General features: G+C 43.3%; 3 protein-coding genes across 3 annotated transcripts; 1 reads left to right on the forward strand and 2 right to left on the reverse strand.

Annotated features, from left to right (window-relative positions):
* Positions 1–3,680: 3,680 nt before the first annotated feature.
* Positions 3,681–39,919, reverse strand: SELENOT (selenoprotein T). Its single transcript, XM_062213106.1, has 6 exons — positions 39,709–39,919; positions 16,334–16,444; positions 15,620–15,746; positions 12,803–12,890; positions 7,421–7,574; positions 3,681–6,896 (listed from the first exon to the last, which is right to left on the reverse strand). The coding sequence occupies exons 1-5, from the start codon at positions 39,843–39,845 to the stop codon at positions 7,450–7,452; spliced, it is 588 nt and encodes a 195-aa protein (XP_062069090.1). The 5' UTR covers positions 39,846–39,919; the 3' UTR covers positions 3,681–6,896; positions 7,421–7,449.
* Positions 39,920–61,585: 21,666 nt separating this feature from the next.
* On the reverse strand, positions 61,586–113,899 carry EIF2A (eukaryotic translation initiation factor 2A). The gene is made up of 14 exons (XM_062213119.1): positions 113,784–113,899; positions 101,908–101,977; positions 95,589–95,663; positions 90,642–90,760; positions 87,885–87,984; positions 87,110–87,192; positions 82,339–82,412; positions 82,057–82,201; positions 81,806–81,922; positions 75,316–75,887; positions 71,471–71,584; positions 64,359–64,487; positions 62,507–62,572; positions 61,586–61,975 (listed from the first exon to the last, which is right to left on the reverse strand). The coding sequence occupies exons 1-14, from the start codon at positions 113,809–113,811 to the stop codon at positions 61,910–61,912; spliced, it is 1,758 nt and encodes a 585-aa protein (XP_062069103.1). The 5' UTR covers positions 113,812–113,899; the 3' UTR covers positions 61,586–61,909.
* Positions 113,900–114,125: 226 nt separating this feature from the next.
* SERP1 (stress associated endoplasmic reticulum protein 1) lies at positions 114,126–118,055 on the forward strand. The gene is made up of 3 exons (XM_062213131.1): positions 114,126–114,579; positions 114,802–114,877; positions 116,084–118,055. The coding sequence occupies exons 1-3, from the start codon at positions 114,496–114,498 to the stop codon at positions 116,122–116,124; spliced, it is 201 nt and encodes a 66-aa protein (XP_062069115.1). The 5' UTR covers positions 114,126–114,495; the 3' UTR covers positions 116,125–118,055.
* Positions 118,056–144,179: the final 26,124 nt, after the last annotated feature.

Here is a 144,179-nt window from a genome sequence, read left to right on the forward strand (position 1 = left end):
ACTCATGCTTGTACTGAATGAGGACATGGAGTTTCTGATTCAGTTCAAGGGGACAATCAGTATAATTTCCATCATACAATTTTCCTTGGAATTACCAAGGAATATCCCCTACTGAGGATCTAGGGTCAGTGTCCTCTCCGAAATTAATACCCACAAGACATAAAGTGTATTGTCACTAGTCAGGATTGACCGGGCCACAAAGGGCAAGGATGACTTCTCAGAAAAACAAGGACGAACAATCACACTACACCTCAAAGCACTTTCACTGCAGTGTTTCATGTTCTCAGGGCAAGAAGGGAGGCTCCCTCGCCAACCATCCAAAAATAGACACCAAGAGGAATTTAAATAATACCCAGAGGTTAAAAACTAAATTGTAAACTTGATACTTTAGATTTAAGGAGGATGGTTTTAAGGCAGCACAAGTTTCAGCACGGCACTGAATTCAAAAGTGAAAGGAAAGTCAAGAATACAAAAGGAACATGCATGAACACAAAAGTTAGCAATGGGGGGGGGGGGGTTAATTGAATACATTACTAAGTTACAATCCAAAGTCAGAAGACTGGAGGTATGATGCTGTAAGAATGCTGGAATGTTTCTGCTAGAACTCTAGCTGCCCCTCTTCCCTGCTCTGCCCTCTAGATGCTCACTTCAGCCAGAATCACCTTTTAAAAGCCCGGTCTGAATTTACAGGCCATGTGCTCAGAAACCTTCTTTGGCTAGCACCTGTAGGAGGCAGCCAGCTCCTCACCTCAGCTCTCACTGCCCTCAAACATCTTGTCTTAACCTACCTTTCTACTCTGTTCCCCAGATTTTTAAAAAGATTTTATTTTATTTGAGAGGTAGAGCTACAGAAGACAGAGAAAGGTCATCCATCTGCTGGTTCACTCCTCAAATGGCCCCAACGGCCAGAGTTGAGTTGATCCAAAGCCAGGAGCTTCTTCCGGGTCTCCCAAATAGGATGGCCCAAGCACTTGGGCCATCTCCCACTGCCTTCCCAGGCCATAACAAAGGAATTGGATTGGAACAGGAGCAGCCAGGACATGAACCAGCACCCATATGGGATGCAGGCACCGCAGGCAGAGGCTTAGCCCATTTCGCTAAGTGCTGGCCCCTCCCCAGCAGATTACCCACACCTCCACCTCTCCTCCACATATGCTGTGAACCCAGCCCCTCCCTTTACAGGAATTATCACAAAAATCTTGTGCTTTTGTGCTGTCTCAACTCTAATGTGCTGATCCTCCTTGCACTCACCTCCATTTACCAGAAACCCTACCTTCAAGGACATAGAGCCAATGGCCCCTTGTGCTCGGCAGTAACACTGCTGCACGGCTGTCTCCTCTACTGTACGATAAGCTTTGTTACAAGTCTTCACTGCTATTACTGCCCACAGTCTGTAGCACATGGAAACCCCCGCCCCCCAGATGCTGTGAAGGTAGATGGAGAAGTGATTCTGGAGAAGACAGGGTGGACTTTCAAGTTGGACCTGCTTGGTCCTCAGCAGATCCCAAAGCTCCCTCAACACCACCACCCCTCCCCCGGCAGCCTAAGAACACACAGAGGCCCAGAGGATTAACACAGGTTGTTGTCCTTGTTGGAGGATGCTTCTCAAAGCTTCTGGCCTGGAATGTTAATCATCTCTTTTCGTGTAACTTATTCACACCATAGCTTTGGTAGGGGGAAAAAAAAAACACCAAAGCCAGTCTTTTTTTTTTTTGGACATCTTATTTCAAAGCTGTTTCTGTCTCTTTGCCTTTCAAATAAATGTAAATGAATTTTTTTGAAAAAAAATCTACCATGAAGTGGAATTTTTGAGACTGCTTTGTCTCCCCTTTCCACATGGAGAAATTTCTGACAGTCCTCTGAGCTTTCACTGTGCTTTCCCCAAACCTGCCTAAGGCTTCTTTTTGCCAGAAACTATATAGCCAGGGAAGATACTTAAACCACTCTCGGTTCTTTTCTTTATTTGATAATTGGAGTACTGAAGTAGATTTCAAAATCTTTCACAACAAATTTCTATATACCTGTATAATACAGAATTTTAGAATTATTAGAATCATACAAGTAAACCACTGCTTATGAGCACACATTATGTAGTTTAATCTTAAAGAGAGCCTCTTATCCCTAGTTTTTACAGGCTGTTATAAAAGAAAAACTTCAGCTGGATTATCTAAAATTTTTTAACATGTAGAGGAAAATGTCACTGGCACACTTTCCTGCAAACAGACTTGTTCTTAGCAACTCCAGGGTAATAAACAAAGGTGCTGTAGTTGCCAATACACAGAGCAGATGAGCCTATCCAGCAGCCCAGGGGAGGGCTGATGGCAACCTGCTCTCCAGGCTCTACCGAGACTTTCCTAACCAAGCAATCAGGAGTTGCTTCCTCCATCTGAGACAATTCTTAGGTTACACGGCTGAGTACTTGATCTGAGCAGATTGTAATGAGGAAGCCATAGGCTTGTTTTAAAACATTTTGATCACGAATGGGAAGAAGGCTGGGTTGGGGGAGAGTCAATGAGCAGGGGAAAAGCGGGGTCAGGGAGTGGACCTCCTGTGAGGCTGAGACAGAATCCAAGGCAGACGTGAGCAAGCTGCAGCAGAGCGCTCTCCTGGGCCTTCATCCACGCTCTCCTACTCTGCCCTTCTCACTCCACGCGCTCTTCCCTCCAGTTACCTCGGTGGGTCATGGAGAAAATGAGGCCACTTTAGAGCAGAGTTCTGATAATCCTATTTGAATCCCCAAGGCCAATTCTACATTGGATTGTTCAGTTCCATGAACCAATTAATCCCTTTCCTTTTGGGGGCATAAAATAGTTCAGAGTGGGTTTCCTTAGTAATTCAAAGAGTTGCTATCAATTACGCAAATAAAATGCAGACATGCACTTTTTCCTATTCAGAACTGTAAGAATTATAAAATAACTGCTTAATGTGAAAATCAAGTTCAACTGTCACTGTGAAATGAATAAAATGAAGGCATGCTTGAGAAAAATCTGGCAATTATTTTAAATTACACTGAAAAGATTTAGCATTTGCATTTAAAACATTCATCTGAAAAGTTTTAAAGTAACCCAAGAAGAAGATACATTGCACTGATAACATTAATTTGGCAATGAAGTCAATTTGTTAACAATGCCCTCTTACCTCACTGTTTATCTTCTGAGTTCCCATTTTTACTAAATTTGTGTTCCTATTAGGCCATTCTATAAAAGTCAACCAAGTATACAAAATTTTCTTTTAGGCTGAGTCATGAGTCTTTCACATCTTGCTTTGTGGGACAGGGCTGCTCAGTGTGGACCACAGACTGATAGAATCAGCATTACCTTGTAGCTTGTTTGAAATACAAATTATTAGGCCCCGTTTCAGACCAAGTGAGTCAGAATCTGTAGGGGTAGGGCCCAGGAATTTGTCCCAGTGATTCTTAGGCAGTCTGAAGTATAGAAACCTCTGTGAGAGTGTCTGCATGGTTACCATTTTGCTTTTTATTTGCTCACACTTAAGATGCAACAGAAGACCATCTCTCAGCCCTGATACTGAATGGACGACCCAACAGTCCTCCCAATGTGTCTAAAACCAGCTTATATTTTTCTTCAAGACACAGTTTGAAGCTGCATTTATTTAATTCCTGTTTACCTTTCTGAAGCCTAGGGAAAAAGAAGCCAGGGACTATGAAGGAAAAGCCCAGCTGAAGTTTGGCCAACAGAGGGAAAGGATTTATTTCGTTTCTCTCCAGAGCTGGGGATAGGGCGAGTTTCTCAGGCATTCTGGAGGGTGGGGTGGAACCTGCTCTACTCCAGCACACATCACAGAGCCGCTGCCAGGCCAGCAGCACAGAAGCACAAGTGGCCATAAGGCTTGAGAAGCAGTGTAAGTCCCAGAGTGGTAAGACTCAGAGTGCCAGGCTGAGGTGGGATGGTCAACACTGGTTGGGTTAAGAAGCCATTAGGAAATAAACATATTAATTAGTGACATCAACTTTTACAATGCAAAATTTCCTACATAACATTACCATGTAACATGCTCTAGCATCGATTTAATTCCACAAAGTAGGGATTACTTTCACATCAGCATTATAAAAGTTTATTTTCACAATTCTAAAGAGGTAAATCCCCAAACTTTACATTTCCTCACTTATTTCTCCCAAAACAGATTAAAAAGATAAATAAATAAAAAGCGTCAGAATATCAAACCATGTTTAAAAATCCTGTGAGCTAACTTTAAAATCCGAATTATTTTAAATTATGACAGTGATGGAATGTTTGCCAGTTAATCAAGGTTCCAAACTAACATTCAAAATAAGAAAGAACTATCACTGGGATCCTGTTACATTTTAAATCACTATAAAGGCTGATCAATTTTTATCATTAATAATGCTATTGCCATAAGCAAATAATGCCATTTATATTCCAAAAGTATATTTGTCTTGCACACCTTACACATTGAGGTATAAAGCCATGCTTTACTTGCATTTTTTATTAACATAACGAATAATTTCTTCCATAATGGCAATTATAGTAAAAAGTCAAATAACATCAGCCAACTTGCTGGCATTTTCTATGGTCTTCTAATTAATAATACTAGTGCATAGACATGTATAAACCATATAGCCATACCAATTTATAAGCAACAAATTCAAATTATTAGGAATATAAATTCAAATATTATATCAATTTATAAGCAATAAATTTAAAATGTTAGGAATATAATAAAACTACATTATAAATAGTTTACTTTCCATATTTCCTTAACATTATTTTTTATTCATGTCTCCCACTAAATTTTCTTCACTAAACTCTGTTAAACTCTAGATTTAAATATGGCTAAACATAAAAGAGATGGGTGTCAACAAAACAGCTGAGTTTTGTCAGTGTCTAAGTCACTTAAAGCTATTCTTCAAAAGACACATTACTCAACCGAAGGCAAACGTGGAAAAAGTTGTATTTGAATCTTAGGTTCTTCACAGTTTGACCTGTCAGGGCCACAGGACATCAAAAGCCCAAGTTGTGAACGTTTACATACCATAAAGTTAACTGTGTCACTAGTGGAATGTCTGTTAGCTGAAGAAAGACCTCTGGAAACATTCAACAAGACATTTCAGCTTGCAGAAGATGAGCAGTTTGGAGTGGTACACAATCAAATTAACAAAGTTTCAAACCTCCTCAAATTTAAAGTGGTATTATACCCAAATAACAACCTCTAATGAAATTTCAGTTTAAATTGTAACACTTCTTATCATTATATGAAGAAGTCAACATTGTTAATAAATGGTCTTTGTGGTTAATAAAAAGCATAATCCTTAATCAATTTTGTGGAGTCAGTAATTAGACTAACGTCCTATCATCTGGAGGTTCTAGTATGTTCCAACTTCAGCCTGTCACAATCAGGAACACTAAGTGATATGCCCTCAACAAATATTCAGTGACAAAGTGTAACATTAGGTGTTACAACATGTAAGTAAGTACAAGAATATTTCAAAAGTTCATGGAAAATGAATTAAAGATGTTTACTCTGATACAAAAAAATTCATAATCTCTACATATGTTTTTCATAATACGCATTTTCATGAATTTTTGGAGATCATTCATGGATAAGTATTTCAATTTTTGCATCAAAATAAACAGCTTTTTAATTCCACTTCCCATGAACCTTTATAAAGTATCCTCACATAAGGTCTTAAAAACACCTAAGTGTTAGGTGAAACCAATGCCAAAATTCCCTCATAACTTTTCCTTAAATCCATTTATTTCCACTAACAAATCTAGGCCTGCCACTGGCTCTACCACTTTATTCCTATTTAGAAGCTGAAGTATGTTATCATTGATGCAATATGACTATTTTTCCAAACTATGGTCTTATTTCTGCTAAGTCATTCTTACAGTCTTTATTAGTTTAAGTTGTTTTAACTGTCTTTTTAGAACTCTAAAATGATATTAAATTTAAAATTTTTCCAATTCTGTTCCTCAAATATAATTCTGATATATTAGACAAACTATTAGACAACTAATATCAACATTGTAAAGAGATTCAATTGAATGAGTTTCAATTATCCTAAAAATGTAAGTGAATCTAAAGTGTGTGCCTTATGAAGTTATCTGAGAGTGAAAAACAAAAATTTGGAGAGACGATTGTTAAATACAATGTTAACAGGTATACTGAACAATAAATTGAAACTTTTTTATTTAACTGACATCTGCTTAGTTTTTTATTTAGTTAAGTATAAAGGCCCAGTTAAATCAACTCATTAGACTGATCAAGGCAAGACACTTGAACTACATAATAGGACTTAAAAAGCAGTTGGTGTTATAGTAGTTCTCTGATAACCACACACACATACACACACACACATACACACAAATTGGTAGAGTACTCTGGATATTAGATTTCCCCCTATAATTTTGTATAATGCACTGTTCACAATTTGCAGTGTTTTGAAAACTACACAAATTGGACATGGCCAAATTAGAGATGTCTGATTGAACTCTTATAAGGTATTTGGGAACTTTGGCTATATTCCCAAAAAGACTGATTTTAAACCATAAAAAATGAAAATTCATATAAAAGCACAACAGATTTAACAGACATCTTTAAAATAAATCAAATTGTAACTCAATTTTCTACTTTTTCAAATATGTCTAAGAAAGTTGAAAGTAATGTCTACATTTAAAAAAAATATTAACTGGGTGAATTTGGGAGGGGGAGGAAAACTATACAGTATTATTGCACTCCACGAAATGTGCAGAATTCCAAAATGTGCTAGCACTGAAAAACTGTCTTGCATTGAGGTTTTCCAAGAGGTACAACGAGCCTGCCAAAAAAGCATCTGGTCTGTACTAACAGCTTGCTGTCTTCAGTACAGGCCTTCATAATGTCAGTCACGCTGCTCTTGCAAAATCCCTTAATGTCTGAAAAACACATAGAAAAAAAAACATTTTATTTTAAAATCCACTCTTGCAAAAAGAAAATCAACTCACTGATCAGAAAAGATCTGATAACAATTCTGCTAAGCAAAAGTTAACTAACACTCTCCATAGTCAAAGATTAGCTTATAAATTTTCTATCTTGAGCATATTAAAAGAATTTACATACTTTTAGGAATTATTTGAAGGTAAGGAAAGAATACACATATATACACTCCAGCACAATATATCAACTCTGGTCATTAGTTGTTCAGAATAAAAGGGGAAAAAAAAATGTTAAGTTGTAGCCCAAGTTATTAAAACTTGAAGATAAAATTATTGACATAAGTTTCTTTTGGCAGGTCTAAACTCTCTTGAAACACATGAATTATTAATGAAGAAAACATCATTTATTTAAATTTAAGTTGAAAACTCAAGTGACAATAGATGCATTAACTACTAGCTTACTGATTCATGACAAGAAATAAAAGAAACCTATACATAGTCATGTGTATTTTTAAAGTACTTACAAAAGAGTTTTCAGTGCTGATAGGTGGGGCTATGACCGATGGTGTGGGATTGAATCCATATGCACATTGAGTTTCATTTCATTGTCAAGAATTTGAACAAGTTGTTGCATGGATGGAAGGTGACCAGATTCCAGTTTAGACCACACAGGTACATCTATAAAAAGAAGTGACAACCACCCCCCAAATTTAAATAGGAATCCCTAGCAAGACATTCATTCCACAAGTATTACTGCATTTGTATGTACATAACTGGGGATACAGGAGTGAACAAAAAGCCACTTGCTCTTAGTTTATGTTCTTGTAGGAGAAAACACAAAAGAACTGCCCAAAATTACAACTGTGTCCAAAGAACTAAAACTAAAGAGTGCTTCAAATGAAATCAGGGGCACACAGAAGGGGTCTTCAAAAGATAATGAAAAATGGGTTATGAGCAAACAATGTCTAGATTTCAAAATTTTTATGCACCAAAATAAATCCTTTTTGTTTGCTTTTTTAATTTAAGAGGCATAGAGACAGAGAGCTCTCACCTACTGGTCCACTCTCCAAATGCCTACAACAGCCCCAGACTAGAACCCTATCACTTGGGCCATCACCTCTCTCTTCCAGGATCTGCATTAACAAGAATCTGGATTCAGGAGCTGGAGCCAGGAATTGAACCTTGGAATTGTCTTTAAATATGGTATGCAAGTGTCATAAGTAACAGGCTAAAATACCTGCCTCTACATCTAACTGAAATCGTACTTTCCATGAACTTTTGAAATATCCTTGTACAGGCCGGCACCGTGGCTTAACAGGCTAATCCTCCACCTTGCGGCGCCAGCACACCAGGTTCTAGTCCCGCTTGGGGTGCCGGATTCTATCCCGGTTGCCCCCTTCCAGGCCAGCTCTCTGTTCTGGCCCAGGAAGGCAGTGGAAGATGGCCCAAGTCCTTGGGCCCTGCACCCGCATGGGAGACCAGGAGAAGCACCTGGCTCCTGGCTTCGGATCAGTGTGATGTGCTGGCCGCGGCGGCCATTGGAGGGTGAGCCAACGGCAAAAAGGAAGACCTTTCTCTCTGTCTCTCTCACTATCCACTCTGCCTGTAAAAAATAAAAAAATAAAAAGAAAAAAAAAAAAAAAAGAAAAAGAAAAAAAAAATCCTTGTACATAAGCCTCCATCACTGATTACGCAGAGAAGTAGTATCATTTAAATTGAGATCTACAATTTCAGTGCACAATTGATCACACTGATAGGTCTAAGAGTCAAAGGGATCACATAAGCAAGACTAGTGCCTGCTAATACGAACTGACAGAATCGGCCGGCACCGTGGCTTAACAGGCTAATCCTCTGCCTTGTGGCGCCGGCACACCGGGTTCTAATCCCGGTTGGGGTGCCAGATTCTATCCCGGTTGCCCCTCTTCCAGGCCAGCTCTCTGCTATGGCCCGGGAAGGCAGTGGAGGATGGCCCAAGTCCTTGGGCCCTGCACCCGCATGGGAGACCAGGAGAAGCACCTGGCTCCTGGCTTCGGATCAGCGAGATGCACCGGCCGCAGCGGCCACTGGAGGGTGAACCAACGGCAAAAAGGAAGACCTTTCTCTCTGTCTCTCTCTCTATATCCACTCTGTCAAAAAAAAAAAAAAAAAGAATAAAAAAGGGAGAGAATGATCCAACATGGGAAGCGGGAGGGATACACAGCAGACTCATAGAATGGCAGATGTCCTAAACAGCACTCTGGCCTCACAATCAGCCCTTAAGGCATTCGGATCTGGCTGAAGAGCCCATGAGAGTATTTTAGGCATGGAAAGCCAAGACACTCTGGCAAAAAAAAAAAAAAAAAAAAAAAAAAAACCTAAATGAAATATCTCTGTGAGTGAGATCCCAGTAGAAAGAACAGGCCTTCTAAGAAGGAGGTACCTTTCTCTGAAGGGAGGAGTGAACTTCCACTTTGACTATGACCTTGTCTAAATAAGATGGAAGTCGGTGAACTCAAAAGGCTTCCATAGCCTTGGCAACTCATGACAAGAGCCTAGGGAGATTACTGACACCATAAACAAGGGTGTCAATTTGTTAAGTCAACAACAGGAGTCACTGTGCACTTACTCCTCATGTAGGATCTCTGTCCTTAATGTGTTGCAATGTGAATTAATGCTCTGACTAGTACTCAAACAGTATTTTACACTTTATGTTCTGTGTGGGTGCAAACTGTTGAAATCTTTACTTAATATATACTAAATTGATCTTCTGTTTATAAAGATAATTGAAAATGAATCTTGATGTGAATGGAAAGGGAGAGGGAGCGGGAGTTGGGAGGGGTGCGGGCGGGAGGGAAGTTATGGGGGGGGAAAGCCATTGTAATCCATAAGCTGTACTTTGGAAACTTATATTTGCTAAATAAAAGTTAAAAAAAAAAAAGAATGTCATTGATATTTTGATTGGGATGACATTGAATCTGTAAATTGCTTTTGGTAGTATGGACATTTTCATGATATTAATTCTTCCAAACCATGAACATGGAAGATTTTTCCTTTTTTGTTTTTTTGGTCTTTTCTTATATTTCTTTAATGTTTTATAATTTTCATTGTAGAAGTCTTTCACATCATTGGCTACAGTTGTTTCAAGGTATTTAAATTTTTTGTAGCTATTGCGTATGGACTGATCTTAGAAGATCTTTCTCAGTTACGACACTGTCTGTGTATATAAATGCTGTTGACTTTTGTGTGTTGATTTCATATCCTGCAACTTTACCTAACTCTCTTATGAGTTCCAATAATTTCTTAGTGGAGTCTCTTGGTTCCCCTATACATAGAATCATGTCTTTTGCAAACAAGGATAATTTGACTTCCTCCTTTCCGATTTGTATCTCTCACACAAAGATGGAAATGGTTAGTATGTAAAACACCTTCAGTTAATCTCAAATTATGAAATTATAAAAAAAACTTATGAATTTCAAAAATGTTTGCACCACAATAAACGTAATATTTTAATTTCAAAAAAAAATTGAGATCTAAAAGATAAATTATCAAGACACAATGAGGATTCATGGGGACAGAAAACCTTTCAGGCACAGACAATAGAAGAATAAAAGGTGGAAAAGAGGGTGGCATATGAATAGTGAGAGAAAGTCAGTGAAACTGAAATAAAGGAGAGCAGTGGTACCATGGAGACTGGAGAAGTGGGAAGACTAGACTGAGGTCAACAAACTGTAAAGGGTCAAAGACTAAACACTTGTTTGGCCAGGGAAGATAAACAGTTTCAGTCAGGGCTCTTCAACTCTCACTGTAACCTGAAAGCAGCTACAGGCCATATATAAACAAATAGGCCTGGTTGTTTTCAAATAAAACCTTATTTAAAAAAACAGACAGGGGCTGGTGCTGTGGTGCAGTAGATTAAGACGCAATCTGCCAGTATCCCATATAGGTACCAGTTAAGTCCTGGCTGCTCCTCTTCCAATCCAGCTCCCTGCTAATGTTCCTGGGAAAGCAGCAGAGGATGGCCCAAGTACTTGGGCCTCTGCACCCATGTGGGAGACCAGGAAAAAGCTCCTGGATCCTGGCTTCGGCCTGGTCAGCCCTGGCCACTGTAGCCATTTAGGCAGTGAACCAGTAGAAGGAAGATCTCTCTCCTCTGCCTCACCCTCTTTCTCTCTAACTGCCTTTCAAAATAAGCAAATCTTAAAAGAAACAAACAAACAAAAACAGACACCATAGGACCAGTTTGCAGACCTCTAGCTCTGGCAAGTCTTTTGGTCAAGTTAAAAAGTCAAGTCATGGCCGGCGCCGTGGCTTAACAGGCTAATCCTCTGCCTTACGGCGCCGGCACACCAGGTTCTAGTCCCGGTTGGGGCGCCGGATTCTATCCCGGTTGCCCCTCTTCCAGGCCAGCTCTCTGCTATGGCCCGGGAAGGCAGTGGAGGATGGCCCAAGTGCTTGGGCCCTGCACCCGCATGGGAGACCAGGAGAAGCACCTGGCTCCTGGCTTCGGATCAGCGTGATGCGCTGGCCGCAGCGGCCATTGGAAGGTGAACCAACGGCAAAAAGGAAGACCTTTCTCTCTGTCTCTCTCTCTCACTATCCACTCTGCCTGTCAAAATAAATAAATAAATAAAATAAAATAAATAAAAAGTCATTTAATGAACCTGAGACATTTAGGTGACAAGATGAAGCCTACATTTTAAAACAATAACTACTGTTTAGAGCAGATATTGGATAATTTTTCTGTAAGACGTCAGAGAGTAAATATTTTAGGCTTTACAAATCAACAGACAAAGCCAAGTATATTATATAAGTATTTAAATAGTGAGAAAGATAAATCTCCATGAATTTTTCATTGATGAAATGCAAAACGTTAGTTATATATACAGAAACTTAAATTTCCTATGTGTCATACTGTATTTATATACTACATTATTTTAGCCATTTAAAAATACATAAACCGGGGCTAGCGCTTTGGCGTAGTGAGTAAAGCCGCTGCCTGCAGTGCCAGCATCCCATATGGACACCAGTTCAAGTCCCAGCTGCTCCACTTCCGATCCAGCTCTCTGCTATGGCCTGGGAAAGCAGTAGAACATGGCTCAAGTCCTTAGGCCCCTGCACCCATATGGGAGACCCAGAAGAAGCTTCTGGCTCCTGGCTTCTGATCAGCACAGCTCCAGCCATTGTGGCCAATTAGGGAGTGAAGCAGCAGATGGAAGACCTCTCTCTGTAACTGACTTTCAAATAAATAAATAAATCTTTAAAAAAAAAAAAAATATATATATATATATATATAAACCATTGTTAGCTTAAGGGTCATTTTTGCCAACCACTGATTTAGAGAATGGATAACACAGTAAACAAAGCACTAGTGGCATGGACTAGCATGGGGCAGTGAAACCAAACAGAAGCAGAGTTTTGAGAAACTGAGGAGGTAGTCTTGAGAAGATCTGATAATCCATTAAATAAGGAGAATAAGAGAATATGATGTTATAACAAATAATGATGCCTTTAAATAAATCAGAACTGTCAGAGAAGAAGCAAATTAGAGTATTCAGAAATTGTAGGAAGCCTAAGTAATCAAGAGTTTATTTGGAGCACAATACATTTAAGATTCCACAGCAATTAGAAGAAAGGCCAGGGATCATCATACAGATTTTATTTTATGTCATGAAAATGAATAAGGACCACGGAAACAACATAACAGGAGGGCCAACTCTTCAAGGAATTTCAAAATGTGAAGGTCAAGACAGAGAGTAGTTGAAATTTTCTAAATTCTTCTATATCCTGAATTTTCACAATTTCTTTCAAATAAATTTTCCTTTTACATGAACATTAAAGAAGTTTCTCTTATTATTAAAAAAATAAGCTGGATGCCCATTATAAATCATTTAAAATTTATCACAAAATGCCAACTATTCAGAACTTACCATTTAAAGTTATCTCAAATGCACCTGTTGACATACACTGGTTCTCAATCATGTTGCTCAAGAAGAAAACCATCATACATGCATAGACCTAAAAGAAAATACAATGAAGCACAATAGGCAAAGTCAAAACACCATCACAGATTAAGACATAGTAATCTTTTTAATGTATAATCTCATTCTTCACTTGGTAATTCTATTTTTTAATTCATCTTAAAGCTTCATACCAACTATCACTGCTATTCCATATGTTCAGATAATACATTCACAGCAAGAAAAACACAGTAATAATTCATAGCTATAAATATGCTGAAGAACTTACATTACAGTACTTCCACAAATCTGTGGAAAATACAATTAAAAACTAAGTTTAATTTGGTACAAAAAAATTATTTTCTAGTTTATTTGAAAGAGAGATGGAGACAAAGACAGACACACGGACAGATTGAGAAAGATCTCCTATCTACTGGTTTCTTCCCTAAATCTCTACAACTGCCAAGGCTGGGCCAGGAGAAAGCCAAGAGCCTGGAAGTCAATCTGGGTCTCCTTTTTGGGTGACATGGACTCAACCACCTGGGCCATCACCTATTCCCTTCCTGGGTATGCATCAGTAGGAAGCTGAAAACGGGAGCAGAAGCAAGGATTTGAACCCAGGAATTCCAATATGAGATGCAGGCATCTAAGCATCATCTTAACTAACACATCAAATGTTCACTCCTGGGGCAAAAAATCTTGAAATCCATGCATATCAGGGGTCCTCAAAATGAACATGGAAAACGAGAAATATGAAGAAACTATAAACGGATTTCAAATGTTTTTGCACCAAACTAAACATCTTTTAATTCCATTTTTCCACAAGCTTTTTGAAGTTCCCTCATATAGGATATTCATATTTTATTCATTTATTTATTTATTTATTTTAAATTTTTGACAGGCAGAGTGGATAGTGAGAGAGAGACAGAGAGAAAGGTCTTCCTTTTGCCGTTGGTTCACCCTCCAATGGCCGCTGCGGTATGCGCGCTGCGGCCGGCGCACCACACTGATCCGATGGCAGGAGCCAGGTGCTTCTCCTGGTCTCCCACGGGGTGCAGGGCCCAAGCACTTGGGCCATCCTCCACTGCACTCCCGGACCACAGCAGAGAGCTGGCCTGGAAGAGGGGCAACCGGGACAGGATCGGTGCCCCGACCGGGACTAGAACCCGGTGTGCCGGCGCCGCAAGGCGGAGGATTAGCCTAGTGAGCCGCGGCGCCGGCCGGATATTCATATTTTATATAATTTATACATATTACTTCCCAGAGATCTCATAATATCATAACAGCTTTAATAAGTTAAACAAGAATATCAGTATAAGAAGAGTTGCTGTTACCACTTTTGTAATTTAATATATGAATTCACAAGAGACTAGTGATGCAATAAGCAGCAACTCTATGTATTCAATACAACCTGTTTATGTTTCAAACAAATCACTTTAAATCAAACAAAGAAGCAGTAAGAGAGCACTGACATATTAAAATTCACTCATTCACCTTTTAAAGGCAAATCTTTACTCTCCCTAAAGGGACTAGAAGCCCCTTGCTGGACAAAAGTTTTAACTTAACAAAACCACTGGACTAAAAATAGGATACAGTGAGAATGTCAATTCACAACAAACTGTTTCAGAAAAATAACTCATGTCTCTAGAGCAGATGAGAAACAGTATTTCCTCCTGCCCCATTTGAACTGGACAGAGTTGTTTCATAAGGGTTTCTAGTTCTTGGAAACCCAAGTCTACTTTCATGGGAACAATACACAGCAACTGTCTTGAAAACTGCAGCTTTAAAATACATTCTTATACATTAGATCAGCAGCACCTACGTCTACACATAGTAGTAAAATGCACAAAAGATAATTTGGAATCAATAAATACAGCATAAAACATTATCCATGAGTACTCAACTTCCAACTCTTAATCCTCTGCAAATCAACATTTTGTTAATAACAGTAGAGACACACTTCAACTAGAGATAGTACCTCAGCACTTCTTCATGTTAAGTCTTGTCTGTTATTGGAAACAGGTGGTTCCATAAGAAAAAAAAATACAACTATGTAAGAGTCTGCTAAAGGCATTCAATCTAAAACTAAGACAAGACCAGACAACTCTAAAAGAGAATACTTCATAGAGGGAGGCCAAAGCGATCCCACCCAAGACATAAATAAAAATAATTGCTATTTCAGACAGAATGGTACACTCTCCAGAAAAAAAAAAAAAATTTTAAGCAAAATGGATGAAAATACAGGTGATCTAGAAAGAATGTATGTTGCAGCAAGATCCTGGAAAGGAAATAAAAGCACAAGATTCTTCAGCATATTCATTGCTGTTCTTTCAGGCAGTATGCCCAACAGAGTGCCAAGAACAGAAAAATTAAGACAAATATTTAAGAGAATGAGAGAGAGGAATTTTGAAAGAACAAGTTAATGTAAAATCCCTTTTTAGTTGTGAACTAACCTATTAATGCCCCCAATACTTGGTATAAAAGGCCCACATTATATCCATACTGTGTTTTGCAGAATATGATCTGAGTGGTTCTATAATCAAAATCAAATAATTACTTTGTACCCAGGTTCTGCTAAAGTAATACCTCTTATGCCACCAAAATAATCATTCTTAATATATAAATATGAAAACTGAGGTCAGGGGAGATTAAGTGACCTCCCCAAAGATAACATGCATTTAACAAGTCAATCAGTAACAAATACTCAATTAAAAGAAAAAAAATCAATAAAATATTTTCACTGACAACCTAAAAACCTACAGTTACCAAAGTTATTAAGTTACATACCTTATTTTCCTGGCCCCACTGCCAGATGCTAGGAGCTTGCATGCCAAAGAAAGCAAAAGGATCTTTGCCAACAATTATTAAGCCTATTAATACTAGCTTGAAGACTGACAGGAAAGATGCTATGTGTCTGTCAAAACAAAGAAATAAATTCAGCAGAAGCCATAATTTCTCATCTACTTTAAAATTTAATAATTCAAGTACATATGTATAGACAATTTCTAGACACTAACCTAGGTTACTAATTACAGAAAAGATAACTAAGGCTTACTACAGTTTTTAAAAAAAAGTATTTAATACTCTGGTTCTCTTCAGGTTGTATAAATCTTTCCCATCTTAAAAAAGCTTAATCTTTTAAATCAATCAAAAAATGAACTTATAAAATTCCTCAGAATTGGTCTTTTAAAACACTAACTTAAGACAACACAGAATTTAATATCATGGCTTTTCCAGAAAACTTTAGAGGAGTTATTGAGCTATTTCCATAAAAACTAATTAAGAAGATACATCCTTAGAATGGCTGCCATCTCTGAAATGACCCTATTGCTTCTTAAAGAAAAAGCTATGTATATTTGGATCAAATAAACTTGCTATTTATAAATCTGCATTCTCTGTATATTATCATAACCAAGTAAGAAATTAAAATAACTAATGAAAACTAAAAGTTTATAAAATCAAAAAAACTGTTTTCTTTTTAAGTTACTTAAATTTACTTACCTATATATTGGTTGAGGGAGGTAATTCTCTCCTTCAATTCGGATGTCTGGGTACCGCTGGCTAATAACCCGCATGTACTCCTCAAACACCCGCCTATACCCTCAGGAAACACTGCAAAAAAATACAAGTATTTGCATTAAGTGGTTTAGAATATATAGTTTTACTTTATAGTTAGATAAAAATTATTACCAAGATTAATTTTTTCTTAAGATCCATTACAAATTATTAATAAGGGAAGTTGGATGATGGATACATGGAGGTTTTGTGGGTTTTTTTATTTTTGTTTTTATAAATTTTATAGATTTAAGTTACTTCCTACTCAAATAAATCCTGCTATTAAAACATTAAACTTTATGTATTTGGACTATTTTGGCAACAGCAATTACCTACCACCTATCTTGAGTTCTCACACTGATTTAACTTTTTTTTTTCCAAGCAATGGGTTGTACCAACAATGAAATGAAAACAATTCTTATTTGTTTAAAATTGAGACTTTTAAATTTGGAACACAAAAGCATGAGATATGAATTTTTTTTTTTTTTATTCCCACTCTGCCCCTAACTGGGCTAATTTATTTGCTCAATCACAAAAGGAAAAGCAACTTAGACTAAACTCTTAGATTGCTTCTACCTCTAAAATCTGTGCCAAAAAACAGACTGGCAAGATAATTTTTAGCAATATAACAGAAAATCCTTTTAATTATTCTGGAAATTAAGTCTACAGCATCTAATCTTCTCCATTAAAGTCTCTTAACAACCCACCTTCAGAGGCACGAGGGAGTATACGTACAGAAAATATGCAGCGGCACTACAGTACCAACAGAATAGCTTACAAACTCAAATATGACTGTTATGCACTGATTTAAGGAACACATTTCATGAGTTGGTGATGGTATCACCTGGTATAGAAGAAGCCAGGACAGTTATTATATTCTACTAGAGTAAAACTTGAAGTGCCAGCATTGTTAATCAAAGAAAAAACTAATCACTAGCAACCCAAGGGAATAGCATGGAGTTTATGGGGTAAAATAGTTCAAATACTAGATTTCAATTTACAAAAACACACATTTTGGAGGATAAATTCACCAGTTTTTTCTTGTATTATTTAACTTTATAAATTTAAAACTTTTTATTTATTTATTTGAAAGTCAGAGTTATAGGGGGAGAGAGAGACAGAGATCTTCCATCTGCTGGCTCACTCCCCAGATGGCTGCAATGGCTAGGGCAGGGTCAGGCCAAAGCCAGGAGCCTGAAACTCCATCCAGGTCTCCCATGTGGGTAGCCAGGGCCTGAGCACTTAGGCCATTTTCTGCTAGTTTCCCAGGCAAGGAACTGGACTGCAAGCACAGATTGGAACCAGCATTTACATACGATGCGGCCTTGCAGGTGGTGGCTTAACTCGCTGAGCCAGGACATCAGCCCTCATTCACCTCTCTTGACAATTGTGCCTTGATGTTTAAATCTATGTGGTTCTTCTGATCCCAAAAAGTCTTTACTTAAGTCTCACACCTTTGTGTGAAACTCCAAATAGAAAAGGATATACTGTTCGACTCCAAAAGAATTTTAAACTGTACTTACTTTTTAAAAAGTCAATCAGTTTACAAAACTACACAACATATTAGACATGCAAATTTATTGTGCTCCTCCTTTCATATGCTTCAGACTTGTGAAGAAAAACCAAGGAACTGGGGCCAGCACCGTAGTGCAGTAGGTTGATCCTCCACCTGTGGCGCCGGCATCCCATATGGGCGCAGGTTCTAGTCCCAGCTGCTCCTCTTCCAATCCAGCTCTCTGCTGTGGCCTGGGAAGGCAGTGGAAGATGGCCTGGGTACTTGGGCTCCAGCACCCGTATGGGAGACCAGGAGGAAGCGCTTGGCTCTTGGCTTCGACGGCGCAGCTCCGGCCGTTGCGGCCATTTGGGGAATGAGCCAACGGAGGGAAGATCTTTCTTTCTGTCTCTCCCTTTCACTGTAACTCTCTCTCTCAAATAAATAAATAAAATCTTTATAAAAAAAAAAAAAGAAAATTAAGGAACTTTTTCCCTATGCGATTATTGCCCCCAAAACAAAATATCTGTTTTAAGAGCAGCAATCACTACTGCAGATGGATGTCTTCCAAAATAAAACATGGGGCGAGTGTTTACTACAGCAGTTAAAACACCACTTCAGATACCACATTAGAGGGCTACTCTGCTTCTGATCCAGCTGCCCACTAACAAACACCTTGAGAGGCAACAAATGCTGGCTCAAGTATTTGGGTCCCTCCACCCATGTGGAAAATCTGGGCTAAGTTCCAATGTCCTAGCTTTAGCCTGGCCCAGCCCTGACTGCTGTAAGCATTTGGGGGAATGAACCAGGGGATAGAAGATTTCTCTTGGTCTGTCTTGCAAATAAAATGAAAATAAATAATTTTTTAAAAAAATTTTTAAATGAAACATATCTACTGTTTATCTAGAAAGGAAAATGTTAAAAGCACATGTAAAGAATTCGTAATCATTCCACATCTACCACATTACCCTAGTTCTTTCAAATTATTCTGTCTTACCAGGTCAACAAGTCAAAGTACCTATCTGAGTCCACCTCCAACAACAAATATGTGAACATGCTGAAAACATTGCAGCAGTTACCTATTCCTTCTGCCGACCAAAGGTTCTTAAAAAGTAAACCTAAACCTAACTCCTGTCCCCTCCCCTTCCTATTTATTTTTTACTTGAAAGGCCATGACAAAGATCTACATCTACAGGGCTGAGCAAGGTTGAAGCCAGGAGCCCAAAACTAAATCTAGTTCACTCATGTGAATGGCAGGTACTTAAGCCATCACCTGCTGCCTCTCTGGGTGCACAATATCAAGAAGCTGGAAATAAGAGCAGAGTCATGACTTAAACCTGGGTACTCTGATATGGGATGTGGGCATCCCAAGGGGCATCTTAACTGCTACACTAAAGATTTGTCCTGTAAGTATACCTAATCTTGAAAAACAATCAGGGACTGGTGGTGAGGCTGCCACCTGCGGTGCAGGCATCCCATATGGGCGCAGGTTCGAGTCCCAGCTGCTCCACTTTCCGATCCAGTTCTCTTCTATGGCCTGGGAGAGCAGTAGAAGATGGCCCAAGTCCTCAGGCCCCTGAACCCATGTGGGAAGCCTGGAGGAGGCTCCTGGCTCCTGGCTTTGGATCGGCACAGCTCCAGCCGTTACTGTCATGTGGGGAGTGAATCAGCAGGTGGAAGACCTCTCTCCCCCTGCCTCTCTTTCTCTCTGGTGTTAACTCTGACTTTCAAATAAATAAATAAATCTTTATTTAAATGTATCTTCTCTTTTTTTTTTTTGACAGGCAGAGTGGACAGTGAGACAGAGAAAGGTCTTCCTTTACCGTTGTTCACCTTCCAATAGCCGCTGCGGCCGGCGCACTGCGCTGATCCGAAGCCAGGAGCCAGGTGCTTCTCCTGATCTCCCATGCGGGTGCAGGGCCCAAGGACTTGGGCCATCCTCCACTGCACTCCCTGGCCACAGCAGAGAGCTGGCCTGGAAGAGGGGCAACAGGGACAGAATCCGGTGCCCCGACTGGGACTAGAACCCGGTGTGCTGGCGCCACAGGCAGAGGATTAGCCTATTGAGCCACCGCGCCAGCCTAAATATATCTTTTCTATATGGAGTCAACCACTACAACTGCTTGGCTTAATGTATTTTTCACACAGTACTCTTCCAAAGGGAGAGCTTGTTTCCATATTAAAAGATCTAGATATAATAACTAGAAAGGAAATTTTAAAAATACAGAAAAACCTCATCTATGCTATTTCTAACAGATCCTATGCTTTTAGAGTTCATCACATGTCCAGTTTCCTAATTCAACAGTGCCAACCATCCCACTGTTCCCTCCTCACCACATCTAATTGTAGTCAAATGCCTGCTTGTGTATCAAACCTGAGCCTACCAAATTCTCACATCATGAACAAATATCTTGCGTTTACTGCAAGGAAATAAAAAAATAAAACAAACTCACTCTCCCTTTTTATTCACAATGACCCACTCACACATAGGAGACCCAACTTCTTCCTATAGCTAATGTTCCAGAAAGGCGAATCTGTCACAGGAAGGCCCCAAGTGCCTTCTCTAGAATGAAGAATTGGGATTTTAAAAACTGTTAAATGACAGTTAACACCAGAGCTGACAGGAGAGGAGAGTCATACTTTTTCAAGAGGACTAAGTGGAGATAAATCAAACTTCAGAGAAAGAGAAAAATGAAGTACACTTGACTGAGAAAAGTACAGATGTGAATCGGAGAAGAATGAATGAATTCTTGGGAGTGGTGTTTGGTGCAGTGGTTGGGATACAACTTGAGACCCCCACATCCCATATCAGAGTGCCTGGGTTCAAGTCCTGGCTGTTTCTGATTCCAGATTCCTGCTAACATGCACCCCATAGAAGTAATAGTGATGGTCAAAGAACTCGATCCCCTGCCACCCACATAGGGCACTCAGATTGAGTTCTGGGCTCCCAGTTTCAGCGTGGCCCAGCCCTGGCTGTTATTGGCATTTGGCAGTGAACCAGTGGATGGAAAACTGCTCTCTGTCTCTCCGCTTTTCAAGTAAGTAAAAATAGATAAATAAAATTAAAAATAAAAATCAGGCTTTTCAGTTCCCTACTTCAGGCCATCTCTGCTTCTGGGTTTCAAAACCACCCTTTTAGAAATCTTTAAATGCATTTCTAAATGCTTTGTTTATACCAGTTCAAAAGAGTTTCTGCTACTTGCGTCCCATTAAAGTTTCCCCCACTTCCCACCAAGAAAATTAAGAAGATATTGTATGAACACTGGTTTCTAATTACACACAGCATTGATCAAGCTCCAGCAGAACACTGACCATTACATTTTTTTATATAATCTTCATTTCTCCTTGATCTGTTTAGTAGCTAAAGTACTAACAGACATTTGTCTGATTAATCACCTGCTCTAAGTATTTTTTATTTTTATTTTTTGACAGGCAGAGTGGACAGTGAGAGAGAGAGACAGAGAGAAAGGTCTTCCTTTGCTGTTGGTTCACCCTCCAATGGCCGCCGCGGCTGGTGCACTGCACTGATCCAATGGCAGGAGCCAGGTGCTTCTCCTGGTCTCCCATGGGGTGCAGGGCCCAAGCACTCGGGCCATCCTCCACTGCACTCCCTGGCCACAGCAGAGAGCTAGCCTGGAAGAGGAACAACCGGGACAGAATCCGGCGCCCCGACCAGGACTAGAACCCAGTGTGCCGGCGCCGCAAGACGGAGGATTAGCCTATTGAGCCGCGGTGCCAGCCCTGCTCTAAGTATTTTAAGCATGAAATCTGAACAAGATATTCTCTACATCATACCAGAAATAAGAATAAACTAACGGGATAAATGCTTCTTAGAAGTAAGTTTCAGGGAGTAGGCATTTGGCCTAAAGGTTAAGACGACCACAACCCACAGTTGAGTGCTTGAGTTCCATTTCCAATTCTGGCTGCAAATTCCAGCTCCCTGCTAATGCAGACCCTGAGAGGTAGAGACAATGGTTCAAGTAACTGAGTTCCTGAGACCCATGTGGGAGCCCTGGATGAGTTCCCTGCACCTGGCTTTGGCCCCAGGGCCTAGTCCCAGTCACTGTGTGGGCTTCTGAATGGGAGCTCTGTCTGTCTCTCTGCCTCAAAAGTAAATAATTAATTTTTTAAAGTTGTAAACAAGAGTGCTCAAACACTCTGGAAGAATTTTAAAGATGTAGACCTTAATTTGCTCAGTTTTTCAAAAAGCTGCAAAAGCAGGGGCTGGTGCTGTGGCACAGCAGAGAAAGCCACTACCTGCAGTGCCGATATTCCATATGGATGCCAGTTCAAGTCCCAGCTGCTATACTTCCGATCCAGCTCCATGCTAATGTACCTGGAAAAGTAGCAGAAAATTGTCCAGGTCCTTGGGCCTCTGCACCCATGTGGGAGACCTGGAAGAAGCTACTGGCTCCTAGCTTTGGTCTGGCCCACCTCCAGCCATGTTGGCCATCTGGGGAGCAAACCAGCAGATCGAAGACTCTGTCTCTCTGCCTCTGCCACTCTGTAACTCTACCTTTAAAAAAAAAAAAAAAAAAAAGTTGCAAAAACAACTAAATAGGTGGCATCTTATCAGATTAACACTGCAATGCCCTCCATCGTAAAAACACACAAAATGAGCCTATAGTGGCTCCTGAGAGGTTCAGAGTTCTGGTTTCTTTACTGACTTTATTCAAACATTCACCTAATATCAGTCTACAACCAGTGGATAAAAAGACAAAATTCACAAGGCCAGTGCTGTGGTGTAGAGGATTAAGCCTCCGATTGAGGTATTGGCTCAATGGGTGCTGGTTTGAGTCCCAGCTGCTCCACTTCTAATCCAGCTCCCTGCTGATGCATATGGAAAAGAATTGGGGGATGACCCACTTGGGCCCCTTCATTCACATGGGAGACCAGAAGAAGCTCCTGGTTCCTGGCTTTGGCTTGGCCCAGCCCCAGCTGTTGCAGTCATTTGGGGAGTGAACCAGCGGATGGAAGACCTCTCTCTCTCTCTGCATTTCCAATAAACACATGTATCCTACTTTTTTTTTTTTTTTTTTTTTGAAAGGCAGAGTTACAGAGAGGCAGAGGCAGAGGCAGAGAGGGAGAATTGTTGTACTGGCTCACTCTCTAAATGGCCACAATGGCCAAAGCTGAGCTGATCCAAAACCAGGAGCCAGGAGCTTCTTCTGGGCCTCCCACACAGAGATAAACATACAGGGAAAGATTTTCATCTGCTAGTTCACTCCCTAATGCCCACAAAAGCCAGGCCTGGACCAAGCCAAAGCCAGGAGCCAGGAACTAAATTCAGATCTCTCGTGTAGGCAGCAGGAACCCAACAACCTAAGTCATCACCTGGTGCTTCCCAAAGTGTGCATTAAGCAGGAAGCTGGATTGGAAGCAGAGCCTGGGCCCAAACCCAAGCACTACAGTATGCAATACAGTAGTCCCAAGTGGTGTCTTAACCACTACGCCAAGTTCTTGCCCCTAGAGTCACAAACATTCCTAATGAGAAACAAATAGTAAAGTTTCTTTAAAATGTTACCTCAGGGGAAAGTGTTGTAGCACAGCAGGTTAAGCTGCCACGTGGGACACCCTCCTCCCATACTGGATGCCTAGGACTGAGTCCAGCCTCCACTTCCGATCCAGCTTCCCTACTAATGCACCTGAGAGACAGATGCTGGGTGGACCAAGTACTTGGGTTTTTGAACCCACAGGGTAAAACTTGGATGGAGTTTCTGGTGTGTGGCTTCAGCCAAGTTCTGGCTATTGTGGGAATCTGAGGAGCAAACCATTGAATGAAGGCCTCTGTCACTCTGTCGGTCAAATAAATCTTTAAGAAAAAACTACTTCAGAAACAAATTTTTTGTGTGTTTAGAACATATTTCTAAAAGATAAGCATCAGAAAGGCACATAATCACAAAGTGAGTTGACTAAAAGAATAAAAGGGGCTGCATTTGTCACCGTGTGATTTGCTCAACCCCAAAGGACCCATGTGGCATTCGCTCACATCCCAGGTCAGAATGGCTGGACTCAAGTTCCAGCTCCACTCCCAATTCCAACCTCTTGCTAATGCTCACCCTAGAAGGCAGCAGGTGATGGCTCAAGTACTTAGGTCCCTGCCAAACATGGACTGAATTCCAAGTTCCCAGGCATTTGGGGAGTGAACCAGCAGATGAGAGATCTGTCTCTTTCTGCCTCTCAAATAAGTAAAATAAAATTTGAAAGTTAATGGAGAATGTAACAAAAAGTGGCTTTTTAAACTATTAGCATAAAAAAAGACAAACATGCTTACTATTTACAATCTTTGTCTTCTGACTTAGAGAAAAAAATCCATGGAAATGTACTGGCTACCTATGTCCTAGAATAAGCTACCCTGCTAGTTAGCTATACTCTTATTTAACCCTCAGGACAATCCTGTGAAGTCTTCTTATCCCCACTTTATAAATGACCAGACTCATAACAACAGTTAACTTCCTTGTGATTAACAGGTGAATTGGAACCCAAATTATGTGAAGCCACTCAAATTCTGAGACTCTAAACCCCAGTTCTAGGGCCAGCACTGTGGCACAGCAGGTAAAGCTACCACCTGCACGGAGAGCATCCTATATGGAAACTGGTTTAAGTCCAGGCTGCACTACTTCCGATCCAGCTCCCTGCCAATGTGTCTGGGAAGGCAACAGGAGATAGCCCAAGTACTTGGGCCCTTGCACCCACTTGGGAGACCCAGAAGAAATGGCTAGCTCCTCGCTTTGGATCGGCCCAAGTCCAGCCACTGCGGTCATTTAGAGATTGAACCAGCAGATGAAATATGTATCTCTCTTTCTCACTCTCCCTAACTGCACCTTTCAAGTAAATAAATAAATCTTAAAAAAAAAATTAAGCCCAATTCTCCTCAAGGGAAGGAAAATGTCTTAAGATCAGGACAAAAGTAAAAAAAAAAAAAAAAAAAAAGAAGAAAAGAAAAGAAAAAGAAAGAAAGAAATCTGCAGTGTGACTTGTGATGCAATAGGTATTGTGTAGCCACTATATGTGGAGTCAGGAAATCAGGTCTCTCACTGAGCAAGACAAAGGTCTAGTCTATTAAAGTCAACAATGTGGCAAAGGTTAACTTTGTCACAGCATGCATTCTTGAACAATCAGTACTGATACTTGAAATAATCAGCTCCCACTATACTCAAGAGATAAGGCATATAAGAATGATATATATATATATATACACACACACACACACACACATGAAGGTAGGTTATTATCACCATTATTAGAAAAAGGAATTCACAATCTAATTTCTGAAGCACAAATACATAGCAAACCCTGGGGAACAATCATAAGGTAACATGTAAACAAGCCCACAAAACATACAAATGACAAACATGAGGGTGAAAGTGAAAGGGCAAGTAGAGGGTAAACTGTCATTTCCCTGGTGTATCTTTCTGTCATTACAAATTCCCTATGTCATAAAATACCTATATTTTACCTTTTTAGAAAACAATCTATCCTTTCCTTCTCTCTACTAGTAGAATTGAAAATAATAAAACGATGGGGGCAGCACTGTGGTGTAGCGGGTAAAACCACTGCCTGCTATGCCAGCATCCCATATAGCCACCGGTTCAAGTCTCAATTGTTCCACTTCCGATCCAGCTCTCTGCTATGGCCTGGGAAAACAGTAGATGACCCAAGTCCTTGGGCCCCTGCACCCACGTGGGAGACCCGGAAGAAGCCCCTGGCTTCAAATCGGCACAGCTCCGGCCGTTGCGGCCATCTGGGGAGTGAACCAGAAGATGAAAGATTTCTCTCTCTTTCTCTGCCTCTCTTTAACTCTGACTTTCAAATAAATTAAAACAATAAAAATCAATAAATAAACCTTTAAAAAAAGAAAACCCAATAAGCAGAAACAGAAAATGTTATTTTCTGATTATAGTGGAACAAAATAGAAATTTTAAAACACCCAACCTACTCTATGATCTTCCAGAACATTAACCAACTCAACTGTCAAAATTTAGAATGTGGGGCCCACGCTGTGGCATAGAGGTAAAGCCGCCACCTGTAGTACCAGCATTCCATACGGACACTGGTTTGACTCTTGGCTGCTTCACTTCTACACCAGCTCCCTGCTAATGCATCTGGAAAAGCATCAGCACACTGCCCAAATACTTGGGCCCCTGCACCCTTTGACCTGGCCGTACTCTGGCTGTTGTGGCCATTTGCGGAGTAAACCAGCGAATAGATCGACTGATCGATTCATCTCTCTCTCTTTCTGCCTCTGCCTCTCCCTCTCTGTAACTCTGCCTTTCAAAGAAATAAACCCACCTTAAAAAAAAATTTAAAACATGATGCCCTTTGGTATGATCCTTTTTTTTTTTTTAGATTTACAATTTACTTATTTATTTGTGTGAAATTTAGGACATCAGAAGGAGAAATCTTTCACCTGCTGGTTCACTCCCCAGTTGGCTGCAACAGCCAGGGCTGGGTCAGACCAAAGCTAAGAGTCAGGAACTCCATCTGGGTCTACCAAATTGAGGGGCAGGGATCCAAGTACTTGGACCATCACCTGCTGTTTTCTCAGGCACACCAGCAGAAAGCTGAATCAGAAGCAGAGCAGCCAGGACTTGTACAGGTGTCCTGATATGGGATGCTGGAATCTCAAGTGGCAGTGTAACCTGCTGTGCCACAATGCCCGCCTCCGTAACATTCTACCTCTATGGATTTATTCACAGAAATAATTGAACAAGTATACAGAGATATTTAAGAATATTCATCTTATCAATGTAATTTGGTAAAAAATTCAGGCCAGCATACATGTTAACTAATAAAGCACTGGTTAAATTAAAGGCATATTGATTATTTTTAAAGATTTATTTATTTATTTATTTATTTATTTATTTATTTATTTCAAGGGCAGAGTTGCAGAGACAGATAGGTCTTCTATCCACTGGTTCACTCCCCAGATGGCCATAATGGCCAGAGCTGCACCGATTGGTAGCCAGGAGCTTCCTCCGGGTCTCCCATACAGGTGCAGGGGCTCGAAGACTTGGGCCATCTTGCATTACTTTCTCAGGCCATAGCATAGAGCTGGGACTCGAACCAGCGCCCATATGGAATGCTGGCACTGTAGGCGGCAGCTTTACCTGTTACACTGCAGCACCGGCCCTGCATACTGATCTTCCGGAATACTATTATTGTTGACACGGATCATCATATGGTGCCAGTGTTGCAGCGCAGCAAGTTGAGCTGCAGCCTGCATCCCATATGGGCACCATTTTGAGTCCCGGCTGCTCCACTTCCAACCTAGCTCCTTGCTGCTGCAACCTGGGAAAGCAGTGGAAGACTGCTCAAGGATTTGGGCCCCTGCACCCACATGGGAGACCTAGATGAAGGTCCTGGCTCCTGGCTTCAGCCTGGCTCAGCCCCAGGGCTGCAGTCATCATTAAGGAGTGAACCTTGGAATGGAAGATCTCTCTCTCCCTCTCTGCCTTTCAAATAAATCACTTTTTTTAAATTACATATTTCTCTGTATAAAGAGTCATGTTGAAAGAATCATCTTAAAGGATACTCTTTAAATGCACACATATCTATAAAACTATGCATACCAGAAATTTAATTTTATTTCTTTTTAAATTGAAAGTCAAAGAGGAAAGCTTTCAAAGGTTTATTAACTGAACTTACTTCTGTCACAGCCATATAGACATAATGAAAACAACAAGGAACGATAGTAAGCACTGGGTGCTTTAACTGATGTTCTTCCCTTGGCTTGTAAAGCATTTTCTCTGTAGCTCCTGCTAGAAATTCCCATCAAGATTTCATTTCCTTCTCTGCAAAGCTCTCCAACTTTAAATACTGCTGGGAAATACTGTTCCAACTGTAAATATTGTTTATCTCTGTCTCTTCTACCGCACAACTGTTTTTCAAATCTTATCACACACAAAAAATTTATCTTCTTAAAACTGAACAAAAAAAAAAAAAGAGGAGAAAGTGACATGGGGGAAAAAAGGGTAAAAACAAAAGTTAGACTGTGTTGCTGTCACTACAAACTTGATTACCAGTCTTTCATGCTAAAAAAACTACCCAATGAGATTTCTTCCTCAACAATAGTATACTACGCCAACCATGATTTAAAGCAAAACAAAACAAAAAAACCCTGAAAATAGGACTGCCCTTTCTGGAAAGCATCAGAGGAACCAGAAGGCTCCAACTATAGTCTCAGTGACAAAGACAGAAAACACAAACACAAATACATGCTTTCATTTTTTTTCTTTAAGCCTCCTAACAGTAAAAAAGAAATCAGAATATTAGAGGTACATGAAATGCAACCAACATCTTCATTGCACAGATGCACAAATTGAGACCTGAAGAGATGAAATAATTTACCAAGTATAATTCCAAGGGTAGGTAAGAAGCAGATCAGTTAAGAACCTAGGTCTCAGGGCCAGCGCTGTGGCATAGTAGGTAAAGCTGCTGCCTGCGGTACTGGCATCCCAGATAGGTGCCAGCTCAAGTCTCAGCTGCTCCTCTTCCGACCCAGCTCCCTGCTAATGGCCTGGGAAAGCAGTGAGGATGACCCAAGTGCTTGGGCCCCTGGAACCAAGTGGGATTCCCGTTAGAAGCTCCTGGCTCCTGGCTTCTGATCGAGCTCCGCCCCAAGACGTTACAGCCTTTTGGGGAGTGAACCAGTGAAAGGAAGATGTCTCTGCAACTCTGCCTTTCAAATAAATAAGAAAATCTTTAAGGTAAAAAAAAGAGCCTGGGTCTCCAAATCACTATTCCAGTAAATGAGTAGTTTCCATCAACTAGTCAAAATTTATTATTTTGGAATTTCTAAATGATATACTCAACTTTGTTTTCCACCAGCTACCTTATCAAGCAGTAAATTTTAAGAAAATAATGTTTCAACTTTTTTTGTTTTTGTTGTTAAAAGACTTATTTATTTGAAAGGCAGAGTTACAAAGAGAGGGAGAGACAGTAACAAAGATCTGCCATCCACTGGTTCACTCCCCAGGTGGCCACAATGGCCGAGGCTGGGCCAAGTCAGTAGCCTGGTACTCAATCTGGGTCTCCCACATGGGTGGCAGGTACCCTACTACGTGGGTCCATCTTATGCTGCTCTCCCAGACACATCAGCAGGGAGCTGGATCGTTGGCAAAGCAGCAGGGACTCAAACCTGCACTCATATGGGATTCCAGTATTGCAGGCAGCAGTTTAACCCACTGTACCAAAACACCAGCCCCAAGAAAATGTTTCAACTTTCTGTAAGATGATATCAAGCCTTTAAAATCACTGCCATATTTTACCTGCATCTAAAAGCTCTGAACTAAGTGCTTCATTCATTATTAAATAGAGAACTATTCTGTGCACAGTATTCAATTAGATGCTGCAGCTATTTGCTTTTGGAAAAAAATGGTAAAAATCAAAACAAAATGGTGACTAAACTCTACATAAGCATAAAGTTTTAAAAATCTAATTTATTGGTAGGTATAGTAGTCACCATTTTATTTGTTTTGTAGTCACACTTTAAGACTACTAAATGGCCATTTGGATCAACTTCTTAGTATACCTTTATTCATTAATCCCAAGAAGCCTAATTTTTCTATATTTAGCATCTCTTTAAAAAATCAGGATTTACCTCACAATCATCAATACGTCATAGTTACTCTTTTTAATAAAATGTATTTATTTGAAAGACAGAGTTAAGACAGGGAGAGATCTTCCAACCACTGGTTCATTCCTCAAATGCCCACAACAGCTGGGGCCTGGCCCGGCTGACGTCAGGAGCCTGGAATTCAATCTGGGTTTCCCTCATAAGTAGCAGGAACCCAAATACTATCACTCACTGCCTCCCAAGGTCTGCATTAGAGGAAGCTGATTGGAAGCACAGCCAAGACTCAAATTGAGGAACTGCAGATATGAGACACAGCTATCCCAGCAGCATCTTAACCACTGTGCCACACACACAGCCCACACATCAGTTTAAATGCATTGTTTTCCCTTATATGTGGTATATAAAACAAGGATATGTCTTAAATCCTTTCTTTCTTAGCTTTAGCTGAAATACAGAAAATGATAATTTAAGTTTTCTGGAGCCAGCACTGTGGTAAAGAGGGTTAAAATCACAGCCTGCAACACCAGCAACCCATGTGGGTACCAGTTCAAGTCCCAACTGATCCACTTCTGATCCAGCTCCCTTATGATCACCTGGGAAAAGCAATAGAGTATAGCCCAAGTGCTTGGGCCACCTACATGGAAGACCCAGATAAAGCTCCTAGCTTCAGCTTCATTCAGTCCTAGCCATTGTGGCCACTTGGGACATGAACCAGCAGGTTAAGACCAGTCTCTCTGTCATTCCTCTCCTTAACTCTTTCAAATAAAGAAATAAATCTTTTTTAAAAATGTAAGTTTTGGGGCCCAGTGCCGTGGTTCACTTGGTTAATCCTCCGCCTGTGGCGCCGGCATACCATATGGGAACCGGTTTCTAGTCCCGGTTGCTCCTCTTCCAGTCCAGTTCTCTGCTGTGGCCCAGGAAGGCAGTGGAGGATGGCCCAGGTCTTTGGGCCCTGTACCCGCATGGGAGACCAGGAGGAAGCACCTGGCTCCTGGCTTTGGATCGGAGCAGTGCCAGCCATGGCAGCCATTTGGGGGATGAACCAACAGGAGGAAGACCTTTCTCTCTGTCTCTGTCTGTAACTCTACCTGTCAAATAAATAAATAAATAAATAATCTTTAAAAATGTAAGTTTTCTACTTTTAGTTACTAAGGCTATTTTCGAGATGAAAATTTCTTTATGGGGCTTTTCCCCTAGCTACTAAGCCCTTGGTTTCATAATTCAGGATCCTTTCCCTCCCACAAAAAAATAAAAATAAAAAATAAATTGTAAAATCTCTCTGCTTTATAATTTCAGTGAATGGTGTACCATCACTCGAGAACTCAGAAGTCATCCTTGACATCTCTTACTTCCTATCAGTTCTCTTTTCTTGTGAAAATGAAGAAGCTTCAAAAAGCTTGTGGAAATTTTGCACTATCGTTTTTAAAAGAGTTTATTCAAAAGGCAGAGTGACAGAGAAAGAGACAGACACAGACACATATACACACACATATACACACACGTGCACGCGCACATACACACAAACACATCTTCTATTCAATGGTTCACTTCCCAGATGCCTGCAACAGCCAGGGCTGGGACAGGCTGAAGCCAGGAGCCAGGAACTTCATCTGGGTCTCCCACTTGGGTGGCAAACAATTAGGCCATCATCCCCTGCTTTCCCAGGTTCAGAAGCAGGAAGCTGGATCAGAAGCAGAGAGGCGGGGACATGAATTGGAGTTCCAATAATGTATGCCAGCTGTTCCTACATTATCCTTGAATTGAAATTTCCCATGAATGCTTTAAGCTCCCTCATATATTCGGTATTCCCTCAATACCCACAGGGTATTTGTTCCAGGATGCTCCCATTGATACCCAAATCTGCAAATGCTCAAGAACCTTACACAAAATGGCATAATGTTTATATATAAACTTCCTCTTTGAATCATCTCTAGATACACCTAATACAATGTAAATAAACAGCTGCAGCACTGCTTAGAGAATGACAAAGAAAAAAAGTCTTCAGTGTAGATGCAAATTTTTTCCCAAATATTTTCTATGTACAGTTGGCTGAATCCACAGATGGGAAGCCTATGAATATGGAGGAAAAAGTTTAGCTGATCACTTAGAGCTGCTAAATTTACCTCACAGATCTCTCAAACCTGCCTCTTTACTTTGTACTTCTTTCTTTAAGATTTTATTTCTTTTATTTGAAAGGCAGAGCGACAGAGGGGCAGGGAGAGACAGAGAGAGAGATCTTCCATCTGCTGGTTCATCCTCAAATGGCCACAACAGCCAGAGTTGGGCTATGCAGAGACCTGAAACTCCATCTGGGTCTCCCACATGGTGGCAGGGACCCAAGTATGTGGACCATCTTCCACTGCTTTCCCAGGTGCATAAGCAGGAAGCTGGCTTAGAAGCAGAGTAGCCAGGACAGAGTAGCCACAACACTGTGATACGGTGCCAGTGTCACAGGTGGGAGCTTAACCCACTGCGACACAGCACCCGTCACTTTACTTAGTACTTCATTTTTAAAGATTTATTTATTTACTTGAAAGCCAGAGTTACAGAGAGGCAGAGTCAGAAGCAGAAGAGGTCTTCCATCTGCTGCTTCACTCCCTCAAATGGCCACAATGGATCTGAAGCCAGGAGCCTGGAGCTTCTTCTGGGTCTCCCACATGGGAACAGGGGCCCAAGGACTCAGGCCATCTTCTGCTGCTTTCCCTGGCACATTAGAAGGGAGCTGGATAGAAGTGGAGCAGCCAGGACTCGAACCAGCACACATACGGGATGCCAGCCCTGCAGGCAACAGCTTTACCTGTTATGCCACAGTGACGGCCTCCTCATTTACTTAAAACTCTGTTTAGACTCTGTCCTAACTTGCAGCAGTGAATTCTTAAATTAATAAAAATTGGAAAGTCCTTCCCTATTCTGTTTTTGTTTGGAAATTATAACTTCACTAAATCTACTCTTCTCAGCAGTAATTTAACTCTCTAATGTACAAGTATTAACTGTAAAGAGTGTTAGTAATCTCTTTAAATTTCAACAATGCTTAGATCTGATTACATGTTAAATCACCTTTATGGAGAAAATAATGCCAAACATCAAGCCTAATAGTACCTATCAGCACATATTTACATGTAAAAATTTTAAAAAGAAAACTTTAAGCTCTGATTAAAGAAATTCCTTTTTTGCTTAAACATCCAAATAACCAGAATAACCTTTTCCCAAATTTAAAGTCAAAGTCATCAAAATTATCTAATTCCATGGTGCTGGTATTGTGGCTCATCCTATATCGGAGCATTGGTTCTGGTCCCAGCTTCTCTGCTTCCACTCCAGCTCCCTGCTAACACACCTGGGAAAGCAACAGAAAATGGCTCACGTACTTGTGTCCCTGCCACCTATGTGGGCCTAGCTTTGGCCTAGCCCAGCCCCTAGCTATTGTGGCCATTTAGGGAGTGAACTAGTGGATGTGAGATCTCTCCCTCTGTGTCTCACTGCCTTTCAGATAAATAAATAAATCTTTTAAAAAAATTACTTAATTATAGGGCCAGTGATGTGGTGTAATGGGTTAACCTGCTGCCGGCAATACCAGAATCCCAAATGGGTACCGGTTCTGGCTGTTCCACTTCTGATCCAGCTCCTTGCTGGTGGCCTGGGAAAAGCAGTGGAAGATGGCACAAGCACCTGTGCCCCTGCCACCTATTTGGGAGACGGGATGAAGCTCCAGGCTCCTGGCTCTGGCCGGGCTGTTGTGGAAATTTAGGGAGTAAACCAGCAAATGGAAGACCTTTCTCTCTTCATCTCTCCCTCTGTCCCTGCAACTCTGGTTTTCAAAGAAATAAATTACTTAATTCTACTGTGTAATTATCTGACATAATAAAAACCTCACTTACATAGAGTAATAATGAGCCATTTTTGTAGGCTTCATGAGTTAGGCACATCCCTCTCATTCATATCTACATAAGGTGGTCACATCTTGTCTTTAGTTTCTGGCACATAGCAAGGATTAAATGAACATTTAAAAAAATGCACATAGAATAGCAAACTTTGTCTTCAGCTATTCTGTGCACTTATCTCTCTCCTTTAATTCCACTGTGCACTGTGTTGCTACTTTGTTCACTAGCAATGACAAAAGTGGCACAATTACCTTCAGGTGATGTGTTACATAAGTAAAAGTACTTGGGGCCATACAGGTTAAGCTGCTGCCTGCAGCACCAGCATCCTATACGGGCTCTGGTTCCCAGCTGTTCCACTTTAGTCCAGTTCCCTGCTAATGTGCTTGGGAAAGCAGTGGAGGACAGCTCAAGTCCTTGGGCCCCAGTATCCACTTGGGACACCGGAAGAAGCCCCTGGCTTCTGTTTTTAGCCTGGCCCAGACCTGGCTGTTGGAACATTTGGGGAGTAAATCAGCAGATTCAAGACCTCTCTCTCTCTGTCTCTCCCTCTCGCTCTAGCTCTGCCTTTCATATAAATAAAATAAATCTTTAAAAAAAGGAAAAGTACTAACAGGGAGGGCTTTTGGCACAGCAGTTAAGATGCCTCTTGGGACACCTGCAATCTTCCAGCAAACTGCCTGGGTTCAAGACCTGGCTCTGTTTCAGATCCAGCTTCCTGCTAATGCACACCCTTGGAGTCAGCAGCTGATCATAGCTCACTGTCACATTGGGAGACCAACATTGGGATCCTAGCTCTGGCTAGACCTGGGGCAGCCCCAGCCATTGCAGACATTTGGGGAGCAAACCAGCAAATGGAAAACTTCCATTTATCTCTGTCTCTCTCCCTTTCAAATAAATAAAAAAGCCAAGAAAAACTTCCCATAATCAATATAAAATAAGAAAAAAAAATTGAAATCACAATTCTTGGGGCCGGTGCTGTGGCGTAGCCGGTAAAGCCACCTCCTGCAGTGCCAGCATCCCATATGAGCGCCAGTTGAGTGCCAGCTGCTCACTTGTGATCCAGCTCTCTGCTACGGCCTGGGAGAGCAGTAGAAGATGGCCCAAGTCCTTGGGCCCCTGCACCTGAGTGGGAGACCCAGAAGAAGCTCCTGGCTCCTGGCTTCGGATCGGCACAGCTCTGGCTGTTGTGGCCAGTTGGGGAGTGAACCAGCAAACAGAAGACCTCTCTCTTTCTCTGCCTCTCCTTCTCTATGTTACTCTGACTTTCAAATAAATAAATCTAAAAAAAAAAAGAGAAATCACAATTTCCTCTTGATTGTTAACAGTGGTAATTAATGAAAGAAAAACTATATTTTATAGTACTGAAATTTGCAACAAAAAAATAAGATTTTCTTTTCTTCTATACATAGAGGAACTGAAAGACTTCACTAAGTAACTATGGGAATTCCTAAGAGAGTCTGGCAAAGCTGCAGGTTATAAAATCAACATACAAAAATCAACAGCATTTGTATACACAAACAATGCCATGGCTGAGAAAGAACTTGTAGGATCACTCTCATTCACAATAGCTACAAAAAAAAAAAAAAATTTAAATACCTTGGGATAAATTTAACCAAGGAGGTGAATGATTTCTACAATTGAAATCAAAACATTAGAAAGAAACAGAAAAGGACAGAAAAAAAATGGAAAAATCTTCAGGTTCGTGGATTAGAAAAATTAGTATAATCAAATATCCATACTATACAAGGCAATTTACAGATACAATGTGATCCCAATTAAAATACCAAGGAAATTCTTCTCAGATTTAGAAAAAGTGATCCTAAAATCATATGGAAACACAAGAGACCCAAAATGCTAAACAAAGAATCCTCAGAAATCTGAAAATACATCTACCATATGATCCAGCCATCTCACTCCTGGGAATTTACCGAAATGAAATAAAATCAGCAGATGAGAGAGTTAAGTGTATTCCCATCTTTATAGTAGCTCAATTCATAATAGTTAAGATATGGAAACAACCCAGATGTCCATCAACTGATGACTGGACAAAGAAAATGTGGTGTGTATGTATATATATATACATATATATACACATGATGGAAAACTAATCAGCCATAAAAAAGAATGAAACCCTGTCTTTTGCAACAAAATGGATGCAACTGGAGACCATTATGCTTAGTGAAATAAGTCATTCCCAAAAAGACAAATACTGGGCCGGCGCCACGGCTCAACAGGCTAATCCTCCACCTTGAGGCACCGGCACACTGGGTTCTAGTCCCGGTTGCCCCTCTTCCAGGCCAGCTCTCTGCTGTGGCCAGGGAGTGCAGTGGAGGATGGTCCAAGTGCTTGGGCCCTGCACCCCATGGGAGACCAGGAAAAGCACCTGGCTCCTGCCTTCGGATCAGCACAGTGTGCCGGCCACAGTGCGCCAGCCGCAGCGGCCATTGGAGGGTGAACTAACGGCAAAGGAAGACCTTTCTCTCTGTCTCTCTCACTGTCCACTCTGCCTGTCAAAAAAAGAAAAGAAAAAGAAAAAAAAAAAGACAAATATTATGTTTTCTCTGACATGTGGTAGTTAATATATAACACAAGGAAAAAAAGTAATGTCTAAGAATGAAACTGACATCTTATGATTTGATTATTCTTTATAGCCCTTTTCTATATTTTTGTGGAACAGTGGTCTACTTTTTACTTTTGTTGAACATTATGGTTAGTGGTGCATTAAGCCTGGCGTTATAAAGTAAATTGAAATAATGGGGGCTGGCGCTGTGGCACAGCAGGTAAAGCTGCCGCCTGCAGTGCCAGCATCCCAAATGGGCGCTGGTTCCAGTCCCAGTTGCTCCACTTCCTAACCAGCTCTCTGCTACAGCCTGGGAAAGCAATAGAAGAAGGCCTATGTCGTTGGGCCCTTGCACTCGCATGGGAGACCCAGAAAAAGCTCCTGGCTCCAGATCAGCACAGTTCTAGCCATTGCGGCCATCTGGGGAGTAAACCAGCAGATGGAAGACTTCTCTCTCTCTGTCTGCCTCTCTGTAACTCTGCCTTTCAAACAAATAAATAAATCTTTAAAAAAAAAAAAGAAAGAAAGCCACACCCTGCAGTGCCAACATCCCATATGAGATCATATACCGGCTGCTTCACTTCTGATCCAGCTTCCTGCTAATGCACCTGGGAAAGCAAGGAAGATGGTCCAAGTCCTTTGGTCCCTGCATCCACATGGGAGACCTGGAAGAAGCTACTGGCTTCTGGCTTGGGGAGCAAACTAGCGGGTGGAAGATTCTCTCCCTCTCTCTCTCTGCCTGTTTCTATAATTCTTTCAAATAAATAATCTCAAAAAAAGTATGTTATTGTAAAAATTAAAGGAAAAAAAGAAAAGGGGGAGAGATGGAGGGAGGAAGGGAAGTACAGTTATCAGAGTTGTGTCTATGAAATATATGAAAGCTATTCTCCTCATATTAATGAAAGTAAAAATTAAAGAATTTTTTCGAGGCCAGCACCGTGGCTCACTTGGTTAATCCTCCGCCTGCGGCGCTGGCATCCCATATGGGCACCGGGTTCTAGTCCTTGTTGTTCCTCTTCCATTCCAGTTCTCTGCTGTGGCCCAGGAGGGCAGTGGAAGATGGCCCAAGTGCTTGGGCTCCTGCACCCACATGGGAGACCAGGAAGAAGCACCTGGCTCCTGGCTTCGGGCCGATGTAGCACCAGCCGTAGTGGTCATTTGGGGAGTGAACCAACGGAAGGAAGACCTTTCTCTCTGTCTGTCTCTCTCTCACTGTCTATAACTCTACCTGTCAAAATAAAAAAATTACAATTTTTCACATTTATCCTTAATTAGATTAGCTTCCTCTCCTTTCCCAGACTTGCAAATAAATATTCAAGAGATTTTAGCAAAACAATAATTTTAACTACTGTAAACAGATTATCTTTAGGAAAAAAAAGTAACAAATGATGAACTAAATAACTAAATTTTTTATACTTGGTAGGCATATTAATAAAGGTATTTCCTACATACATATAAAAAATTGAAGCATTTTTGTGATCTACATGTCAGGATGACTGCAAAAGTCAACTGAAGAACTTTTTTTTTTTTTTTTTTTTTGGACAGGCAGAGTGGATAGTGAGAGAGAGAGAGAGAGACAGAGAGAAAGGTCTTCCTTTGCCATTGGTTCACCCTCCAATGGCCACTGCGGCCGGCGCTTTGCGCTGATCCAAAGCCAAGAGCCAAGTGCTTCTCCTGGTCTCCCATGCGGGTGCAGGGCCCAAGCACTTGGGCCATCCTCCACTGCCTTCCCGGGCCATAGCAGAGAGCTGGCCTGGAAGAGGGGCAACCGGAATAGAATCCGGCGCCCCAACCGGGACTAGAACCCGGTGTGCCAGCGCCACAAGGCGGAGGATTAGCCTGTTAAGCCACGGCGCCGGCCTGAAGAACTTTTAAATTAAGAAAGTTTAACTTGAAGGACTGAATCACTGCTCTTTCCTACATCTGTTTACATGCTGTGAAAACCTTGTTAGGAACCTCCTCAGTAGAAGTCCCTTCTGGTAAACCACTGTGACAAGTACACCAACTGAAGCAAATACAACAAAGAGTATTTCAGGAAAACCTGCAGTGCAATGAAGAGCTAGAAAAGGAGGATAAAGACTAACTACACAACTTGAAAACTGCAGTCTTATTTTATCTATTTAATTCCCAGAGCATCACACTTCATCTTTCACAATTTCTGTAGGTTGGCAAAATAATTACCACTTTCTAATTTTAAAAATTAAGGAAAAAAATTAGAATGGTCAAACCAAGCTCCCATTCGCAGTACTCTGAAAACGATTATATACTCCAGGTACACAGTCCACTGTACAGGGAATTATTGCTGTTCTTGTTTTAATCAGGAAGAGATTACAAGGCTTTGGGTTTTCACTCCAGAAATAAAGTCTTACCATCATCTTATTTTCTGACTCTCTAGCTTAAACTCAGTTTTAAATTTTTAAATACTCCATTAGGGCCGGCGCCGTGGCTCAACAAGCTAATCCTCTGCCTTGCGGCACCGGCACACCAGGTTCTAGTCCCGCTTGGGGTACCGGATTCTGTCCCAGTTGCCCCTCTTCCAGGCCAGCTCTCTGCTGTGGCCCGGGAGTGCAGTGGAGGATGGCCCAAGTGCTTGGGCCCTGCACCCCATGGGAGACCAGGAGAAGCACCCGGCTCCTGCCTTTGGATCAGCGCGGTGCGCTGGCCGCAGCGGCCATTGGAGGGTGAACCAACGGCAAAGGAAGACCTTTCTCTCTGTCTCTCTCTCTCTCTGTCCACTCTGCCTGTCCAAAAAAAAAAAAAAAAAGACTTCCTTTAAATACTCGATTAGTTTCCAATGTTATGCAGGAAGTTGGTTGCTGAAGTATAAAACCTAAACGTCAGCAGTGAAGTTTTTAAAAGCTGATTTTAAATAAATTACAGCTAACAGCAACACTGGAGTATAAGTACCAGGATTCTCAAGGTTTACTAATCTGACCATCCCATCCTGAGAAAATGTCATGTTTTGGGGTGTTAAGATTCTCCCGTCTGCAATCTTACAATTTCCGTTTTCTGTTGTTTTTCTAACCTTAGCTGTTCAAACCTTCCTCGGGCCCACTTACCTTTTAAAAAGCAATGCTGCCCTGCTTCTAACACTTAACTACCAGCCGAGCACAAAAACCACAGCGTTGCAAACTGCCGGGTTCTTTTCCTATGTGAATGCCCAAGACATCGGAAAGGCAGGAAGAGGTGCCAGCGCAAGGCATCTCCTGGGGAGCGGGAGCAGCGAGCCGAGGGGAGAACTCCGTGAGCGAACCGTCCAAGCCGAGAAGAGCAAGGCGCTGCTTCTCTCACGCTGAACTGGGAACCAGCCTCTCCACGCCCCCACTCAGCAGTCAGCCCGGGCACTGTCACTTCATCGGCTCCCGTGACCCTCACCTGCCCGGCGGCCGGGCTGCCAAAGCCGGCAGGAGACGCGAACTGAGTGACAACCGCCTGCAGCTGCTCCGCCAACGCAGCGCCCGCTCAGGCCCCAGCCGCAGGCAGCCGGGGCAGCATGGCGCGATGCGCCGACCGCTCCTCCGGACTGACAGGCGTCCCCCCGGCCTCGCCTTTCAGCGTTTAACCTTCTCCTGCCCTCCTGCTCCACTCCCCCAATCCTAGGAGGCAAAAAACGAGTCGGCAGCTGTACCTGGAGGAAAAGAGGGGCGTCTGATCGACCCGCGGGGGAGACGGCAGGCCAAGGAAGCGCCCTGGCGCCGTGCTGCCGAGCTAAGGAAGGTGCAGCCACCTAGGCCGCGAAGCCGGGGCCTCGCGTACGGAGCTGCGCCGAAGACAGGCGGGGCGGGGAGGCCGGGGCTCGGCGCCTATACTCACCAAATCTGGAACTTAAGCAGCGGCCCCGTAGCGTACTGCATCTTTAATCTCTTGCTGGGCACGCCGCCCAGGTTGGCCGAAGCCTCGCTCCGGGCCACCGCCGACGCCGCCACCAGGAGAAGCAGCAGAAGCCTCATCTTAATCGAGCCAGCCGCTCCGGCCGCCCTCAGACACACTGCAGCCAGCTCAAAGCCCAGCCGCGCGCCGCTCCTCACTGCGCAGGCGCGATCCGCCAAGGTCGGCCAGGGAAGCGCAAACGCGCCTGCGCGGCCTGCCGCCTGCGCACACTCGGGGAAGCGGAGCTGACCTCGTTCGCGGTCCGAAGCCGCCACCATCTTGGGTGTATGCGGAGACTCTGGGAGGGAAGAGGAGACGGTGGTGGAGAGGAGGCAAACGAGCGTAGTGGGATGTCAGAAGGACCCTCAAATTACTGCCCCGGAATATTTGGGTTTTAGATCCAATTTTATTAATTCAGACATTTATCTGCCTGATACACTTAGGAACACCTACTTGACAGTCGGGATCCGTGTGGCGGAGGTAGAGCAATGTCTGGCCCTTTGAACGAAGTGTTCCACTTTTTAGGGAGTGCCCTTTCTTTAGTCCTACAGGATTCCTCCCTGCTTTAAAAAACGTTAAAAGTAAACTCTTGGGTTTCTCGTTTGGCACAGTGGTTGTAACCGCTTTGGACATCCGGATCCCATTTCAGAGTGCCCGGTCCACCTCTGGTCCAGCTTCCTGCTGATACGGAGACTGCTGATGAAGGCTCAGTGCTTGGGTTCCTGCCACCCACGTGGGAGACCCTGGTTGATCCTGGGCTGCTGCAGGCATTTGGGAAGTAAACTAATGTTGGGACAATGTCTCTGCTTTTCAGATAAGTAAAATTTAAATAACTTTTAGGAGAGTCTCTGGAAAGTTTCAAACATTAACAAGAATAGGATTTTCTTTGGCAGTTAGCATTTTGACCATCTTGATGCATCAGTACCTCTTAACCACTTCTTCCTCTGCAAGTGAGCTAGGCAGGCGTACAGGTTAAATCGATTAGGTTTGTGAGCTGGAAGACCACGCCTTCACCACGCCCCCTGTGTGACCTCATGCCCCTACCTGGCCACACCTGAACACCCACCGGCCAATCAGGTTAATTAACCACTCCCCTTTAAAAGTGGGCTAAGGGGCCTGTGCTGTGGCATAGCAGGTAAAGACGCTGCCTGCAGTGCTGGCATCCCATGTGGGCAGTGGTTCAAGTACCGGCTGCTCCTCTTCCGATCCAGCTCTCTGTTATGTTCTGGGAAAGCAGTAGAAGATGGCCCAAGTCCTTGGGCCCCTGCACCCGTGTGGGAGACCCAGAAGAAGCTCCTGTCTCCTGGCTTTGGATCAGTGCAGCTCTGGCCACTGCGGCCATCTGGGGAGTGAACCATTGGATAGAAGACCTCTCTCTCTGCCTGCTCTTCTCTGTGTAACTTGAGTTTCAAGTAAATAATAAATAAATTTAAAAAAATAAAAAAGAAAGTGAGCTAAAAGCCTGGACCAGGGTGTGTCTGCCCCCTTCCCTTTTCTTTCGTTTCTCCAGCCTCTTGCCAGTAGGGGGCTGGCTGCAGCCCTCCACCGTCAGGGCCCATGGCCTTCAAGCCACCCGCCCCATGCTTCCTTGCCTAGATGCTAGATGCTCTTCCACGTGGCTGGTTCCTGGTACTCGGTATGAACCCAGATTTACCTCTCTCTCTTAGATAAAGCTCTCACTCTCCTATGCATCTTTCACACTTAAAGGTTAAAATGTACCATGCTGCCTCATTCATTTATGCCGGCATTCAGAATTCTTTGAATATTAGGCAAGGACCCCCATGGGCTTATTAATATTGGGAACTTATTAATAAGTACATGGTGATATCGTATGGCACCTCAAATTCCGATAACATATGTGGCACCCCAGATGGGACTTCTGGGGAACTTTAAGGGGCCACATTCCAGTATTATATTTTAGGGGGTCAAATTCCGATACCACAAGGACATTTGGGAGTGAGGCTCAGACATCATAGCATAAAACATGTATCTCTAAAAAAGAATTTAAAAAAAGACCAAAGGGGCCAGCGCTGCAGTGCTGGTACCAGCATCCCAGATGGGCGCCGGTTCTAGTCCCGGCTGCTCCTCTTCTGATCCAGCTCTCTGCTATGGCCTGAGAAAACAGTGGAAGATGGCCCAAGTCCTTGGGCCCCGAGACGCGGAAGAGGATTCTGACTCCTGGCTTCGGATCAGCACAGCTCTGGCCGACGCGGCCAGTTGGGGAGCAAACCAGCAGATGGAAGACCTCTCTCCCTCTCTCTGCCTCTCTCTGCCTCTTCTTCTCTCTGTGTAACTCTTTCAAATACATAAATAAATAAAAAGGCCAAAAACGGTAATTACTTAGTATTAAATATCCAGTTTCCAATTTGTCTTGTCTTCACTATTTACTATTTGTTTAAATCGGGATTTTTAGAAATGTGTATATTGTCACTGGTTGGTATCTCTGGCTCCTGTCAAAGGCTTTATGACCAAGAATACAGCCGCTGCTGAACAATTTCATTTCTCAGCTGGTGCATGAGGAACCCAAGGAGTCACAGTAAGGGCTGTTAGAAGGATGGACTCTTTGAGGATTTGATGACTTCAGGAAGCGTGTTGGACTGCCTAGCAAATCTATGACTAGGTCACCCAATAACCCTTGCCTTCAGAGCAAGGAGACTAGATACAGACATAGGTCATGGGTACAGAAGCTCCTCATTGTGGCCAAAAGACAAGTCCTTTTGGTGTTTTTTGGGTAGCACAGTGACCTTATTTTGTTGCATAGACACAATTAAACATCTTGTTTTCTATCTCGGTCCCTTTTATTTTATGTCCCCCACACCTGCCCTTCCTCCCTGTCTCCTTTTCCCTTGCAACTCTCTGCTGAAGAAACCATGTATTTGTTACATAGGGTTTTCTACAGCCTGGACTTTGCTAATCACAAACTCATGGTATCCTTTCATATGTATCTCTCATTTGTTTTTCATAAATTGGCAGTTATAGCTAGAGAACTGAACACTTACAAGTTCAATTCTTTTAGCAAAGTTATAAAAAAGATGTTTTAATAACATCAAAAAAAAATTACATGGGGAGTGTGCAGTGTTGTGGCACAGTGGGTGAAGCTGTTGCCTGCAACACTAACATCCTCTATGGGCTCCAGCTCCAGTTGCTCCACTTCCTATCCAGCTCCCTGCTAATGTGCCTGGGAAGGCAGCAGAAGGCCCAAGTGCAGGAGTCCTTGCCACCCATGTGGGAGACCCAGATGGAGTTCCTGGCTCCAGGCTCAGTTTGTCCCAGCCCTGGCCACTGCAGCCATTTGGGAAGTGAACCGTGGATGGAAGATGTTTTCTCTCTCTCTCTCTCTTCCTCTGTCATTCTGCTTTTCAGATAAATAAATATTAGAAAAGAAAACAGGAACACAAGAACAGACACAGGCTACTGCATTTGATATAGCCCTATGCAAGAAATACATGAAAAAACACTTCAGGTGGTAAATTAACACCAACATGATTATAAATAAAATGCAAAACTCTGATATAAGATAGCGTGAGAGTATATCCTCATTCAGATTTTCCACAATATGTCCTTGTTTTTTTTCCTTAAATTATCACAGAATTGAGAAATACTTTCAAAAAGCTTTAAATAGAAAAATTGAATCTCTCACCTGGATGCCACGTCAGAGTGCCTGGCCTAAGTGGAGGCACTTATTCCTTTGAGAATATCTAGTGTCAACTATAATACCAACCGTTGTTGTGTTAATATATTGTGCTATTTTTTAAAAGATTTATTTATTTATTTGAAATGCAGAGTTACAGAGAGACAGAGGGAGTAAGAGAGAGAGACAGAGAGAGAGAGAGAGACAGAGAGAGGGAGAGAGAGAGGTCTTCTGTCCGCTGGTTCACTCTCCAAATGGCTACAATAGCCAGAGCTGCACCCATCCAAAGCCAGGAGCCAGGATCCTCCTCTGGATCTCCCACACGGGTGCAGGGGCCCAAGGATTTGGGCCATCTTACACTGCTTTCCCAGGCCATAGCAGAGAGCTGGATGGGAAGTGGAGCAGCTGGGACACAAACCAGCACCCATATGGGATGCCGGCACAGCAGGCTGGGGCTTTTCCAGCTATGCCACAGCGCAGGCCCCTCTATTTACATTTTGAAATGTGCCTAGAAAGTTATTCACTGAATCAGAATTCAAAGTTAATCACCTTTTGAATACATTTGAGTATGTCCCTACTTTAAACCTTTCCAAGACTTTAAAATCTATTTTACTTCCCTATTTTAAATATTGTTTTGTACCTTTATTTTTCAATCCCATTGCTTCAGACTACTGAGATTGAGAATTTTTTCTTCTATTTATTATACTTTGCACAGCCCTAATATGAACCCAATATATTCCAGAGGTCTATGAGAGAGAATTTTTAAAGGACTGGGGTGTAAATGGGGAAACCTTAAGAAAATAGCAGAAGTGGACCTGGGAGAGAAAGGGAAGGATTGGGAAGCAAAGATGGTACATGTAGGTTCCAGCCTCTCACCGTGAGTCTGCTCACCCTCCGTGACTGATACATTCTCATGCTGCATGACTTCGGGATACTAGGTTTTAATCAAGCCCTAGTTCCTCAACTGTCCTCCCTGGAGAGACTTAACCGAAGACACCGAGTAAGGGGCCTCCCTGACTTCCTCTCAGGTGTAACAGCATCCAAAGACACAATAGAGGAGGCATTGGCAAATTTGGTCAACTTTTTAAGTATCAATAGTAATAAAGGCTGATCACTTACAGATCATTTTGCTCAGCTATTGCAATGATGAAATACATCAGATACGAGTTTGAGGAACAGTAGAAGAAATTCTAAGTGAGTATTTACAACATAGGTCCTCATATCCTGTAGATACCCTGTAGCACAGGACCAAAACTGTCCTGATGTAAGCATGCAATAAAAGTCTGAACACATCTCCCAACTGTAAATTCACTTCCCTTAAAATTTAACTGCTTTATCTTAAATCATACCTAAGGAATTTTAAAAGCGAAATCTTTTCCTTTTTAAAAATTATTATTTTTTATTTATGTATTTGTCAGGCAGAGTTACAGAGGGAGAGAGATAGGGGGGGGGGGCCTTTCATCTGCTGGTTCACTCCTCAAATGGCCACAATGACCAGGACAGGGCTAGGTTGAAGCCAGGAGCCAGGAACTTCTTCCAGGTCCTCCATATGGGTGTCAGGGGCCCAGATACCTGGGCCATCTTCTACTGCTTTCCCAGGCGAAATAGGAGGGAGCTGGATGGGAAGTGGAACAGCCAGGACACAACAGGTCACACATACGCGGTGCCGACATCGTCAGCTTAACCCATTACGCTCTTGAAAGCAAAATCTTAAACTGTATTCAGTAATCACATCAAGGCGTGATAATGTTTGTATTATTCCAAACCTACTGCAAGCACTGTGGGATGAAGCAACTGAGTGATTATGCTGCTACCAGTGGAGACTTTTGGAGGAGACAAGAAACAGACTTGAGTTAATGTATTGAAAACTATGTCATGAGGCCAGCCTTGTGGTGCAGTGGGTTAAGGTGTCACCTGTGACACCAGCATCCCATATGGGCACTGGTTTGAGTCTGGCTGCTCCACTTCCAATCCAGCTTTCTGCTAATGGCCTGAAAAGCAGCAGAAGATGGCCCAAGTCCTTGGGCCCCTGCACCCATATAGGAGACCCAGCAGAAGCTCCTGGCCCCGGGCTTCAGCCTGGCCCACCTCTGGCCCAGCCATTGCAGCCATATGTGGAGTGAACCACTGGATGGAAGATGTCTCTCTCTTCCTCTCTCTCTAACCCCACCTTTCAAATAAACAAATAAATCTTAAAAAAAAAAAAAAAGGAAGAAGCCTATAGCATGAGAAAGTTGAGGTAATTTTAAAATATAAGAATATTTCAAAGTTATTGGGGCCAGCGCTGTGGCATAGCAGGTAAAACCGCCGCCTGCAGTGCCAACACCCTGTATGGGTGCCAGTTCAAGTCCCGACTACTGTACTTTTTTTTTTTTATAATTTTTTTAAAGATTTATTTATTTGTTTGAAAGGCAGAGTTACACACAGGGAGAGGGAAAGGCAGAGAGAATCTTCCATCCGCTGGTTCACTCCCTAGATGGCCACAATGGCTGGAGCTGCGCCGATCAGGAGCCAGGAGCTTCTTCCAGGTCTCCACGGGGGTACAGGGGCCCAAGGACTTGGGCCATCTTCTACTGCTTTCCCAGGCCATAGCAGAGAGCTGTATCAGAAGTGGAGCAGCTGGGACTCGAACCGGCATTCCTATGGGATGCCAGCACTCCAGGCCAGGGCTTTAACCCTATGAATGCGCCACAGGGCTGACTCCATGATCATTTCAACAAATGGAACAGAATTTAGGAAAATTCAACTGCCATTTCTTATAAAATTTCTTAACAAATTTAGGAGGAAATTTCTTCAACTTGACAAGTAGCTAACAGGGGCAAGCCTTGAGTCCAGAGGTTAAGACACCAGTGTGCCCCATAGCCTAGTTAGTACCTGTGTTCTTTTGACTCCCAGCTCCAGCTCCTGCCCATAGCTTCCTGCCAGTGTGGATACTTGCAGGCAGCAGTGACAGCTCAAGTAATTAGGAGAACTGGATTGAGTTCCTAGCTCCCAAGCCAGTATCAGTCCAAAACTGGGGAGTTCTATCTGTCTCTCTGTCAAATAAATTATTTAAAAAAAAATATATATATATATATATATATATTTGACAGGCAGAGTTAGAAAGTGAGAGAGACAGAGAGAAAGGTCTTCCTTTTTCCGTTGGTTCACCCCCCAGGTGGCCACTACAGCTGTCGCGTGTGGCTGTCGTGCTGTGCCGATCTGAAGCCAGGAGCCAGGTGCTTTCTCCTGGTCTCCCATGCAGGTGCAGGGCCCAAGCACTTGGGCCATCCTCCACTGCCTTCCTGGGTCACAGCAGAGAGCTGGACTGGAAGAGGAGCAACCAGGACAGAATCTGGTGCCCCAACCGGGACTAGAACCTGGGGAACCAGCACCGCAGGCAGAGGATTAGCCAAGTGAGCCACGGCGCTGGCCTTAAAAATATATTTTTAAAAATAAAACCATCATATTATATGATAGTCCATATATATATATATATATTATATATAGTCTGAAACATTAGAATCTCAGGAATTCTCATTTCAACCATAAAAAGATCAAATATATCCCCCTCACAGCTCCCATTCAGCTTTGTGCTAAAGTTTAGCACAAATAAACACACAATAAATAAAATACACAATAAAGAGTTAAAATGTGAAAGGACTGCAACTAACTAAACAAAACCACCATTGTTGGCAAACAGTATGATTATATGCATAGAAAACAAAAAAGAACCTACACACTTACAGGACAGCAGGGATGCTGGATATAAGCTCAATATACACATATCAAGAGTTATTTTGCACCAATAACAACTAGAAAATGTAATTTTTATAAAAGGCAGCCCTTAATAAATGGCAAAAACCAAAGAAAAATGTGAGTTTTTCTGCCTTCAAAGCCAGTCTGGTGTTTCTGTACTGAAGTCTAACCTCCAGGGTCCTTAGCACCGATCTCCTTGCACGTTGTTTTGTTTCTTGTCATCTGTTGTTCCTACTTCAGTACATTCTGTTCTTATCTAAGCCTGGCAAGGGCAGGCACTGTCATCCATGCTGATGGCCCCAGGGACCGTGGAGTTTTTGCAGTAACAATGACAACAAATTTTATCAGCTCCTACTTATCAAGGGCCTACTACAGATACCTAGTGCTGCTATGGGCTTTACATATATTAATTTTTTTTTTTTTGACAGGCAGAGTGGACAGCGAGAGACAGACAGAGAGAAAGGGCTTCCTTTTGCCTTTGGTTCACCCTCCAACGGCCACCGCAGCCGGTGCGCCGTAGCCGGTGCACCGCACTGATCCGAAGCCAGGAGCCAGGTGTTTCTCCTGGTCTCCCATGCGGGTGCAGGGCCCAAGCACTTGGGCCATCCTCCACTGCCTTCCTGGGCCACAGCAGAGAGCTGGCCTGGAAGAGGGGCAACCGGGACAGAATCCGGCGCCCCGACCGAGACTAGAACCTGGTGTGCAGGTGCCGCAGGCGGAGGATTAGCCTATTGAGCCATGGCGCCGGCCTACATATATTATTTTTATATATCAACTACTGACACAGGGAAACGCATGTTTGAATAATGGCATGTCATGGATCGTTGAGCTTTTGAACAGCAAGAAGCGAGAAGAGGACATGAACGGGGACCAGGAGAGTGATCTTTGCATGTCTGCTGTGCAGGAAGGAGGCTCCTCTAGTCTAACAGAAGAATGGGAAAGCAGACAGGAAATGTGTGTGGGACAGATGGGTGTGAGGCCTTGTGTGTTAGGCCAACCAGTTTGACTTGTCTTCCTATGGAAAAAGGGAGCCATTGAAGACTAGTAGCATAATCAAAGCAATTTTAGGAAGATCAACAAAACTCCTGTGTACTGGAAAGTGTTGGAGGCAGGAAGAGCTAACAGTTATTAAAAACCACCTGCCATAGTGTAAATTCAGGGAACAAATAATTAGACTTGGTGGATTCACAAAGAAAGACTTAAAGGGGCTGGCGCTGTGGCATAGCCAGTGAAGCTGCCACCTGTAGTGCCCGCATCCCATATGGGTGCCAGTTAGAATCCCGGCTGCTCCTCTTCTGATCCAGTTCTCTGTGATAGCCTGGGAGAGCAGCAGCAGATGACCCAAGTCCTTGGACCCCTGCACCTGCGTGGGAGACCCAGAAGAAGCTCCTGGCTCCTGGCTTCTGTTAAGCACAACTCCAGCCGTTGCAGCCAACTGGGGAGTGAACCAGCGGATAGAAGACCTCTCTCTCTCTCTCTCTCTCTCGCTCTCGCTCTCACTCTCACTCTCACTCTCTGCCTCTCCTTCTCTCCGTGTGTAACTCTGAGTTTCATATAGATAAATAAATCTTTTAAAAAAGAGAAAGATTTAAAGAAGATCATTGCAGGAAAAGAAATACTTCAAGTGGGATAAATAAGATTGGTTCAAAGTAGATGTGTGGAGACTCTCACTAAGCCTGGAAGGTTTCCATTACTGGGGCTCAGGAGTGCCGGGTGTGGCTGGCAGATAACAGGGATGTATCTGGGTTAATGGGGCTTAAATGAGTGCATCTGGGAAATAAGGCATCTTAAGAGAAAAGGTTGGGACCAGTGTTGAGGCATAGCGGGTAAAGCCACTGCCTGCAGTGCCAGCATCCCACATGGACACCGGTTCTAGTCCCGGCTGCTCGTCTTCTGATCCAGCTCTCTACCATGGCCTGGGAAATTAGTAGAAGATGGCCCAAGTGCTTGGACTACTGCACCGTGTCAGAGATCCAAAAGAAGCTCCTGGCTCCTGGCTTTGGATCGGCACAGCTCCGGCCATTGTGGCCATTTGGGAAGTGAACCAGCAGATGGAAGGCCTTTCTCTCTGTTTCTCACTCTCACTGTTTGTAACTCTACCTCTTAAATAAATAAATAAATAAATAAATTGATGTATTATTTTAAAGGCAGAATTACATGGGGTGGGGTGGGGGAGTGGAGGGGGGCGGAGAGGCTTATGGCCTGGAAAAGCAGCAGATGGCCCAAGTCCTTGGGCCCCTGCACCCACATAGGAGACCCAGCAGAAGCTTTCTTCCACTGGTTTGTCCCCAGATAGCAGCAACAGCCAGGACTCAGCTATGCCAAAGCCAGGAGCCTAGAACTCCATCTAGGTCTCCCATTTGGGTAGCAGGAACACAAGCACTTGGGCCATCTTCCACTACTTTCCCAGGTGCATTAGCAGGGAGCTGGATGGGAAGCAGAACAGCCAGGACTTGAACCAGCGCTCATATGGGATGCCAGCATCACAGGTGCCAGCTTAACCTGCAGTGTCACAGCAACCACCTCCCCCCAGCAGAAGAGTAAAATGCAAAGGAAAGAGAGGAACATTCTCCATGTTATCCAGAAACACAAAGCTAGGGCACTGTGAAGTTACGCTGCAGCTGCGAGTGTCAGGGTTGGGATATGAAGCGTACTCAGACATTAACAGACACAGCACCCTAGGTGCCAGCAGAGGGCATGTCTGGCAGAGCAAAGGCACAATTCATCAGGCCCGTGGTGCTGGCGAGAATGAGTTAATTGATCAAATGAACTCAGACATCTCCTTGCAGCTTCCTGCATAGACCTGGAGGATCTGCATGTTGGACCAGTGAGTCAGCGGCGTATGAATAGGTATCCTTAACATTACTTTGTTTATTTTCAGAGACTGGTAGTTTGGTCCAAAATGCAGGCTACAGAAGTAGTCATATCTATAGAAAGAGCGGCAGAACTGGCTTGGAGGCGTTTCCTGGGAGAATGCAATTCATACAATCTGTAGGACAAGGAGGAGCCAGAGGACGGATGACCTTGAACGCCAAAGAGAAAAAGAGCAAACTCGGCAGACAGTGGCAGCTACGAGAGAGAGAACGGTGCTACAGAAAGTTTCTGAGGAAGATCATTTGGGGAGCTTAGTGCAAGGAAGACCAGGACAAAAAGAGACTGGAGTTAATGAAGAGGTCAGACCCTCTTCTGTCCTTGCTAGCCACGTGGCTGTGAGCCTCCTCCCAGAATTTTAATAAGGATTACAGTAACTAAAACGATATGTAGGGGCCAGCATTGTGCTGTACCCACTGCTTATGATGCCTGCATCACATATTGGAGCACTAGTTCAAGTCCTGGCCTGCCCCACTTTTTTTTTTTTTTTTGCTAGGCAGAGTTAGACAGTGAGATAGAAAGTTGCAGACAGAGAGAAAGGTCTTCCTTCCGTTGGTTCACTCCCCTAATGGCCGCTATGGCAGGCGCTGCGCCGATCCGAAGCCAGGAGCTGGGTACTTCCTCCCAGTCTCCTGCTGAGAGCTGGACTGTTAGAGGAGTAACTGGGATTAGTACCTGGAGCCCCAACTGGGACTGGAACCTGGGGTGCCGGCACCGCAGGCGGAGGATTAGCCAAGTGAGCCATGGCACCGGCCGGCCTGCCCCCACTTTCAATCCAGCTTCCTACTGAATTAGCTGAGAAGGCAGTGGAAGATGTCCTAAGTGCTGGGGCCCCTGCCACCCCCGTGAGAGACCCAGCTGGGGCTCTGGACCCTTGACTTTAGCGTGGTGGGTTCCTGCTTCTTGCAGGTATTTGGGGCAATGAACCATGCATATAAGATGTCTCTCTTTTTAAAACCCAGACCAAGACTCCCATCTGCTGGTCTCACACTTATATCAGAACTGCTCAGGATCGATACATTTCAAGTCTGTAAATATGGACACCCATGCCATTTAACCTAATTCAAGGACAGAGGGGACTGAACCTTCTATGCTGAGGGCTGCATGCTACTGCATTTAAGTCAATACATTGGCTACCTGATTACCAGCTGCCAGCTGGGGCAGCACTTACAATGCTGGCAGCACTCTGAGAGCAAGTCTGAATAGGCCCACGTGTAATCTGCACAAATATACACATTTGTATAGTGTGCTTCACTTTCTAATGTGTGAAAATAAAGAAAATTAAAGGGTTTCTGTACAAGTCGCATTTGGTTTTAAGTTTTACTAATTTCTATATGTAAATAAAAAGATATAATGATTGTGGGGAAAAAAAAGATGTCTCTCTGTCTCTCCCTCTCACTCTGCTCTTCAAATAAATACATCTTTTTAAAAAATGACATATGAGGGCTGGTACTGTGGCATAGTAGGTTAAGCCTCCACCTGCAACACCAGCATCCCATGTAGGCCCTGGTTTGTGTCCCAGCTGCTCCTCTTCCCATCCAGTTCTCTGCTATGGCCTGAAAAAGCAGTGGAAGATGGTCCAAGTGCTTGGGCCGCTGCACCCATGTGGGAGACCTGGAAGAAGCTCCTGGCTCCTGGCTTCTGGTTCTGGCCATTGCAGTCATTTGGGGAGTAAACCAGTGGATGGAAGACCTTTCTCTCTGCCTCTTCTTCTCTTTGTCTATGGCTCTCTCAAATAAATAAAACCTTTTCAAAAAATAAAAATGATATATGTACAACTTATCTTCAATTTTCTCTTTCTCTGTCTTTCAAATAAAAAGAAATAAGCAATTAACAGGTTCCCCCCCCCCCCCCCCCCAGTTTTCTCTGGTGCCTCAGTGAGTGGCAGGGTTTGTTATTGTTGCTTTATCTACAGTAATAAGGGTTTTGAATATGGGATGACAAAAAGTGAAAGAGAAAGGAAGAGGTACTACTAGCAGGTTTTATAGAGGAAATATGTTCATTTAGTGATCGCTGATGAGAAGTGTAAATGAGGGAACAGCTAATAGCCATCCCTTCTCCAGGGCAGATGTTCTTACTTTCTTTTCTTTTTAAGATTTTTATTTATTTGTTTGAAAGTCAGAATGAGAGAGAGAGAGAGAGATCTTTCTCCCACTGGTTCACTCCCCAGATAGCCAGAATGGCCAGGACCAGGCCAGGCTGAAGCCAGGAGTAGGAGCTTCTTCTAGTTCTCCTACTTGGGTGGTAGGGCCCCAACTACTTGGGCCATCTTCCGTTGCTTTCCCAGGCACATTATTAACAGGGAGCTGGGTGGGGAATGGAGCAGCCAGGACTCGAACCAGCCCCCATATAGGATGATAGCATCGAAGGCAGCGGCTTAACCAAATACACCAGAACAGCAGCCCCGGATGTTCTCATTTAATCGGTGTGGGCTGGGGCCTGGGCATCCAAATATTTTAAAATGTCCTCAGATAATCGCAGCGTGCATCAAGTCTCCCGAAAGAGGCTCCAGGTCGCTGAGAGCACAGGGCGAGTCTTACTTGTCTTCAGAGAACCCAGCACACTGCTGTGAAAATGAATGTCACTTAGACTTTTATTGCAATGGAAGGCAGAGGGGCAATAGAAAGCAGTAAAAGATGATTTGATCATCAACATGCCAAACTTCAACCTTTGAGCAGCTACTCAAGTAAACTATGCTGGAGATAAGATAGTATGGGATTGGAAAGACATAAAATGTACACAAACACGATGTTTATTCTATTTTATTTATTGGAAAGGCAGACAGAGTGAGCCGCCTATTCCTTTACTGCCCCAAAGCCCAAAATAGTTGGGGCTGGAAATTCAATCTGGGTCTCCCTCACGCGTGGAAGGGACCCAAGCACTTGGGCCATCGCTGCTGCCTCCCAGGCTGTGTATCGGCAGGAAGCTGAAATCAGATGCAGAGACTGGGACTCAAAGCCAGTACTCTGATATGGATGCAGGAATCTTAACCATCATGCTAAAAGGCCACCCCTCAAATATCTCCAATGATATTTGAGAATCATTTAAGGGAATATGGTAGCTAAAATTACCAAAGAGCAGCCAAATGCAGTTATACAATATTCTTGAAGCCTTAACTAAAAGCACACGATACAAAGTAGGTTACTATAATTGGTAGCATCTAGATTTCAAAACAGTATCTAGAGAATAGAACCTGTATGAAGAATATTTGAACGAAAAACATCTATTTTGATGTCAAAAGCAAGTAAACAATAACACACTTTGTACAAAAGTTGACTAGCAAATTTGATTATCTTCTGCAGTTTCTTTTTATTATTAATAGAATGGAAATGTTATTTTTCTCCCCAGCAATTCCCCTTGTCCTCAGTTTCTCTTTGGGGGACCAGACTGCACTGCTCACAGCCTTGGGACTGTCAATTAATTAAGATCTCAGGCAGCCGTGAGTCTGTGCAAAGCCACAAACAGCTGACGTGGATTAATGCTGGCAGGAGAACCTTGAGGAGAGCTCCACGCCCCAAACTTCTGCAGTGCCTGCCCTCTCCAGGCCCTCACTGGTCATTTTTTCCTTTGAACCAATAAGGAACCATACATTATGTTGTTTGCAGGGAAAGTTAGACAGTGAGAGAGAGAGACAGAGAGAAAGGTCTTCCTTCCATTGGTTCACTCCCCAAATGGCTGCCACGGCCGGAGCTATGCCAATCCGAAGCCAGGAGCAAGGTGCTTCCTCCTGGTCTCCCATGCAGGTGTAGGGCCCAAGCACCTGGGCCATCCTCCACTGCCTTCCCAGGCCACAGCAGAGAGCTGGACTGGAAGAAGAGCAACCAGGACTAGAACCTGGAGTGCCAGCGCCGCAGGCAGAGGATTAGCCAAGTGAGCGGCGGCGCCAATCTTCTTTCTTTCCTGAAGCCTGACTTAGGTTTTGCCACTGTCAATTACACCTCCAACACTTAAACCTAGAATTAAAGACAGACAATATTGGAGGTTTGGGTAATAGACTGTCATTGTCTGGGCAGTCATAACACAGATGGGACACCCCAGCCTGCAAGCTCAGGAGCAAGGCCATATCTTTAGGCCAAGAAGGGGCTAGCCAACATGAAAGTCTGGAACAGTGTGGGGCAAGAGTCTGGCCTACAGGTTAAGATGCCAGTTAAGAGACAGGTCAGAGTGCCTAGGTTCAAGTACCGGCTCCACTCCCAATTCCCGTCTCTTGCTAACACATACCCTGGGAGGCAACAGTTGGGTCCCTACCATCCACACGAGAGACCCAGACTAAGTCCTGGCTCCCAGAACAGACAGGGCTCAAATCTGAGAACAAGTTGCATGACAACTAACAGTAGTAGTAGCAGTAGTAGTAGCAATAGTAGTACCTGTACAAATGGTGCTCACGTAGACACACTCACAAGTTGATGCATAGACTACTGGTCACCCACCAAGGTTTGCTCATCTTTCATAGTAATACAAATGTGATCGGTACCTGGTTACCCCATTGGGCACTAACTTTCCTATTCGGAGTGGCCATGTGATGAAACAACTTTCGTTCAAGAACTGTCCAGATCAACCCTAGTATTCTCATGCTGAAGAAGGCAGAGTTTGCCAGATTAGGTCCCAGGAACACCGAGTGAAGCAGAATTGCCCACTAGTCTGAAACACTCTCCTTAGAACGGAAATAAATGTCTTTGTTCTTTAATCCTGAGTTTGGGATCTAGCAGCTTAGCCTACTCAAACAAATACACAAGAACAGCAAGCCCTCAGGTGAACTGGGGGTTGGAAAAGTGAGACGGAAGTTAGCAGAGCAGGTCTTGTTCACTCTTGCTGTCTGCAAGGGAATCTGGAACCATGACTGACCCTCAGGCAACCCCTGGGAATGTGTCTCTCAGGGAGTCAACGACTGATGAGTTTGTTATAGGACCTGCAGCAATGGATCAACCTGACCAACCTGTCAGGAGCGACGGTCAATTTGATGTGTCAACCTGACCATGTGGGGGATGCCCAGAGAGCTGCTAAAACAATACCTCATTTAAATGGGAAAGCAGAATTGCACCCAGCAATTCCACTTTAAATCTAACCTAGTAGGGGCCAGCGCTGTGGTGCAGCGGGTTAATGCCCAGGCCTGAGGTGCCGGCATCCCATATGGGTGCCGGTTCTAGTCTGGCTGCTCCTCTTTGATCCAGCTCTTTGCTATGTCCTGGGAAAGCAGTAGAAGATGGCCCAAGTCCTTGGGCCCCCTGCACCCACGTGGGAGACCTGGAAGAAACTCCTGTCTCCTGGCTTTGGATCAGCGCAGCTCTGGCCATTGTAGCCATCTGGGGAGTGAACCAGTGGATGGAAGACCTCTCTCTCTGTCTCTACCTCTCTCTGTAACTCTGCCTGTCAAATAAATAAAATAAATCTTTAAAAAAAAGATTTCACTTATTTTATTTATTTCAAAAAGTTACAGAGAGGGGTAAAGATAAAGAGAGGTCTTCCAGCTGCTGGTTCACTCCCCAAATGGCCGCAATGGCCAGAGCTGATCTAATTCAAAGTCAGGATCCAGGAGCTTCTTCTTGGTCTCCTGTGTGGGTGTAGGGGCCCAAGGACTTGGGCCATTTTCCACTGCTTTCCCAGGCCATAACAGGGAGCAGGACTGGAAGTGCAGCAGCCAGGACTTGAACCGGCGCCCATATGGGATGCTGGTGCCAGCCCCATTTTATAAATTTGTAAGTCAGAACAATCTCAGTGTCCTACACTGAGTTAAATAAATCATGGCACATTCAAAGGTAGTTTAACAATCATCAAGAATGACAAATTTATATATATATATATATATAATATATATACTATATATATTTAAGTTACACACAGAATAATAGACAAGGCACAAGAAGTGGTTGATTCCTGCAAAACTGGGTGGTTGCAGCTGGCGCTCTGGCGCAATAGGTTAATCCTCCACCTGTGGTGCCAGCATCCCATATGGGCACCAGGTCTAGTCCTTGCTGTTCCTTTTCTGATCCAGTTCTCTGCTGTGGCCTGGGAAAGCAGTAGAAGATAGTCCAAGGCCTTGGGCCCCTGCACCCGTGTGGGAAACCCGAAGGAAGCTCCTGGCTCCTGGCTTCGGATTGGCGCAGCTCCAGCCATTGCAGCCATTTGGGGAGTGAACCAGCAGATGGAAGACCTTTCTCTCTGTCTCTCCCTCTCACTGACTGTAAATCTACCTTTCAAATAAATAAAATCTTTAAAAAAAAACAAAAACAAAAAACAAAAACCTGGGTGGTTGAAGACGGGGAAGAGACACTCTTTTTATCACATAAATAACTTCTGTATTTTTAGAAGTGTCCCATTGTTGTATAATGCTTACTCAAAAAGTAAACATTTTAAATATGCTATGAAAAATAAAATGCTCAATGTAGTATTAAGAAAAATATTGATTATGAACCAGTAAGTCTTAACACATTATTATCTACAATTTTTTTAAAGTACATAATGAGGAAGATGTGTTAGGGCCAGTTTACCTCCTTTTAGTAAAAAAATCAGTATCTAAAAACACACAAAAGTGTCCTTTTTGAATCTCCTAAAATGTCTTCTACTTCTTCTACTTCAGTCTGGATTTTTTAAGAAATTTTCATTCTTTGTTCCTGTTTCTTATTCTAATATTGCTTTTTAAATATTAAGTAATTTTTAAGACTATTTTTGGTAAGAGCAATTCACAGAAAATTGAGTGGAAGCCACATGGGGATCCAACATACTTCCTGGCCCTACACATGGCTCAGCCTCTTCCATTACCAACTTCCTACCAGAACAGCACATTTGTCACAGGGGGTAAAGCTACACTGACCCATCGCTATCATCCAAAGTCCACAGGCACAATTGGGTTCACTCTCGCTGTTCTATATTCTATGGGGTAGGACAAGTGTATAATGACATGTACCCACCATTAGACGGTGCCATACAGAAGAGTTCCACTGCCCTGAAAGTCCTGTCCTTCACCCATTCCTTCATCCCTCTCTGTAACCTCCAGCAATCACTATTGTCTCTATAGTTTTGCCTTTTCCAGAATGTTCTACAGATGAGACCACACAGCCTTTTCAGACTGGCTTCTTTCCCTGGTAATAGGTCTTCTGTATCTTTCCACGGCTTGAAAAGCTCATTTCTTTTCACACTGAAGAAACATTCCATTCTTTGCATATACGAGTCACATCTTTCCTTTCACATACCGAACGGCATCTCGGTTGTTTCCAAGTTTTGGCAAGTATGAATAAAGCTGCTACAAACATTCTATGGACAGGTTTTGTCTGATCTAAGTTATATAAACATCAAAGAATGCCATAGTGGATCTTATCCCGAGAGTAGGTTTAGTTTTGTAAGAAACTGTCAAACTGTCTTCCAAGTGCTTGCACCATTCTGCATCCCCACCAGCAAGAAGTCAGACTCAGTGTTGCTCCACATCCTTGTAGGTATCTGATGTTGTCAGTGTTCTGGATTTTGGCCATCCTAATAGGTAAGTAGTGGTATCTCACTGTCGTTTTACATTGTTACTTCCCTGATGACACATAATGTGAGCATCTTTTTGTGTAAATATTTGCCATCTGGGTATCTTCTTTGGTGAGATATCTGTGAATGAATTTGGGCCATTTTCTAATCAGGTTATTTCCTTACTGTTGTATTTTTAAGAGTTTTTTGTATAATATGGATTACAGTCCTTCATCTGATGTATGTTTTGCAAATATTTTCATTCTCTCTAAAAGTTAAAATTGTGGGGCAAGCACTGTGGCAAGGGTTAATCCACTGCCTAGGGCACTGGCATCCTATAAGGGTGCCGGGTTTGAGTTTCAGCTGCTCCACTTCCAATCCAGTTTCCTGCTATGCATGCATCATCAAAACATTAAAAAGTTCATGGAAGATACATACTATGAAAAAATATGTATGAATTTCAAACAATTTTTGCACCAAAATAAACTTCTTAAATTCCATTTCCCCAGAAACATTTGAAAAAAAAAAAAAAAGTATATAATGAGATTTACTATAAGGAGTTTTTTCACAAAATTATGGAGCTGAGAAGTTCCAAGATAAGCAGTTAGTAAGAGAGCCAATCCAAAGAGTCCATTCATAACCAAAACCTGAGAAGCAAGGAAAGCTGATGGTGCTAGGCTCTATTCTAAGTCAAGTTCAATTTCAAAGGCAGAAGAAAACTTATACCCCAGCTTACACACAGGAAGAGATACAATAAAAGCTCCCTAGTGGCTTTTCTTATCAGGGTGCTAATCCCATCATGAGGGTCCTACCCATAAAATTTTTCTTTTTTTTAAGATTTATTTTATCTATTTCAGAGAGTTACAGAGAGAGAGGTCTTCCATTCGCTGGTTCACTCCCCAAATGGCCAGAGTGGAGCTGTCCGAAACCAGGAGCTTCTTCCGGATCCCCTATGTGGGTGCAGACGCCCTTGGGCCATCTTCTGCTGCTTTCCCAGGTGCGTTAGCAAGCAGCTGGATCAGAAGTGGAGCAGCCAGGACTTGAACCGGCGCCCATATGGGATAGCTGGCACGGCAGGCTGGGGCTTTAACCTGCTGCACCAGAGCCAGCCTCAAGGGCCCTAACATTAAAACCTAATATAACACTAATTACTTCCCACAGGGCCCATCACCCAGTACCATTAGGTTGGGGGGGTTAAGCTTCAACATGTGAATTTAGCCAGGGAGAGATTCAAACATTCAGTCCATAACGTACCCAATCCACTTCTCTAGCTAAGTTAGTATTTAAGTACACTCTGATAGACACATGAACATTTTCATCAATCACAGGCCATTGCTCCCTAACAGCAGATATATTTTGCCTTCTTGGACTACTTACCAGTGTGCAATTATATATTATTTGTATCTAATATCTCACTGACATTTTACCTGAATGATAAAAAAAAAAAAAAAAAAAAAAAAGATAGTGATGATGACACTTAAAGAACTTTGTTTTAAAACCTTAATACTGAGAAAACAAAGGATTAGGGTGAGAGAAGTTGGTACAGCCTGCATCCCATCCTGGGATGCTTGGTTTTAAGGCCCAGTTGTTTCCAAGTCCAGATTTCTGCTAATGCGCTCCCTGGGAGGCAGCAGATGGATCGAGCGCTTGGGTCTCCGCCACTCATGGAAGACCCAGATTGAGCTCCAGGCCTTGGCTGTCACAGGCACTGTTTTGTCTCTCTGCCTTTCATATTAATTAAACACAAAATCTAAAAGGAAGCTACACTTGATACTTAAGATTACTACAAACTTAAAAAAAACCATGAATTAGGTATACCAAAAGTAAAAAAAATATTTAGTAAAAGATGCCCATAGGGTATTTGACACATCCAAATGAAAACAAAGCATAAAATCACATAAATATTATAAATAAAGTATATATGTCCCTAAGAGAAGCTATAATTTCTATTTTAAGATTTTCATGAACATACCTTACAAGAGAAAAAATATCACGTTACACATTTTTAGGAATATAATAGTATATACTGTAGGAGACTGGAAAACACAGAATAATAAGGTTCCCAAACTTTGATAACACGTTGGAATCACTGTGGAATCTGAAAAATATTGACGCCTGACTTCTACCACCAACCATTGTACTTCATTGCAGTGAAGGGGATTTGGGCATTAGGAATGATAAAAATTCCTTAGGTGATTTTAACATCCAACAAAACTTGGGAATCCCTGCTCTAAATTATCCTGGGAATAGAAAATAGCTCCAAAAATCTCAGGGAGGATTTTGCTTACCCTATGCATTGGAGACCTACCATCTGTAACAGTGCCATCTCAACCTCAGAGCAAGAGAGGCAGAAAGGACCAAGTACTGGCTCACACACACTCTGCCCAGCGTGACTCACCTCACTTCTCCTGAACATTTTATTAGCAGGATCAAGTCACTTAGCCACGCCTAACTCAAAGGAATAGGGAAGTATAATTCTCCTACAGGCCCAGAGGGAGATAAGAACAAGAAATACAACAAAGTAAATATGTGTCTCCCATATTTTCCCAATCGCACACAGTGAATGCTTGTTTTTATGGTTGCCTCTGGCTATATCTTTGGTACCAGGTCTGGAATCATGAGTTGTCTTCTATTTCATTTCATGAATGAAGTTAAGAAACCTACAAATAAACATAGCTATAAAATAACTTGACATTTCTAAATTCCCTTTGTAACTTTTTTGAAGATTTATTTATTTATTTGAAAGTCAGAGTTACACATATAGAGAGAAAGAGAGGCAGCGAGAGAGAGGTCTTCCATCCGCTGGTTCACTCCCCATTTGGCCACAACAGCTGAGCTGCGCTGATCTGAAGCCAGGAGCCAGGAGCTTCTTCCAGGTCTCCCACCTGGGTGCAGGGGCCCAAGGACGTGGGCCATCTTCCACTGCTTTCCCCAGGCCATAGCAGGGAGCTGGATCAGAACTGGAGCAGCCTGGACTTGATCCAGCGCCCATATGGGATGTCAGCACTGCAGGCAGTGGCTTTACCCACTATGCCACAGCGCTGGCCCTGCTTTGTAATTCACAATGTACCCAGTAAACACTTTAATTGATCCATGTAACTAAAAAAAAAGTGTAGTTATTGCTAAATCTGATTTGACTTTTACGGTCTTGATAGTTGAGTATGACCTTGAGAAGCAGGAACCTGCTATGAGCTTATACCACTCATCCTTCTTTCAGGAGCAAAACAATTTGGTGGCCAGCGCTGTGGCTCACTAGGCTAATCCTCCGCCTGCTGCGCCGGCACTCTGGGTTCTAGTCTCGGTTGGGGCACTGGTTCTGTCCCGGTTGCTCCTCTTCCAGTCCAGCTCTCTGCTGTGGCCCAGGAGTGCCATGGAGGATGGCCCAAGTGCATTGGGCCCTGCACCCGCATGGGGAGACCAGGGGAAGCACCTGGCTCCTGGCTTTGGATCAGCGCAGCGCCAGCCATAGCGGCCATTTGGGGGGTGAACCAACAGAAGGAAGACCTTTCTCTCTGTCTCTTTCTCACTGTCTAACTCTGCCTGTCAAAAAACAAAAAACAACAAAAATACAATTTGGTAAGATAGGAACACAGCCAGGCTGTCCCGGTGATTCCTACCATCTTATAACACTTATAAACTCTTGCTAGCTTGCCCTGTTTTGGATGTTGATGCATTTACAATGGCGGGTGAATCCAAGAACTGCTATGAAACTTCTTGAATAAAAATTCTTTGGGCAGGCCTTACGGCGCTGCCAGCTGGTCTGCCACTTGGGATACACACATCCCGTATCAGTAGTGCTGGTTTGAGTCTCAGCTGCTCCACTTCTGATCAAGCTTCCTGCTGGTGCATCCTGGAAGGCAGCAGATGATGGTTCAGGTGTTTGGGTCCCTGCCACCCACACGGAAGACCTGGATAGAGATACAGTCATTTGGGGGAGTGGACCAGCAGATGGAAGATCTCTCTGTCTCTCTTCGCTCTGTAACTCTGCCTTTCAAATAAACTAAACCTTTAACAAATATATAGATTTCAATATATAAGATAGATTACAATAATATCTACCCCTTAAATAATTGAATACATGCCTTGTAAATTAATAAAGAACTTAACAGAGGAACCTAAAATGATGACAAATGATTAAATTTAAAAGGTCTTTATTTATTTATATGGTAAATGCTGTCCCCTACTAAAAAAAAATTTGTCTTTCAATCTGTTAAGCTTAGCTGAAAAATTCTTGTATCTTTCTGCATTGAATATTGACATGATAGAGGATGCAGAATGTTAAGTCAGTTTAATAGACATTATTAAATAATTTCACACATATGCAGAATCTTGGATAAATGCTTAACATTGTAGAGCCACATTAAATATGGGCACACGGGTGCTCTGTGTACACCACCGGGTTTAATGCCAGAGGCGTTCGCACTGACTTCTGGTAAGCAGAGTGTTTTCGGTGACTCCTTAAATACCCAGTTCCAAATCTTCCAGTTCCTGAAGAAGGGCTGTCTCTTTTTGAATTTTCTCCAACTAAAAAAGTTTAAAACAATGACGTTATTAAACAGGAAATGAGTAATTATTGGTTTTGCTTTCAGATCCACTGGTAAACACACATTAAAAAATAACTTGGAAACAAATTCTAACTTGTTGCCTGGTATTTATCCAGGGCGACAAGGACAAAAGCTGTCTTCATGAATCCTTTGGGTGCAGAAGATTTTCCACTCTACATTAGGGCTTAGACGTGCTGAGGAAAGGAGGAGGAAAAAAGCAAAACAGGGTAATGCAACCTGAGACGTGAGAAGAAGGAGAATCTTCTATTTGCCTAATGTAAGCAACCACCTCCATCTTCAGCAACGGTACTGCTCGTCTGTCCCCTAGGACTAGTGATGCTCCCATGATCTACACTGTCTCTTCTATTTAAAACTGTCCAAGAACATAAATGTTAAAAAGAATATGGCAAGTTTGTAAAATCAATGTGTTGTTTTATAGATTAAATCACTGCTTATAATAAAAGGAGGAAGGTGATTGTAACTATACTCAAATGCGAAATGTAGAAAATACCTGATTTTTTTCTAACTGTTTTCCACTTGCTGCTTGTTCTTTCAGTTGTTCAATTGCTTTCAGTTTCTATAAACATCAAACACGAATCAAGAAGAAGGAAGAAAAAGTCATTTTCAAATGTTAAGCTTTCTTACTGATAATTGCATCAGATGAATGTGAAATTTGAATCAGCAGAATCAATTATGGTACATTTCTATCAAGAATAGTCTGTTAAAACGCTAGGGTAAACCATTTTTTAAAAAAGATTTATTTTCAATGACAGAGTTCCAGAGAGAGAGGGAGAGAGAGAGGGAGAGAGAGAAATCTTCCATCGGCTGGTTCACTCTCCCAGATGGCCATAATGGCCAGCACTGTGCCAGGCCAAAGCCAGGAGCTTCATCTGGGTCTCCCACGTGGATGGCAAGGACCCAAACACTTGGGCTATCCCCTGTTGCTTTTCCCAGGCCATTAGCAGGGAGCTGGTTAGGAAGTGGAGAAGCCAGGACATGAACTGACGTCCATATGGGATGCCGGCATCATAAGCAGCGGCTTTACTTGCTACGCCACAACGCCACCCCAAGGTAAACTATTTTAAAGTTAGAAAAGTATATGTGGCCGGCGCTGTGGCTCACTACGCTAATCCTCTGCCTGCAGCGCTGGCACCCTAGGTTCTAGTCCCAGTCGGGGCACTGGATTCTGTCCAGGTTGCCCCTCTTCTGGTCCAGCTCTCTACTGTGGCCCAGGAAGGCAGTGGAGGATGGCCCAGGTGCTTGGATCCTGCACCCGCATGGGAGACCAGGAGAAGAACCTGGCTCCTGGCTTCAGATCAGCACGGTGCGTCGGCCACAGCACACCACCAGAGCCATTGCGGGGTGAACCAACGGCAAAGGAAGACCTTTCTCTCTGTCTCTCTCTCTCTCTGTCCACTCTGCCTGTGAAAAAAAAAAAAAAAAGTATATGTAAAATTGTACTTAAAGTAAAACTGTATATGTTAAAAACATGCATGTGCTAAAATATTTTTCAAGCTTTTTTTAAAAAAGTATGTATTTGAAAGTCAGAGAGAGAGAGAGAGAGAGAGAGAGAGAGAGAGGAATCTCCCATCTGCTAGTTCACTCCTCAAATGCCTATAAAAGCCTGGGCTAAGCCAAGCCAAAGCCAGGAGCCAGGAACTCAATCTGGGTACCCCACATGGGTGGCAGGGACCCAGTTACTTGAAGCCACCATCTGCTACCTCCCAACAGCCGCACATCAGCAGGAAGTCAGAACTGGGAGAAGAGATAGGACTTGAACCCAGGCATTCTGATAGGAGAAGTGAATGTTCCAAGCTTATAACCACTGCACTAAATACCTGCCCTAAGCTCTTAACTAACTTGCATGTGTGTGTAAGTTTAAATATATCACCAGTTTCACCACTTATTTCAATACTCCGTTGTACCTGTTTTAAAAAGAAACCTCATGCTACAGCTGGGACAGGCTCTAGAGACCAGGTTTTATCCCCAGGGCTACGAACACTCTCTGCAATTTCACAGGTAACTTCATCTTTAAAATTGGGATAAATATCTGTTGCCACCTAGCTCACAGGTTTCTAATGAAACACTGAGTGTAGAAATGTTCAGCATATTTCCTTACTAATGTACATTATCTCTTATTACTCCAAAAATCAATAACATAAGTAGTAATAACCATTAGATATTTGCGAATAGAGCTAACATCAGTACCACTGCTAGTTACAGTATTTCATAGTGAGAAAGCAACAATGAGAACTACCACAAACTTCTGAGATACCTGTCTTCAGGCAACAAAGTTCTACTTCCCTTACATAATTCCCAATACTTCTGATACACACAGCTCTTTCTCTTTTTAAGTCTCTCACCTTCTTTAGGTTCTTGATTTTTTTGTCTACCTCAGGGTCTCCAGAAGTTGACTGAGAGGTAATGTTTCGTGGTGTGCTTTGTGGCGCAGGAGTAGATGGCAAATCTGGACTTTTGTCACTTCTTGCTTCCTGCAGGAAATATTTTTTAAAATTCAATTTTGAAAAAACAAAAACATTAAAGTATCTCAGTCAATATAGCCATGGTATATATAACACAGAAACCAAATTTACATTTTATGTGATGAAAAACCGTTGAATTTGTTTACATTTTGTGTGATGAAAGAACGTGAATTAATGACGTATGCTACACATTCCTATAATAGAAATGGCGTGTCCCTGGCGCAAACCAGGAGATTCCCTAGCAGCCAACACGCGTTCCCACCTTTTGGATATTCTGAGCTGCTCCACTCTCAGGATGGTCTGGGAACATGAGAGGGCTTTCCTAACTAAGGTATTTAAAACCTGGCTTTTTTAAAAAAGATTTTATTGATTTATTTGAGAGGTAAAGTTATAGACAGTGAGAGGGAGAGATGGAGAGAAAGGTCTTCTATCCAGTGGTTAGAATAGCCCCAATGGCTCGAGCTGCCAGGAGCCAGGAGCTTCTTCCGGGTCTCCTACGTGGGTACAGGGGCCCAACCACTTAGGCCATCTTCTACTGCTTTCCCAGATGCACTAGCAGGGAGCTGGATCAGAGGTGGAGCAGCCAGGACTTGAACCAGCATCTATAAGGGAATGCCAGTGCTGCAGGCAGCAGCTTAATCTACTATACCACAGTGCTGGCCCCAGAAAATTTTCTTAATCTACCTGGGAAACCAGTCTGAGCTAGGAAGCAAGACTGATAATGAAGGAGACAATGAATTTTGTTGATTAGTTGGGAGAAAAGCTAGCTCTGGATTCAGGGCCACATGCAAGGCCAGGGGGCAGAAGTTGTCCATGACCAGTCTAAGCAGTGTGGTGGAGATAAACAGCTCTCCGGACAGGCCCTAAAATAGAGCATTCTCAGTTCTGTGAGAAATGTTTGATGGTGTACATATATAAACCCTTGGCACCAGCCTTCCCTTGTGTTCATCTTCTTCATACTGCGTGGCAGACAGAGCAAGTTCCCGAGGTTCATCTCAGCCGCTACACTGATATGTGTCCCTACTGTAACCCTACAGCACACTATCTCCCATTGGCCTTGGGCCCTAGCATGATACTGGCTCTCTTGTGTGTGCCAAGAGCATGACTATGTGTAATTATGATATGTTAAGTTTTGACAAGAGGAGAAAAAAAGCTAGGGTTTCTACTGCTTTCTTGTAGGGTTTACAGGGCAATACACTCAAATAATGCCCTATGATTCTAAAATCTCTCACTCAGAGGTCTGGGTGGCACACGCTGAACTCCCAAAACACACCAGGGGAACACAGAACAGATTATTACTCTGGATTTCGAACTCTAAAAAAGTGTGCTTAAGAGTTTATAGAGGCCGGCGCCGTAGCTTAACAGGCTAATCTTCCGCCTTGCGGTGCCGGCACACCGGGTTCTAGTCCCGGTCAGGGCGCCGGATTCTATCCCGGTTGCCCCTCTTCCAGGCCAGCTCTCTGCTATGGCCCGGGAAGGCAGTGGAGGATGGCACAAGTCCTTGGGCCCTGCACCCGCATGGGAGACCAGGAGAAGCACCTGGCTCCTGGCTTCGGATCAGCGCGATGTGCCAGCTGCAGCGGCCATTGGAGGGTGAACCAACGGCAAAAAGGAAGACCTTTCTCTCTGTCTCTCTCTCTCACTAACCATTCTGCCTGTCAAAAAAAAAAAAAAAAAAAAAGAGTTTATAGAGGTGCCAGCACCGTGGCTCACTTGGTTAATCCTCCACCCGCGGCGCCGGCATCCCATATGGGCACTGGGTTCTAGTCCCAGTTGCTCCTCTTCCAGTCCAGCTCTCTGCTGTGGCCCGGGAGGGCAGTGGAGGATGGCCCAAGTGCTTTGGCCCCTGCATCCGCATGGGAGGCCAGGAAGAGCACCTAGCTCCTAGCTTTGGATCGGCGCAGTGCTGGCCATAGTGGCCATTTGGGGAGTGAACCAACAGATGGAAGACCTTTCTCTCTCTCACTGTCTATAGTTTTACCTGTCAAAAAAAAAAAAAAAAAGAAAAAGTTTATAGAAGGGCCAGTGCTGTGGTGTAGTGGGTAAAACCACCTTCAGTGCCAGAATCCCATATGGGGGTGCTGGTTCAAGTCCTGGCTGCTCCACTTCCAATCCAGATCTCTGCTATGGCCCCTGGGTAAGTAACTGAAGATGGCCCAAGTCTTTGGGCCCCTGCACCTGCAAGGGAGATCCGAGGAGCTCCTAGCTCTTGGCTTTGGATTGGTCCATCTCTGGCTGTTGTAGCCATTCATGGAGTGAACCAGCGGAGGGAAGACTTCTCTCTCTGCCTCTGCCTCTCTGTACCTTTCAAATAAATAAATAAATCTTTAAAAAAAGTTTATAGAATACAGAGTTGAAGTAACTTTTCATTTTTAAAAAACTTTATTTACTTATTTGAGAGAGAGAGAGAGAAGAGAGGGAGAGGGGGAGTGGGAGAGGGAGAGGGAGAGGGAGGGGACAGAGAGAGAGAGAGAGATGGAAATCTTATCTTCTGTTTCACTCCTAAAATGCCCACAACTGCTAGGACTGGACCACAGCTGAAATTGGTAGCTGGGAATGCACTCAGGTCTTCCACGTGGGTGGCAGAGACCCAACTACTTGAGTACTTGAGTCATCACCTGCTGCCTCTCAGGGTGCTAATTAGTTGGAAGCTGGAAGGGGGAGCAGAGCTGAGAATCAAATCCAGGCACTCTGATATGGTACCCAAGTATTCCACGTGGCACTGTAGCTGCTAGCCAACACCTGCCCCTCATTTCTATTCTTAAGGAGCTGTAAATTCTGAAAATATATCCTGCTTGCTAATTTTCATAATAAAAAATTAAAGGAGAAGAGTACATAAAAGAAAAAGGATATTTTGCTTATTGAAACTCACTTTTGATGTCAACTAAAAAAATTTATTCTTGGTAATAAGCTCAGAATATGTCTTTTTTCCTAGGAAGGAAGATTAATGTCTTAAGTGTGAAAAACCATTAAAAAATAAATAAAATATGAAACTAAATTTTCTATCATAAATTAACCAAGAATGTGTTAAAATAATAGCATTATATTTAAATTCTGGTCATTTCCTATAAAGGATGCATATATGGCAAGATTAATTTCTTAAGTTTCAAAGCTTTTTGGTGAAGTTTATAAGTTTATAAAATCATCACCCATTCATAAAATGCTAATTAAATGACTGCTCTAGTTTTGGTTACTTAGAGTCAGGACTGAGAAAACCCAATCAACGTTAGATCTCGTCACAGGCCATTGCTTTTTTTTTTTTAAAGATTTATTTATTTGAAAGTCAGAGTTACAGAGGAGAGGGAGAGAGGGAGAGAGGGAGAGAGGGAGAGAGGGAGAGAGGAGAGATATCTATCTGTTGGTTCACTCCCCAAATGGCTGCTGCAATGGCCAGAGCTGGGCTGATCCAAAGCCAGGAGCCAGGAGCCAAGAGCTTCTTCTGGGTCTCCCATGTGAATGCAGGGGTTCAAGGACTTGGGCCATCTTCTGCTGCTTTCCCAGGCCATAGCAGAGAGCTGGATGGAAGTGGAGCAGCAGGGACTTGAATTGGCACCCATATGGGATGCCGGCACTGCAGGCAGCAGCTCTACCCACTATACCATGGCACAGGCCTCTTTTTCTATGATTTGAATGTGATTTGAGTGTGGTCCCCAATGGTCCATGTGTTGAAATTAGTCTCCACTGCGAGGCACAAAGATGGTGGAAATGTAATCCAACTTCTATATTTATAGGTAAGGCCTTGGTGAGGTGATTATGATTATCTAAGGTTATTAAGCTGGAGCCTCCATGATTGAATCCCAGAAGCTTCATAAAAAGAGGGGGCAAGACAGAAGACACACTTCACATGCACGCACCCTGTCTCTGAGCATGGGATGCCTTCTACTCCCTCAGGACTCTATCGGCAAGACCATCATTAGATGTAGCCCCTCAACCTTGTACCTTCAGAATCTGTAAGCCCAAGTAAACTTCTTTTCTTTATAACATACCTAATCTGCAGTACTGATCGTTAGCAATAGAAAATGGAGCTATTTAGTTGTGTTCTATCAAAAAGCCATAACCCCAGCCACTCATCTCAAAAATACATATTGAAAGGCCTATCTTGTGTTGAAAACCATCTGCCATCATTTGAAAACATTAAAGAGCAATTCAATAATAACGGATTAATAGTATCACCTTTAGTAAACAACAGCCATGGCAGTTTATAAGGTTACACTGGATGAGGAAGTTATTTTTGTAATTATTATTATTATTATTTTTTTGACTGGCAGAGTGGATAGTGAGAGAGAGACAGAGAGAAAGGTCTTCCTTTTTGCCGTTGGTTCACCCTCCAATGGCCGCTGCGGCCGGCGCATCTCGCTGATCCGAAGCCAGGAGCCAGGTGCTTCTCCTGGTCTCCCATGCGGGTACAGGGCCCAAGGACCTGGGCCATCCTCCACTGCCTTCCTGGGCCAAAGCAGAGAGCTGGCCTGGAAGAGGGGCAACCGGGATAGAATCCGGCACCCCAACCGGGACTAGAACCTGGTGTGCCGGTGCCGCAAGGCGGAGGATTAGCCTGTTAAGCCACGGCGCCAGCCTACTTTTGTAATTATTATGTTTTATACTAATGACACAGAAAGTCAATTATTTTCAAATTGACTTTCTGAGTAAGACACACTGACTCTGTATCTCAAAAAATCCTATGTGCTCAAATACCAGAAAAGCACACAAAATAAACAACTAATATTTTATTACAAAGAGATCTAAGTTTCAGTACTGGCGATGATTATATCAAAAATATTGCCCAGGGGCAGGCAATTGACACAGTGGTTAAGCCACCACTTCGGAAAGAGAAAAAACCAACATCCTGTATTGGAATGCCTGCTTCTGATACTGCTTCCCGCTGATGCACACCGTGGGAGGACGCAGATGACAGTCCAAGTAGCTGGGGCCCTGCCAGCCTGTGGGAGACATAGACTGGATTCCAGGTTCTTAGATTCAGCCTGGCCCAGCCCTAGTTACTGTGGGCAGATGAGGACTGAAGGATTTGATAGATCTCTCTTTATCTATGTTTCTGCCTCTCTTTCAAATAAAATTTAAAAACTTTAAAAATTAAAAAATAAAATCTTATAAAGAGGAAGAAATCTCACTTATGAAAATAGTTGAGTAGGTTTCAGAGGGATCCAAATCATAATTAGAAGGAAATTTATCTACCAGCAGTTAATATCTAGGACCAGCAGAGGTCCCTACCCTCTGGTGAAAGGACAAGTCTTGCTTTCTTACATCCTAATGCATGGAGTATATCATTTTACTTGAAATGATCTAAACAGGTCCTATTGAAAGGTATTTTTGGAGATGAAATTAACTACAAAAGAGAACAATGATCTTTTTTTAAGCCCAGACTTTCGCAGAATATGGTTGCACAATGCAATTGCACTCCTTAAAACAGTAATTGCCTACCAAAACACATAATCAACACACACCTGTCAAAATCCAAACATTACTAGCAAGACTATCAGTAATATAGCAACCAGCTGTTAAAAATCTGCCTCCACTGCTATGATTTAAGTGCCTCCCCAAAATCCTATGATGGAACCTAATATCTAAGGTGACAGGATAAAGAGGTGGGACCTCTACCCTCAATGAGTGAGTGGGATAAGTGCTCTTAGAAGAGGCCCTTGCCCATTCAACTATGTGAGAACATAAAGAAGATGCCATCTGTGAGGAACAGACCCTCTTGGCTCCCAGATTCCCCAGCCTCCAGAACTATAAGCAACAGATTTCTGTTGTCTAAACATTAACCACAGCCAACATTGTGGCGTTGTGGGCAAAGCTGCAGCCTGTGATGCTGGCATCCCATATGGGTGCCGGTTCGAGTCCCGGTTGCTCCACTTCCAGCTCCCTGCTAATGTGCCTGGGAAAGAAACGGAAGATAGCCCAAGTGCTGCACTCATGTGGGAGACCTGGAAGAAACTCCTGACTTCAGTCTGGCACAGCACCAACCACTGTGGCCATTTGGGGAGTGAACTGGCAGATGCCCTCTCTCTCTCTCTAACTCTACCTTTCAAATAAATAAAAAATAAATCCTAAAAATTATCCAATACACAGTTCTTTATTATGGCAATCTAAACGGACTAAGACATTCACTCCTCTGAATCTCAAAAATGTAATCAGTATGGCTTCACTACCCAAACATTCCCAGCCACCCTGACCACACTATCACCAGAAGCCATACAACACCATTTATTTATCAATTATTACAGCAGTGTGGCATTTCAACCATATAATCAAATAAAACTATTTTAGAATAAATCCATTGTTTGGGTACTTCTGACATTTAGATACCTAGCTGAATAATTTCATGCAGTAATATAATACTGATTGACAAAATGGCTTTATTATAGTCATGTAATTTCCAGCCTCTCCTTTTTAATTATTTAAAGATTTATTTATTATTTACTTGGAGGTGGAGAGAGGGTGAGATCTGCCATCCACTGGTTCATTCCCCAAATGCTTGCAACAGCTAAAGTTAGGCCAAGCCAAACCCAGGAGCCAAGCACTCCATTCAGGTCTCACAAGTGGGTGGGAAGGTGCATTACCAGCGATGGAAGTGCGGAGTAGCTGGGACTAACAAGGCAGGCTAATGTGGGATGTGGGCTTAACCCACTGCACCACAACATAGCCTCTCTTAATAAATACATACTTAAAGGAAGCAAGCTACACTACTTCATACAGTCCTCATACAAAGGATCTAAAGCAAATAAAACACTATACAATCCTACAGGGTATCGGGTTCTAAGGTCAAGCCTAGCCTTCTTCATCACCTATAATACAGACAGGACTACTTAAAAATTCATGGCAAATACAAAAGAAAGATATTTTGACTAATGAAGTTTAATTCCAAATATATTTTATAATATAACTGTCAAGTCTTAAGAACAGAGTTCTTTAAACTTTAAGACAAAGCTAATTTGGATTTTTTTGGCTTGTTTTGAAGAGATTAGTACCCCAAGTACCTGCTTTGCAGCTTTCTTAGCTTCATGCTTCCTTTGATTTTTCAGGGCTGTTTTTGATAAGGGTTTATCACTTCCTGACTGTGGTTTCATATTCTGAGGTGGCTCCTCTTCATGCTATGGAAAATAGAAAATAAACAACTTTGAAATTGAGACCATATTTTTTTAAAATGTATGTACAGGCAGCTCTCCTGTCTTATTAATTAAATGATGAGATGAAATGCACTAGGCAAGATGACTGGATAGGAAGGATAACTCTATTCATTGACTTTCAACCTACAACATGGAAGGAAGAGAAAAACCATGCATAATAACAAAGTATACATTTTTGCCAATATAGAATAAAATTTCTTTAAAAACATTTAACTTTGACAAAGAAACATAAGCAGAGAGAGGGGAGCTCATGTTGGGGTGCAGCAGATTAAGCCACTGCCTAAGACACTGGCATCCTGTATTGAACAGAGGTTTGAGCCCTGGCTGTTTCTCTCCTGATTCAACGTCCTGTTAACGGGCCAGGAAAAGCAGCAGCAGATGGCGCAAGTACTCAGGCCCCTGCAACCCATATGGCAGGTCCAAATGGAGTTCCAGGTTCCTGGCCTTAGCTGTTGTGTCCATTCGGAGAGTGAATCAGCAGATGGAAGGTATTTTTCTCCCTATCGCGATGTCACTGTGCCTTTCAAATAAATAAAATAAATTTTAAGAGAGAGAGAGAGAGAAAGAAAGTTCCTATAAGCTCGTACACTCCCCAAGTGCTTGCAAAAGCCAAAACCTGCATCTAGGAGCTCAATCTTCGTGTCCCACATGGGTGGCAGGGACCCAACTACTTGAGCCATTGCCATCATCTACTGCCTCCCAGCATCCATATTAAGAGGAAACCGGAACCAAGAGTGAAGCCAGGACTCAAACCCAAGCAGTCTTACACGGGCTATGGAAATCCTGACCAGCAGCTTCACCACTAAGCCAAATGCCTGCCCCAATAAACCTACTTTACTAAATTTATTTTTAAATCACCAGCAAATATTGCAAAGCTCTTATTAGTAGTGGCATACCCCAAATGGATTTTTTTAAAGATTTATTTATTTATTTGAAAGTCAGAGTTACACAGAGAGAGAAAGAAAGGCAGAGAGAGAGAGAGAGAGAGAGAGAGGTCTTCCATCCACTTTTCATTCCCTAATTGGCTGCAACAGCTGGCGCTGCGCTGATCCGAAGCCAGGAGCCAGGAGCTTCCTTCAAGTCTTCATGTGGGTGCAGGGGCCCAAGGACTTGGACCATCTCCCATTGCTTTCCCAGGCTATAGCAGAGAGCTGGATCAGAAGTGGAGCAGCTGGGACTTGAACCGGCACCCATATGGGATACCAGCACTGCTAGCAATGGTTTTACCCGCCATGCCACAGTGCCAGCCCCGCAGAATGGATTTAATAAAAGTCTTTTTATTAGTTGATATATGGTATCTTTCAGTTAATAAGAGCTAGTGAAATTCACTTTTGTTTCATTTAAACAATGGAATTCTTACATCTCTCAGATAAAAAATTTTTAAAAAGTAAATTGATACAAAAGTTGCACTTTGTAAATTCACATTTATGAAATACAAAATAAAAAAAAAAGATATATCCCCCCCCAAAAAAAAGTAAACTGAAGGCTGGCGCCGTGGCTCACTTGGCTAATCCTCCACCTGCGGCACTGGCACCCTGGGTTCTAGTGCCAGTTGGGATGCCGGGTACTAGTCCCGGTTGCTCCTCTTCAAGTCCAGCTCTCTGCTGTGGCCCAGGAGGGCAGCAGAGGATGGCCCAAGTGCTTGGGTCCCTGCATCTGATGGGAGACCGGGAGGAAGTACTCGCCTTCTGGCTTTGGATCAGCGCAGCGCCAGCCGTAACGGCCATTAGGGAAGTGAACCTAAGGGAAGGAAGACCTTTCTCTCTGTCTCTTTCTCTCTATCTATAACTCTCTCTCTGTCTCTCTCTCTCTCACTGTCTAACACTGCCTGGCAAAAAATTAAATAAAATAAAAACAAATATGATAAACAGAAGTATCATAAGGCTTAAGCTATTATGTACTTTTATATAGTTTTACTTCAATAACAATGTAACAATTATGTTTAAATTATTTCAATGAAAGGAAGTTATAGACTACTACCACATTCTGTTAGTTGAGGAAGAAGGGTCATTCTTTTATGTGTTTGTGGAAGCCCAGGAATATTTACTCTTTGGCAAAGTATCTACTTTCCTCAGTGCCTAATAATTAAGTGACCATATAAACTTTTACTGGGAACAGTACCAATTGATAGATGTTGTATGGTCACTTTATTTTTTTAAAGATTTTTTTTTTTTAAGGGAATTTTTTTTTTTTTTTTGGACAGGCAGAGTGGATAGTGAGAGAGAGAGAGAGACAGAGAGAAAGGTCTTCCTTTTTGCTGTTGGTTCACCCTCCAATGGCCGCTGCGGCCGGCGCATCTCACTGATCCGAAGCCAGGAGCCAGATGCTTCTCCTGGTCTCCCATGCAGGTGCAGGGCCCAAGCACTTGGGCCATCCTCCACTGCCTTCCTGGGCCATAGCTGAGAGCTGGCCTGGAAGAGGGGCAACCGGGATAGAATCCGGCGCCCCAACCGGGACTAGAATCTGTTGTGCCGGTGCCGCAAGGCGGAGGATTAGCCTGTTAAGCCACGGCGCCGGCCTAATTTTTTTTTAAAGATTTTAAAAAAATTTTATTTATATGAAAGACTTAGAGAGAGAGGTAGAGCCAGAGAGAGAGAGGTCTCCCATCCACTGGTACACTCTCCAATTGGCCGCAACGTCCAGAGCTGTGCTGATCCGAAGCCAGGAGCCAGGAGCTTCTTCTGGGTCTCCCATATAGGGGCAGGGCCCAAGGACTTGGGTCATCTTGTACTGCTTGCCCAGGCCACAGTAGAGAGCAAGATTGGAAGTGGAGCAGCTGGGCCTTGAACCGGCACCCATAGGGGATGCTGGCACTGTAGGCCAGGGCTTTAACCTGCTGCACCACAGCACCAGCCCCATTTGTATAAAAATGCTCACCACAACCAGAGCTGACCAGGCTGAAGCCAGGAGCCGAGAACACTACCGAGGCCTCACACATAAGAAGCAGGGGCCCATCATCTGTTGCCTTCCAGGATGCATTAGCAGGGAGCTGGATCGGAAGCAGAGTAGCCCAGGACTCTAATTGGCACTCTGATACAGGACGTGGGATTTATAAGTGGTGGCTTGGCCCACTGTATCACAATGGCCTTCCCTGGTCACCTCTCTAAAAACGTAAATACTGTTCATCTTAGGGCACCTTTCATATTTCGTACTATCACAGAAACTTGGGGCATTAGTAAGTCTCTCCCCTAAGCTGTGAAATGCTAACATTTTTAAAGCATACCGTAATATGACCAATTCTCTGCTTATATCTTTACAGAGGCAGAGAATTAGGGGTCTGAGAATAACTAATATGCTTTATTTACATCTCAGTATTTTAATAATTGAGAGATTTTCCAGAATCACTTTGTCTTGAAAAACACACATTTTGGCAAACTGGACCTAAATTGTCCAGGGAAAGAATCAGCCGCTGTTAGTTGTCATGACCAATAAAGAGGGCACGAGCTCTCTGCTATCCTGTTCTCCGCCTTACCTTACCGGTCCAGCCTGGCAGCAAGTGAACTTGAACCCTTCATCTACAAAGCCAATATGTCATAGTCAGATTTTAAAATGTGAATTATTTTACATTAACTACTTTGTCAGCTAAATAATATGAACTGTTCACCATCTTCTGTAGATCCTAAATTATCTCTGCCCTACAGTTTAAGAACATAATGAAAAACTTTTTCCAACCAAAGCAGTAAAACTTCACTTACCAGCTTGGAATTGGTGACTGGCTTATTTCTTAAAGCAGGGGGTCTATAAGCTGTTGCAACTTTAGGTTCCTCACTGGGTACTTCACTTGGAACTGCTTGGTAAGTTATTGCTTTTGCTGGAAATATTCCATCCAAAAATGGCTGCCATGAAACCTGCCATAACTCTCCATTTGAGGGCACATCATATTTGTGCAGGACAGAGCCAGTATAATGCCAAATCTTATACCCATTATTAACACGTAACCTGGGAGCACACGTGGCTGTTAAAATATGCTCACCATCTGGGCACCAAGCAAAATACGTAGAATCAGAAGCCACTGGTTTAGAAATAAGCTTGTAGTTCTTAACATCCCACACTTCCATTTGTCCTCTCAGGTTTCCAAATCCAGCTAGTACTAATATATGTCCTTGAGGGCTGTAGTAGGCTGCATTCCGTGGACCAGTTCCAAAGTCAAACACAGGATCACACTTCAAGTTGAAAATTGTTGCTTTGGCAGGCATGAAACCATACACAGCACAAAACTCAGTAGAACTAGAATTCCAAACTACATCATAAATGGGGCCACCTTTCGCTAGAAAAAGAATATAAAATCCAAGTTAGCAATGAAGAATCACATTAATACTGAGAACAAGATATGAACATAGAACATATATAAACATGTCAAATGAGCTTTAAAAAAACTTTTAAAAAATTTCAGTGTGTGTTTAAAATATTTGTACATGTTATACTATAAGGAATAATGTATACTCATAAATTTAAGAACTCCTACTGAATCTTAATTTCTCTTAAACATTTAGGCAATGTGAGCTGAGAAGCTAATGTGGGCTTATTGAAATAGTTTATTACTATTAACAAACAAACTTTTTGGAAAGGGTAATACATGCACTTAGTAATAAAAACAAACTCTATAAAAAGACATGCCTGGGCTGGAGCTGTGGCAGGTTAAACTGCTGCCTGCAATGCCTGCATCTTATATGGGTGCCAGTTCAAGTCCTGTCTGCTCCACTTCTGATCCAGTTCCCTGCTAATGTGCCCAGAAAAGAAGCAGAGGATGGCTCAGATGCTTGGGCCCGTGTACCCATGTGAACCATAGAAGCTCCTGGTTCCTGGCTTCAACCTGACCCAGCCCTGGCCATTTGGGGAGTGAACTAGTCGATGGAATATCTCTCTGTCTCTGACTGCCTCTGCCTCTCTCTCTCTCTCTCTCTCTCTCTCTCTCTCTTTCTCTCTGTAACTCTGCCTTTCAATTAAATAAAATAAGCCGGCGCCGCGGCAAAATAGGCTAATCCTCCACCTTGCGGTGCCGGCACACCGGGTTCTAGTCCCAGTCGGGGCACCGATCCTGTCCTGGTTGCCCCTCTTCCAGGCCAGCTCTCTGCTGTGGCCAGGGAGTGCAGTGGAGGATGGCCCAAGTGCTTGGGCACTGCACCCCATGGGAGACCAGGAGAAGCACCTGGCTCCTGCCATCAGATCAGCGCGGTGCGCCGGCCGCAGTGCGCCTACCGCAGCGGCCATTGGAGGGTGAACCAATGGCAAAAAGGAAGACCTTTCTCTCTGTCTCTCTCTCTCACTGTCCACTCTGCCTGTCAAAAATAAAAATAAATAAATAAAATAAATAAATAAATAAATAAATAAAATAAATCTTAAAAAAACAAACAAGACATGCCCCCACACACAAGAAGATGCTCTACAAAAAGCAACCCTCTATTTCTTGCACATCCTTTCAGGATATTTTGGTTGAAATAAAGCATGTCTGGCCGGCGCCATGGCTCAACAGGCTAATCCTCCACCTAGCGGCACCGGCACACCGGGTTCTAGTCCCGCTCGGGGCACCGGATTCTGTCCAGGTTGCCCTCTTCCAGGCCAGCTCTCTGCTGTGGCCCGGGAAGGCAGTGGAGGATGGCCCAAGTGCTTGGGCCCTGCACCCCATGGGAGACCAGGAGAAGCACCTGGCTCCTGCCTTCAGATCAGCGCGGTGTGCTGGCCGCAGCGCGCCAACTGCGGCGGCCATTGGAGGGTGAACCAACGGCAAAGGAAGACCTTTCTCTCTGTCTCTCTCTCACTGTCCACTCTGCCTGTCAAAAATAAAAAAAAAATAAATAAATAAAAAAATAAAGCATGTCGTAACCATACTTGAAAATGACAAAGTCCTAGACTTTGTTATTTCAGTTAGCATTACATCCTGGGAGATTTTTCTTCGCTAGTGCATTAAGATCTACTTCATTCATTTTAGTTGCACAGCATTCTATTACAAACCTTGCTGCCTATTCACTGTGAATATACTCAAACAGATCTAAAGGAGTGAAACTGCTAGGTCAAAGGGCATATCCATGTATTTGATAATACACCATCTAAATGCCTTTTTTTTTTTTTTTTTTTTTTTACTTTTTGACAGGCAGAGTGGACAGTGAGAGAGAGAGACAGAGAGAAAGGTCTTCCTTTGCCGTTGGTTCACCCCTCAATGGCCGCTGCAGCCGGCGCACCGCGCTGATCCAAAGGCAGGAGCCAGGTGCTTCTCCTGGTCTCCCATGGGGTGCAGGGCCCAAGTACTTGGGCCACTCCACTGCATTCCCGGGCCATAGCAGAGAGCTGGCCTGGAAGAGGGGCAGCCGGGACAGAATCCGGTGCTCCGACCGGGACTAGAACCCAGTGTGCTGGCGCCACAAGGCGGAGGATTAGCCTGTCGATCCACGGTGCCAGCCAATGCCTTTCAATAAATACCAATTTATACTTGTATCTACAGTTTTTATGGTTCAGGTTCCCCCCATTCTCACCTACCCTAGGTAATTTATTTTTGTCATTGCCAATTTATTAAGTGAAAACTTGCACCTTGTTTTAATTTCTATCTCTTTAATTATAAGCTAAGCATCTTCTAACATATTTCTAAGAAATTTCATTTTTTTCCCCTGTGGCTTAATTTTTTTTGTCCTATGCCTATTTTTCTCTTTAGTTACTGATTTTCTATTACTTAATATACTTGATATATTAAGAAACTTCACCTTTTTATAGTCATTCCTTACCCATTTAAAAAATGTATTTTCAAGGCTGGTGCTGTGGCGCAGTAGGTTAACGCCATGGCCTGAAGCGCCAGCATCCCATATGGGCGCCGGTTCTAGTCCCGGCTGCTCCACTTCCGATCCAGCTCTCTGTTGTGGCCTGGGATAGCAGTAGAAGATGGGCCAAGTCCTTGGGCCCCTGCACCCACGTGGGAGACCCTAAAGAAACTCCTAGCTCCTGGCTTCATATCAGTGCAGTTCGGGCCATTGCGGCCAATTGGGGAGTGAACCAACGGATGGAAGACTCTCTCTCTCTCTCTCTCTGCCTGTCTTCTCTCTGTGTAACTCTCTCAAGTAAAAAATAAATCAATCTTTTAAAAATAAATAAATAAATATGTGCTTTCCCCAATTTTTTATTTGCTTTACTCAATTTATAGACTCTTTTCTTCCCCAATGTGAAATCTATAATTCTTTTTAAATGATGTCTGTTTTATTTTTTAATTCTATTTTTTAATTTTTTAAAATATTTATTTATTTATTTGAAAGGCAGGGTGACAGAGAGGCAGAGGCAGATAGAGAGAGAGAGAGAGAGAGGTCTTTCATCTGCTGGTTCACTCCTCACTTGGCTGCAACAGCCAAAGCTAAGCCAATCCGAAGCCAGGAGCCATCATTAGCCAGTCTCCCACATGGGTGCAGGGGCCAAAGGACTCGGGCCATCTTCTACTGCTTTCCCAGGCCATAGCAGAGAGCTGGATGGGAAGTGGATCAGCCGGAATTTGAAACGGTGCTCATATGGGATGCTGGCACTACAGGCAGAGGCTTTACCTGCTATGCCGCAGAGCCAGCTCCAGGCTAATTTTTAAGTTGATAACTCTATATGGTCCTTGAATGATATTATAAATATCCAAATAGCCCTTGGCAGAAAAAAAGGTTACCCACTCCTATAAAGATTAGAAAACTGATTCCTCCAGTTCTCTACAGTCTTATGTATAATTTTTTGGCAAAATTAAATTTCTTGTGGTTAAGAAGTAGAGATATTAACTTTTGTTCCAAATGGCCACCAGTTCTCCCTCAAGCATATAGTAAATGATCGATATTTTCTACATCGATTGGAATGCTGACTACATTCATTATATCGATGTCCACAGAAGTGAGGATCTATTTCCGAACTCTTTTATGTCCCACTGGTTTTTCAGTCTATCCATGAGCCAGAACCGAACCGGCAAACTGGCATAATTACAATTGCCTTAGATTTTAATAATTGGTGATGTCAGAACTCCAGAATATCCCCTGCCCTACTCTTTTACAAGTTTTCAAAACATTCTTTTTTTAAAAAATATCTATTTATTTATTTGAAAGTCAGAGTTACACAGAGAGAGGCAGACAGAGAGAGAGAGAGAGAGAGAGAGGTCTTCCATCCGCTGGTTCACTCCCTAATGGGCCGCAACGGCCGAAGCTGCGCCTATCTGAAGCCAGGAGCCAGGAGCTTCTTCTGGGTCTCCCACATGGGCACAGGGGCCCAAGGACTCGGGCCATCTTCCACCGCTATCCCAGGCCACAGCAGAGAGCTGGATCAGAAGAAGAGCAGCTGGGACTAGAACCGGCGGCCATATGGGATGACAGCGCTTCAGGCCAGGGCGTTAACCTACTGCACCACAGCGGGGCCCCTAAAACATTCTTACACATTTATTTCCCACTATCAGCTGTAGAATCAGTTTATCCAGTTGAAAAAAAAAATCAACTGGCCTTTAAATTAAATTTTATATAAATTAGGAGAAAAATGACATACAAATTTACTATGTTATAATAGGTCCCTCTAAAGAGTTTTAAAGTTTTCTCCCCACAGGCCTCAAATATTTCTTATTTCTGTTGATGTTTATGGAAATCTTTACTCCAATTGTTTTAAAGTAACTAAGCATATTTTTACTTCATATGTGTGAGCAGAGATGAGTCTTTTTTTCCCATCAAACTTGTACGCACTTTACTCCTTTTGCTCGGTTACACTGACTTGGTATTTCAGAATGTTAAACAGTGGAAAGAGAAGTCATTCTTGTTTTATCTGTGATTTCAATAAGAATACAGTTTGTAAGAAAGGTTATTCTACTCACACAAACAGTTCAAAAATGAAAAAAATTAAAGACTTGACCATATTTTGAAACTATTATTTTAAAGTTAATTTATCTCAACACAAGAAGTGATAACATTCTCAGATGTTATTCATAATTCTCAATAGTCCATTCACCATAGGGTTGGTGCTGTGGCATAGCAAGCTGCTGCCTGCAATGCAGGCATCCTATATGAGCACCAGTTCGAGTCCCAGCTGTTCCACTTCCGATCCAGGTCTCTGGGAAAACAGTAGAAGATGGCCCAAGTGTTTGGGCCCCAGCACCAGCATGGGAGACCCAGAGGAAGCTCCTGGCTCCTGGCTTTAGATCAGTGCAGATCCAGCTGTTGTGGCCATCTGGGGAGTGAACCAGTGGATGGAAGACCTCTCTCACACTCTGCCTCTGCCACTCTATAATTCTGCCTTTCAAATAAATAAAATAAATCTTAAAAAAAAAAAAAAAATAGTCCAGGGGCTGGGACCGTGGCTCACTTGGTTAATCCTCCACCTGTGGCACTGGCATCCAATATGGGCGCCAGGTTCTAGTCCTGGTGGCTCCTCTTCCAGTCCAGCTCTCTGCTGTGGCCCGGGAAGGCAGTGGAGGATGGCCCAAGTGCTTGAGCCCCTGCACCCGCATGGGAGACCAGGGGGAAGCACCTGGCTCCTGGCTTTGAATCAGCGTAGCTCTGGCCGTGGCGGCCATTTGGGGGGTGAAGGAAGACCTTTCTCTCTGTTTCTCTCTCTCACTGTCTATCTGTCAAATAAAAAAAAAAAAAAAATTAGTCCATTCACTAGACAAACTTGCAGTTACAAATCACTCTCAAGAGAACTACTAAAACGGTATTACCGCCGGCGCCGTGGCTTAACAGGCTAATCCTCCACCTTGCGGCACCGGCACACCGGGTTCTAGTTCCGCTTGGGGTGCTGGATTCTATCCTGGTTGCCCCTCTTCCAGGCCAGCTCTCAGCTATGGCCCAGGAAGGCAGTGGAGGATGGCCCAAATGCTCGGGCCCTGCACCCGCATGGGAGACCAGGAGAAGCACCTGGCTCCTGGCTTCGGATCAGCACGATGCGCCGGCCACAGCGGCCATTGGAGGGTGAACCAACAGCAAAAAGGAAGACCTTTCTCTCTGTCTCTCTCTCACTATTCACTCTGCCTGTCAAAAAAAAAAAAAAAAACGGTATTACCTCACTCAGGAATATTAATTCAATTAACCCAATTGGATTCTGTCAAAGTAGGGTTAAGTTTGAGGATGATTTTAAGTACCTTAACAGGAATTTTATCTTAGTACTTGATCAAAATTTAGATTATATCACCTTTATGGCATGGGTTTTTTTTTTTTTTAACTCTCCGTGTTTTTATCAAAGGAAGACTGCTGCAATACTCACGCAGTTGCACTACGGCGCTTTCTCCATTTGTTGCAATGTAATGCAGTGTCTGTTCCCCATAATAGGAGGCTCCTGTCTTGTCAACGTCTGTACTAGCTATTACCAAGACAGCAGTGGCTGTAACAGTGAACACTCTAGTTAGATTTCAAACCAATTAATAAGCAAGGACATTCTTTTCTAACACACATAAGAATACAAATCTACAATAACATTTGATAAACAAAATAAGGAATGAAATATATTTACCATACCTTTTTTATTCCATAGCATTGTAACCTTATCAGCCTTAAAGAAACTTTTATTGGCTAAAGCTGCATGAGGTCCACCAAAGTTGGGGTACTGATACAATCTAACAAATGAAGGTGCACCTTTGCTTCCTGGAACATAGACAGCCACCTAACACACACAGATACAAATAATTACTTAATATTTTGAAGCATATAAACCAAGGTGGACATATTTTCACAATTACAAAAAACCTGGAAAAGGTTTAAGCACATACTATTCCACATAAACAGATGAACAGCAATTACCTTGTATGGCTGAGGTCCAGGTGATAACACAAAATCATTAATTTTTTGCAAATGTAATTTATTTGCAATTATGTCTGAAAAAGAGTAAATGACATTGGATTAATGACAAAATAATAAACAAGCTAAACTCTGAATGCATTATAAAATGTTACTATAACTATACACCAACACTGTATTCTTACATAGTAGTCAGAGTCAGTAGTAGGAAGAAGCCTACGGTACAGGCAAGACAGACCTAGGTTTGAATTCCTACTCGGTTACTTAATAGCAAGCTTGGGGAGGTAATGGAATTATATTACCTAACTCCAGGTGATTGACTTTAAGAGCACTGTGCCTGGCACGTGATAGGTATTCAATAGATGTCAGTGTTCTACTCTTCAACCTCTGAAATAAAGTAGTCTTAGAGCTCATTACATGGAAAAGCCTGGCATTGGCCTGCTCCTGTAGAATCTGAATATTTTTATTTATTTATTTATTTTTAAGTTTTTTTCTTTTTCTTTTCTTTTCTTCTTCTTCTTCTTTTTTTTTTGGGGGGGGGGCGGTGGGGGGGACAGGCAGAGTGGACAGAGAGAGAGAGACAGAGAGAACGGTCTTCCTTTGCCGTTGGTTCACCCTCCAATGGCCGCCGCGGCTGGCGTGCTGCGGCCGGCGCACCGTGCTGATCTGAAGGCAGGAGCCAGGTGCCCATCCTGGTCTTCCATGTGGGTGCAGGGCCCAAGCACTTGGGTCATCCTCCACTGCCTTCCCGGGCCACAGCAGAGAGCTGGCCTGGAAGAGGGGCAACTGGGACAGAATCCAGAACCCTGACCGGGACTAGAACCCGGTGTGCCGGCGCCGCAGAATCTGAATATTTTAACTCAGTAACTAATGTGATAAACATACACAATAATGACTATCACAATAATAGTAATGGTTGATAGCTGAGTGTTTAAGCTAGGCAGCCAGAACCCATGCTATTAACAATATTGCTACCTTTGTTAATGGAATCAAGAATTATTACTTTTTCTTGGTTCAATTTTAAGATCAGCGGCTGTCTAACAGTAGCACAGCAGAATGCCAAACCTGTCACTCCTCTTCCTTTGGCGTGTTCACTTTTAATGTGTTTTGGCCCCGTCTTGTACTGAATGTCAAGTTTTCTTCTCCAAAATTGTGCTTAAAAACCCCACTACCACCAGCCCCTTTGGGTTTTTCCTCTCCTGGAACCCTCCTCTATGCTGCTCTGGCTGGAGGTCTTTGACTCAAATAAATGTTGTATTAAATCATAAAAAAATAAAAAAAAAAGAAAAAGAAAAAGAAAACTAAACACAATGGGATGGGAGAAAATGAAGACTGTGACTGTATTGAATAGACGCTGCTCAAAATCAGCCTTGTGTATCACTTTCAGCATATGTGATCAGAGTTGCCAATCCCTACTCTACTATGACATACTCAAGTGCACAATCACTAATGGTATATTCTAAACACAAAAAGAACTGGGGCCAGTGTTGTGACACAGTGGTTAGGCTGCTGCCTGTGACACTAGTACCCCATATGTGTTCGAGTCCTGCCTGCTTGGCTTCCAATCTAGCTTTCTGCCAATGCCCCTAGGAAAGCTGAGGAAGATGGCCCGTGTCTGGGCCCCTGGCTTTTCTCTAGCCCAGCCTGAGCCATTACAGCAAATTGCGGAGTGAACCCAGTAGAGGAAGATCTCTCTCTCTCCCTCCTTCTCTGTAAACTCTGCTTTTCAACTAAGTACAAAAAGAACTGCAAATTTTAGAAGCTCACACTGTGGCACAGCAGGTTAAGCTGCCTCTGGCAACACTAACATCCCATAGGACAATGTCAGTTCAAGCCCTGGCTACTCTGCTTCCAATCCAGCTTCCTGTTAATGTGCCTGGGAAGGCAACCAATGATGACCCAAGTACTTGGATAGCTGCCTCCCATGTGGGAGACATGAATGGATTTGTTGTGGGCATTTGGGGAGTGAACCAATGATGGAAAATCTCACACACTCTCTGACACTCTGCCTTTCAAATAAACAAACAAATAAATCCTTAGAATTGCAAATTTTTTCTTTAAATTATTTTCAGTAGTCATTGGTGTTCCTATTTGTATTGCTAACCTACAAACATTATATGATAATGTGGAAAAAAGCAAATGAACACTTATATGAACCTGATATTCAAAACTATCACCTCTGATAATCTAGAGAAATGGGATTCTTGGCATTGGTAAAAAGCAATACAGGTAAGACAGGTTAAGTAAGAAATGTTCTAGTCTTTAACTTAAACGGAAGTATCAGTATGAATTCAGGATTATTATAGCTTTAAAAACAAAAACAAACGGCACAGAAAAAATGATCTACATTGCAGTGAGAACTCCTAGAACCCAGATTATGGTCTCTAAATGCCATTTTCCATTATTGGCAGATTCTAGGTACACAGTAGGAAATATTCAAGATAATCTTAGAATAGCTTATCTTCCCATATCATTAACAAAGTCATTAAAGACAAAATGATCAAGGAAGAAACAGTTTGAGCATCAATAACAATAACAACCAGGGACCAATGCAGTGGTATAGCTGGTAAAGCTGCCACCTGCAGTGCTGACATCCAATATGGGTGCTGGTTCTGGCCCTGGCTGCTCCAGTTCTGATCCAGCTCTCTCCTATGGCCTGAGAAAGCAGTGGAAGATGGCCCCGACGCTTGGGCCCCTGCACCTGCGTGGGAGACCCAGAAGCTCCTGGCTCCTGGCTTTGGATCGGCACAGTTCCGGCCATTGTGGCCATCTAGGAAGTGAACTAGTGGATGGAAGACCTCTCTATCTCTGCCTCTGCCCCTCTGTAACTCTGCCTTTCAAATAAGAAGTAACAACTATAGGGGCTGGCGCTATGGCACAGTGGGTTAAAGCTCCAGCATGCAGTGCTTGCATCCCATATGGGTGCTGGTTTAAGTCCTAGCTGCTCCACTTCCGATCCCACTCCCTGTTAATGTGCCTGGGAAAGCAGTGGAAGATGGACTGAGTCCTTGGGCCCCTGCACCCACAGAAGAAGCTCCTGGCTTCTGGCTTCGAAATGGCTCAGCTCTGGCTGTTGCGGCCACTTGAGGAGTGAACCAGCAGATGGAAGACCTCTTTCTCTGTCTCTACCTCTCTCTGTAACTCTTTCAAATAAATAAAATAAATCTTAAAAAAGAAATAACAACTATAGTGGATTAGAACACATATTTTTAAATTTCATAGTTCAAAGGATGGGGGGAAAATGAACTGGTTACAATGGCAATTGCTAGAGAAATACATCAAACTGATTAAGGGAAAGAATGTTCATCTTACCATCCCATCCCTGCTTCCGCCCCCATTAATTAACTTATTTGAAAGGCCAAGTGACTGAGAAGGCAGAGATTTCCATTTGCTGGTTTACTCCCCAACTGGAGCTGGGCCAGTCTGAAGCCAGGAACCAAGAATTCCAACTAGGTCTCTTTCGGGGGTTCAAGAACTTGAACCATCATTTGCTGCTTCTCAGACAAATTGGAAGAAGCCAGACTGGAAGCAGCATGGCAGAGACTCAAACTGGTACTCTGATTTGGGATACAGGCATCCCAAGCAGAGGCTCAGCCTGTTGTGCCACAAGGCCTACCACTCATCCTGCCTTTTCCAAATAAATGTAGCACTAGTAGTAGATGAATTTTTCTTTATAGCAGTACAGCTAATAAATCAGAAGAAAGAGGGGAAAATTAGAATATCAACATATTGCAAACACTGATGATAAAGCTTATAGGCACTGAATATTAATGTAAAAATTGAAATTATAGGAAAATACATAGGACAAAAAACTTTGTTTCTTAAATAAATTACAAGTGGGAAAAAAGAGATGGATAGATTAAAAGAAACTTTAACTGCAATATGTGGCACTCTGGATATTTGGATCCTGAGTTTTGTAGAAATTATAATATTTCTAATTCTTAAATATTTAATGGTCTGTGATGATGGTATTGTAGCTAAGTTTAAAAAATTAATGGTCACGGGGCCGGCATTGTGGCATAGTGGATAAAGCTACTGCTTGCAGTGCCAGCATCCCATATGGGTGCCAGTTTGAGTCCCAGCTGCTCTACTTCTGATCCAGCACCTTGCTATTGTGCTGGGAAAGTAGCTGAAGATGGCCAAAATCCTTGGGTCCTGCACCCACATGGGAAATGCAAGAACCTCCAGGCTCCTGGATTTGGATCAGTCCAGCTCTGGCTGCTGCAGCCATTTGGGGAGTGAACCAGTTGCTGGAAGACCTCTCTGTCTCTCTTCCTCTGCCTTTCAAATAAATAAATAAATCTTAAAAAAAATTAACAGTCCTAATCTTCAAAGATATTTACTAAAATATTTACCAATAAAATCACATGATGTCTGGGATTTGCTTTAGCTTACTTAGAGAGTAGTTGGATAGATGTATAGCTCAGACAGAACTGATCATGAGGTAATGGTTACTGGGCCTAGGTGTCTACTTTTCTACATAATAAAACATTTAAAAAATTGTGTCACAGATTTTTTTGACATCAAACTCAGAAAGAGGTATTCAATCGTCCTAATTTACTGGCAACTAGCAGAAACAGTAAGAAGTTATTATAAAAGAAAACATTTTTGTTAGAGAATTTCACTGGCTTACAGAGTTGAGCAAATAAATATAACAGCAAAATTACTGACTAGTACTTAGGAGAACACTATGACACCATAAAAGGTAATGAAAACTGAATGTATGTATACATTTACAATAAATAATACAATTATTTCATAAAGCTTTTCATACTGAAATTGTTGTTTTCAAAGAAGTGAACTTCATTGTTCACATTTCGGGCACAAATACTTTCATCTTCTGACCAGGACGGACACCTATATCAAAAAGAAAAGAGCATAAAAAAATTAGAAAGTGATATCACATTAACATGCTAAAGTCTGAGGCTGCTTCCTATCTAATGACAAATACTTAGGCAGTAAATATAAATATCAAGTCAGTTACTGAAGTTTTAGCCAGTGTATGTAATAGAAAATCACTATTCTTTTCATTTAAACACTAAACAAAAGAAACACCCAGCTTTTACTATATTCTATATACAAAATCTTTATAAGATACAGATTTTGAGCTGGAAAGTTATTTTAAAAATCAATACCAGATAAACAAGTATACCACAATGATATTTAAATTATTGTGTAAATAACTGGCACTTTAAAGTACTTTTATTTGGTCGGCGCTGTGGCTTAACAGGCTAATCCTCCGCCTTGCAGTGCCAGCACACCGGGTTCTAGTCCCTCTTGGGGCGCCGGATTCTATCCTGGTTGCCCCTCTTCCAGGCCAGCTCTCTGCTGTGGCCCGGGAAGGCAGTGGAGGATGGCCCAAGTGCTTGGGCCCTGCACCTGCATGGGAGACCAGGAGAAGCACCTGGCTCCTGGCTTCGGATCAGCGCGATGCGCCGGTCGCAGCGGCCATTGGAGGGTGAACCAACGGCAAAAAGGAAGACCTTTCTCTCTGTCTCTCTCTCTCACTATCCACTCTGCCTGTCAAAAAAAAAAGTACTTTTATTTACCAATTTTGCATTTTTTTCTGGATGAAAGACTTCAAACATGTCCCAGTTTTCAAGTCATAAAGTTGAAGGTTGGGTGTCCCAGCTGTGCCATCTTTAGAAGCTGTAATGAAAATAAAGTTTTGCAACAATTATCTCCTAAATCATGTAAAAACATTACACTCTTAGAAAGAAATTTTAACAAGATTATGAAGAACAAGTAAAAGAACTGGCTTTACATCAACTTTCCTCTCCTATCTTAATTATGGAATTAACTACCCCATTCTCAAGTCACGACAATACGACCAAAAGTCCAGCATCTCTGAAGTGACTACTGGTTTTAAAAACACTTGAGATTTCTTTTTTATTAAAGTTGACATGGATTACTGTTAAATGGATTAAATTATGAAACACTGTGTCAGTATCACCAAAATAAGAGAAAATATTTATGTAAAATCACTTATAATTCTCAACTTATTCTCAATTTCCATTTTATTTGCTTGGAAACAGAGGATTAAAGAGTCCAAGCCTCCTAAAAAACAAAACCAATAAAGTTTATAACACATTTTTATTCAATTATATTGACATTATTAGGCTATGTTCTTAAAACAAGTCCCTATACTAGTTTCCAATATTTTATTACCAATCTATGAAGCATAGCTATATAAAATGTTCATATAACATATATACTCACTAGATAGGTTTAAATGTATTAGAAAATGGTATATCATTTCTTCCTATTCTTTGTCAAACCTATACATCTCTTAGATACTATGTCTACTGTACTTCCATTCACTTATGATTAATTAAAATATCTTGATTCTGAAAATCATTATTGGGGCTGGCATTGTAGAATAACAGGTTAAGTTGCTGCTTTTTGTGCCAGCATCCCAAATAGGTGCTGGTTTGATTCTCAGCTGCTCTACTTCCGATCCACCTCCCTGCTAATGTACTAGAGAAGCAATGGAAGATTGCCCAAGTCCTTGGACCTCTGCACCCACATGGGAGACCCAGATGAAACTCTTGGCTCCTGGCTTCAGCCTGGCCCAACCCTGGCCATTGCAGCCACTTGGGGAGTGACCCAGTGGATGGAAGATCTCTATCTCTCTGGCTCTCTGTAACTCTGACTTTGAAAAATAAATAATTTTTAAAGTCATCATTATTTTTAGTCTTTAAGAGAACTTCTCCATCATATAGCTATTTACTTTCTAAATTTTCTGTTGTGTTTGTGTTTTCCTCTATTTCATAATGGACCTTTTGATTAATTTATCATATACAGTAGTCCCCTCTTATCTGTAGTTTCATTTTTTGTGGTTGCAACTATCTGTGGCCAACTGCAGTCTAAAGATATTAAGTGGAAGATTCCAGCAGTTCATACATTTCAAATTATTCACCGTTCTGAGTAACAGGATGAAATCTTGTACCACCTCTTCTGTCCTGGCCCAGTATGTAATTCATTCTTCAGTGTAGTGTACACACCCATATATGCTACCTACCTATTGGTCACTTAGTAGCTATCTTGAATATCAAATCTACCGTTGTAGTTCCACAGTGCTTGTAGTCAAGTAACTCTTATTTTATTTAATAATGGTCCCAAAGTGCCAGAGTTGTGATACTAGCAATTCAGATTTGCAAAGAGAAGCTATAAGGTACTTCTTTAAGTGAAAAGGGGAAAGTTCTCAACTTAATTAGGCAAGAAAAAAATCACATGCTGAGAATGTTAAGATCTACAGTAAGATCAAAACTTCTACCCCTGAAACTGTGAAGAAGGAAAAGGAAATTAATGAGATTGGCATCATGGTGAAACAGATTAAGTTGCAGCTTATATTACCAGCATTTCACATTGGAGTGCAGGTCCAGGTTGGTTGTTCTACTTCCAATCCAGCTCCCAGCTAATGTGCTTAAAAAAGCAGTGGAAGATGGTCCAAGTACTTGGGACCCCTGCCACATATGGGAGACCTGGACGGAATTTCAGGTTCCTGACTTTGGCCTGACCCAAACCCTGGCCATTGTGGCTATTTGGGAAGTGAACCAGCAGATAGAATATTTCTTCCTCTTTGTCTCTTTGTGTTTCAAATAAATTAAAAAAAAAAAAGAAAGAAAGAAAAAAGAAACTCATGCTTGTTTTGCTGTTGTACTTCAAACTGCAATAGTTACAGCCACAGCGCATGAAGAGTACTTAGCTAAGATGGAAAAGACATTATATAGTCTGGTACTGTCTACAGCCTCAAGAATGTACCGAGGGTCTAGAACATATCCATTGTGGATAAAGGACTACTGTACTTTAAAATTACTTTCAATGTGTTGTATTTGGAGAACACAATGTTCATTGTTGATAATAAACTTTCAAACACTATTTAGTACCATAAAAACTAATTACATTTTCTTAAAAATTTTATTTATTTGAGAGACAGAGTTATTACAGAGAGGAGAGACAGAAGGGTCTTCCATCCACTGGGCCACTCCCCAAATGCCACAAGAGCAGAAGCTGTGCTGATCCAAAGCCAGAAGCCAGAGCTTCTTCTGAGTCTCCCACGTGGATGGCTCAAGTACTTGGGCCATCTTCTACTGTCTTCCTAGGTCATAGGAGAGAGCTGGATCGGAAGAGGAGCAGCTGGGACACGGACTGGCCCAAATGGGATGCTGGTACTGCAGGCAGCTTTACCAACTATGCCACAGTGCCAGCCCCTAATTATATTTTCTTAAGGCTTTAAACCTCTTCTTTTTTCACTAAATTTAATTGTTCCTATCAGAATATTTTTAAAATGGGAAAATACTTACTAGTATAAGGCTGCCACGTTGCCAGAACAGTGTTTTTTGGCGAGAATTCAAGGCAAACTGTCTTTGGGAGGTCGAAGGAGTGCAGCTGTCCCTTGTTAGTGACACTGATAATATTTACTCTGGTTTCAAAAGAAATTACCAGCAATGATATATTGTTTTATAATAGCCAGTACTAACCAAAACATTCATACTTTTTTTCAAATACACATCACTCCAAAGTATTCCATTTTCATAAAAGTCAACTTTCAGCTAGTTCCAGAAAATACTCTAACAACAACAAAAAGAGTACATTTTGCCAAAAGGCCTTAAAAAGGCTAATGCTGGGAAATAATATAGAATTAGTAGAGCAGACACAAAGATATTTGATCTTCAGCTGCAAAGGAAACACGGCCTTCAAGTGGACACAAAGCTAAGCTACAGAGAAGCTGCGGTAGATAAAACCAAAGGGAAGGCAGAGGTGCTAGACAAATAGGCAAAAGTACACTTTTGTGATTTGAATTAATGGAAACTGCAGCAGCTAGGGAAATCAGTAAGGAGACTTCTGTTGTCTGTTCAAATCTGAAAAGTACTATTCAAAAGACATGGCTATAAAAATGATTACAATTCAATAATGACAAAAATGACAGTAACTGTACCACAAAAGCAGGTTCACTTTTTAGATGCTTCCTAAGTACTATATGGTAGCCTAATCACTTTATGTACACTTATTCATTTAATTCTTATCAGTCTTACAAGTATCATCATCCCTACTTTTTTTTTTTTTTTACAGATGGTTAAATTTAGGCTTAGAAAACTCAAATGATTTGATAATTGGCCCAAGGTCACACTATCAATACTACAAGAGCCAATCTGTGAACTCATTGTGGTTTGACTTGCTTTGACATACTGTACTACACCCTTTGGTAAAGAAAATGATACCCCACTTACTCTAGGAATTGCTAGAGTTGTACCCAGGTTTGAGGAGATGGGTGTTAAAATAAGTAGTATCTGAGGCCGGCGCCGTGGCTCACTTGGTTAATGCTCCGCCTGCGGCGCCAGCATCCCATGTGGGCGCTGGGTTCTAGTCCCGGTTGTTCCTCTTCCAGTCCAGCTCTCTGCTATGGCCCAGGAGGGCAGTGGAGCATGGCCCAAGTGCTTAGGCCCTTGCACCCACGTGAGAGACCAGAGGAAGCACCTGGTTCCTGGCTTTGGATCAGCGCAGTGCTGGTTGTGGCGGCCATTTGGGGAGTGAACCAGCGGAAGGAAGACCTTTCTCTCTGTCTCTCTCTCTCACTGTCTATAACTCCACTGTCAAAATTTTTCATAAAAAAATTATGAAAAAAAAATAAGTAGCAACTGGCCGGAATAAAAGATTATCATAGATTTTTTTTAAACCCAGACCCAGGATTCTTTACAACTTACTGTAATTTACATATTTAAGAGTTACATGGAACTTTCTTGCTTTTTGTTATTGTTAATCTTTAATATTCTTAGTTTAATGAATCGTGTTTACTTAATTTAAAAACCTTTAAGGAAAAATGGTTATAGTTCCTGACTTAATCACAAAATGAACAAAGACTACAATCTGACTCTCTTGTTCTGAGACAGTAGCATTGTGGCCACAGGACTTTCAGGAAATAAATGCTAGAATCTGCTATAGAAATGATCTGTTAAAATTACAGACATGTTAAAAAGATTCAGGAATGGGCATTTGGCCTAGCAGTAAAGATGCTGGTTAGGATACTTGACATCCCACACTGGATGCCTGTTTGATTCCTGGCTCTGGCTCCTGACTCTAGCTTCCTGCTAACGCAAACTCTGGGAAGCAGCAATACAGATGATAACACATAGGAGTCCTGGATCAAATTTCTTTTTTTTTCTTTTAATATTTATTTATTTATTTGTTTGACAGCTAGAGTTATAGACAGTGAGAGAGAGAGACAGAGAGAAAGGTCTTCCTTCCGTTGGTTCACTCCCCAAATTGCTGCCACGGCTGGAGCTACACCGATCTGAAGCTACAGCCAGGTGCTTCCTCCTGGTCTCCCATGTGGGTGCAGGGACCAAGCACTTGGGCCAACCTCCACTGCCCTTCTGGGCAACAGCAGAGAGCTGGACTGGAAGAGGAGCAACCGGGACTAGAACCCAGTGCCCATATGGGATGCTGGTGCCACAGGTGGAGCATTAACCAAGTGAGCCACGGCACCGGCTCCTCCTGGATTAAATTCCTACCTCCACTGTTTTTTGGTATTTGAGGAATAAAATGGTGGATGGGGGCTCTAGTGCATACAGTAGTGTGCTCCCTCTCTCTCAAATAACTAAATTATTTTTTAAAAAGATTCTAAGTTGAATCTAACAGAAGACTAAGTGGTACATGAAGAAGTATACAAAATCATTAATAATAATTACCACTTGTTCAACAATCTCTAAACTATTAGAAAAGGGCACCTCAAAAAAAAAAAAGATGATTAATAAATCAAGTAGTAAATTTCTATTGATTCATTCATTACTCAAATATTTTAAAATATGGATTAAAGGCCGGCGCCGCGGCTCAGTAGGCTAATCCTCCGTCTTGCGGCGCCGGCACGCCGGGTTCGAGTCCCGGTCGGGGCACTGGATTCTGTCCCGGTTGCCCCTCTTCCAGGCCAGCTCTCTGCTGTGGCCAGGGAGTGCAGTGGAGGATGGCCCAAGTGCTTGGGTCCTGCACCCCATGGGAGACCAGGAGAAGCACCTGGCTCCTGCCTTCAGATCAGCGCGGTGCGCTGGCCACAGCGCGCCAACCGGGCAGCCATTGGAGGGTGAACCAACGGCAAAAGGAAGACCTTTCTCTCTGTCTCTCTCTCTCACTGTCCACCCTGCCTGTCAAAAAAAAAAAAAAAAATGGATTAAAAATTTAAGTACTCATAATAGATTACACCAAAATGAGAAAACCTGAGAATATATCCTATCATTGAGGCTGACATTAACACTATCAGTTAACATTGTGGCTAAGATTCAATATGATTACATTATTGATCATTTGAGAATAGCAGCTTAATAGTTGGAGTTAATAACATTAAAAAAATAAAGATGTTAATCCTTACATTAATCTTTATCATTATAAAAGCTAATTCTTACAGTCATTAAAGATGAATCAAGTAATTCAATGCATTCTTTTTAGTAGTTAAATTTTATTTAATATTTATTAATTTATCTGAAAGACAGTTACAGAGAGAAAGACTAAGAGAGAGAGAGAATCTTCTACCCACTTGTTCACTCCACAAATGGCAATGGCTAGGGCTGGGCCAGGCCAAAGCCAGGATGCAGGAGCTTCATCTAGGCACATGGGTGCAGGGGCCTAAATACTTCAGCCACCTTTTGCTGGTTTCCAAGTGCATTAACAGGGAGCTGGATTGGAAGTAGAGCAGCCCCATATGGGATGCCAGTGTCTCAGGAAGCAGCTTAACCTACTATGCTGCAGTGCTGGCCCCTTTGTATTTAATGTTTAAAAATCATGAGTTTAATACAATCTTAGCTGAAGTTGAAAGATTTCAGAATACATTTCCATGGTAAAGACCAGTTTTTTTAAAAAAAAGATTTATTTATTTATTTGAAAGGCAGCGTTACAGAGAGGCAGAGAGATCCTCCAGTTCATTCCTCAAATGGCCTCAACGGCCAGTGCTGGGCCAACCTGAAGCCTAGAGCCATTGGTCTCCAATGTGGGTGGAGGTGCCCAAGCACTTGAGCGATCTTCTACTGCTTTCCCAGGCCACAGCAGAGAGCTGGATGGGAAGTGGGGCAGCCAGGTCTCGAACAGACACCCATATGGGATGGTAGCACTGCAGGTGGTGGCTTTACCCACCATTCCACATCACCAGCCCCTGTAAGGACCAACTTTAAAATGTGCTTTTCAAACTAATTCGTGCATTTTTTTCTCTTTAAAAGAACCCAACAGTATTGCATATGGTAAAAAAATAACAACTTTAAATCAAGTAACAAATATTTGGGCATTTTTCTGGTCTGTGAAATGAAATGTTGTAGTGACTCCTGGGAAACTGAAAAGGACTGGCTTTTTTTTTTTTTTTTTTTTTTTTTTGACAGGCAGAGTGGATAGTGAGAGAGAGAGAGACAGAGAGAAAGGTCTTCCTTTTCCACTGGTTCACCCCCCAATGGCCGCTGCGGCCGGCACGCTGCAGCCGGTGCACCATGCTGATCTGAAGCCAGGAGCCAGGTGCTTCTCCTGGTCTCCCATGTGGGTGCAGGGCCCAAGCACTTGGGCCATCCTCTACTGCACTCCCAAGCCACAGCAGAGAGCTGGCCTGGAAGAGGGGCAACCGGGACAGAATCTGGCGCCCCGACCGGGACTAGAACCCAGTGTGCCGGCGCCGCAGGAGGAAAATTAGCCTATTGAGCTACGGCGGCGCCGGCCAGGACTGGCTTTCTTAAAATATTAGCATTTAATCAAAATAATTATTTTTCTGTTAAGACCAATTTTATAATCTGAATATTTTATGTAACATGGATTCCACTAAACATTCTTTTGAGTAACTTATACTTTTCTGTACGATAAGACTAATAGTAATGCTAAAAATGCTAAAAGTAACAGTAACAGCAGACAGTTGTCACTAATCTAACAGTAAAGATTAAAGTACCTAAATAAGCAAAAAGAATTGTTGTTAATGCAGAATTTAAATCGCCCTAACCAACAACCTCTCAACATCAGCATTAAATTAAATTAGCCCTGTTTCTCATATGTTAATTTTTAGTTCTAAGTAACTAGATAAGAAAGGCATGGCACATTTACAGAAAGGACTTTGAATATTTTCATATTTGTCTTCACAAGCTTTACACTGGAGATAATATCTCACTACACCATGATATTAAGAGATGTACTTTATTGATGATATCCAAATACATGTTATTCAAATAATGCTAGTTATTTGTATAATCATGAGACTCATAAAATATAATGGTACATAAAGGAACACTAACTTTTCTCCATTGCACCAGGCAAACAAGGTCCCATCCTTACTAAAAGTGTAGACTTTGCAATTCTTTCCAGATTCCCTGAAAATGACAAAAAGAAAAGTTTAAATTAATATGCATTACTAATTTTCAAACATTTTAATTACAAAGTCTAAAATCTCACAGTTTAGTGACTAAGAACTTATACAAATTTTAGGAAATAACTCAAGATGCCTTAGTCTGCCAAAATACTTTATCTCTGTTTTTTAAAATATTTATTTTGTTTATTTGAAAGACAGAGAGGTCTTCCATCCGCTGGTTTACTCCCTAAATGGCTGCAACAGCCGGAACTGAGCCGATCCGCGTCAGGAGCCAGGGATTTCTTCCAGGTCTCCCGCATGGGTGCAGGGACCCAAACACTTGGGCCATCCTCCACTGCTTTCCCAGGCACATCAGCAGGGAGCTAGACTGAAAGGGGAGCAGCAGGGACTCAAACTGGCGCTCATATGGGATGCCAGAGTTGCAGGCTGGGGCTTTAACCCACTTGCGCCAAAGCACCAGCCCCTATTTTCTCTCTTAAAATATAATGTCAACAACTACTGTAAAGTAGACTGGAAATGTGATATTACAGCAACAGTTCAATCTCAAGAAACAGAGCCTTTGGAGTAACTAGTTTGTGTGGAGGACCAAAGCTGGAACTGCCCGTGAAAGTTACCAGCTGATCTTTACAAGGCTGAGAGACCTCACCAAGCAGACTTCCTGCAGGATGCCCAGACCACTTGCCTAACAAAACAAAGATGGACAAAGTATCATTAAATGACCAAAAAATGCTCTTGGATTTGAAGGAGAAAGACCTTCCATCAATCTCTCACATGAGGAGACAAAAACAAAAAAAAAAAAAAAAAAAAAATTTAACAGCAATAAGATCTTCACATTAAACAAATGCTGATACGAGATTCTGTACAAAAACAGATCTGTGAAAATCAGACTACTTGGCAATATTCTGTAAGTAACTGAAACTAAGTACTGTATCTCTAGACTGAAGATGGGCGCTATTGAGTATTTCCCAGTGATAATGAAGATCTAAACAGAAACTAAGTACTGTATCTCTCGACTGAAGATGGGCGCTATTGAGTATTTCCCAGTGATAATGAAGATCTAAACAGAAACTAAGTACTGTATCTCTAGACTGAAGATGGGCGCTATTGAGTATTTCCAGTGATAATGAAGATCTAAACAGAAATGTGTATGTGCGTACATGCACAGCCACAAAGGCAGTCTCGGTATTAACGAGAACTTTATGACTAATGAATGATTTGAATTGCTAAATAACAGCAAAGCACTGAGAACTGACTAACACATCCTTTTTAAACTGAACACCACCTCAGCATTAATTCATCTGATGGCATTTGTGCTTCTGCGATCTTGGAACATTAACTTATACTGTTTGCAGTCAATTTAAACATTTTATAAAATCGCTCCTCCTCAGGTAAACAGCTATGACCAAGATGTCTCTCGTCCTATATTTATGCAATTCACTTCCAAAATTAAGGCAGAATTTTACAACTATGCTTACTAAATTTCTCCCAGATTTTGACCTATTATTCTAGCCTACCGACATCTACTTAAACTAATTTTTCTCTTTAAGTCCTTCCTTACAGATTTATGTAATGTATAAATTATAAAACATTTCTATCAGCCGGCGCCGTGGCTCACTAGGCTAATCCTCCGCCGGCACACCGGGTTCTAGTCCCGGTCGGGGTGCCGGATTCTGTCCCGGTTGCCCCTCTTCCAGGCCAGCTCTCTGCTGTGGCCCGGGAGTGCAGGGGAGGATGGCCCAAGTGCTTGGGCCCCTGCACCCCATGGGAGACCAGGAGAAGCACCTGGCTCCTGCCATCGGATCAGCGCGGTGCGCCGGTTGCAGCGCGCCAGCCGCGGCGGCCATTGGAGGGTGAACCAACGGCAAAAGGAAGACCTTTCTCTCTGTCGCTCTCTCTCACTGTCCACTATGCCTGTCAAAAAAAATAAAAATAAAATTAAAAAAAAAAAACATTTCTATCATCTAAATTATCTACAAGAATGATGAATGAGTTCAGAACATCTTGTAGTTCACCAACAATCCTTCACTTAAACTAAAACCAACTCATTAATCAGTTAACTTCACTGTTCTTTACCAACAACAAGTTTGTCATCATCACCCAGAGCTAAGACTTCCTTATTTCTCACTTGGCTAAAATCATGTTTACAGTTCTATTTACTCTACTGTGTCTGGAAATTCTATGCAGAAAGGAAATAAGATAAATTTAAGTTTGTTCTTAGCGAGCTCATTTTGAGCCCAATAATCACACCCTTATCTCAATGATTATAAATTGTCCCCTTAATTCATTCTAGAACAATGTCTAGAATTGATGTCAAGCTTACTAGACTACAGAATTCAGAAGTCAGTTCTCTCCTTAATCTTGTCAGTTGGGAGACTTTGCTTATTTCCCTTGGGCATAATTTTTTAAATGATAAATTTCAGATATATACAAAAATACAGAAAAAGTATGATAATCTACCTAGCCACATAACACCAAACTTAAATATTAAAATTTTGTTTCTTTACCCCTTTTACTTTAAAGCAAAATTCAGATGTCATATGACTCTACTCAATGTTTCAGTATGCATCTCTAATTGAAGATATTCTAAAAAAAATTATCATCATTCACTTCATCTTATAAAATTAACTCTATTGCCATCTAATACCCAGTACTTGGTCTGAGTAGCCATTTTTAAATCTTTTTTTTATTTTTTTGAAGATTTATTTATTTGAAAGGCAGAGTTATAGAGAGAGGGAGAGACAAACAGAGAAATCTTCCACCTGCTGGTTCATTCCCCAAATGGCTGTAATGACCAGGGCTGTGCCAAGGCAAAGCTGGGAGCCTGGTACTCCAACTGGGTTTCCCACAGTGATGACAGGGGCCCAAGGACTTGGACCATTGTTTGCTGCTTTCCCAGGTGCATTAACAGAGAGCTGGATCAGAAGTGGAGCTGCTCGAACTCAAATCAGCTTCCATATAGCATGCCGGGATCACAGGCTGCAGCTCAACTCGCTATACAACAGCGGCCATGGATAGCCATGTGTTGTCAAAGTTCCCCAGGCAATTCTAACGTGCAGCCAAATTCTAGAACTACCTAGCCTAACCCTTCCTGCTGCCAAGCCTCAACAATTCAATGAGAAGACCTGACCGCTTCATCACCTAAAACCACCAGTCATCTCAGATTCTAGGGGAATGATGGCCACACATCAATATGCGCACTGCAGGAGCAGGAACACGAGTTCTGGCACTAAGATTCAATCCCATTACCCAGAGTAAAACACTCTGATTGCACGTGCATTTCTTCTCCTTCTCTCCAGGATAGACTGTTTTGGCACAATGATTTCATAGAGCCTCTCTGGAGACATTCTATACACAAGACCAAGCAACCCCACCATGTTCTGTGGATTGGTGGTCAGATCACTACACCACTCACTACCCTTGTATTTGCTTTCACTCCTTCCCTGTCCCTCTTCCTTCCCCTTCCCACTCCTGCTGTTCTGGAACTGTACTCAACAAAGCGCAGCACATATTTTTGCCCTAGACTGTTTCCTACAGTAGTGCTTCTGGAACAATTATGTGCATATAACCTTCTTCACTTCCAATTCCAGCTTCCTGCTAATATGCACCTTGGGAGGCAGCAGGTCTTGCCTCCTGTACTTGGATCCCTGCCACCTACGTGTGAGAGACTTGGACTGAGTTCCTGGCTCCTGGCTTTGGCTCAGCCCAGACTTGGTTTTGTAGGTATCTGGTGAATGAACCAGCAGATAGAAGATCTCTCTGTGTCTGTCCTTCAAATAAAATTAAAAATTACATATATGTATATATAAAACTCATCTGTGGACCTAGTTAAAGTACAGATTTAGATTCGGTAAGTTGGGTAGGGCCTGAGATGTTGCACATCTATATTTGCTCATGGGTGATGCCAATATAGCTGATCCCAAGCCTATGCTCCCCATAGGAAGGTTCTAGAGAATGGGCCAAATAAAAACTGGCCCTTAGATTTGTGTGATATCAACCCAACTCTAATGTTCCTCATCAACAGTTCATTTAACGGCTTCAGCATCTTTTGATAATCACTGACCTAGATCAGGGTTTCCTAAAAGTAGAGTCCCCAAACTTGGCAGCATCAGCATCACTGGAAATTTGCTAAAAATGCAAATTACCTGGCTCCACTCCTGGTCCAGTGAATTAGAAAATGTGGGGAGCTGCAATTTATGTTTTAACAAACTTTTCAGTTGATTCTGATGCATGCTAAGGTTTGAGTACCACTGGCCTAGATCCATGATTTCTTTAGGGTTACAAATGGTGACTATCTAATGCCATCATTCCTTTTGTATTTTACTGGAATTCTTCAATAAAAAACCTTCCTTCATCAACTATTTGGTCACTCTGAAAAAGTATGTTACAGGAAAGGCAAGATAGATGCTTGATCACTTTCCTTTATCAATTTTTAAAGTGATGACTAAGGACCCCTTAACCACCACTGCAGACCAGTAAGGTTTAGAGGGAGGATTTTTTTTTTATTTGGGGAGTGTTTATTTACTTGACATGTTTTATTATTTTTATTTTTTTTTTAAGATTTTTTTTTTTTTATTTGAAAGTCAGAGTTACACAGGAAGAGAGAGAGAGGAGAAGAAGTCAGGAGAGAGAGAGGAATGGGGGGAGAGAGACAGAAAGATATCTTCCAACTACTGACTCTCTCCCCAGATGGCCACAAGTGAGGCCTGGACCATGCCGAAGCCAGGAGCTTCTCTTGGGTCTCCCATGTTGGTGGCAGGGACTGAAACACGTGAGCCATCTTCTGCTGCTTTTCCCAGGCCATCAGCATGGAGTTAGATTGGAAGTGGAGTAGCTAGGAATATGGACCAGTGCTTGTTACGGATGCAGGTGTCGCAATGGCAGCTTAGTCCACTATGCCACAACACCGACCCTGACATGTTTTATCCCTTGAGTTATAATTCTTTTTTTTTCTTTTTTTTTTTTTTGAGTTATAATTCTTTTTTTTAACTTTTATTTAGTAAATATAAATTTCCAAAGTACAGTTTATGGATTACAATGGCACCCCCTCTCCCCCATAATTGTCCAATCTTAGGTTGGTGTGAACCCTTTCATGAGGAATCCTTTATCTCCATCACAAAACCCCATTAATCTTTTACAGCTTCCTTGCTTTCTGGCACTATATGTCCCTAGCCCAAGTTGTACATTTTCCGTCCTAGAGAAAAACTGACCACTTCTCCAGGAATCGGTTCCTTTTAATAAGGAATGGTATTTAGAGATCACAATGTGAGGAAGGGGTATTCACTGCTACTGAGTTATCACTGCTTCCAAACCATTTTAATGAACAAAACTAGGAAATAAAAATGTTTTTATCAAACAAAATCGGGGGGCTGGTGCTGTGACATCACGGGTAAAGCTGCTGCCTGTGGTGCCAACATCCCATATGGGTGCTGGTTCGAGTCCCGGCTGCTCCACTTCCAATCCAGCTCTCTACTATGGCCTGGGAAAGCAATAGAAGATGGCCCAAGTCCTTGGGCCCCTGCACCTACATGGGAGACCTGGAAGAAGCTCCTGGCTCTTGGCTTCGGATCGGTACAGCTCCAGCCATTATGGTCATTTGGTGAGTGAACCAGTGGAAGACTTTTTTCTCTGTCTCTCCCTCTCTCTGTCTATAACTCTACCTCTCAAATAAATAAATAAAATCTTTAAAAAACAAAACAAAACAAACAAACAAAAAAGAAACAAAATCAGGGACTGGTATTGTGGCATAGTGGGTAAAGCTGCTGCCTACTACACCAGCATATCATATGGGTGCCGATTCAAGTCCTTTACCAGTTTCTGGTCTGTGCTTTTTGGGAAAAATATAAAACATATATCCTATTTCCTTCTTTTTCTGTATCTTTTTCATCCCCTGATTTCATAAATACTAGCAGCAGTAGTTTGACTAAACATTTGCAAGCTTTTTTCATTCTCAAAGGTAAAATTCTTCCAAAGGATTCAACTCAACTAAAGTCTACACTTTTCCTTAGTATGATTCTCCTCCAGGATGACCACCTTTCCAACAGGCTGAGGATATTACTCTCAAATCGGAAATTCATTTTCCTTGACAGAGAATATGTATTCTTTCCATATTTGATTAATATCATATAGTATGTCCCGAAAAGCTGTTTATCTATTCTTCTTTTGTGTTGTTCAAAATATATCCAACAACAACAAAATTTTAATATACTATATGTTCCCTATAAAATCACTCAACAAAACAAACATACCTTGGAAACACTGTGCTTTCTGTAAAATGTGGTGGCCCAGTTACCATGTACAGTCCTTCTGATCCTCGAACTATAAAAATACAATGAAAAGGACCACCATTACTTTACTGGTAAAAACAATTATCATAAACACTCTAAGAAAAACAAAAAGCTTTTAGGAAAAATATTAATATAATCATCAAACGTTTTACTGAATTATAGGATGTTAGCATTAAAAAGGCACGGTTTGTTACTCTATTACATAAACCAAGTAACTGCTGAGAAATAAGATGTTAACTTTTATAAGTAAAAATTTGAAACGTTCACTGTCATCAGCAGAATAAATGCTGTTATGGTGTAGTAAATAGAACTGAAGGGCAGACTTAGATTCCTGAGTGTGGAACGTTGGATGCATCACCTCCTTAGAATCTATGTCCTAATGTGTAAAATAGAAACATTAGAACACAAGATAACTGAGTTAGATAAAACATCATGAAATATTTAACATTCTTAGATACATAAGGCATTAAGAATATATTTACAATTTCTCAAACTAACAAGTGAAATAAGACATTCATTTTCTAGAAAGCTTTCAATAAAAAATCGAGAACAAAGTTCAAGGTTAAATAAGCAAGTAAAGCATCTATAGAGCCAGATTATGCTTTTAAAATGGGCGAATTAGATGTACTTAAAACAGGCCAAACAATCAATTGATTAATTTAACAAATGTTTACTGGAGGGCCGGCCCCGTGGTTCACTAGGCTAATCCTCCTCCTGCGGCGCTGGCACACCAGGTTCTAGTCCCGGTTGCTTCTCTTCCAGTCCAGCTCTCTGCTGTGGCCTGGGAGTGCAGTGGAGGATGGCCCAGGTCCTTGGGCCCTGCACCCGCATGGGAGACCAGGAGAAAGCATCTGGCTCCTGGCTTCGGATCGGCACAGCGCGCCGGCCGCAACGTGCCAGCCATAGCAGCCACTTGGGGAGTGAACCAACGGAAAAAGGAAGACCTTTCTCTCTGTCTCTCTCTCACTGTCTAACTCTGCCTGTCAAACAAACAAACAAACAAAAAAAAACCAACAACAAAAACAAAACAAAAATGTTTACTGGAAAAACACCTACCCCCAGGTCCAGTGTTAAGCAAGGGAGCTATAACGAGGAGGAAAATCAGTACTGACCCCGATCTCATTGAACTGAGCAGACAGTAGTCAATTACCCAAACATGTGTAACTACTACAAAGGAAAAATGTAAGGTGCTAAAGAGTGAATAATAACCTCCCAAAATAGGTTAGGGAAAGTGTCCTTGAATGATGTGTATGCTGAGATCTAAACAATGAGTAGCAGTTAATAAGCAAAGAGAATCATTAACAATCAGAAAAACTCCATAGCAAGGAAAATGACAAAGTATCAGAGGAATGGAAAGAAGGCCCATGGGGCTGGAAAAGCACAGGGCTCAGACCAGAGGGATCAGTTGGGCCTAAGTTAAACACTGTTGCTCTGCATTCTAAGAATGGCAGGAAAACTCAAGAATTTTATGCAGATTGCTAAAAACAGATTTGTATTTTGAAAAGGTCAACCTGGTACTAAGGAAAGAATAAACTGTGAGGATTCAGAGGAGATGTGGAGAAACTATTCAAAACACTTCTGCAGCTGTGCCACAGGATGGAGCATGGAAGCTTGGACCAGGGTGGGGCAGTGAGATAAAAAGTGGAGAATGAGTTTGCAGTATTTAGGGGAGAAAACTAACTGGACTTGGCGATGAGTTGCCATTTTATCAGCTAGAATTCTTGCTGGCAGCAAGAGTATAAGTGCTGCAGGTAATAAAAAGCTTTACAGAGGTCCATGGCTACTGTTAATCGGCTTTCATTTCTGTCCGCTATTCACAACTCTCCCACCCTTCTCTAGGTTACTAGTAAAGCAGCAAAACTGGGAGACAGGGGCCACCCTGGGCTCCAACTGTGATCTCTATTTCCTTTCCTTTTTTCCTTTCTCAAGAATGGTCAAGAGGCGGATGTTGGGGTACAGTGGGTTAGGCTACCACTTGGTACACCCCCACCCCATGTCACAGTGCCAAGTCCAAGTTCTGGCTACTCTGCTTCCACTCCACCTTTCTGTAATGAGCATCCTGGGAAGCAGCAGATGAGTCCCATGTGGTAGACCTAGACAGAGTTCTAGGCTCCTGGCTTCAGCCTGGCCCAGTCCTGGCTGTGATGGGCATTGGCAATGAACCAGCAGACGGGGTCTGTCTCTGTCTCTTTTTCTTTCTCTCTCCCCTTCTCTCTCTTTTAAATGGATAAAAATAAACATTAAAAGAAAAAAAAAAAAAGAACTGTCAGGAAACTTCTCAGAACACTGATATAAATAATCTAAAATTAAAATAAAAGATTCACTAAAGAACAAGACAAAATCTACATCCTTGTGGAATTTGATGAATGATGAATTTCTTGTGAAACATCTGTTAGTACACGGCTGGATGCCATGTTTTCTCTTACATACAACACTAGTCTGAGCTATTTTGGGAAAACAGTTGCCCTGTGGGTAGTTTGCCTTTGAATAGAATGGAGTCTAGCAAAGCACTCTGTATACATCAAAACCCAAACCCCTTACATGGCAGCCTACATAGCTCTGTAAGACTTGGGCCCTGAATAGCTCAACTATCTGCTATGCATTACAGACTTAAAATAAAAATGGTAAAGACACCCACACCCCATACTGGAGTGTCTGAGTTTGATATCTGCCTCTGGTTCCTGACTCTAGTTTCCTATTACATTAACTCAGACCTTGACAGGTGGCAGGGACAGCTTGAGTAACTGGGTCCCTGCCAATCAGGTGGGAGACCTGGATTGGGTTTCTGACTCCTGGCTTCAGCACACCCCTCCACCCACCCATGAAGCCATTGAAGGCAGCAGGGAAGTAAGATGAGAGCTCTCTCTCTTTGCCTCTCAAATAAATAAAATCCATCATTGCACTCAAACAGTGATTTCAAAGAAGCTTGGTCTATTTATACAACTTGAAAACACACATTTTGAAAATCTCTAAGGATGTTTATAAAAGGTCATGTGCCACAAAATGTTTCCCTAGATTTAAAAACTATAAAACTTAATTCTTTAGCATTAAAATTCTTTTATCGCACACGCAAAGCAGTGCTATTCTCATCATCAAATTAATCATCTCCTGCAACACATTAGGATTCAAAGTGAATAGGCCATTTAAAAATTTTTTTGGGAAAGCAAGCGAGGCACAGAGTGAAGGTGGGGGGACAGGGAGACAGACAAAGAGAGAGAGAGAGAGAGAGAGAGAGAGAGAGAAGCACTCCCATCTGCAGATTCACTTTTCAAATGCCCAAAATATCTGGGAAAAGCCAGAAGCTAAGAAGTCAATTCAGGTCTCCCAGGCAGCAGTCAGGTATCCAACTACTTTAGCCATTCCCACTGCTCCCAGGTTCTGCATTAGCAGGAAGCTGGAGTCAGGAACTGGAGCTGGGCATCAAACCCAAGTACTCCAGTGTGGGACACGGATGTACTACCTGGGGCCTCAATTGCTAGGCCAAGTGCCTGCCTCTTTTCTTCACACTATAATTAAGGATTCAGCAAATATTTGAGAGTACTCAAACATGAGTTATCAAATTATACTGTATCTTTTTTTAAAGATTGATTTATTTATTTGAAATTCAGAGTTACACAGAGAAAGAAGGAGAAGCAGAGACAGAGAGAGAGAGGTCTTCCATCTGTTGGTTCACTCTGCAGTTGGCCACAACGGCAGAGTTGTGTTGATCTGAAGCCAGGAGCCCAGAGTTTCTTCTGGGTCTCCTACACTAGTGCAGGAACCCAAGGACTTGGGCCATCCTCTACTGCTTCCCTGGGCCATCGCAGAGAGCCTGAACGGAAGTGGAGCAGCCGGGACTCTAACGATCGCCCATGTGAGATGCTGGCACCACAGGCGGCAGCTTTACCTGCTATGCCACAGCACCAGCCCCACTTTATCTTGTTATAGAAAATTTTGCTAACATTGAGATCCTCCCATAGTTGCAGTGGCAATTTGACATTCTAAGAGCTCACTTTCAGAATTCACACATAGCTCTACAGAGCCAAAAGGCAGATGGTCATCACTGTAGTCCCAATGAAGCCACAGTGAAACTAAAACAATGATGACAGGCCAGTGTTGTGGGGTAGCGTGCTGAGCCACTGCCTGCAATGCTGACATCCCATATGGACTCCTGTTTGTTTCCTTGACACTCTGCTTCTGATCCAGCTCCCTGTTAATGCACCTGGGAAAACAATGAAAGGTGGCCAAAGTACTTGGGCCCATCACCTACATGTGAGACCTGGATGTAGTTCCAAGTTCCTGACTCTGACCTGGCCTAGCACTAGCAGCCTTTTGTGGGGTGAACTAGTGGATGGAAGATCTCTGTCTCCCTCCCACCCCAACTCTGCCTTTCAAATAAACAAATAAATGCAAGCATGAAGCTTGTATACTTTAAATAAAGGTTTCTGTGTTATAAAAAAAAAAAAAAAAAAAAACAACTCATGCAATCTAACCACTCATCCAATACCTTAACTACTTGCCCCAAAACATTTAACTGAACTGTCAAGGGGTGGGGGAAGCATTTCTCCAGCTCAACTCAGCTGCTTGCATTCATATGAGACTTTTTTTATTGCTATTTTTAAAAAAAAGATTTATTTACTTATTTATTTGAAAGAGAGAGAGGGAGAAACAGAGAGAAGAATCTTCCATCTGCTGGTTCACCACCTAAATGGCTACACTGGCCAGGATTGGGCCAGGCAGAAGCCAGGTGCTTCTTCCAGGTCTCCCACATGGGTGGAGGGGCCCAAGGACTGGGGCCGTCCTCTAATGCCTTCCCAGGCTCATTAGCAGGGAGCTGGATGAGAGGTGGAGCAGCCGGGACTTGAACTGGTGCCCATATGGGATGCTGGTGCTGCTATACCAAAGCACCAGCCCAGACACTTTTACCTAGTAATCTTAGTGTTCCATATTTTCTGATTTTGCTGTTATCACCAACTTTAATTTTGCTTACATTATTAATGTGGCAGTTATATCCCAGAATCCATGAAGGCAGCATTTCTGGCTTTAACAGCTGGAACTTTCAGGTATTCATGGCTACCAGATTTCCCTTGTCGAAAATTTGTATTCATACCTATGTCCCAAACCAAGACAAGTTGAAAACCCCAAATAGAGAAAAAAAACCCTAAAACTAAAAACCTAACCCATACTCATCCATGCAGTTAGACTACTAACTCAAAATCTATTTTTTTTTTTTTTTTTTGGACAGGCAGAGTGGACAGTGAGTTAGAGAGACAGAGAGAAAGGTCTTCCTTTACCGTTGGTTCACCCCCCAATGGCCGCTGCAGCGCACCGCGCTGATCCGATGGCAGGAGCCAGGTGATTCTCCTGGTCTCCCATGGGGTGCAGGGCCCAAGCACTTGGACCATCCTCCACTGCACTCCCGGGTCACAGCAGAGAGCTGGACTAGAAGAGGGGCAACCAGGACAGAATCCGGCACCCCGACCAGGACTAGAACCTGGGGTGCCGGCGCTGCAGGAGGAAGATTAGCCTAGTGAACCACGTGCCGGCCCCAAAATCTTTTTTTAAAAAAGATTTATTTACTTTAAAGTTAGAGTTACACAAAAAGAGAGGCAGAGGCAGAGGCAGAGGCGGGGGGGTGGAGGGGTGCGGGGGGGAAGTCTTCCATCTGCTGCTTCACTCCCCAGTTGGCCATGATGGCCGGAGCTGCGCTGATCCGAAGCTAGGAGCCAGGAGCTTCCTCCGGGTCTCCCACGTAGGTGCAGGGACCTAAGGACTGGAGCCATTTTCTACTGCTTTTCCAGGCCATAGCAGAGAGCTGGATTGGAAGTGGAGCAGCTGGGTCTTGAACCGGCGCCCCATGTGGAATGCCGGTGCTTCAGGCTAGTGTGTTAATTCGCTGCGCCACAGCACCGGCCCCTACCTCAAAATCTTACAACACCAGACATTTTAAAAGCCAGTGAGGGGGCCGGCGTTGTTGCGCAGGTTAATCCTTCGCCTGTGGCACTGGCATCCCATAAGGGCACCGGTTCTAGTTCTGGCTGCTCCTCTTCCAATCCAGCTCTCTGCTATGGCCTGGGAAAGCAGTAGAAGATGGCCCAAGTGCTTGGGCTCCTGCACTCACTTGGGAGACCTGGAAGAAGCTCCTGGCTCCTGGCTTCAGATCAGTACAGCTCCAGCTGTTGCATCCATTTGGCAAGTGAACCAGCAGAAGAAAGACCTTTCTCTCTGTCTCTCCTTCTCACTGACTGTAACTCTACCTCTCCAATAAATAGATAAAATCTTTTTTAAAAAGATTTATTTATTTATTTGAAACTCAGAGTTACACAGAGATGGAAGGAGAGGCAGAGAAAGAAAGAGAGAGAAACAGTTCATTCCCCAACTGGCCATAATGGCTGGAGCTAAGCTGATCGGAAGCCAGGAGCCAGAGGCTTCTTCCAGGTCTCCCACATGGGTGCAGGGGCCCAAGGACTTGGGCCATCCTCCACTGCTTTCCCAGGCCATAGCAGAGAGCTGGATCAGAAGTACAGCATCTGGGTCTCGAACTGGCACCCATATGGGAGGCTGGCACTCCAGGTGGTAGCTTAACCCACTATGCTACAGCACCAGCCCCAATAAAATCTTTAAAAAAAAAAAAAAAAAGCCAGTGTGAAAATTATGTCTTTCCTGCTCAAGTAAAATTTCAAAGTTTAATTTGGTCTCCAATTTCTGGTTTTAGTATGCTTCTAAAGAAGCAAAAGTTTGAAGTCAAATTAATCAACTGCTTAAGAAAATTTTACAAAAATCCAAAGGTTAGGGCCAGCATTGTAGTGCAGTGAGTTAAGCCACTGCCTGGGACACCGGCAACCCATATGGGCACTAGTTCAAGTCCAGGCTGCTCCACTTCCAATCCAGTTCCCTGGTAAATCGCTTGGGAAAGCAGCAGATGCACACACATGGGAGATCTGGATAAAATCCCTGGCTGCCGGCCTGGCCTAGCCCCAGCCATTGCACCCATCTGGGGAGTGAACCAGTCAATGGAACAATGGATAATCTTTCTTTTCTAACTCTGCCTTTCAAGCAAATAAATCTTTTATAAAAATCCAAAGGTTATGTTTTCTGTAATTCCATTTATGTTAACATTCTTAAGATGACAAAATTATTGTGATATGGGGTAAATCTGTGACCACCAAGCAGAAGATGGTCCAAGTACCTGGGCCCCTCCCACCCACGTGGCAGACCTAGACAAAACTCTTAGCTCCTAGCTTCAGCCTGGCCCAGCCCAGGCCATTGCAGCCATTTGAGGAGTGAATCAGAGGATGGAAGATCTCTCTGTGTAATTCTGCTTTTTGAAAGACAGAGTTACAGATGGAGAAGAAGGAGAGACACAGAGAAAAAGATCTTCCATCTGCTGGCTCACTCCCCAGAAGGCTACAATGGCCGGAGCTGGGCAGATCCAAAGCTGCTTGGGAATACTAGACAAAAATGCAACTCATATTCAAATACTGAACAGACCAGGACTTTTGTACTAAGGGAAAAACATATACCATGAGACAGTACTTACTACAATGAAGGCTAAGGATATTGTTGGTTCCCCAGTAAATTAGATAATCTTGTTTGTACATGATGCTTCATGATAGATACATCTGGCCTTAGTGGAATCAATTGAATTATCAATTGAATTTATCATAAAAACCATTACAGATTTGTTTATACATGTAACCACTATTTATTTCACAACTCCCTGCCTAGAAGCCAATCTAGGGGAAAAGTACTGCAGAACATTTTGTACCTCTAAGATACTTTATTGGATTCAATCGGTTTGCACAACTTCCTTATAGAAATTTTTACTGGATACATTAAGTTTAGTAAGCAAAACATAAAATCAAGTCCATAAGAGAACATACACTGTTTTATAAATTAACAAAACCAAAAACAAATATGGGCTCAAAACAAACTTGTTGCAGTAAGTGAATTTTTTTAACATACATACAATTTTAATGAGAACTTCATTTTAATTAGAAGCATCTGAGTCAGAAACAGCAAATAGAATGTGAAGTTTTCCTAATATAGTGTATTCAGATCTGGTGTGATGCCCTGTTATTTACTGATTTCTTCTTTTAATCAAAAGGCATCAGTGATATGTTCTATCAGAGACAAAAAATCTAGAATATAAAGTTATTTCATTAAAACAACAAATAAATGCCAAAGGTTCGCCCAGTAACTTTAAAAACAACAATTGTATTAAATACTGTATTTACAGAACATCTTTTCTTTACTAGCCACTTTAGGAATCATATACCTTTTTGTCTTTTCTTTAGGCTCGAGTTAGAATGAGAAAAACTCTGGGATTCAATATCCTATATTAGGGATATAGTGATTTTTTTTAAAAAGATTGTATTTATTTATTTGAGAGAGAGAGTTACAGACAGTGAGAGGAAGAGACAGACAGAAAGGTCTTCCGTCCATTGGTTTACTCCCTAAAAGGCCGCAACTGCCAGAGCTGCACCAGTCTGAAGCCAGGAGCCAGGAGCTGCTTCTGGTCTCCCACACGGATACAGGGGCCCAAAGACTTGGGTCATCTTCTACTGCTTTCCCAGGCCATAGTAGAGAGCTGGACTGGAAGAGGAGCAGCCGGGACTAGAACCGGCACATATATGGGATGCCAGCGCCGCAGATGGAGGATTAACCTACTGTGCCACCGCGCTGGCCCCTACAGTGATCTTTAAAACATGACACTTTTTCCAACCCTTACATGTGCTCAGTAGCACATATCAATTTAGGAAAAAATGACTCAATGACCTCAACTAGGCAAGCTGATTAGACATGATTTCATGTTATGGATATTATTGCTTTATCTATGTAGCATTCAGCCTTCTTTTTTTAGGAGACATTAGGTTTTTTGGTTTATTTTTTGTAAGGCTATCTAGGGGTGAGAATACAATTTGGCCCTGACCATCTGATTCAAAGTTGCAAAGATGAGCAGGAGCCAAACTATGCCCAAGACAGCCATCCCTGAGATGCTGGGACTACTGGCCAAACTGGTCTTTCTCCAGAGCTGCTGAGGTGGCTTACTGTCGGTCTGAGAATGAATTTAACAGAGAGGGAAGGAAGCACATACAGTACTAAAGCTTTCAGGCTACAGAGTTTAATAAAAAGAAAAATCCCATTTTTCACTGGTTTTGGCTTTTTATCATTTCAATTAAGAGTCATGACTAGGCCGGCGCCGCGGCTCACTAGGCTAATCCTCCGCCTTGCGGCGCCAGCACACCGGGTTCTAGTCCCGGTCGGGGCACCGATCCTGTCCCGGTTGCCCCTCTTCCAGGCCAGCTCTCTGCTGTGGCCAGGGAGTGCAGTGGAGGATGGCCCAAGTCCTTGGGCCCTGCACCCCATGGGAGACCAGGAGAAGCACCTGGCTCCTGCCATCGGATCAGCGCGGTGCGCCGGCCGCAGCGCGCTACCGCGGCGGCCATTGGAGGGTGAACCAACGGCAAAAGGAAGACCTTTCTCTCTGTCTCTCTCTCTCACTGTCCACTCTGCCTGTCAAAAAAAAAAATTAAAAAAAAAAAAAAAAAGAGTCATGACTAATAAAATTACTGGATAATCCACAGCTCTAAAATCCACGAGTCTAAATTTAACCAAAGTATTTGGCATTTAAAAAAAAGTCCACTGTTGGATAAAATACTTACATGGTGAATGTCTAAAAATTTGAGCAATGTGTTCAATTCAAAGAAAAGTGTACTACAGAGTTGGATGATATGAATAACATCCTGACCCTGGCAATTTACAAGGTGAATCTGATCACTTCATCTCTGTGGGCCTCTAAGAATATAAGGGATAAGCTGGAGAGATAACCTTTATGCTCTTACAAAGTCCTTAAATTTAAGCACTGTATGAAAACTGTCATCCTTGGTTAATGTGACCATAAAGGGACTATCCTTCATGAATTAAAAAAAAATATTAATTTTTATTTGAAAAGCAGAGACAGAGATCTCCCATCTGCTGGTTCCCTCCCTAAATGGTCAAAACTGCAGGGCTAGGCCATGCTGAAACCTGGCTGAGAACTCAATCTGTGAGTAGGTTGCATGGACCCAACCACTTGAGCCATCACTTGTTGACTCCCAGAGAATACATTAGCAGAAGGCTAGAATTTGGAGTGGAAGCAGAACTTGGACCCAGTCAGACATAGGACATCAAGTGTCTTAACTGCTAGGTAAAATGCCTACCCCATTCCTCCAGTAAACATTTAGAGCTCCCATGTTTACCAGGTACTGTACTAGGTACTGAGAAGACAGGGATGAGACCCTGCCATGATATCAAAGGGCTTACAATCTAGCAGGAAGGAAAAAATCTGAAAAACTAGACAATTATCCTACACAATAAGGGGAGGAGGGTTGGAACTAAGTGTTTAGAGGTTACAAAAATAGCCCAGGGAGTGCCTGACTCTATTCTGGAAAGTGGGGAAAGGCTTCACAGGGAGCAATGGTGTCTGAAAGGAATTTTAACAGATGCAAAGACGACTGCCAAATCAACAAGAGGAATAAGCTAGTCCTCGGCTGAAGAAATAGGTTCTTCAAAAGGATTTCTAAGCAGTTCAGTATTAGTGGGACACACAATATGAGGACTGGCAAGGAAAGAAATGAATGCCAGGAGCTATTCCAAGATTATAGTGGGTTCTATAATGCTGATAGAATTGACTACACAAGCAGTGAGAAGCCACTGTAAGCATCTTAAAAGAATTTATCAAGTTTTAGATGAACTGATTTTTTAAATTAGACTTCAAATGACCATTTAGTATTCAAAAACGTGAACATACAGGCTAAAGAAAAAAAATCCAATTATGTGATTATGTCAATTAAACAATCTCTAGATAACACATAACCTATATATATCTTTAGATTATAATACATAATCTACATATATGTATCTCCATTATATAGTCAGCATTTGATAAATGTTTGGTGAATGAAGTGTGGCAAGCACATTGCTTAACAACAAAGATCTTAAAACACACGTGGCAGAAAGTGCAAAAGCTTAAGATTCGTTTCAAGTCTCCAGGCAAAGGATCCCCTCCTAAAAAAGCAGGCAAAATTTCTCCTAATGCCTTTTTCCCCTCTGCATAGTCATCATGACTTAGTCAAAGGCTTCCTTTCCCTCCTAATACCGCTCTTATAAGAATACTCATATGCAAGTTGAGGCTACTCCCAGCCATTCCGAGTTCAGCGTCTTCCCAGGCACTGTCCAAGCCCAAGTTTAGCATCCTCTCCAACACTACACTCTGTCTCAGCTTCAAAATCTCAGGAGTTCACTAATGTTCAACTTCTAAAACGCTCATACCCATTTCAATATCAAATGTTGCTAGATCCCTCTATCACGCTCAATGCTTCGACTGCAAACTACACCGCTACCATTTGGAACCTGCCGCTACAGGTGCACCCTCCCTATCCAGTCCCACAAACCTCGTTACTGCAGAGAGCATAGACTTTGGAATTACTCAAGTCCAGGTGCAGTTAACATGGAATGGTCATCCTAAACCACTGCGTCATATGCTACCCTCTAGTCCTTGAACGACCTCACAAGGGTCCGTGTGACACCACTCCTGGAGTCTCAGGGGTCAAACATGTAGCTAGTGCTTTCGGTTCTTCCTCCTATCTCTTAAGACTGAAACGGCAAAAATGATGGATGGGTACAGGGGGGCGGGGAGGATGCTGGCGCCTCACTTCCGACTGCCATGCTGTAATCCAAAACATTCAGTGTGGCTTTTCCGCAAGTTACAGGAGAAGGCAGATCGGACTCCAAAGCTCCTACGGTAGCTCTTCAAGGGCAAAGATACAAAAAGAGATTATTCTTAAGCAAGAGTCCTTTGCTCGTTCAGAACCCACCTGTCAAAAGCGGCGTGGACGGCGCCATCTTGTCCCGGAAAAAGAAACCCACGCGCCAGGGTGAAAGTTCACAAGGGCCGAACCCAGCCCCTACACGTCTCCTCCGGCGTGGAGACCGAGAGTCGGTGTTTCCGGGGCCACCAGCCTCGGGGCCAACTAACTTCCGGTTGTAGAGCGAAGCCGGAAGAGAACCCGAAGGCGCACGCGCAGCTCTGGGGCTACATTTTTTTACACAACGTGGGAGGGCCGGGCTAGGGCGGGCGTGCCTGCTTTGCCCTCCCTCGCCAGCGGGCGGAGCCCGCACTTCCGCGGGGCGGAGCCTGCCTAGTGCTGACGTTGGCAGCCGAACCCGAAGTAGTGCGAGGCGGCAGGCTGCACCGTTCGCTTGTTGCGTTGCATTTCCTTCCTGCCTTCTCTCCACGCTCCCGGGGGCGGCCAGAGAGGCGGCAGCGGCGCGAGAACGTTCTGGCGGCCTGCTCGCTTCCTCCCGCGCGCCCGCCTCGCGCCGCCGGCCCGTCGGCGGCCCGCGCCCCGCCAGCGCTCAGCTCCCGCGCTCGCCGGGCCCAGGCCCAGCGGCCGTAGCTAGCGCCCAGCCCGAGAGCCTCCAGCGCCGGCGGCGCGGCCAGCAGAAGCGGAGCCTGGCCGTGGCCTGAGAGGAGAAGGAAGCGAGCGAGTCCGAGGGGTGGCCGGGGCAGGTGCTGGCGCCGCGAAGATGGTCGCCAAACAGCGGATCCGTATGGCCAACGAGAAGCACAGCAAGAACATCACCCAGCGCGGCAACGTCGCCAAGACCTCGGTGAGGGGAAAGTGGGCGCCCCGTCCTGTGCCGCAGCTGGGGCCCGGGCCCGGGGCCGCGCCTCCGCCTCTGGGCCCCGGGGGCCGCAGACCGCGAGCTGGACGTTAAGTCGGGGCGTCTCAGGATCGCGGGGGAGACTTGCGGGAGGGCCTGGCCCCCTGGGGGTGCGGGCTCCGGCGGTGGGTTCTCTGCATGCGAAACGGTGGGTTTTGCCTTTTGCAGAGAAATGCCCCCGAAGAGAAGGCGTCCGTAGGACCCTGGTTGTTGGCGCTCTTCATTTTTGTTGTGTGTGGCTCTGGTAAGTGTTTTTGGGGGCTCCCGTCGAGTGAAGGGTTGGGGATGACGTGGTGACGGATCCGCGGTGAGTCCAGCCCCGCGCAGTTCTCGACCCACCTGCCGAGAGCGCCGCATAATTCCATTTCGTCGGAACCACATTACTTGTCCCACATATGCACAGAGGGTGGTGCTCCAGAAACTTCTCCCAGCTTGATTTGTGCGCAGAGGAGATCAGAAAGGAGGTCAGATCCGCGGTAGTGTTCAAGTTGGAAGACATTTAAGACCAAACAAAAACCAAACAAGCCTCTCGGAATGAGAATTTAGAATGTTGTGCAACCCCATTATCAGTGCCTTTCCAAAGAAGCTTCTGAACGTCATGTGTCTGTGCATATTGGAACTGGGTGTAACATGTAGCGGAATCTTGTCTTTATGTGAAAATTGGATATATTTCATAAAGTAGAGCAAGTGCAAAGAATTGACTTACTGTAGAGGAAACATACCTGATGGGCAATTTAACATGGAAGACAAATGTGTTTGGATTAATGAGAGAAATGTTTTGACATATGGTAAGAAAATTTGATGCTGTTAATAGTGATGGACACTTGTCTCTGCAAGCAGACTGCAGAATATCTTTCTTGTCTTCGTTTATTCTCTTAATACGCCAGCTTTAGTGTTGAAATAGATGTTTCTGTTTTCCACATGCTGAAGTTACACGGAGATGTCTGTTTAACATTCCACTTTGCCTTTCTCCTGAACCTACCAATTGGAAGCTTTCCTGATAAATGGCCAAGAGCCAAGTAGTTTATATAACCTAAAAGGATTATTGAGTTTCAGCTTTGTGAGAATGAGGAAATATGCATATATTATAGCCAGGCCGTAAAAGGATGCTTAGTTATTTAGGGATAAACCCAAATAATTCTGTGTTACAAAAACCTGTTTACTTTTGATGCTTTAAGTACTTATAAAGTGGTATCCTCTCTGCAAGCTCTCGTGACCACTTAGACTTCAGAGAAGCTGAGATTTTGAAAGAATAACATATGGGCATCTAATTGTTTTATTTCTCAAGATAGGCCTGTCTTCACTTCTTTTATTGCAATAAAGTTAGGTAGCACGTACCAATAATTGTAAAAGTCTCATTGGATTCTTCCAACAACGCTAATAGGTGTTTTTACTTATCAGACCTATTTTATTGAAAGTTTATTTTAACATCTGCTCTTTCTCTTTACAGCAATTTTCCAGATTATTCAAAGTATCAGGATGGGCATGTGAAGTGACTGACCTAAAGATGTTTCCATTCTCCTGTGAATTTTAACTTGAACTCATTCCTGATGTTTGATACCCTGGTTAAAAACAATTCAGTAAAGCCTCCTGCCTCCGAATGACTTTCATATCATCCTTCCTGTGTCATTCCAAGGTTTCTTCATGAGTCATTCCAAGTTTTCTAGTCCATACCACAGTGCCTTGCAAAAGCACCACATGAGAAAAGCAATAAAATTTGATTGTTAAGCTATAGTAGTGGACCCTACTTATTCAGTCAGTAAAGAGTGATTTTTTTTAATGTGGTTACTAAAACAATATGCAGTATGGAGAATTAGATTAAATCTGTGTACACAGGGTCTAGATTTCATTGACCCTATGTGTAATGCAATTAGCTTACTTTAAAATTTGGATTCTTCCGGTTTTTACATAGCTAGGCACTTTATTACTCTCTCTCAAATTAAAAGCACACTCCCTTAGAGAATCCTGTAACTCTTACAATAAGGTGCTTAGCAATGGAGCAACTCCACAGCCTAGTTCTGCCACAGCTGTTAGCACCTAAGAGTTTTTTAACAGCTTCTAAATGCGTAGTATAAAGGGAGACGCTTATGGTCACAACATCTATTTTAACGATATTGTTTCTCTTACGCTACCTTGGATTTTTGCATGAGTGAGTATGGTCACCTAAATTCCCATAGAAACAGCACCCGCCTGGTTGAGCGTTTTAGAACTTGGTCACTGCAGTTTCACTGAAGGCTACTGTGGTGAAGTACCATCCAGAAAGGTTTGTTGTGTCACATTGATTTCAGAATTATTTTATTATCAAAGGGATTCACCATGGTAGATAAAACTTTAGGGGGAAAATACTACTAAAAATGGGTGCCTGATCCAAACATGTTATGTCCAATGTGCTGAAGCCATCTTGCTAATAATATTTTTAATACCAAAAAAGGCACATCAACTGAAAAGTTCACTTCCTTTGTAATGACTTTTCTAGCTCTATGATTGAAATGCCGTTAGGGTGCTTAGGTACATCAGACTGAGGTGGCGGCTGGAGTTAAATGGATTTACTGATAAGTATCAGTCTTTAGTCTTCCCTTTGTTGTGTGATTCTTGTAGGTTGTGAGTGAGCAAATGTTCTTTTTACTAACGGTCAGGGTGAGTGGTGAGGCAGGTTTTGGGTTTTTTAGTGCTTGTGAAAACTACAGGTATTGGCTGTTTATGCACTTAGCCCATAAGTTGTTGAAAAAGCATGAGCAGTGTCTGTGTATTAATGAGTGGATGAAAGCTGCTCAGTTTGCTTTGTTAATTGCCTCAGGATATCTCTTTGAAAATAAGCTGTTTTAAGAGGAACAGAAGGGAGATCTACCTAGTCTATACACAGTGTGAACCTCAGAGGGCTTCTGATACCCTCAAATATGGAGGAGAGGACTGGAGAGGTTAAGGACATACGAGAACTTAACTACTCTGGAATAGGAAAGGAATCAGCTGACCTTGGGCCAGCAGGTTTTTAACTGAATTCTTACCTGCCTTTCTCACCCAATAAGTCAATCCCTATACTTGTTTCTCACTTTGAAACAAGTTGTGGTTAGCTAGTTATATTTTATTGTACCTTTGAAAATGAAAGTTACTGCTCTAAATTCATAGCAGGTGCCTTATTCTTTCCTTTGAACCGAATCATTCCGTATCAGAATTTCTCTTGGTTATAGATAATTGCCTTCAGGTGTTTTATTTTTTCAGTGTACATCATTTTGATCAATTTGTTAAATTTGCGATAGCCAGCAATCATTTCACATGTAAAATTGCATTCCCTTTGTACTTCCTGTGTGATTACCAATTGAGTACATTTTCTATTCAGGTTGGATTATGCATGTGTGTGTGGATAAATGAAAGTTGTGTCTGTTTGTTTTATCATTTAAAAATAAAGTTCCCTGGATATTTGATGCTTTTCTTCTGAAAGAAAATGATAGCGTTCTTAACTCAGTACACTTTCTATAGGTAATAGAAAAAATTTACAGAATACCTATTAGGTTGTACTTAAGTTAAAAATAGTCCCCAGAGGCACAGATACAAGGTTTATGATTGGAAATGGACAGCAAGGAAAATACATAAAAAGCAAAATGAACCTGATACTTCCACTTGGGCCTTCCTCATCTCATTATTTTCCATGTCTGGGTAAAAGAGAAAGCACAGTTCTTTGATCTCCTTTTCCCAGTTGCATTTTGTATATAATCTAATGTTGAGCACAGTATGAGAATAAATACTTTCCTTGAGATTCTCTGCATCATCCAGTTATTCTCATTTAGCACTGACATTTAAAGTTGTCGGTTATTTCTTTGTATCTGTTAGGCTGTATTTAATGTTTTCCAAAATAATTGAGTGGGATTCTAAAGTAAGGATTTTCATTATGACAAAGCATTGTAATAGGTTTCAACTTAACATTCAAAACATTTATCTCTGTACTCAACTGCAGGGTTGTGGCTCTTCTCACTGAGGCTGCTAGAACTGTGTTGGCACAAAGGACTACCGTGTAGGGTTGTATTATGTTCCTGGGCTCCATAGTAGGTTTACCAGCAAAATTACACATTTCCATGTAGAAAAATTAGAGTATCTTCAGATTACCCATTTAGAAATTGTTCTCAAATTTGATGTGCCTTTTCACTCACACACATACACACATACCCGTTTTTAGTTGATTGATTACATGCAAACCATATAAGAGGTAAGAAGGGTTCCGTAGCCAAGGTCACTCTGTTAAAGCTTTTCTTATGTAGACTTAGTTCTCTAGGTGTTTGTACTGCTTTACCTTCAACTTGAATTAGGATAACATGTCCTGATTTGGCAAGAGTACTGGTGAACAATAGGCTAGAAATTAAGCTGAAGGGAAAAAAAGTAACTGGGCTTGGATTAAAAAGTAAATTCACACAGATGACAAAGATAGGAAGGGAAATTTAGCCCAACCACTGCAATGTACAGATAAACCAAAAATATGTATTTATTCCATGAACATTGAGTGACTTACATACCAGGTGTGGAGACACAACTGAATACAGGGTTCCAACACAAGGTCCTTCAATCTGATAAAGGGCAACAGACAATGAAAGCATGACCATGATGGTAGGATTTCAAAGAGAAAGCAAAGCCAGATTAAGTGGTCTTTGCTGTCACAGAGCCAACCTGGGGGTGAAGCAGAAACTGGAGTGGAGATTTGCTTGACTCACTATACATAACAATGATTGCGAAACTTAAAGAATACTTCTGTGTTCATGAGCTCTTCACTTCTAATTTTAGAAAAGTTCTTTAATTTGTTCTCAAGTTGCCAAAGAAGAAAGAAAGGAGTTTGTCCTTTTATGGATGCAGTTTCTTTTGAAAATGAATTCAAGTGACATTTACTATTGGTGTTTCCCAAACATCACAAAAATGCAAAGATGAAGTCATTAATGTTCCCACTGACATTCAAGAGTACAGTGAACAAATTATTCTGCTACAATGTTATATTTTTCAAATTAATTTCCTCTGTGATGTTGAGAAATAATTTGTAAAATAAAATTATTTTTAAAAGTATTTGGTAGTTCAAAAAAAGGCAGTCACAATACTTTTTGTAACAAAGGTTCAGTGAATAAAGCATGTATGATGACTTTTCCAGTGTGCAAAATTTCTACTTTGGGGTGGAGATAGGACAGATCTGCACATTTAAATAATTAAAGCAAGGATTTCACTAAGTGGACTAGTAACAGGTTTTTCTCCTTTTCTCACTATTCTGGAGAAAATCAAATGGGATGACAGTAATTGAGAACTGGAATAATTGAATCAGGCCCTTTAGAACTGATCTTCGTTGGCCCCTTTATTTTATATTTGAGGAAATTGTGGCCTAGGGAAATTATCTTTCTCAACACCAGAGAACAAGGATTAGAAAACCGGTATTGTGATGACCAAACTGGCTCTTTAGTATTTTGAGTGCCAAGGAATTAAGAATCCTGAAGAATGCCTCTTTATACCTGAGAAGATTATGTCCTCATGAGACTCCATGAGTTTTTCATGGAAAGGAAAATTTGAAGATGTGCTAAACCCCAGCAGCTTCCCAGTGCCCCTGGAGTGCAGTGACTAGCTTTGGTTTCAGTAGGCCTCACCACACATCAGCTTGGCACCCACAGCTTCCCACCGTTGAACTAACCACAGTTTTTGCATTCTTTGGGCATTCTGTGTTTTGGGCCATTTTCCCTGCATCACTATACTGCTTATCCTTTCCTATTCACCTTTTTTTTAATTTATTTATTTGAAATGCAGATTTAGAGAGGAAGTAATAGAGAGAGAGGTCTTCCATCTGCTTGTTCATTCCCCAGATGGCCGCAACAGCCAGAGCTCTGCTGGTCTGGAGCCTGGAGCTTCCTCCAGCTCTCCACATGGATGGTGGGGGTCCAAGATTTGGGCCATCTGCTGCTTTGCCAGGCTCATTAGCAGGAAGCTAGATCAGAAGTGGAGCAGCCAGGACTCAAACTGGCTCCAATTTGGGATGCCAGTGTCTGCTTTACCTGCTATGCTACAATACCAGGGAATGGAAGAGAGGTTTGTTTGTTTTCCTAAAAGATTTGTTAATTTATTTGAAAGGCAGAGTGACAGGGAGGGAGAGACAGAGCTTCCATCTGCTGATTCACTCCCCAAATGGTCCCAATGGCCATTTCTAGGCCAGGCTGAAACCAGCAGCCAGGAACTCCAAACTGGTCTCCCACTTGGGTGGCAGGGGTCCAAGTACTTGGGCCATCATCCGCTGACTTCAGGCGTACTAGCAGGGAGCTGGAATGGAAGTAGAGCACCCAGGTCTTGAACCTCCATTGCAAGCGGCAGCTTAACTCAGCCACAATGCCTGCCCAGCAGGTTCAACTTGATTTCACCTTGCTGTTGGAGTCAGGAAGTCTCGGATTGCTGACTCTATAATTTACCATACTTATTGGTTGTGTTTCTTCCTTTCTCAGCTAGATTATGGGCTCCTTAAGGATGGCTGCTGCCCTATCTGTTTTGTTTTCTTTGCCTATTCTCACCACCCCCTAAGCCAGTATAGAGCTTTACACATAGTGGGAGCTTAACATGCATCATAAAGTGCAGAAAAGCAACAAATGCCTTAGGATACCAATAAATCTATTTTTTCTTTTTCTTTCTTTTTTTTTTTTTTTTTTACAGGCAGAGTTAGAGAGATAGAGAGAAAGGTCTTCCTTCTATTGGTTCACCCCCCAAATGGCTGCTATGGCCGGTGCGCTGCACCAATCGGAAGCCAGGAGCCAGGTGCTTCCTCCTGGTCTCCCATGCAGGTGCAGGGCCCAAGCACTTGGGCCATCCTCCACTGCCTTCCCAGGCCACAGCAGAGAGCTGGAATGGAAGAGGGGCAACCAGGACAGAATCTGGCACTCCAACTGGGACTAGAACCTGGGGTGCTGGTGCTGCAGGTGGAGGATTAGCCTAGTGAGCCACAGTGCCAGCTGATACCAATAAATCTTTAAAGTAAAATACATCTTGTCAAATCCTCGAACCCCGGCATTACAGTCATTCCTACTAGTTCCAAACCTGGTGACCTCCGGTGAGTGGCTGGGCTCAGCACTAAAATTCAGGATCTCTACCCTTGAAACAAGCTTACCCAGGACAGGCTTGATATTTAGAAGCACATCAACAGTGTGATATTTGTTTTTCAGTCATATTTAAGAACCATTCGTAATGAGTGCTGTTAAGAAAAGCAGAAAGTACCTTCTCAAGGAAAGCTGACACCTCACCACACCAGTCAGTCCAGTTACAAGGAGAGAGTCTGGTAGATGTGTTTGTTTAGCTCAGGTGCCTGTGGGCAGTCAGCTGCCCTCTGCCCCAGCCTAGGGTATAGAAGGTGCAAGCATGCCACACAGGTGCACCCTTCTCCATGCCAGAATGTTGCAAGCCTGGAGGGTGTATGCCAAACTGGATCCAACCCTGGGGAGAGATCACTTGTTCTCACAAATGAATTCCTCACAAGCCCCACAGCACCACGTTGACCAGCATTTAGGACATAGTGTAGCTACCAAACCAAGCTCACACACCAGCATAGGAGACTCCCAGGGCCCCTTTGGGAAAAATCCATCTATCCATGGAGCCATGCAGAATGCCCACTTTGCAAAGCGCTCAGCTCCTGGTAGGCAGGAGTGCTGCAACACGGGGTTAACCACAAAGGTGCTGCAGGCTTGCTTTGTATTTGACCTGTGGGGCACGGATCAGCACACAATTGCAGACTCCAAAGCACTTGCATCCGGGATTGAGACAGAGATAATCATTTCTGATAAAGCCCAGATCATAAAAGTAAATAAACATTGGGATTATCCAAACAGGCTTAGCTGCAGTCTTAATTATGGATGGATCATGTGGCGAAGTAAGGTGCCACAGACAATGAAAACTATACCAAAATCTTAAAAGATGTTTTTCAAGGTGAGAGTCCTTTCCTTTGTTAATCAGCTGTTAAAATGTGGCTGCAGCGTAAGTAAGTACGAGGGGAGAGGGATCAGTGGAGAGTAATACCCAGCCTGGTCTAAACTACTACTGCAAGTAACCCAGGTGAGCCCAGCAGTAATCTAGAGGTCTGTTAGCGATCCCAGATCTCCCAGAGGGCCTCTGAATCTGCATCTGCACTGGATCCTCCCGGTAACTGTCTGCAGATTCAGCGTTGAGAAGTGTTGCGAAGGGCCCTCCCTTCTAGCTCTGGCTAAATCCCACAACCTCCTCCAGCTTTGTTTTCTTTCCCAGGAAAAGGAAACACTTCACCCTCCTGCTTCCTGCAGTCATGAAATCTAATGATGGTGAAAGCATTTTTGAAAAGTTAAAAATACTCTATGCAAATAAGGTACTACCAACTTTGTGAAAGAGATCTCTAAGAGTGAAGGGCTTTGGCATTGAAAACAAAACAGAATCATAGCCTTCCTGTTTGACTTGGCAGGCAGTCGCCCCCCCCAGTCTTAGGATCGCTTCCTAAATCACAAGTTTGCCTTTCCAAAGTTGCAGCTTCTAATGACTTCCCAGATGATCTTGCAGAGCTGTGAATCAAACTCAGCTCCCACCACGACATGCTTTGCATGTATCAGGTCCTCAGGAAGATGTGCTGCATTTGAAAAAGTGAAGTGAAATTGTTAGGTAGGAAGTCAAATATGAGCTTATATGTGTGTGTGATAAAGGCCTAAGGAGACATCTAGGTCCAGCATCCGCATCTCAAAGTCATCCCGATAACCTTCCAGGGGCAGCCCAGTATCTGCACGTCCAACATCCTGCCCGACCCCCGATCTGCCAGGGGGTCCTGCCCATCCTTCCTCTAACCAGGGCAACACCAGCCAGGCTTCCTCCTGTCTGGTAACTGCAGGGGGAAAACTCAGAAAGGAATTTTTAGTATTTACATCCAAAAAGTCCTTTGTTTCAGGAGGAGAAGATGTGGGAAGACAAGACCCACCCTCTTAAAAACCCCCGGCCTCAACCAGACGGTTTGCTCAGGCCTCTGCCTCACTGCTGAGCCGTCCGCCTGGCCTGCCCAGGTGTATTCTCTCCACTCAACCATGTAACCTCGCTCTCCCCCAGCCTGAGAGACTGGGCACTCTCTCTCAGGTCCTGTCTGGAGAGGTGCCCATTTGTTCTTACGGATGTCCCTGCCCTAATAAACCTTGCTATTTGCTTTCCACTTACTCTCTGTCTCACACCTGAATTCTTTCTTGCGCGAAGACAAGGACCCTGCAGTTCTCGGGTAACAAAATCAGGGCACATATATGTCAGCAAGACCAGTCCACACTAGTCAGCACTGCCTCAGGGGCCCTTGTGCCACCCCTTTATTACCTTACATAGGAATGACTGTCACTGGGGCCAGCCCTGGGGCTTAGACAGTAAAGCCACTGCCTGCGGTGCCAGCATCATGCCATGTGGGCACTGGTTTGAGTCTGGGCTGCTTTACTCCAACCCAAGTCCCTAATAATGCACCTGGGAAAGCAATGGAAGATGGCCCAGACACTTGGGCCTCTGCACTTACTTGGGAGACTCAGAACTCCTGGCTCCTGCCTTCAAACTGGCTCAGTTCTGGCAGTTGCAGCCATTTGGGGACTGAACCAGTGGATGGAAGATCTCTCTCTGCCTCTCTCTCTCTCTCTCTCATCTCTCCCTTGCTCTTCTTTGTAACTTTTTTTAAAATAAATAAATAAATCTTTTAAAAAAAAAAAGGACCCACTATGGGAAAGTGCAGTAAGTGCAACTACAGATAATGTTACCCTGGACATAAAGATATTCAAAACATAGAGGCTCATAAAACTTGCCATCGGGTGCTGGCATTGTGGCACATATTGGAGTACCTGTTCAAGTCCCAGCTGCTTCTGTTACCAGAGGGAAGGCAGTGGAAGCCCTGGAGTTCTTGTCTTCACACAAGAAAGAATGCTGCAGGTGTGAGTCAGAGAGCAAAGTGATAAGGCTTTATTGGGGATAGGGCATCCATCAGAACGGAAGGGACAGAGAGCGCCCAGGTGCTCGGACCAGGGGAGAGCGAGGTTGAATGGAGAGACTACACCTGGACGGGACAGGCGGGTGGCTCAGCAGAGAGGCAGAGAGCCGAGCATGCAGTCTGTTTGGACTCCCTAGGCTTACAGGGGAGTCTGTTTACCCACCTTCCCTCTCCTCCAGGACAAAGGATGGAGAGTCCTGGTGGAAGAGTTTGTTGGGTGAAAATTAGCAAATTCCTCCCCAGATTTGCTGGGGTCTGGGCAGAGTAGGGGGGCTTCCCTTAGGTTTTATTAAGGTTTTATTGCCCCATGTTATCAGGTCAGGTAGCCCATTTGGTCCAGAAGGGAGAGAATTCTCCTGGGAGCTTTCCTTGGGGGAAGGGCTGGGGCCCCCTGGGAGGTTATCAGGGTCTGGGCAGGACTTTGAATTGCAAGTTGCTGGGCTCCTGGAGCTTCCTCAGTAGGTGCTGGTCTTCAGGCCTCTCTCATACACACAGAGGCTCAATTTCTGACTCCTACCTAACACTTCTACTTTCAGTCCAGCTTCCTGCTGCTGCACCTGTGCAGACAGGAGTGGAAGATAGTGCAAATGCATGAGCCCCTGCCACCCACGTGAGACACGAGTTCCTGTTTCCCGGCTGTGGCCCAGCCCAGCCCTGACTGTTGCAGTCATTTGGGGGATGAACAGCAGATGGAAGATTCTCTCTCTAACTCTGCCTTGCAAATAAATAAATAAAGTGCCAAGAAAAAAATTATCCTGGAAAATTCTAGAATTCCCATGAAAAGCAAATAGTATTTAGAAAAATATATGGGGTTTGATTTAGTATCTTTACTCATATTTAAAGTAAATTTACCTCTGTAGAGAAGTTGCAAAGATAGTATAGAAAAGTCCTTCATATACCTTTTACGCAGCTTCCCCTAATATTAACATCTTATATGAACCATAGTACGCACTTGTCAAAACCAAGAAATTAACATGGGACAGCACTTTAAATTAGAACTCTGGATTTCACCAACATTCACAGATGGCAATTTTGTTTTAGGATCCAACCAAAGTCACCACATTATAGTTTAGCTTTCATTCATTTCCTTTTTTTAAATGATTTTTTAAATTTGTTGAGAGGCAGGGGGTAGAGGGCCGGGACTGGGGAGAGATGGAAACAGAGAGAGAGCCCATTTGCTTCACTCCCCAAATGCCCACAACAGCCAGGCTGGGCCTGGACAAAGCCAGGAACCAGGAACTCAATTTAAGACCCCATGCAGGTGGCAGAACTCAACTACTTGAGCCATCACCTGCTGCCTCATCATGAAATCAGGGGTCAGAGCTGGGGATTGAACCTGGGAACTCTGAATATGGGATGTGGTTGTCCTAACCCATGGCTTTACCGCTAGGCCAAACACCTGCCCCCAAAGAGTGCATTTTCAAAGGGTGCAACTTTACACTCAACATTTTGAGGTTTCTTTGCTGGATCTGATTCATTCATTCTATTTGACACAAACAGCATGCGTTTCTGAGGGATTCGAAAGTTGTTTCTACTTGTTCACTGTTGTAATCCCAGCTGAAATAAATGTGGGTGTTTATACATTGTCTCTCCATACAGCTGTGTATAGAATTTCTGTGGTCTAGAAGTGGAACTTCTGGGCTGGTGCTGTGGCGTGGTGGGCTAAGCATCTGCTACAGTGCTGGCATCCCATATGGGTGCTGGTTCATGTCCTGGCTGCTCCTCTTCTGCTCCAGCTCTGCTGTGGCCTGGGAAAGCAGGGGAAGATGGCCCAGGTACTTAGGCCCCTGCACCCACGTGGGAGACCCAGAAGAAGCTCCTGGCTCCTGGCTTCAGATTGGCCCAGCTCCAGCTGGTGCGGCCATTTGGGGAGTGAATCGGTGGATGGAAAATCTTTCTGTCTGTAACTCTACCTCTCAAATAAATAAATAAAATCTTTAAAAAAGGGGCAGTGCTGTGGCTCACTTGGATAATCCTCCGCCTGTGCTGCCAGCATCCCATATGGGTGCTGCGTTCTAGTTCCAGTTGTTCCTCTTCCAGGCCCGCTCTCTGCTGTGGCCCAGGAAGGCAGTGGAGGATGGCCCAGGTGTTTGGGCCCTGCACCCACATGAGAGACCAGGAAGAAGCACCTGGCTCCTGGCTTTGGATTGGCGTAGCTCTGGACGTAGCAGCCATTTGGGGGGTGAACCAACGGAAGGAAGACCTTTCTCTCTGTCTCTCTCCCTCACTGTCTAACTCTATCTGTCAAATAAATAAATAAATAAAAACAAGTAGAACTTCTGGGCATTAGGTATGTGCATCTTCAAATGTATTCAGTATGATGAAAATGCTATCTAAATATGTTTGTGAAATTAAATATCCACCAGCAATGTGCAAGAGTTTCTGTTTCTTTAAATGCTTATTAGAATGTCATTTTATTAGATACTAAACTTTTGCCCTTCTAAGAAGGTAAAGTCTCACTGCTTTTTAAATTATTATTGTTGGCCGGCGCCGTGGCTCAGTAGGCTAATCCTCTGCCTTGCGGTGCCGGCACACCGGGTTCTAGTCCCGGTCGGGGCACCGATCCTGTCCCGGTTGCCCCTCTTCCAGGCCAGCTCTCTGCTGTGGCCAGGGAGTGCAGTGGAGGATGGCCCAAGTGCTTGGGCCCTGCACCCCATGGGAGACCAGGAGAAGCACCTGGTTCCTGCCATCGGAACAGCGCGGTGCGCCGGCCGCAGCGCGCCTACCGCAGCGGCCATTGGAAGGTGAACCAACGGCAAAAGGAAGACCTTTCTCTCTGTCTCTCTCTCTCTCACTGTCCACTCTGCCTGTCAAAAATTAAAAAAAATATATTATTGTTAATTCAAAAGGCACAGACACAGCAACAGAGAGGGATAGATAGAGCTCCCATTTGCTGGTCCAAATGCCCACAACGAAGGGAGCTGGGCCTGGAGCCAGGCCAGAGCTTCAGGGACTTAATCCAGGTCTCCCACGGGAGTGGCAGGGACCCAACTGCTTGAGCCATCACCAGTTGCCTTCCATGGTCTGTATTAGCAGGAAGCTAAAATCAGGAGTAGAAGCACAGAATCCAACCCACGCCCTCCGTTATGAGACATGGGCATCTCAACGGCAAGACCAAATCCCTGTCTCTTGCTGACTTTGAAGCACTGGTTTGTATATTTTTTTTTTGTCATTTTGTATCTATATGACCTTGTACAATCTTCTAAATCTCAGTTGCCTTAACTATAGCGTAAAGATTAAGGCCAGCGCCACGGCTTACTTGGCTAATCCTCCGCCTGAAGTGCCAGCACCCTGGGTTCTAGTCCCGCTTGGGGCGCTGGATTCTGTCCCGGTTGCCCCTCTTCCAGGCCAGCTCTCTGCTATGGCCCGGGAGTGCAGTGGAGGATGGCCCAAGTGCTTGGGCCCTGCACGCACATGGGAGACCAGGAGAAGCACCTGGCTCCTGGCAGCGCTCCAGCCGTAGCGGCCATTTGGGGGGTGAACCAACGGAAGGAAGACCTTTCTCTCTCTCTCTCTCACTGTCTAACTCTGCCTGTCAAAAAAAAAAAAAAAAAAAAAAAAAGATTAAATGAGCTAATGTGTGTAAAGCACACAGAAATGAGACCGGCCCAACAAGACACCCCAGATTTATCTGCGCTATTTCTTTTCCGAGACTTGGAATCAGCCATTTGCCCAGGGAAGCCTGGTCCTTTCCAGCAGGATGTGCCGTTTGGAGAGCACAGTCGTCACTGAGGGAACACACTGCAGCTGTGCCGTCACTGCCTCGGACTCAGCGAACAAGCCTAGAAACAGACATTTTTGACATTTTCCATTCAAATTTAAGATTTTATGTGTTTAATTTTATATTTGCCACCCCTTTTTAATGAAATTGAAGATGCTGGTCCCTAACAACATTAATGACTTAATTGACTTATCCTATTAAATATAAAATAATTTCATAATAATAATACCAGTTGTATTAGTAATCATGACTATTGAAAAGTTTGGTTCCTCAGTTATTTTTGCGCTTCTTTTTTAGAAAGATTTATTCATTTATTTAAAAAGCAGAGTTATAGAGAGAGGGAGAGACAGAGAGAGAGAGACAGAGACAGAGACAGAGAGAGCTTCCACCTGCTGGTTCACTTCCTCAAATGGCCGCAGCAGCCAGGCCAAAGCCGGAAGCCCACAACTACATTTGGGTCTCCCATGAGGGTGCAGGGCCCAAGCACTTGGGGAATCTTCCACTGCTTTCCCAGGTGCATTAGCAGGGAGCTGGATCTGCAGCAGAGCAGCCAGTTTGCAAACCAGTACTGCAATAGGCAGTGCTGACGTCACAGGCAATGGCTTAACCCCGCTGTACCACCCCTTTGTCCTTCTTTTTGCTCCACAAAATATATTCCCAAGGGAATGTATGGTCAAATTACTGGCTTTTTAAAAAGAGTTGTCGGGGCCAGCGCTGTGTGTCGCAGTAGGTTAATCCTCTACCTATGGTGCTGGCATCCGATATGGGTGGTGGTTCGAGTCCTGGCTGCTCCTCTTCCAATACAGCTCTCTGCTATGGCCCGGGAAGGCAGTGGAGGATGACCCAAGTGCTTGGGCCCCTGCACCTGCATGGGAGACCCAGAAGAAGCTCCTGGCTCCTGGCTTCAGATCAGCACAGCTCTGGCCACTGGGGAGTTAACCATTGGGTGGAGGACCTCTCTCTCTCTGCCTCTGCCTCTCTGTAACTCTGCCTTTCAAATAAATAAATAAATCTTAAAAAAAAATTGTTGAAGACTATTTTTCCCCCATCAAATTGTCTTGGTATTCTTGTTGAAAATCTGTTGACCATGTGTACATAGTTTTTTAACTGGACTCTGAATTCTAGTCCCTGGTCTATACATAAAGCCTTATATTGGTACTACAATGTCTTGGTTACTCCTGTTTTAGAGTGAGTTTTGAAATGAGGATGCATGAGTCATCCAAATTTGTTCTTTGTTTTCAAGGTTGATTTAACTAGTTTGGATTCCTTGAATTTCCATGTGAATTTTAGGATCAACATGTCTATTTCTACAAAGAAGCCAGCTGGAATTCTGATAGTGATTGTATTAAAATTGCAGATCAATTTGAGAAGCACTGCCATTTAACAACATTAAGCCTTCAGGTTCATGAACACAGCTTGTCTTTTCAATTAGTTTTTCTTTCAACAATGTTTTATAGTTTCCAGAGTATATGTTTGGTACTTTTGTTAAACTTATTCCTGAATGTTTCTTTTTACTGCATTGTATACTGTTTTCTTAATCTCTTTTCATTGCCACCATATAGGAATAAAATTTATTTTTGTGTATTCATCTTGTATCCTGTGACCTCACTGAATTCATCGATTCTAAAAGCTTTTGGCTGATAGTTTCCTTTTTAACTTTTTTTTTTTTTAGAGTTTATTTAGTTATTTGAGAGATAGCGTTACAGTCAGAGAGAGGGAGAGACAGAGAGAAAGGTCTTCCATCTGCTTGTTCACTCCCCTAAATGGCTGCAATGGCCAGGGTGGCCCAGTCCGAAGCCAGGAGCCAGGAGCTTCTTCCAAGTTTCCATCTGGTTGCAGGGGCCAAGCACTTGGGCCATTTTCCACTGCTTTCCCAGGCATATTAACAGGGAGCTGGATCAGGAAGTGGAGCAGCTGGGACTGGAACAAATGCCCATGTGGTTTGCCGGCACTGCAGGCAGCAGGTCAACCCACTGCACCCGGTACCAGCCTGCAATTGATACTTTAAAAGGGTTTTCCACATGGAAGGCTATGCTGTCTGCAAATGGAGTTAGTCTTATTTCTTTCTTTTCCAATCTAAATGCCTTTTATTTCATTTTCTTGTATAGCCATCCTGGCTAGAACCTCCAGCACAACACTGCATAGAAGTAGCAGCAGCAGACATCTCAGTTTGTTCCTGATCTGGAGTAGAAGATAGTCACTCTTTCACCATTATGCATGATGTTAGCTGCGGGCTTTTTTACAGGCCTTTTTTCAGGTGGAGAGTTCGGTTTGCTAATGTACTGCTAAGGAATCTTGCTTCTATATTCATAAGAGACCTTGGTATCTTTTTCATTTCTTGAGGTACAAGTTCACTATCAAGGTGGCCTCTGAATGACCAAGGTCTATTTAGAGAAATACAGTTCCTATCCCTGTCCTTTCTACTTTGTTGCCTTTTCTTATTGCTATGGTTAAAAATTTTAAACTATTTATTCATTTTGTTTGAAAGACAGAGAGACAGAGATCGATATACAAAGAGAGATCTTCTGTCCATTGGTTCGTTCCCCAAATGCCTGCAACAGTTGAGGAGGGGCCAGATTGAAGGCAGGAACCTGGAACTCAGTCCGTGTCTCTCACATAGGCAGGGAGTTAAGTACTTGAGCCATCACCTGCTGTCTTCTACGGTGTGCATTAGCAGGAAGCCGGAATCAGAAGAGCCAGGATCGAATCCAGACACTCCAATGTGGGATACAAGAGTTCCAAGAAGCATCTTAACACTGCATCAAGCTAATACCTTAAAAGTGACTTTTTTTTTTTTTTTTTTGACAGGCAGAGTGGACAGTGACAGAGAGACAGAGAGAAAGGTCTTCCTTTTTGCCGTTGGTTCACCCTCCAATGGCCGCGGCGGTAGGCGCGCTGCGGCCGGTGCACCGTGCTGATCCGATGGCAGGAGCCAGGGGCTTCTCCTGGTCTCCCATGGGGTGCAGGGCCCAAGCACTTGGGCCATCCTCCACTGCACTCCCGGGCCATAGCAGAGAGCTGGCCTGGAAGAGGGGCAAACGGGACAGAATCCGGCGCCCCAACCGGGACTAGAACCCAGGGTGCTGGCACTTCAGGCGGAGGATTAGCCAAGTGAGCCGCGGCGCCGGCCTAAAAGTGACTTTTAAGATATAATTAATGTAGCATTATTCTCATCCTTTTAAAGTGTGCAGTTCTGGGGATAAAGCCACCACTTGCAATGCAGGCTTATGATCAGAGTCAGCGAACTTGGAAGGCTTCCATAGCCTTGGCAACTCATGACGACAGCCTAGGGTGGTTACTGGCGCCATAAACTAGAGTGTCAATTTGTTGGGTCAACAACAGGAGCCACTGTGCACTTGCTCCTCATGTGGGATCTCTGTCCTTAATGTGCTGTACATTTTGATTTAATGCTATAACTAGTACTCAAACAGTATGTCTCACTTTGTGTTTCTATGTGGGTGCAAACTGTTGAAATCTTTATACTAAATTGATCTTCTGTATATAAAGAGAATTGAAAATGAATCTTGATGCAAATGGAAGGGGAGAGGGAGCGGGAGAGGGGAGGGTTGCGGGTGGGAGGGAAGTTATGGGAGGGGGAAGCCATTGTAATCCATAAGCTGTACACTGGAAATTTATACTCATTAAATAAAAGTTTAAAAAAAAAGATATAATTAATGTAGCATTATTCTCATCCTTTTAAAGTGTGCAGTTCTGGGGATAAAGCCACCACTTGCAATGCAGGCATCCTATGTAGGTGCTGGTTCAAGTCCTGGCTGCTCCATTTACGATCCAGCTCCCTGCTAATGGCCCGGGAAAAGCAGTAGAAGATGATCCAAGTGCTTAGGCTCCTGCAGCCACGTGGGAGACCTGGAAGAAGCTCCTGGCTCCTGGTTCTTGGCTTCAGCCTGGCCCAGTGCTGGCTGTTGTGGCCATCTGGGGAATAAACCAGCAGATGGAAGATTTCTCCTTCTGTCTCCCTCTGTGTCTTTAACTCTTTCAAAATAAACAAATCTTTTAAAAAAATAGAGTGTGCAATTCTGTGGTTTTTTTGGTATACTTACAAGACTGCAACCATCAATATTATCTAACTTCTGAATAATTCACATTCCCAAAAAGAAACTCCATACCGTTAGCAGTTCCTCCCCTAACCATACCCATTATTATTCATTTCTCCCTCCCTGTAGCCTCTGGCAACCACTAATCTACTTTCTTCTTTCTCTCTAGATTTGCCTATTCTAAACTTTTTATATGCATGGAATAATACCACACATGGCCTTTGTGACTGACTTTTTGACTTACGGTTTTCAAGGGTCACTTATTTCAAAGCATGCGTCAGCACTTCATTCCCTTTCATTTGTTTACTCATTCCTCAGGTGGGTTGTTTCCACTTTGCGGCTACTATGATTGATGCTACTATGAACATTCATGTGCATGCTTTTATGTTGGACAAATGTGTTATCTTGGTATGTGTTTAGGAGAATGGCTGGGTTTTAGGTGACTTTTTTTTTTTAAGATTTTATTTATTTATTTGAGAAGTTGAGTTACAGACAGTGAGAGGGAGAGAAAGAAAGAAACTTCCATCTGCTGGTTTACTCCCCAAATGGCTGCAATGGCCAGAGCTGGGCCAATCTGAAGCCAGGAGCCAGGAGCTTCTTTTGGGTCTCCCACTCAGGTGCAGGGGCCCAAGGACTTGGGTCACCTTCTACTACTTTCCCAGGCCATAGCAGAGAGCTGGATCAGAAGTGGAGAAGCTGGGACTCGAACCAGCACATATATAGGATGCCGAGGCTGCAGGTTGGGGCTTTAGCCCCCTGCACCACAGTGCTGGCCCCTAGATGACCTTTTTAAAAGTTTGTTTTACTCTTTAACTGAGAGCAAAAGCTTCCTGTGGGTCTCTCACGTAGGTGGCAGTGACCCAAGCACTTGGGCCATCTTCCACTGCTTTCCCAGGCACATTAGCAAGGAACTAGGTCAGAAGTAGAGCAGCTGGGAAATGAACCGGCACCTGTATGGGATGCTGGCATCACAGGTGGCAGCTTAACCCGCTGTACCATGCCAGCCCCTAAAAATCTTTTTTCACTTAGTTTATTATATTTGGTGTTGACATCATATATATATATAATCTTTAAAACATATTCAAATATATATTTATTCAAAATATACATTAAGAAATACATATCCAACCATTACATATAATTCATTTATATATATTCAAATATATCTTTGCTTTTCTTTTGCATATAGTTTATGCATCATGTTTTTCTATCATTTTATGTTCAGTCTTGCTGTGTCTGTTTTAAGTGTCTAGTATAAATACTTGAATTTTTATTATGCTTTTATGTAGTTTTAAAAATACTGTGTTCAGGCCGGCGCCGTGCCTCAATAGGCTAATCCTCCGCCTAGCGGCGCCAGCACACCAGGTTCTAGTCCCGGTCGGGGCACTGGATTCTGTCCCGGTTGCCCCTCTTCCAGGCCAGCTCTGTGCTATGGCCCGGGAGTGCAGTGGAGGATGGCCCAAGTGCCCTGCACCCCATGGGAGACCAGGATAAGTACCTGGCTCCTGCCATCGGATCAGCGCGGTGCGCCAGCCGCAGAGCACCGGCCGCAGCGGCCATTGGGGGGTGAACCAACGGCAAAAGGAAGACCTTTCTCTCTGTCTCTCTCACTGTCCACTCTGCCTGTCAAAAAAAAAAAAAAATACTGTGTTCAGTTCATTTACATATATGATGATTAGTCATGTTTTGGACTTACTTCTACCATCATCTTTCTATTTGCCATATGCTAAAATTTTTGTTTACTTGTTTATTTGCATTTTATTCGAAAAGCAGATAGAGATATCTTCCATTTAGGGTTCGTTTCCCCCAAATGCCTGCAATAACCATGGACTGGGCCAGGCTGAAACCAAGAGTCTGGAACTCAACTGGGTCTCCCACATGGGTGACAGGACCCAAGTCCTTGAGCCAGCATCTGCTGCCTTTCCTGGGTTTGTAGAACCAGGAAGCCGGGTGGGAAGAAGAGCCGGGACTCAAACCCAGGTTCTGGATATGTGACATGGGGTTTCAAGCAGCATCTTAGCGGCTCAGCCAGACTCCCACCCCTGCCTAGTTTTTCCATAATGTGCATTATCCATGAACTGTTTGAAGACTTCATTTATAAAAACATAATCTTGATGAGTGGATGCCACCCAGTGTTCAGCTTCTGCAATTACTAATTTTAGAAATTCAAGCCCAATTTTTTTAAAGATTTATTTATTTATTTACTTGAAACGCAGAGTTTTATATATATATATATATAGAGAGAGAGAGAGAGAGAGAGAGAGAGAGAGAAGGAGAGACATAAAGAACGAGAGAGGTCTTCCATCCGCTGGTTTACTCCCCCAGTGGCCACGACGACCAGGACTGGGCCAGGCCAAAGCCAGGAACCAGGAGCTTCTTCCAGGTCTCCCAGGTGGGTGCAGGGACTTAAGCCATCTTCCACTGCTTTCCCAGGTGCACTAGCAGGGAGCTGGATAGGAATAAGAATAGCTGGGACTCGAATTGGTGCCCATATGGAATGCTGGTGCAGTAGGTTGTGGCTTTAACCTAATGCACCATAGTGCTGGCCCCTCCAAGTTGATTTCTTAAAAGTGTCTTTGGAAATGCCTTTTTGTTTATCTCTTTGAGGTAGCAACATAATTTATGAAAAGAATGTGTGTGATATCAAAATCAGTTTTAAACAAAACTACAAACCACTAAAGTATGAAAGCAGAGCCTGTATTGTAATATTTAATGCAGATTTCTGCCTTCCTTAAATTTTACCAAAATCTTAAGAGAACATCCAAATAACTGGGCAGAGAGAGGCTCTGATCAGTGCACAGATTAGTTAAAACCAGGGACCTATGCACAATCCACGTTAATTATAGGGCACTGAATTTTTCCAAACATCTATTTGCTGGAGCTAAAGCAGTCACAGCAGGAAATCTAGCAACACATCCCCCCCCCCTTTCTCTAAAAACAAATGTTGTGGTTTTTTTATCCAAGTAAGTTCCATTACAACAAAAGAACAAAGTGGGTTGAACATTTGGCTTAAAACAATTCAGCAGCATAAGCATAATACTTTAAAACGAACAATGAAAATGATTCTGCTTCAACAAACCACTCATTTGGAAGAGCTTTGTCTTCTTCATGAACATGGTTATGATCCAAATTGTGTAACAAATCCTCAGAAAAAATCAGAATCGAAAATGCTGAATTCAACATAGATATTCTCAGCGTCTGCATCATTGTCTCCAGTGTCACCATCTGGATTTTGGCATTGCTCCCCAGGAACCGATCTGACCCGCCACTGACTGTAGCTTGTCCTGGAAGTTCAACATAGACCGCTAGATGTCCAAGTTTATCACCAACGTCGTGTAAAATTTCCTACCTTTGTTGTCCAGCACTTGCAGACCTACCACGTGATGTCTAAAATTGCTATCCAAACTTTTTTTGGATTCATTTTGGCTATGAAAACATGTTGCTTCTGGGGCAGGTGTTTGGTCTCCTGGCTAACATGCCCCTTAAGATGCCCGGAATCAAGACCCAGCTCTGAACCTGTTCCAGCTTCCTGCTCATACATACCCTGGGAAGCAGCAGGGATGGCTCAAGTAATTGGATCCTTGCCACCCACACAGGAGACCCTGATGGAGTTCATGGATCCAGCTTTAGCCTGGCCCAAGCACACTGTTAGGGGAGTGAATATGCAACTAGGAGCTCTCTGTGGCTCTGTCGCTATGTGTCTCTCTGCCTCTAGAAAAGTAGGAGGAGTAGGAGGGAGAGGAGGGGGGAGGGGAACGGGGAGAAGAGGAGGAGGAGGAGGAAGGGGGGAGAAGAGGAAGAGAAGGAGCAGAGGGAAGAGGAGGAGAAAGAAAGAAACAAAGAAAGAAAAAAAAAGTTGCTTTTACCTGTCCATTTCCCAACTTTTAGATTACCTGGGCCTAAACTTCCGTTCTGCTTTGATGCAAGTTCTCTTATTTGAGGTTCATCCTTCTTCTTTATATCTATTTTCTTCTTGAATGAAGACCTTAAAATGCTTTGATTTCAATCATCTCCCTTTTCCAACTTTTGTTAATGTTGTCTAGTATTTTTTGCCCCAATTAGGTTTTTTATTTTTATTTATTTTTTATTTATTTATTTTATTTTTTGACAGGCAGAGTGGACAATGAGAGAGAGAGAAAGAAAGAAAGGTCTTCCTTTTGCCATTGGTTCACCCTCCAATGGCCGCCGCAGCCGGAGCACTGCAGCCGGCGCATCGCGCTGATCCGAAGCCAGGAGCCAGGTGCTTCTCCTGGTCTCCCATGGGGTGCAGGGCCCAAGCACTTGGGCCATCCTCCACCGTACTCCTGGGCCATAGCAGAGGGTTGGCCTGGAAAGGGGGCAACCGGGACAGAATCCGGTGCCCCGACCGGGACTAGAACCTGGTGTGCTGGCGCCGCAAGGCGGAGAATTAGCCTAATGAGCCGCGGCGCCGGCTCCAATATAGATTCTTTTTTTTTTTTTTTTTTTTTGACAGGCAGAGTGGATAGTGAGAGAGAGAGAGACAGAGAGAAAGGTCTTCCTTTTTGCCGTTGGTTCACCCTCCAATGGCCGCTGCAGCCGGCACATCGTGCTGATCTGAAGCCAGGAGCCAGGTGCTTCTCCTGGTCTCCCATGCGGGTGAAGGGCCCAAGCACTTGGGCCATCCTCCACTGCCTTCCCGGGCCATAGCAGAGAGCTGGCCTGGAAGAGGGGCAACTGGGATAGAATCTGGCGCCCCAACCGGGACTAGAACACGGTGTGCCAGCACCGCAAGGCGGAGGATTAGCCTGTTAAGCCGTGGCGCCGGCCTCCAATATATATTCTTAATACAGTCATTCCTCAGTGTCTGTGGGAGTGTGGTTCCAGGACCCTAAAATCTAGGAATGCTCAGGTCTCTCACATAAAGGAACCTAGTATTTGTATATAACCTCTAATACACTTTTATACAAATCATCTGTGGGTACTTATAATACTAGAAGACTCCAAATGCTATACAGTTGCTATGCCGTATTGTTTCCAGCAAGTCTATACAAGTCTATACAAGTTCAACACAGATGTAATTTTGTTTTTCTGAATATTTTCAATCCAAGGTTGGTTGAATCTTGGAATGTAGAACCCATGATACAGAAGGCAACTTCATTTTAACATAATTTCCCCCATTTTCTTCTGAAATTTTGAAAAAATGTAAGAACCATTGAATGAACACTCGTTCTTCCTCGCTCCTGGGACATTCATCAGGCTCTTTTGAGGATGTATACCAGGCAGCAGTTGATGATTTACAGAATATGTGTAGAGGGGCCAGTGCTGTGGTGCAGCGAGTTAATGACCTGGCCTAAAGTGCTGGCATCCCATATAGGTGCCGGTTTGAGACCCGACTGCTCCACTTCCAATCCAGCTCTCTGCTATGGCCTGGGAAAGCAGTAGAAGATGGCCCAAGTCCTTGGGTCCCCACACCCACATGGGAGACCCAGAAGAAGCTCCTGGCTCCTGGCTTTGGTTCGGTGCAACTGCAGCTGTTGCAGTCAATTGGTGAGTGAACCATCGGATGGAAGACCTCTCTCTCTCTCTCTTTCTCTCTCTCTCTCTGCCTCTCCTCTCTCTGTGTAACTCTGACTTTCAAATAAATAAATAAATCTTTTTAAAAAAAGAATATGTGTAGAGTGTACCTGCTTGATATTTCCAGGAAATTCATTCTCACTGCCTCTGCTCCAAACAGCTCCTTCTGAAGCACATTTTGAAACCCTCTACAGGAGTTTGAAAGATGAGGTTGCACCCAGAATTTTTCTTTTGCTATCAGCATTGAGTCTCACCCCGTTTGGTTCAAGGAAGGAAGGTTAAACAAATTTTGTTCCCGTATTATCACAGGGTTGCAAGCACTCTGGGGACAGCCCTGCAAGCCCAGTCCAGGAAATGCGAAAGGAGTTGCAGGGATAAAATGCCCGGGTGGGGTAGCAGGCAAGATGACGTCTTGGGTCAGCAATGGGCTAGCAGCTGACTCAGCTCTGCTGGTATCCTCGACCTCGGTGAGGCAAGAGCCGGGCCTGGCCCGGAGAGGCACTTGACCCAGGCGGCTGCTGCCGCAGGCGTGGTGAAGTTCAGAAAGCACTCTGTGGTCTCTGGATGTGGGGAGCATGGAAAGCTTACAGGGCGGAAGAGGCGGACACATTTGCTCTGAGTGCTTGTCCAAGTAGAATTCTGAGGAGCGGGAGAACCAGGGGGAAGATGTGCGTATTTCAATCAGTTTCATGCAGTCCTGGTAAATGAATAACGCTTAATAAATGAGAAGGGCGGCCCGCGGCGCTGCGGCTCACTAGGCTAATCCTCTGCCTGCAGCGCCGGCACACCGGGTTCTAGTCCTGGTCGGGGTGCCGGATTCTGTCCCAGTTGCCCCTCTTCCAGGCCAGCTCTCTGCTGTGGCCCGGGAAGGCAGTGGAGGATGGCCCAAGTGCTTGGGCCCTGCACCTGCATGGGAGACCAGGAGAAGCACCTGGCTCCTGGCTTCAGATCAGCGCAGCGCAATAGCGGCCATTGGGGGGTGAACCAACTGTAAAGGAAGACCTTTCTCTCTGTCTCTCTCTCTCACTGTCCACTCTGCCTGTCCAAAAAAAAAAAAAAAAAAAAAAAAAAGAGAAGGGCAGGATATAAAATATGCATATATGCATACTGATAAACCCCACAGCAAAATGGGAAAGAAATATGGACAGTATCAGGGGTAGGTTTGTGTGTGTTTTATTTTTATTTCTCTCCCAGAAACTTTTTATTTAAGTTACACAAACTTCATGTATTTCATAAATATAACTTTAGGAACATAGTGGTTTTTCTTGCAGTACTTGCCCTCCCGCCCACACTCCTGCCCTTCTTCCTCCTCCTGTTCCTGTTCCCATTCTTATTTTTCACTAAGATCTATTTTCAATTAAATTTATATACATAAGATTAACTCTATACTAAGTAAAGAGCTCAATAAACAGTATGGAAAAAAAAAGGCTTTCCTCAACAGTCAAGACCAGGGCTGTTCAAAGTCATCACATCTCAAAGTGTCAATTTCACGTCTATGGATTACCTTTTAGGTGCTCTATTCATTTCCACAGATCACGGAGAACATATGGTATTTGTCCTTTTGGGACTGACTTATTTCACTAAGTATGATGTTTTTCGGTTGCATTCATTTTGTTGCAAATGACAGAATTTCATTTCTCTAAACTACTGTGTAGTATTCCATGGTGTACATGACCTATAATTTCTTTATCCAGTCTTCAGTTGATGAACATTGGGTTGATTCCATATCTTAGCTATTGTGAATTGAGCTGCAATAAGTGTGTGTGTTTTAATAAGGACAACTGTGGCACAGAGACAGCCCAACTTACTTAGCTTTATGTGGCAGCCAGGATTCAGATCCTCTTTCTCGTCTTTATTTATTTATTTAAGGATTATTTGAGAGTCAGAGCCACAGACAGAGAGGGAGAGACAGAGAGAGATCTTTCATCTGCTGTCTCATTCCCCTCAGTGGTCACAGCAGCTGGAGCTGGGGTGATCGAAAGCCTGGAGCCAGGAGCTTCTTGTAGATCCTTGATATCGGTGCAGGGGCCCAAGCATTTGAGCCATCTTCTGCTGCTTTCCCAGGCACATTAGCTGGAAGCTGGGATCTGAAATGGAGCAGCCAGGACTTGAACTGGCACCCAGATAAGACGCCAGCATTTGAAGTGGAGGCTTAACCTAGCACACCACAGCTCGGGCTCCAAAGTTGTGTGTGTTTTTAAAAAATTTGTTTTGAGCAATGTAATCAAATAATTTGAGACAAGACAAAAAATGCATTTGCTTATTGTCCAGGTCGTTCCTTGGCACAGCTGTTACAAGCCACTTGGGACAATCACATCCCGTATCAGAGTGCCTGGCTGGGTTCCAGCTCCTGCTAACATGCAGACTGCTGGTGGTGGGGGCCGGCAATGACCCAAGTAGTTGGGCCCCTGCCAATCACGTGGAGACCCAGATGGAGTTCTGGCCCAGCCCTGGTCGTTACGGGCGTTTGGGAAGTGAACCAGTGGGTCAAAGATCTCGGGCTCTCTGTCCATTAAATAAAATTTAAAAACTGATTAAAAAAAAAAAAAGTCTCCTGGAGCAACGCGAAGTCCTCCCCCGTCGTTCGTAAACCCCCACTCAAGCGGCAAGGCCAGCGGTCGCGCAGGGTGGGAGCGCCGGGGTCCCGTGGCCGGGCGTGGCGCGGGCGGAGGAGCTCGCGGAAGGCCTTCGCGGTGTGGAGGGAGGCCGAGAGCGCCCGCAGACCCCGCGCGAGCCGCCGCCTGGAAGCCCGCGGGGATCCGCGGGGGTCTCCACGGTCCGCGCCCGAGGCCGGTTCCCCAGCTGGGGCCTCGCCTGGCCGAGCTGCAACAGCACCGATGCTGGCGGCTCCCTCCACGCCCGAGGCAGGCTGTGGACGCAGGGGCTGGGGAGCGAGTAGCGAGCCCGTGGCCTGAGCTCCACCGAGCGGATCAGCGCGCGCAGAGCGGGGACGAGGAGCCGGAGCAGGCGCGCGAGGCTGCCCGGGGCTGGGGGCCGCCGCCCGGCGCCCGAGCTGCTGCACCGCCCCAGGCACCCGGCCTGCGCGCGGATCCCGTCCAGCGTGCGCCACGGCCCCCGGGGGCGCTGGTTAGAGCCGGGATTGCGGGCGGCCCCAACCCCAAGGAGCCCGGGTGGCGCCCGGGAGTGTGCATTCCCAGCAAGGTCTCCACTGAGCCCGCTGCGGCTCGTCCCCCTTGATTGTCAGACCCTGGGGTGTCCAGCGCTCATCAGCTACCGCTGTCGAAGGCGAGGCGATGTCCTCGTGGCGCTGGCTTGTATGTGGAGTTAGAACCATTTCGAAGGCCCATTTGGAGAAAGTTATTCCCGTGCTTTCACTGACTGTATAGATAACCATAAAATTAATTTCCATGATGTCATTAAAGTGATCTCTCGGTCGTTTGTGTGGCCTCCTCCGTTTATAAACTTTGCATGGTATTTCTCTTAGTGTAAATACTGGGAAATGTCTTAGGGTCTTTTTAGCAGCAGTCCTGCGAGGTGACGTACAGGATTTTTCTGTTTCTGGCTAACCCCACACTGCCTCCTAGGGAGCACATGCAGGATGACACCTGTGATGTTACAAGGAGGGTGTGGTTACAGATGCGTAAGAGGAAGCCCCAGGCGCTACAGAGGAAGTAATTGTGGCTGGCTGAGACCTCATCCGCGAGGCTTTCTCCAGCAATACCTGCTTCCCCTATACGCCTTCAATTGGCAAGAGGCAGTCTCAGTTTAAAAGGAATCACTTGGGGCTGGCATTGTTGTGCAGCCGGCTGAAGCCACCTGCTTTGTGACGTCAGCACCCGGAGAGGCTGGTTGGAGTCCAGGATACTCTAATTCTAATCCAGCTCCCTGCTAATGCCCCTGGGAAATCAGCAGAAGCTGGCCCAAGTGCTTGGGCCCTGGCCACACACAGGGGGAACCTGGATGGAGCTCCTGGCTCCTAACTGCTGCCTAGCCCAGACCTGGATGACTTCTGGACCTGAGTGGGTTCTATCATTATTTCTGTAGCACGGCACCTTCCCTGATGCTAGGCATATCCTGTTTCCTCATGCTTTCTCTTTTTTATTTTTAAAATTTTTATTTATTTCTTTTCACTTTACTTGAAAGGGAGAGAGAGCGAGAGCGAGAGCAAGAGAAAGAGAGAGAGCTCATCCGTTTGCAGATTCACTCCCCAAATACCTGCAACAGGCACAGCTGGGCCAGGCCAAAGCCAGGAGCAGGAAATTCAATGAGGTCTCCCCTGGGAAGCACAGAACCAGGTACTTGAGTCAATGCTGCTGCCTCCTAGGGTTTGCATTAGCAGGAAGCTGAATTGAAAGTGGAAGCCGGGACTCCAGCCAGGCACTTGGACATGGAGGAGAATGGAGACCAGCAGGCAGGAAAGAAGTCGAGAAGGAACTTGATGGCTTGGCTTTGAGAGGAGGAAATGCCAAAGTTTCATTTACTCCCTGGCCTATGAAATATGTATAGAATTGATTTAAAGGGAAGGAAAGCAAACAAAAAACTGGCATCTCGAGAGAGCAGCTGGGCTCAGGGCATAGAATATATTTCAGCGTCCAGGGTCTCTTCTCCTTCCCCTCTCTCGGTATCCGCTCTGTGTTCCTGCTTGAAATCAGGTCTAAGTGACCATCAAAAGCAGTCACGAAAGAGAAGTTAGAACTCCACGGACCACATGGCCCTGGAGGGGAGGGGGAAGTGCAACAGCTCTGTTGCTTTCGTCCTGCGCAAGTTCTCGAGCTAATTAGTCTGACAGGACTGTGCTTTAAGATTTTATTGATGAATTACTTAAAGTTGTAGTTTAACTTACGCAGTAAAGTGAACAAAATTGTGTCTAACTGAAGTAAAGAATGCATTTTTTGCATACACATCCTTACACACTCACATTCGCCTGTGCACCCACCTTCCAGACAACAGAATACAGCATTTCCAACACCTCATTTATGCCTGCTCCCAAAGTAACCACTGTGCTTATCTATTGCCACTGCATGGTTTTGCTTGCTCCAGAAGTTAACATAAATGGAATCATGCGGTATGTGCTATTTTATGCCTAGTTTCTTTCACTGTTAATCTACACGATTGCATGTGGCAAGAGTTTGTTTAGTTTACCCCTAATGGCCCCAATCCCCCAGCCCTAGGAAACCACAAGCTACTCTATAGATTTGCCTATTCTGAACATTTCATATACATGGAATCACACGGTATGTAGTTATGTGGTTACTCGATGTTTAGAACTCAGTCTGATCTCCCGTGTGGGTGATAGGGACTGAAGTACTTGAGCAATTACCTGTTGCCTCCGGGGGTGCCCATTAGCAAGAAGCTGGACTCACAGGTGGAGCTAAGACTGAAACACAGGCATTCTTAAATGGGATGCAGGCATCCCAGGCATCAACTTCAACTGTTGTGCCAAACATGGGCTCCTGTGTTTCATTTTTATTAAGTTAATTAATTTTTGTTGTACGTTGTAAGGTAGGAGGTCAAATGTAATTCTTTTGCATATGGATATCTAGCTGTCCTCGCATGATTTGTTGAATACTGTTCTTTTCTCATTGAGTTATCTTAGCACCCTGTCAAAAGTCAATTCCTCATTATTGTGAGGATTTATTTCCAGAATTCTACTCCATTGATCTATATATCCAAGCTTATGCTAGTAGTACACTGTCTTGATTACTTTTTTTTTTTTTTTAGAGATTTATTTATTTGAAAGAGTTACAGAGAGAAGGAGAGGGAGAGACAGAGAGAGAGAGAGAGAGAGAGAGAGAGAGATCTTTCATCCTCTGGTCTACTCTCCAAATGGCCGAAATGGCCAGGGCTAGGCTGGATTGGGCTGACTCCAGGAGGCAGGATCTTCATCCAGGTCTCCCACATGGGTGGCAGGGGTTCAAACACTTGGACCATCTTGTGCTGTTTTTCCCAGGCAGGGAGATGGATCGAAGGTTGAGCAGCCAGAACATGAACCAGTGCCCATATGGGATGCTGGCCACAGTGCAGGCTCCTGTATTTTGTAAGTGAAATCAGGAAATGTGGGTTGTCTAACCTTGTTCTTTTTTAAGATTGTCTTGGCTATTCTGGCTCCCTTTCAATTCCATATGAATTTTTCAATCTTTAGTCACCTGATATATTAACAGTGATTACATTGAATCCACAGATAAGTTTGGGAAACATTGAAATTTCAATAGTAACATTGAAATTTAATAATATTAAGTCTTCTAATCCCTGAAAAATCAGATGTTTGATTTTAAATAGAACTTTAATGTTTTCAACAATGTTTTATGTTTTCAGA

The sequence above is a fragment of the Lepus europaeus genome, chromosome 2 (genome assembly GCF_033115175.1).
Source record: "Lepus europaeus isolate LE1 chromosome 2, mLepTim1.pri, whole genome shotgun sequence".
Lineage (NCBI taxonomy): Eukaryota > Metazoa > Chordata > Mammalia > Lagomorpha > Leporidae > Lepus > Lepus europaeus.

Coding starts and splice junctions, on each gene's coding strand:
- SERP1 (XM_062213131.1), top strand. CDS start 114,496: ATGGTCGCCAAACAGCGGATCCGTATGGCCAACGAGAAGCACAGCAAG. Junction 114,580..114,801: donor GCAACGTCGCCAAGACCTCG/GTGAGGGGAAAG, acceptor TGCCTTTTGCAG/AGAAATGCCCCCGAAGAGAA. Junction 114,878..116,083: donor TTTTGTTGTGTGTGGCTCTG/GTAAGTGTTTTT, acceptor TTCTCTTTACAG/CAATTTTCCAGATTATTCAA.
- EIF2A (XM_062213119.1), bottom strand. CDS start 113,811: ATGGCGCCGTCCACGCCGCTTTTGACAG. Junction 87,193..87,884: donor CAGAAAAAAATGCAAAATTG/GTAAATAAAAGT, acceptor TTTTTGATATAG/GTGTCCGTCCTGGTCAGAAG. Junction 75,888..81,805: donor AAGCGCCGTAGTGCAACTGC/GTGAGTATTGCA, acceptor TTCTTTTTCTAG/CGAAAGGTGGCCCCATTTAT.